The 116,588-nt window shown below is 45.9% G+C and overlaps 1 protein-coding gene across 5 annotated transcripts; it reads left to right on the top strand.

Annotated features, from left to right (window-relative positions):
* Window positions 1-20,584: 20,584 nt before the first annotated feature.
* LOC141085934 (dimethylaniline monooxygenase [N-oxide-forming] 2-like) lies at window positions 20,585-116,346 on the top strand. 5 transcript variants are annotated; one of them, XM_073571591.1, is made up of 9 exons: window positions 20,585-20,750; window positions 27,778-27,914; window positions 45,605-45,793; window positions 55,419-55,581; window positions 55,821-55,963; window positions 57,949-58,148; window positions 58,666-59,021; window positions 73,320-73,392; window positions 115,313-116,346. In XM_073571591.1, the coding sequence occupies exons 2-9, from the start codon at window positions 27,789-27,791 to the stop codon at window positions 115,659-115,661; spliced, it is 1,599 nt and encodes a 532-aa protein (XP_073427692.1). In that variant the 5' UTR covers window positions 20,585-20,750; window positions 27,778-27,788; the 3' UTR covers window positions 115,662-116,346. The 5 variants fall into 5 exon arrangements, with proteins under 5 accessions (XP_073427692.1, XP_073427693.1, XP_073427690.1 ...); XM_073571592.1 differs by lacking the exon at window positions 20,585-20,750 and adding an exon at window positions 22,748-22,874; XM_073571589.1 differs by lacking the exon at window positions 20,585-20,750 and adding an exon at window positions 22,854-22,984.
* The last annotated feature ends 242 nt before the right edge of the window (window positions 116,347-116,588 follow it).

Below are 116,588 nucleotides of genomic sequence, written 5' to 3'. Positions count from 1 at the left end.
AAAGCTTCCTGCTATTCTAATCCCTTCTGGGACCAAGGCTTCCCGGAGTTTAGAACTTCCAGTATAGCTTCTACTCACTGTGTATTTCTCCTTCAGCAACTTGCAGCTTGAATCCTTTGTGAAGCAGCTCTAGTTCCCACTTGCACAATCCTTCTCACTGATCCTAGGTTGTTGCAGTATTTCCGAGGGAAAACACTTTTCTGCTGGTTGTATAATCCCACGCAGTCTCTCAGCTTACCACCCTGCTCTGAAAGCATGGATGGCCTAGGGGCTGGTTCCCTGATGCTTCTTTAGCGGTACTCCTGGTAGCGCACATGTCTTATCATCATGGCTTCCAAGAGCTTCTTCCTCCTTCTTATTCACTGAAAACAACAACTCACGTCTCCTCCCCCTCCCAGATCGGGTGTGTCTGCAAAGCTCTAAGCTTCAGACAAGTAAGGGAGTGAAGTGAATTGTGTGCGTATTGTGGTCTCTAGCAGAGAAAGCATAACTCCCATTGATTACAAAACACATGCAAAACAGTACATATTTAACCCTTTTGTGGCGGTAAGGACGCAGGGCGCCACATTCGGGTTCCAAACACTCTAAATATAATCATTTTCAAAACTAGCCAAAAACAAAAGTACATGTTAAAAGGCGTACCCATTGCTGTACCTGTTACTTGTGCATACCAATTGTTGTCAAAGATGAAAGCGTTATGTGATAATACAAAATATAGTCCTCCTGTCATGAATTTTATATTTAATTCTGTATACTGTGTTAATTTCCAAAATATTCTTAATAGAATCTATCCCTAAGGATTGTGGGACCCTTGTATATAAACTTTCAACATCTATCGATGCCAGTTTACAATCTTTTTGCCACTGTAAATATGAAAGAATTTTTAAAAAATCATTAGTGTCTATAATATATACTAGTACTAATTTTAATAAAGGTTTTATTCTGCAGTCTAGGAACATGGAAAGTGGTTGAGTAATAGATTTTCGACACTGAAGCATAGGGTCCTTTGAGTTTAAATGACAAGTTAGATCTGTCTGATTTTTTGTGACATGTTTTTCTTCGTGCACACATGTGATGTTTAATCAATGTGATTGTATTCACCTAGTCTTTCACTTCACTCACTCTAGTTTAAAGGGAATGTGGTGGTTTCACATAGTAATATGGACCAGTAGAAGTGCAAACTAGCGCAAAAAGTTTGTTGTCCGTCATGTCTCTACTTATGAAATTTCTACACCTGCAGCCACGCTGCTAGCTCTTTTGCACTTTTTCACTTCTCCACTCTGCCTCAAAAACTGGAGCAACATCTTCATTTTGAACTGTCCTCTGACCTTTATCCTGCTCTTGACTGCTTACAATTTGGCTTTGGACAACACCATTCCACTGAAACTGCTCTAAAGACACCAACGACCTACTAACCACCACATCCAAGCAACACTACTTTGTACTCCTGCCTTCGACACAGTGGCCCATTCCCTCTTACTGCAGACTCTCTCATCTCTTGGCATCACAAGCCCCATCTTGGATCTCCTCATACCTAACAGACAGGACATTCAGTGTCTTCCACTCACACACCATCTCCTCATCTTGCCTCCTATCTGTCAGTGTCCCCCAAGGTTCAGTTCTAGGACCCTTGCTCTTTCCATCTACACCTTTGGCCTGAGACATTTTATGTGTATTAAATTTTCTGAATAAAGTCACAATTTTTTAACATACTTCTTCTCAGTGGTGTGCTTGGATACTTTGTATCCATTTTCTAGGCTGTATATATCTTTAACGCACCATTTTTTCTGATTGCAATGGGACTCATTGTTTTTGACCTGAAGATCCCGTATATATTTGATATGTTTATGGACGATTTTGTGGTTAAAATAATTGAGATGTTGCATGAGGTATCACGGCTCCTAGCAAAGAAGGCTTATACCACTCCCTTGCACACCACGTCTTAATTGAAACTTCAATTCAAAGGTCTAAGTGTTGTCCTACACCCTGATACATCATCTCTGATTGGGATTCTAAAAAACCAGGAACCCAAGGAGTTGATATCCTTTTTATACACCCAGTTAGTAAGCATGTTCCTCATAGTCATTGTTGGCTAAGGCCAAATGGAGTACAGTAATGCCCTTTGATCAGATGAGGAATGGAGCGAGGCCTTGACCTCTCCCCAATACATTTAACCGGCAATTAATAACAAGCTAGTCCAAATGTACAGTATATAGTCTGTCAATTCTACCTTACTCCTAGCAGGTTATATAAAATGGGGAGATCCACCACTGCAGATTTTAATAGACGTGGAGATGAGGCATCAGATTTTATACACCTGATGTCGTATTGCCCTCACACTGCAGACTTTTGGTTTGTTTATTAAGAATCGTTGATGAGGAGACCTGGCCTTATACCCCTCTCACTCTTCTCAGGGAAACATTGTTTTTGGCTTTCAGGGCTATTGCCATAAGATGAATGGACAGCAGACTCCCGCGAATTTCACACTGGGTCAATATGGTAAATATTGCTGCTTCCTATGAGAGAGTGGTATATAAAAATAGACACTGTGATGAAAAATCTGATAAGGTATGGAAGCCTTGGTTTGATTCCCCTTTGACTCATATTAGTCCCCAGGCGATGAGGACATGGGTGTCTTATTAATGAGATTTGAAAAGTACTGTTTGTTCTTTTGTTCTATGATGTAACCTTTATATGTTGTATATTCTTCATTAAAATTAGTTTAAAAAAGTAACATTTTGTGGTATTCTTGCTTCATTGGATTATTGTATACAAAAAAAGTTTGTTTTGTTTGTAAACTTAATATGGGGGTTTAAGAGAAATGGATATCTGATATATGCTGCCCAATTCTTGGGTAGAATGTATCAGGCATTGGCTGTTTGAACTCAGCCATGTATGTTAGACTCTGAAACCCTGCGGCATTTCAGAGAAAAGCATACTTTTTATAGGTCCGAGCCCGCAATATAGATTAGTCAGTCAGGCGGATCCCTGGTGACTAGAGTTGAGCGAAACGGGTCGAAAAAATTCAAAAGTCGCCGACTTTTGGCAAAGTCGGGTTTCATGAAACGAAACCCGACCCTAGGATGAGGTCGGCCACGAGGTCGGCGACTTACGCGCCAAAGTCGCGTTTCAAAAGTTTGTTTTGCTCTCTTTTTCAGCCAATCAGGATCCACGGACACTGTGGGCAACGTGATGACATAGGCACGGGTCACCACCATCTTTCAGAAGGGCATGCAAGTGATTGGCTTGCTTTGGTGGGCGTCACAGGGGGTATAAAAGGGCGTGCACGCCGACCGCCATCTTACTTCTGCCGATCTTAGTATAGGGAGAGGTTGCTGCTGATTCTGTAGGGAGAGCGTTAGGCAGGGAACAAGACAAAAAAACTGCTTCTGCTGCTAGCGATTTGGCCTGCACAACACACCAGTCACTGTGTGTGCAGTGCAAGGGGAGGCTATATAGTGGTGTATCAGTGGTGTTGGTTGTTGGGCTGCCTTTTAAGGCTTCCTGACAGGCTGGCATTGCTGTTTACCCACTGCTCCGCAAACTGCTTTTTTAAAAGCAATCCCAATTTTTTTTTTTTGTCCTGCTGAGAAGAAAAAAAAACTGCTTCTGCTGCTAGCAATTTGGCCTGCACAACACACCAGTCACTGTGTGTGCAGTGCAAGGGGAGGCTATATAGTGGTGTATCAGTGGTGTTGGTTGTTGGGCTGCCTTCTAAGGCTTCCTGACAGGCTGGCATTGCTGTTTACCCACTGCTCCGCAAACTGCTTTTTTAAAAGCAATCCAATCTCCCTTATCCTCTAGTCACTTTTGTCACAGCTGTGCCATCGAGCCTGTCACATAGCACCCAGATATTCATTGGGCCTCACACAATCCAAAAGTGTCCAGTGTCCAAAAGTGTGTGCAGAGATTCAAAATCTCCCTTATCCTCTAGTCACTTTTGTCACAGCTGTGCCATCGAGCCTGTCACATAGCGCTCAGATATCAGTGGGCCTCACACAATCCAAAAGTGTCCACTGTCCACAAGTGTGTGCAGAAATTCAAAATCTCCCTTATCCTCTAGTCACTTTTGTCACAGCTGTGCCATCGAGCCTGTCACATAGCGCTCAGATATCAGTGGGCCTCACACAATCCAAAAGCGTCCACTGTCCACAAGTGTGTGCAGAAATTCAAAATCTCCCTTATCCTCTAGTCACTTTTGTCACAGCAGTGCCATCGAGCCTGTCACATAACGCTGAGATATCAGTGGGCCTCACACAATCCAAAAGTGTCCAGTGTCCAAAAGTGTGTGCAGATATTCAAAATCTCCCTTATCCTCTAGTCACTTTTGTCACAGCAGTGCCATCGAGCCTGTCACATAGCGTTCAGATATCAGTGGGCCTCACACAATCCAAAAGTGTCCAGTGTCCAAAAGTGTGTGCAGATATTCAAAATCTCCCTTATCCTCTAGTCACTTTTGTCACAGCAGTGCCATCGAGCCTGTCACATAGCGCTCAGATATCAGTGGGCCTCACACAATCCAAAAGTGTCCACTGTCCACAAGTGTGTGCAGAAATTCAAAATCTCCCTTATCCTCTAGTCACTTTTGTCACAGCAGTGCCATCGAGCCTGTCACATAGCGCTGAGATATCAGTGGGCCTCACACAATCCAAAAGTGTCCAGTGTCCAAAAGTGTGTGCAGATATTCAAAATCTCCCTTATCCTCTAGTCACTTTTGTCACAGCAGTGCCATCGAGCCTGTCACATAGCGCTCAGATATCAGTGGGCCTCACACAATCCAAAAGTGTCCAGTGTCCAAAAGTGTGTGCAGATATTCAAAATCTCCCTTATCCTCTAGTCACCTTGGTCACAGCTGTGCCATCGAGCCTGTCACATAGCGCTCAGATATCAGTGGGCCTCACACAATCCAAAAGTGTCCAGTGTCCAAAAGTGTGTGCAGATATTAAAAATCTCCCTTATCCTCTAGTCACTTTTGTCACAGCAGTGCCATCGAGCCTGTCACATAGCGCTCAGATATCAGTGGGCCTCACACAATCCACAAGTGTCCACTGTCCAAAAGTGTGTGCAGATATTCAAAATCTCCCTTGGGGGACTTTAACAAAGGAAAACTCAACCTGGATCTCCCCAAATTTACTCAACATATAAACTGCTTCACGAGAGAGAACAATATGCTTGATCACTGCTATACTGTCTTAAAAGGGGCCTACAGGGCAGTGAGGAGAGCAGCAGTGGGCTTTTCAGATCATTGTCTAATTCATTTAATTCCAGCCTACAGGCAAAGGTTGAAAACATCCAAACCTACAGTTTATACAAAGAAGACATGGTCTGGGGAGGCAAAATTGCAACTGCAAGCATGCTTTGAATGCACGGACTGGGAGGTATTCCAGGAAACATGCTCGGGTCTGGATGAATGGGTTGATGCAGTGTCCTCATATATCCGTTTTTGTGAAGACACGTTTATTCCATCCAAATCTGTCCACTTTCGGGGAAACAACAAGCCGTGGTTTACAAATAAAGTCAGGTTGATCCGTAAGAGAAAAGAGGAGGCTTATAAAGCAGGCGATATTACTGAATTCAAGAAACTTAGGAACTCGCTATCTAAAGAGATCAAGTTAGCCAAACACGAGTATGCAAAGATTCTGGAGGAAAGGTTCTCATCAAAAGATACTAGATCTGCATGGAGAGGATTAAGAGAGGTCACCAATTATAAAAGCCACCCCACTATAGTGAACCCCAGCAGAAGTCTGGCAGCAGAGTTAAATGAATTCTACTGCAGATTTGAGGCAAGCTCTACACATAGTGGCTATTCATCTCTAAGCTCCTCAGTCTGTTCATATAAAGATCATTCATTGTGCAACACCCAAGTAGTGATCTCCGAGGCAGAGGTGATACGCATCCTGAAGGGACTTAAGGTCAAAAAGGCACCTGGCCCTGATGGTGTATCTCCAATGTATACTGACAAATATATACAATGTGTCACTGAAAGAGTGCGTTGTACCTCAGTGTTGGAAAAATTCCACAATTATCCCTGTCCCCAAGAAAGTGGGATCCTCTGAGTTGAACGACTATAGACCAGTAGCACTCACATCTGTAGCTATGAAAGTCTTCGAAAGAATTATGATGTCCCACCTGATAAAATTCACGCAGAAGCTATGGGACCCGCTTCAGTTTGCCTATAAGGAGAATCGTTCGGCAAACGACACTGTCAATCTGGCACTGAAGTACATTTTGGATCATACAGATGAACGGCACTCATATGTCCGGATTCTTTTCATGGACTTTAGCTCAGCGTTCAATACCATTGATCCGAATTTACTTCATAAGAAAATGGTAGCTCTTGGAGTCCCTCTCAACTTATGCTTGTGGATTTATAACTTCCTGACAGCCAGGATACAGAGTGTAAAAGTTGGACCATTCACTTCGGACACCTTGGTCACAAACATCGGGGCACCTCAGGGGTGTGTTTTGTCCCCGTTACTGTTTTCTCTCTATACGAATGATTGCATCTCTTCAGCAGACTCAGTAAAAATCTTGAAATTTTCCGATGATATGACACTGATTGGTCTCATCAGGGGAAATGCTGAAGACTTGTATCGGAGTGAGGTGGAAAGAATATGTGACTGGTGTAAAGCCAATAATCTTGTACTCAACACTAAAAAAACTGCTGAGATGGTTGTGGATTTTAGGAAAGATCAACATGAGATACTTCCAATCTACATCCATGACGAAGTGGTTCGTAGGGTCACAGAGACCAAATTCCTTGGTGTTATCATCTCTCATGATCTTAAATGGGGGGAAAACGTGGATGCTGTTATAAGAAAAGCACAACAGAGGATGTTCTTCCTGCGTCAGCTGAAAAGATATGGTTTGTCTAAGAATCTGCTGATCTTATTCTTTAATGCTGTCATCAGATCTGTGATTTGTTCCTCTCTGATAGTCTGGTATGGGGGAGCCACTGCGCATGACAAACTCCGCTTACAAAGGACTTTCAGAACAGCAGAGAGAATTATAGGCTCCCCCCTGCCTAAAATCCAGGATCTTTATAATAAGAGTATTCGATCCCACGCATTGAAAATTTCATCCGATCCCTCTCACCCGGGACAGTCCTCATTCCAACTACTCCCTTCAGGACGTCGCTTCAGAGTCCCCAAATGCAGTACCAACCGCCATATGAACAGCTTCTATCCACTCTCTGTTCAACAATTAAATCGTCATGTGTAGACTATATACTGTATCTGTCTTGTTAGTTGTTACTTGTTGTATCTGTTGTTATATATTATGTTGCCTCTTTGCCACAAAGAATTCCTTGTATATATGTAATATGTACTTGGCGATAATAAATTTGATTGATTGATTGATAGATTGATTATCCTCTCGTCACTTTGGTCACAGCTGTGCCATCGAGCCTGTCACATAGCGCTGAGATATCAGTGGGCCTCACACAATCCAAAAGTGTCCAGTGTCCAAAAGTGTGTGCAGATATTCAAAATCTCCCTTATCCTCTAGTCACTTTTGTCACAGCAGTGCCATCGAGCCTGTCACATAGCGCTCAGATATCAGTGGGCCTCACACAATCCAAAAGTGTCCAGTGTCCAAAAGTGTGTGCAGATATTCAAAATCTCCCTTATCCTCTAGTCACTTTTGTCACAGCAGTGCCATCGAGCCTGTCACATAGCGCTCAGATATCAGTGGGCCTCACACAATCCAAAAGTGTCCACTGTCCACAAGTGTGTGCAAAAATTCAAAATCTCCCTTATCCTCTAGTCACTTTTGTCACAGCAGTGCCATCGAGCCTGTCACATAGCGCTGAGATATCAGTGGGCCTCACACAATCCAAAAGTGTCCAGTGTCCAAAAGTGTGTGCAGATATTCAAAATCTCCCTTATCCTCTAGTCACTTTTGTCACAGCAGTGCCATCGAGCCTGTCACATAGCGCTCAGATATCAGTGGGCCTCACACAATCCAAAAGTGTCCAGTGTCCAAAAGTGTGTGCAGATATTCAAAATCTCCCTTATCCTCTAGTCCCTTTTGTCACAGCAGTGCCATCGAGCCTGTCACATAGCGCTGAGATATCAGTGGGCCTCCCACAATCCAAAAGTGTACAGTGTCCAAAAGTGTGTGCAGATATTCAAAATCTCCCTTATCCTCTAGTCACTTTTGTCACAGCAGTGCCATCGAGCCTGTCACATAGCGCTCAGATATCAGTGGGCCTCACACAATCCAAAAGTGTCCAGTGTCCAAAAGTGTGTGCAGATATTCAAAATCTCCCTTATCCTTTAGTCACTTTTGTCACAGCAGTGCCATCAAGCCTGTCACATAGCGCTCAGATATCAGTGGGCCTCACACAATCCAAAAGTGTCCAGTGTCCAAAAGTGTGTGCAGAAATTCAAAATCTCCCTTATCCTCTAGTCACTTTTGTCACAGCAGTGCCATCGAGCCTGTCACATAGCGCTGAGATATCAGTGGGCCTCACACAATCCAAAAGTGTCCAGTGTCCAAAAGTGTGTGCAGATATTCAAAATCTCCCTTATCCTCTAGTCACTTTTGTCACAGCAGTGCCATCGAGCCTGTCACATAGCGCTCAGATATCAGTGGGCCTCACACAATCCAAAAGTGTCCACTGTCCAAAAGTGTGTGCAGATATTCAAAATCTCCCTTATCCTCTCGTCACTTTTGTCACAGCTGTGCCATCGAGCCTGTCACATAGCGCTCAGATATCAGTGGGCCTCACACAATCCAAAAGTGTCCAGTGTCCAAAAGTGTGTGCAGAAATTCAAAATCTCCCCTGTCCTATAGGCACCTTGTACCTTGTTTTACATTACTATATAGTTTGTTGGATTTTGTCTACATTTCTACCAAAAATGAGGAAGGCTGGTGGAAGAGGCCGTGGAATTGGGCGGGGGTTGGCAGCTGGTAATGATGGTGTTGGTGGTGGATCTGATGGTAGTGGCAAGAGCAAAATAGGACCGAATGCAGGAGGTGCTGACCCTGCGTCATCGTCTGGCTACATAAGGCCTCGAACGCTTAGTTTTCTAGGAGTTGGCAAACCGCTTTTAAAGCCAGAGCATCAGGAAAAAGTTTTGTCTTACATTGCTGACTCAGCCTCCAGCTCTATCGCCTCCTCTTCTTCAGTTGTAAAAAGTAAAAGCACTGAGTCGTCATTGGAGGCTCATGTTCATGAACCACACCTTTCCTTGTGTCCTTCACCCCAACCAAGATTGAAGGATGACGCAGGCCATACTACTGATTACTCCATGGAGGTGTTTTCACATACCATGCCTGGATTATCAAGTCAAATGGTGAATTACCCAGGCCAAGATGAATCTGACATGGAGTGCACTGATGCACAGCCGCTGATGGATGATTCTGCTGGTACATTCACTCAGAGCACTACATTGTCCTCGCAGTGTACAGAGCCAGATTCTGACCCTGATGAGACTCAGGTTCCCCTTCCCGCACACTATACCACCATACACGGTGACACAGAGGAAGGTGCACATGACATAGAAGAGGAGGTGATGGATGACCCAGTTGTTGACCCAGATTGGCATCCATTGGGGGAAGAGGGTGCTGCTTCCAATAGCTCAGATGAGGAGCATCCACAACAGACATTGACATCGCAACAGCTGTTATCTGGCAGGCCCGGAGCACTCCAAAGACAGGTTCCAAACATCAAAAGAGTTGCTGGACAGCTTGTCCAGAGGGTCAAAAGATCACAGCGTGCTAGGCCGCAAAATGTCTGCCAAAGTAGGAAGAGTGCAGTGTGGCACTTTTTTGAACAAAATCCTCATGATCAGGCCAAGGTTATCTGTAAGAAGTGCGCAAAGACCTTTAGCCGAGGCAAAAATCTGAAAAATTTGAATACCAGTTGCATGCTTAGACATTTAACCAGCATGCACTTGCAAGCGTGGACACAACACCAAACCTCAAGTGCCACATGTGCAACTGATCACAACGAAGGTAGTCAGCAACGCTACATTGTTTCCCCCACTGTAAGCCCACCGGTTAGCACAGCAGCAAATGTTGAGGTGTCGTTGCAAGACCACAGCAGTCAGGGAATCCCACTGTTATATCAACGAAAGACTGATTCTAGGCCATCAGAAAGAACACCAACTCCATCACCATCATCAACCCTCTCTCAGTCCACCCTGTCCACCGCTACTTCCACCATATGCACCTCTCTAGTCCAGCTCACCCTCCCAGACACTATGAGTAGGTCAAGAAAGCACTCAGTCTCTCATCCGCGTACACTGGGTTTGAACGCCCACATTGCCAAACTAATCTCGTTTGAGATGATGCCCTTTCGGTTGGTGGAAAGCACAGCTTTCCGCGAACTCATGGCCTATGCAGTACCACGCTATGACCTACCCAGTCGCCACTTCTTCTCTCGCAAAGCCATCCCAGCCCTCCACCATCATGTGAAAGACCGCATTGTCCATGCACTCAAGCAGTCAGTGAGCGGAAAGGTGCAACTCACAACTGATGCATGGTCCAGTCGGCATGGCCAGGGCCGTTACGTGTCCATCACTGCGCACTGGGTTAATGTGGTGGATGCAGGGTCCACGGGGACAGCGGTGGTGGGACAGTGCTGCCTAGCCCACGGTATAGGAAACAGTTGGCTGTAGGCGTTCGACCCTCCTCCTCCTCCTCCAGAAGCGAAAGCTCGTCCACAGGGCGCAGTCGTACGAGCACTCCATCTGCAGCTGCCACTGTTGCACACGATGTGTCCCCCTATCGAGCAGCTAGTGGAAAGCGTCAGCAGGCTGTGTTGCAGATGATGTGTTTGGGCGACAGACACACCGCCGAGGTGCTGGCTGAGTACTTGAAGCGACAAACTGAGTCATGGCTGGGCAGTGTACATCTTGAGGCAGGCAAGGTAGTTAGTGATAACGGCCGTAATTTTGTGGCAGCCATAGCCCTTTCAAAACTCAGCCACATACCTTGCTTGGCTCACACCTTGAACCTGGTGGTGCAGTGCTTCCTCAAAAATTATCCGGAGTTAACATCCCTGCTCCAGAAGGTGCGAAGACTGTGCGCGCACATCCGCCGGTCGCCTGTACACTCCGTTCGTATGCAGAAGCTGCAGCGATTGCTCCACCTTCCCAACCACCGCCTCATTATCGACATTGCAACAAGGTGGAACTCCACCCTGCACATGGTGGAGCGGCTGTGCGAGCAGAGGCAGGCCATAATGCATTTGTGGGAGGATACACGGCCAGGCACTTTGAGAGCAGACATGGAGTTGACAGGTGTGCAGTGGTCGAAGCTGAAAGACCTTTGTAAAGTCCTTCAGTGTTTTGAGGAATGCACACGGCTGGTAAGCGCAGACGACGCCATCCTAAGCATGAGCATCCCACTTATGCGTCTGCTCATGCAAACTTTGACGCACCTTAAGGAGCAGGCGTCTGCAGCCAATGTTGATGAGGAGGAAGAGGAGGAGGGAATCCTTGATGACATTCAGCCATTGTCTGCTCAGGGACCTCTCCTGGACGAGGTGGAGGAAGAAGAGGAGGAGGAGGATGATGATGGGGATGATTACTTAGGGGAGGAGGATGCATCTCGTGGGGCAAGTGAAAATGTTGGCGTGGCAAGGTCTGGTACAGGGTTTGTGCGTGACTGGAGGGATGTGGATTTGCCAGAAAGTGCTCCTCCACCCAGCACTCGCAGTGCATCATTGACACCGGGAACATTGGCCCACATGTCAGATTATGCCTTGCGGATCCTAAAAAGGGACCCCCGCATTGCCAAAATGATGAACGATGACGACTACTGGTTGGCCAGCATCCTGGATCCACGCAATAAAGGCAAATTACAAAACATCATGCCACAGGAGAACCTTGACCTAATATTGGCTAATAAACAAGCAACTCTGGTAAATCGGTTGCTTGAGGCATTCCCAGCACACAGCAGCGGTGATGGTTCTCACACGAGCCGTACGGGCCGGGGGCAGCTTGGCAGAGGTGTTCGTGGTGCACACAGCAGAAGTGGCGTTGGAGTCAGGGGTTTCATGACAATGTTGTGGACTGATTTTTCAAATACCGCTCACACAACTGGTAATACTGCATCGATGGAAAGTGACAGGAGACAGCAGTTGTCAACTATGGTTACAAACTACTTTTCCTCCCATATCAATGTTCTCCCACACAGGTCATTCCCCTTTGACTATTGGGCCGCTAAACTGGACACCTGGCCTGAATTGGCCCAATATGCCTTACAGGAGCTCGCTTGCCCAGCTGCAAGTGTGCTATCGGAAAGAGTCTTCAGTGCAGCTGGATCAATCCTGACAGAAAAAAGGACCCGTCTGTCAACCCAAAATGTGGATGATCTAACCTTCATTAAAATGAACCATGCATGGGTTTCCAAGGATTTTGTCCCACCTTCCCCTGATGACACATAGGGTGACAGAAAAATGGCTTGCTTTGGTCCACCTCTTCCTGGTACTTCACCTATTTCGCCTTTTGCATCAGCTGAATGTCCAACATCAACATATGCCACTTTCTAAAACTCCCTAACTGTGCTGCCTCCCCCCCATGGCCGGGGTCACCACCTAGCGCACGACACCGTGCGAGTGCCGTTGCCCTGGACAGATGGGTAGGCCGACTCTTGGGCGCGGGCAATGGCACAGGGACCCTCATAGTGCAATCAAGTGTCTCTGACGGTGGTGGTGCACACCCGCCGTCAGACACACCGCTGTACTATGAGGGGCCCAGTGCCAGTACCGACGCCCACGAGTGGGCCCCCCTTGCTTGGGCAGGGCCCCAGCATTTGCAATCTTTACCTCTCCCTGCTCCTCCGCTGTGTAATCTGGGCCGTCAAATCCATACTGTGCCTGACACCGTCTGAGCCTGCCTCCTGAGACATATATTTTGAATGTGTACGCTATCCATACATGTTATCCAGGGATACGGTACCCTTTCTAACCTTTGGGCAATCACGTGCAATCCATACTGGGCCTAACACCGTCTGAGCCTGCCTCATGCTGTATAGACATATATTTTGAATGTGTACGCTATCCATACATGTTATCCGGTGATACGGTACCCTTTCTAACCTTTGTGCAATCACGTGCAATCCATACTGGGCCTAACACCGTCTGAGCCTGCCTCATGCTGTATAGACATATATTTTGAATGTGTACGCTATCCATACATGTTATCCGGTGATACGGTACCCTTTCTAACCTTTGTGCAATCACGTGCAATCCATACTGGGCCTAACACCGTCTGAGCCTGCCTCATGCTGTATAGACATATATTTTGAATGTGTACGCTATCCATACATGTTATCCGGGGATACGGTACCCTTTCTAACCTTTGTGCAATCACGTGCAATCCATACTGGGCCTAACACCGTCTGAGCCTGCCTCCTGAGACATATATTTTGAATGTGTACGCTATCCATACATGTTATCCAGGGATACGGTACCCTTTCTAACCTTTGGGCAATCACGTGCAATCCATACTGGGCCTAACACCGTCTGAGCCTGCCTCCTGAGACATATATTTTGAATGTGTACGCTATCCATACATGTTATCTGGGGACACGGTACCCTTTCTAACCTTTGTGCAATCTCATGCAATCCATACTGGGCCTAACACCGTCTGAGCCTGTCTCATGCTGTATAGACATATATTTTGAATGTGTACGCTATCCATACATGTTATCCGGGGATACGGTACCCTTTCTAACCTTTGTGCAATCACGTGCAATCCATACTGGGCCTAACACCGTCTGAGCCTGCCTCATGCTGTATAGACATATATTTTGAATGTGTACGCTATCCATACATGTTATCCGGGGATACGGTACCCTTTCTAACCTTTGTGCAATCACGTGCAATCCATACTGGGCCTAACACCGTCTGAGCCTGCCTCCTGAGACATATATTTTGAATGTGTACGCTATCCATACATGTTATCCAGGGATACGGTACCCTTTCTAACCTTTGTGCAATCACGTGCAGTCCATACTGGGCCTAACACCGTCTGAGCCTGCCTCCTGAGACATATATTTTGAATGTGTACGCTATCCATACATGTTATCTGGGGATACGGTACCCTTTCTAACCTTTGTGCAATCACGTGCAATCCATACTGGGCCTAACACCGTCTGAGCCTGCCTCATGCTGTATAGACATATATTTTGAATGTGTACGCTATCCATACATGTTATCCGGGGATACGGTACCCTTTCTAACCTTTGTGCAATCATGTGCAATCCATACTGGGCCTAACACCGTCTGAGCCTGTCTCATGCTGTATAGACATATATTTTGAATGTGTACGCTATCCATACATGTTATCCAGGGATACGGTACCCTTTCTAACCTTTGTGCAATCACGTGCAATCCATACTGGGCCTAACACCATCTGAGCCTGCCTCATGCTGTATAGACATATATTTTGAATGTGTACGCTATCCATACATGTTATCCGGGGATACGGTACCCTTTCTAACGTTTGTGCAATCACGTGCAATCCATACTGGGCCTAACACCGTCTGAGCCTGCCTCCTGAGACATATATGTTGAATGTGTACGCTATCCATACATGTTATCCAGGGATACGGTACCCTTTCTAACCTTTGTGCAATCACGTGCAATCCATACTGGGCCTAACACCGTCTGAGCCTGCCTCCTGAGACATATATTTTGAATGTGTACGCTATCCATACATGTTATCCAGGGATACGGTACCCTTTCTAACCTTTGTGCAATCACGTGCAATCCATACTGGGCCTAACACCGTCTGAGCCTGCCTCCTGAGACATATATTTTGAATGTGTACGCTATCCATACATGTTATCCAGGGATACGGTACCCTTTCTAACCTTTGTGCAATCACGTGCAATCCATACTGGGCCTAACACCGTCTGAGCCTGCCTCATGCTGTATAGACATATATTTTGAATGTGTACGCTATCCATACATGTTATCCGGTGATACGGTACCCTTTCTAACCTTTGTGCAATCACGTGCAATCCATACTGGGCCTAACACCGTCTGAGCCTGCCTCATGCTGTATAGACATATATTTTGAATGTGTACGCTATCCATACATGTTATCCGGGGATACGGTACCCTTTCTAACGTTTGTGCAATCACGTGCAATCCATACTGGGCCTAACACCGTCTGAGCCTGCCTCCTGAGACATATATGTTGAATGTGTACGCTATCCATACATGTTATCCAGGGATACGGTACCCTTTCTAACCTTTGTGCAATCACGTGCAATCCATACTGGGCCTAACACCGTCTGAGCCTGCCTCATGCTGTATAGACATATATTTTGAATGTGTACGCTATCTATACATGTTATCCGGTGATACGGTACCCTTTGTGCAATCACGTGCAATCCATACTGGGCCTAACACCGTCTGAGCCTGCCTCATGCTGTATAGACATATATTTTGAATGTGTACGCTATCCATACATGTTATCCGGGGATACGGTACCCTTTCTAACCTTTGTGCAATCACGTGCAATCCATACTGGGCCTAACACCGTCTGAGCCTGCCTCCTGAGACATATATTTTGAATGTGTACGCTATCCATACATGTTATCCGGTGATACGGTACCCTTTCTAACCTTTGTGCAATCACGTGCAGTCCATACTGGGCCTAACACCGTCTGAGCCTGCCTCCTGAGACATATATTTTGAATGTGTACGCTATCCATACATGTTATCTGGGGATACGGTACCCTTTCTAACCTTTGTGCAATCACGTGCAATCCATACTGGGCCTAACACCGTCTGAGCCTGCCTCATGCTGTATAGACATATATTTTGAATGTGTACGCTATCCATACATGTTATCCGGGGATACGGTACCCTTTCTAACCTTTGTGCAATCATGTGCAATCCATACTGGGCCTAACACCGTCTGAGCCTGTCTCATGCTGTATAGACATATATTTTGAATGTGTACGCTATCCATACATGTTATCCAGGGATACGGTACCCTTTCTAACCTTTGTGCAATCACGTGCAATCCATACTGGGCCTAACACCATCTGAGCCTGCCTCATGCTGTATAGACATATATTTTGAATGTGTACGCTATCCATACATGTTATCCGGGGATACGGTACCCTTTCTAACGTTTGTGCAATCACGTGCAATCCATACTGGGCCTAACACCGTCTGAGCCTGCCTCCTGAGACATATATGTTGAATGTGTACGCTATCCATACATGTTATCCAGGGATACGGTACCCTTTCTAACCTTTGTGCAATCACGTGCAATCCATACTGGGCCTAACACCGTCTGAGCCTGCCTCATGCTGTATAGACATATATTTTGAATGTGTACGCTATCTATACATGTTATCCGGTGATACGGTACCCTTTGTGCAATCACGTGCAATCCATACTGGGCCTAACACCGTCTGAGCCTGCCTCATGCTGTATAGACATATATTTTGAATGTGTACGCTATCCATACATGTTATCCGGGGATACGGAACCCTTTCTAACCTTTGTGCAATCACGTGCAATCCATACTGGGCCTAACACCGTCTGAGCCTGCCTCCTGAGACATATATTTTGAATGTGTACGCTATCCATACATGTTATCCGGTGATACGGTACCCTTTCTAACCTTTGTGCAATCACGTGCAATCCATACTGGGCCTAACACTGTCTGAGCCTGCCTCATGCTGTATAGACATATATTTTGAATGTGTACGCTATCCATACATGTTATCCGGGGATACGGTACCCTTTCTAACCTTTGTGCAATCACGTGCAATCCATACTGGGCCTAACACCGTCTGAGCCTGCCTCCTGAGACATATATTTTGAATGTGTACGCTATCCATACATGTTATCCGGTGATACGGTACCCTTTCTAACCTTTGTGCAATCACGTGCAATCCATACTGGGCCTAACACTGTCTGAGCCTGCCTCATGCTGTATAGACATATTTTGAATGTGTACGCTATCCATACATGTTATCCGGGGATACGGTACCCTTTCTAACCTTTGTGCAATCACGTGCAATCCATACTGGGCCTAACACCGTCTGAGCCTGCCTCCTGAGACATATATTTTGAATGTGTACGCTATCCATACATGTTATCCGGTGATACGGTACCCTTTCTAACCTTTGTGCAATCACGTGCAATCCATACTGGGCCTAACACTGTCTGAGCCTGCCTCATGCTGTATAGACATATATTTTGAATGTGTACGCTATCCATACATGTTATCCGGGGATACGGTACCCTTTCTAACCTTTGTGCAATCACGTGCAATCCATACTGGGCCTAACACCGTCTGAGCCTGCCTCCTGAGACATATATTTTGAATGTGTACGCTATCCATACATGTTATCCAGGGATACGGTACCCTTTCTAACCTTTGTGCAATCATGTGCAATCCATACTGGGCCTAACACTGTCTGAGCCTGCCTCATGCTGTATAGACATATATTTTGAATGTGTACGCTATCCATACATGTTATCCGGTGATACGGTACCCTTTCTAACCTTTGTGCAATCACGTGCAATCCATACTGGGCCTAACACCGTCTAAGCCTGCCTCATGCTGTATAGACATATATTTTGAATGTGTACGCTATCCATACATGTTATCCGGGGATACGGTACCCTTTCTAACCTTTGTGCAATCACGTGCAATCCATACTTGGCCTAACACCGTCTGAGCCTGCCTCCTGAGACATATATTTTGAATGTGTACGCTATCCATACATGTTATCGGGGGATACGGTACCCTTTCTCACCTTTGTGCAATCACGTGTAATCCATACTGGGCGTGAGAACGGCTGGCGAGCTGTTAAGCAAGCTACAGCACCTGTCCAGACAAGTACAGGGATTCCCTAGCGAGGAGACTTATTTGATTGTTTTCAATGTTGGGACAGCAATTTTTGGGGAGCACTATACTCTGGAGAATGATAGATGGGGCCCACCATACACTGGAACATTCCAAAGGTGGACATCAGACACTGGAGCAGCATTTACAGGGCCCATTATACACTAGAGCATTAGAAATGGGGCCCATTATGTTTGGAGCATTATTTGGGCCCATAAGACAATGGAGCTTCATCCATGGGGACCAACATATACTGTAGCATTATGTGGAGCTCATCATATACTGTTTCAAACATTATATGGGACCAATGATTCTGTATGGAGAAATAGATGGGCCTCGTCATGAGATGTAAAAAGTGAGGTATTTTTCATTGGACTATACCGCTATTTCTCTGCCGTATCGGAGCATGATGAGTTGTGGTATGTGTTAAAGGGGCGCTCTTTCGCCCAGGGCACATGAAAACCTGGAGCCAGCCCTCCCCCCCCACAGTTTGTAGCCAAATAACCCCCATTTTTCAGTGCGTAACTTGTATTATGAAGTTAATTAAGGTTGACAAGCTTAAGAAAGAAGAATTGATGCTTTTGGCATTCAAATGGGCACTGTAGGTGTGTTTCCTGTCCTCCTCTCACTGCCGACTTTTATTCCCCATTGACTTACATTGGGTTTCGTGTTTCGGGACGACCCCGACTTTTCCCTATAATCGGACGATCTTGCTCGACCCGACTTTTGGAAAAGTCGGGTTTCACGAAACGAAACGCGACCCTAAAAAAACAAAAGTCGCTCAACTCTACTGGTGACTTCTCCCCACTTGCTACCTTGGACTGGCAAGTCTCTGAATATACATACAAGTAGATAGAAGCCTGTCAATCATGGGACCCACCTGTCTGACTATTATGCCACAAGGCTCAATCAAATGTGTGTTTTTCTTTGAAATGCCGCAGCATTTCAGAGTCAGACATACCTGGCATAGAACATACAGCCAATGCCTGATACATGCTGTCTATGGACTGTGCAGCATGTATCAGGTGTCATGTTCACTTGAAATAATTTTGATTGCAACTGTATCTGTAAGGGCAGCATCTGAGGAAAACCTGTCCAATTTTGCTAATTAGACTCTGATCAGAGTTTGATGAGAGAGTGATCAGAGTGGGATCCAGTTTTCTCAGAGATGGAAATTAAAAAAAAAGTTTTTCCACCTTCTCTATTAAGTCAGTCTATTAAAATCGGCCTTGCTAGACATGAATGGATGACTGCCAACCGAATCTTGGAGGCAAAATCTTGCATGCCACAAATTATTTTCTTGGACCGAGTGCCAACCGAATCTTGGAGGCAAAATCTTGCATGCCACGGCCCACGAATTATTTTCTTGGACCACTCGGTCCAAGGAAAAAAATCAGACATGTCTACAGCCCCATAAAATAACATGAGATTGAGTGATATCCCTCAAAACCACAGACGGCACTCTTCTGATTTATATGGTCATCTGCATGAGCCCTAAGAAGAAGAGTGCACCCAAATAATAACCCTAAAATAACCCTCAAAGTAACCCAGTTTCAGATATGTATTATTTAGATTCTTTACGTTCCACATTTTATACATATCTCTGGGATCCTGATAGTGTTATAGAAACAAACCCCAGAATGTTGCTCTGCAGTTTTGAAATATGTCATCAATTCGCCATTAAAATTGGTCATGTATTTTACAATTATGGATGCAGGTATCACAAGGTTTTCATTAATCTGTCATGTTGTGCTTTTTTGGCACTTTGCCCACTGCTAAGGTAGGACTAAAGAAAGTTATTTTACCATTATACACCGAAATCCTAATGCAGGGCTGATAGGTATCGCATTTAGGTGCTCTGATTTGTACACAGGGTGCTGCATTGTGTTATGCAGAGGGGCACAACATCTCTGCATAGGGGTCAGTACCAACTATGTATACTCAGTGATATCTTTCATGCTGTCAGATGCTGTACATGTTTTCACATTCCTGTATGATGAAATGCAACAATGTATCGTGCACTTGCACTTTATTTTATAATATCAGTTTTTGACCTCAAAGTTCAGTCATGCAACTTTTGCACGATTCACTTTCTCTTAAGAGTTTACATATCTGAAGTCACTTTACATATTGTTATTCATCTGTATAATATCAATTCATTATTATCTGGATTCTGATCACACATTTTAAAAACATCTTGGTATTATTTATATACGTATAATCATGGTGCACCCCTTATCATGCCTTTTTAAATGGCTTTTCTATGCAATTTATTCCCTTACAGCACCACTCCAGTTGTTTTTTTTTTACAGCTGAAGTGGTGCTTGAAACCTTAGTCCACTGCTCCCGGTCCCCGTTTTTCCACACCGTTTTTCTGCAGTGCCATCTTGTTAGCGCAGCTTCTGACTGTCCGGAGCTCAGAAGCTACGTCACAAGCTCTCAGTGTAAGTCTATGTAAGCCAGAACAAGGCCAGAACAAGGCTCTCAGAGACTTACATTGATTAGTGACCTCCGCCTCACTCCATGAAACACTGGAGCAGCCGGCAGGTCATAAACGGCAAAAGACGGACTGGAGTGGGTGCGAAAAAAGTTGAAAATGTCGGAAGGTGAGTATCAGACAGGGGTTAGGGAACTTGGATTTTAAGCACTACTCCAGTGGTCAAATAAAAAAAATTTTGAAGTGGTGCTTTAAATGAAGCATATCTGACTTTGACTCTGCTTTGTACACAGGGTGCTGCTTTGTGTTCACTACACCGCACTCAAAGATTTTTTTTTTTACTGGGTGGAGTAATTATTTCATCACATCTGCCTAAAGGAACATTCCAAACTGTTATATCTTAAGAGAATCATCTTGTTCCCTCGTTCTCTTGATTGTTTAGCAAAGACTACTAGTCTTCTGAAAAGGAAGTTCAAACAGTAAGTACCGCATACTCTTAATTCCCTCGTCTCGTTTGTATTATTTTTCCTGCATTTTGTGCACCTTAAGTTTTGGAATTAGAAATAATTAATAGAGCTATATAATAGAACATTTAGAATGTAATCTAAATTTGTAGTTCATATTGATTTTAGACGTTGGACATCAGCCCTTCTGGCTGGAAAATAACTGAGTGGTTATAATTAAATACGAAGGATTAAAAAAAAAAAAAAAATATATATATATATATATATAAATAATCAGACAGTGATTGGAAGAATGGGTATTTAAAGAGGACCTGCTCTTTTTTTATTCTTACTGCTCCACTGGCTATTTTGTTTTTTTTTTCTGCCATGCTCCCTTGGAAAGACCAAAACAATTAGCACTACATAAAAAGGCCCATAGCTCTAGAGCCGATAGATTTAAGACGCAAAAAAAAAAATGAGAACACTAAGGGAAGTAGCAGGAGTCTAAAGCCACAAGCACACATTGAATATTTGTTCATTTTGTTTTCCTCAGTATTTGTAAGCCAAAACCAGGTGAGGAACAATCCGAGGAAAAGTATAACAGAGACACGTCACCACTTCTGGAATTATCACCCACTCCTGGTTTTGGCTGCCAAATACTGAGGTGAAAAAACTCACCAAATACTCAACGTGTGTGAACGTGGCCTTGTGAGAGCAAAAACTGGCCACTTTTGATCAAGTACCAGGTCCAATTTAAAGACATTGTACAGGTTTATCTGATGAGAGGTTAGAATATATTTTCTATTTTAGTTTTGTCATAAAAAAAAAAAGCAACTGAAAAATCTTCCCATTTTAATTGTACAAATATTTGATGAACTTTTCTAATGAAACTGTTTTTCATCTAATAATGTGTCACTACTTAGATCATGAATATCAGATAAGTGAGGGCCTGACAACTAGCGCCACCATTAGGCCAAGTGCACACGACTGGATTTTCCGTCCGAGTGCGATCCGACACAACACGCGACCAATGTTATTCTATGGGGCTTCGCACATGTTCAATGTGATCCACTATACGGGTCAAATTTGGCCATGCAAGTATATAAGTGTGTGGAAATCATCGGACTGCCAGTGCAATCCGATTTTCGCGCACTGACACATTGGAGAAGACGGAAACATTTTGTTTGCAGCGTGCTCCGATTCTCTTATCCATCCTCATCACATCTTTTCATTGATAGCCCATGGCAAAGACGTGTTATTAACCTCTTAATGACCAGGCCTGAATGGACCTTAATAATCAGATAATGTTTTTCATTTTTCCTCTATTAGGCAGCCATCTTTTTTAGGTGCATATACATTACTGAAATAATTGAAACAGTTTTTCGTTGTGATGCAAATATAGAAAAAAAGACATTTTTGCTTATGGTTTTTTTTCTTTAATTGGTTTGATTTTTGACCTTCATTCTGCCATAAAAATGACTTGGCAATATGATTTTCCAGGTCAGTATAATTATGTTGATATCAATCTTTAATAAATGTATATAATCAGTCCAAGAAAATGCACAACTTTTTTTTTTTAAATTGTGTTTGTGTCACCATTTTCTATCAATGGAGCTGTGTGAGGGTTTATTTTTTGCACACTGATCTGATGTTTTTATTGATACCATTCTGGGCTACATATAATAATTTGATTGCTTTTTATTGTATTTTTGGTGGGTATTGCGGAATGTCAAGTGTTTAAATCTTTTTTTTCTTTTGAGCGTTTAACTTACATTTAAATAATTTTTATATTTTGTTAGATTGGACATTTATAGACAGGATGATAGCATACATGTTCATTTATCTACTATTTTTCTTTAATGGGAAAAGGGGATGATTTAAACTTTATATAGGGTACTTTATATATGCTTTCCTACCATTTTCTTTACTTTTTTTTTTTTAGTCCCTTTTGGGACTAAACACAGAGTTGTGTGTTACAGTATATAGTAGAAATTACATTATCCTATAAAACCCAGCTTCATGTATTTCTAAGAACCTATCACACTTGGGTCGGGAAACCACAACCAGGCCGATCTCGGACTGATTTACATCGGTGTCTCAATAAGCCTTCATCTGAGTGCATTTCTAATGTTAGGCAACCACACCCTTCCTGAATCCTGGGTATGTAATTGCTCATTATTACTTTGCTCCTGTGCTATAAGGTGGAGGCTTGATATCATCGGCGGCATCTGTACACTCTGTAATAGAAAGGTATTTTTATCTACATATTGGTGAGGATGCTTTTTTTTTTTTTCTAATTATGTGTTTTATGTCCTTTTCAGTAAACTTTTTTTGTTATAAGCAATTTCATAAGACCTTATTCTATCTATTAAGAAAAAAATAAATCCACCAGTAGATGCTGGTAGATTTCAACCTGCCATATATTGCCCTTGCCTGAATTTTTTTTTTTAAATATTTTTTATTCCATTTTTATTTTGCTAGGTAATTCAGTTAGGGCAGGTGAGGTTTTCCAATTTTCTATGGTTAGTAAACTAGTCCTTTTAAAGACCCATAATCTTTCTAACAATATGTATAAACTTCTATTGGGGTTATACTGATTTGGAGGCGGTATAGACAATACACCAAAAGCATATGTGGGGATTACACAAGTTTTTGAAGCACTTTTGTTTTTCTGCATCTAATGTAAGTCTACGGGAAAAATCGGCATGTTAAGCTCAACGTATCCACAAGGAAAATTGCCATGTTTTGGATTTGAAACCTGCTCCGTCAGCTCAGTTTACACGGAGGGGAAAGAAGATATATATATATATATATATATATATATATATATATATATATATATATATATATATATATATATATATAATTTGTAGAAGATGGGCATGAGATTTCTATAATTCCTATCCACTTTCCTGGAACTGTAAGAACTCACTGTGAGCAATTAGCTTTACTGAATTGTGAAATGCTGAGAATATGTTGGTGCTCTAGAGATAAAATATCATAAACTACATTGAGCTACTTTCTACCTGTATGGCGGGCAGGTTCTCACTCGCTCTCGCTGTGTGGAGAGGACTCCAGCGCTGAGCCCGTGTCAGTCAGTGTTACTTAGCTGGAACCAGATCGTAACTGCAGATCTCTCCTATCACATCAGTTTAACCTTTTAAATGCTGATGGCAAACATGAAGGATTTTTATAACGCTTAAAAAACGGTGGCCTTGGGCGTCCTGCGCTACATAATCACAGGGATGTCAATTGGTTGCCATGGTAGCTGGGGCCATTTGATGGTTTACTTTTCTGTGATGTGGCGTCTCTCATGATGCCCAGGTTGTGGCGGTGGTTCATCTGTCAATACCCTGCAGCATATTGCAAAATGATCTCCTGTTCAAATCTTCCGTAAAATTGTGTTTTTTTTTTTGTTTTTTTTAAATGTGTAAATTAAAGAAAAAGTAATGTATTTGGTATTGCTGTTTTGCATAAAATATGAAAATATTTAGTATATAGTGAAAGGGAAAAAATAAAAATGATGATGCCAACAATTTGCAATCTCTGCCATGCTCCTTTTTAAGGCCACCTTCATAGTTTTTTTTTTTTTTTTTTTTCCTACCTCAGTATTTGTAATCCAAAACTAAGAGTGGTTAAAATATCCAGAAGTGGTGACATGTTTCTATTATACTTTAACTCTGTTCCACTTTTGGTTTTGGCTTACAAATACTGAGGTAAAATACTGAATGTGTGTTTGTGGCCTAAAGCAGAGAAAAATGTCTTGTGTCAAATTAGTGCTGTCTGTGCTTTTTGAAGGATAACCCTCGTGCCCATAATCTACAGGTATGTACACATCTGTGTTTTTTTTTTTTTTTTTTTAATCTCCACAAACAAGAGAAACTGATACTCAGGCCAAAATAATGTCTGTTTTTCTCGTACATAGAAAATACTGATATCTGAATGAGCCCTTGATGTAATGTCATTGTTTTTTTTTTCCTCAGGAGGTTTTGGCGCATAAATCCTAAAAAAAAAAAAAAAAAAAAAAACTAGCAGTTTAACCCCTCAACAACCAATGACAGATCTCTGTCATTGGACGCCTCCCTCTGTTTGCGGGCTTCGGCAATGAGCCCACACCTTTTCCGGCACATGACAGCTGATCTGGTCAGCTGACATGTGCCGCTAACAGCCGAAGGAGGAATCGCGATCCTCAAACGGCTGTTAACCTTTGAAATGCCGCGTCAAACGCTGACAGCGGCATTTAACCCCTTAATGACAGCCAATACGTCTTTTTACTGACCTGAGATATAAGAGAATATTATCCCCACACAGTTGACAATCCACCAACTGTCGGCTGTCCACTATTGCTGACAACTTGCTGTATCACAAACGATCAGTGTTGGCACCGTCCAGATCTGTTTAACGCCTTAGTTGCTGCTGTCAAAAGTGACTGCATCGGAAAAATGGTTAAAAGATTGTGGGGGCTTCCGCTTTAATCTAATTGAGACACCAAGATTATGATTGTGTGGTCCTGATTTTTGCCATAGCAGTTCATGGCCAAATAGCGGCCTTAGCGTCTCCTAGCTATAGCGGTCAGTTCAGAAGTTAGCAACATTTAGATGGTAAACAAACATTTTTTCATTCCGGCTATACCACTTTGCATTACTTCCTGAAAATCACCTGAAGGGTTAATAAACTACCTGACTAAATGTTTCAATAAGTCAGGGGGTGCTGTTTTAAAAATGGTATCACTTTTTGGGATTTTCCAATATATAGCACCCCAAAGTCACTTCAAACCTGGATAGGTCCATCAAAAAATAAATTTTGTAACTTTCCTTGAAAAAATGAAAAATTACTGCTACATTTTTAAACCTCCTAAAAGGCTAACAAAATAAATTAGCGTTTTAAAAATGGTGCTGATGTAAGGCAGACATGTGGGAGATGTTATTTTTTAATGTTTTTGTGTGGTATGACTATCTGGATTAAACAGATAATCATTCAAAGTTTGAAAATTGCAATTTTTTTACATTTTTGTCAAGTTTCTGATATGATTTGTGTTTATTTATAAAAAATATCAACCTAAATTTACCATTATCATAAATTATAATGTGCCACGAAAAAACAATCTCAAAATCAATGGGATTTGTTGAAGCATTCCAGAGTTATCACCACATAAAGTGATATTGGTCAGAATTTTAAAAATTGGCTTCGTCACTAAGGGGTTAACATGCATTTCCGGCAATCACGACAGAAATACGGCCATCGGTAACCAGTCACGTGATCACGGGTCACCGATGGGTTGGCATGACAACCATAGATCTCCTGGAAACCTCTATGGTTGTCACTGCTGGATTGCCATGAGCGCCACCCGCTCATGTCATGTGAGGTATTCTGTTTCATGCAGGCGATCTGATCATCACCTCTATATAGTAGAGCCGATCGGGTTATGGCAGCTTTTAGTCTTCCATGGAGACTATTGAAGCATGCCAAAAGTGAAAAAGGTTTTTAAAAATATAAAAAAAACTTACAAAAAATATAAGTTCAAATCACCCCCTTTTGTTCAATTCAAAATAAAACAATAAAAAAAAAATCACACACACATAATTGGTATCGCTGCGTTCAGAATCGACCCATCTATCAATAAAAAAAGACTAACCTGATGGCTAGTGAGGAAAAGTAAAAATGCCAGAATTATTTATTTATTTTTTTTCTGTTGACATTGCATTAAAATGCAATAACGGGTGATCAAAAGATTGTATCTGCACAAATATGGTTTAATTAAAAAGTCAGCTTGACGCACAAAAAATTAAGCTCTCACCCAGCCCGAGAACACGACAATTGGAAACGCTATGGGTATCGGAAAATGGCGCAATTTTTTTTTTTTCTAACAAAGATTGGAATTTTTCTTTTTACTACTTAGAGAAAAAAGAACCTAGACATGTTTGGTGTCTATGAACTTGTAATGACCTTGCAAATCATAATGGCAGGTCAGTTTTAGCATTTAGTGAACCTAGTAAAAAATCAAAACAAAAAACAACTGTGGGATTACACTTTTTTTGCAATTTCACTGCATTTGGAATTTTTTTCCTGTTTTCCAGAACACTATATGTTAAAGCCAATAGTCATTTAAAAATATAACTCGTCCCACAAAAAACAAGCCCTCACATGGCCATTTTGATGGAAAATTAAAAAAGTTATGGCTTTGGGAAGAAGGGGTCATGAAGGGGTTAAAATCCATGATCGATTCTTTAACGATTTGAAGACTTATTGCAACAAAAAGTTCCTGAAGAAAACTGAAATCAGTAGGTAATTAAACTCTCCAATCATTAATATCATGGATTATGAACTGTTTTTGATATTTTTGGAACATTTTTGCTCCAAGAACTTCTGTGGAAAAAAAAAAAGTAGCAAACCAACCCTTAGGCTATGTGACCACGATCAGGAAGTAGCAGCGTTTTGGATGCAGCACATTTTCGCTTCCTTCTATTGATTGCAGGTAAATCCTCATGTGATCACTCAATTGTGCGAATTTACTGCATCCAATGCATTCTATTGTGGTAACTTCTGAGGAATTGACATGCTGCGGATCTGAAAGATGCGCCTCATGTCTCTGTTCCTGCGGAAACTTACATGCACAGTGGACATGAAATTTCTAGAATCCCATCCACTATGCTGTAACATCTGGATGCTGCATAAATACGCAGCGTCAAAACCGCAGCAAATCTTGTATTTGGGAACGTCCCCTAAGGGGCTTGTTCTTCAGTATTTTGCACCTGTGCCCCTTCCAAATTTTATCACCAAGACCTGTCTTCATTATTGGTGTTGTAAAGGAAGCCTTTATTCTGTGTGTGCCTCTTTTTTGAAAAAAGTAAAAATAAAAAAATAAAAATTTCAACCCCAAGCAAATTTTAGTTTGTTTTCCCCTGTGTGAATGTGCTTGTTAAAGAATAACCATATCTATCACTAGATTTGCAGGTTTTTTTATTTTATTTTTTTCCTTTAGAGATATGCACAATATTACTTCAAAAGAATAAATATGACTATATCAACTTTTTCTTTTGTGTTCTGCGCTTTTCTTTTTAAGCTGCCTTAAATATGAAGGTTGCCGTAATTGGAGCAGGCGTAAGCGGCTTGCCATCCATTAAATGCTGTCTGGATGAAGGGTTGGAACCCACCTGCTTTGAAAGGAGCGATGATATCGGGGGGCTGTGGAGGTTTACTGTAAGTAGCAATAGGCTGTTAATTTTTTACAATTTAATTTCCTAGATCTCCTTGCCTTATTAATTTAAACATGCATGTTCCCTATCTCTGATAACACTTCTATACTACTAGTAAGGTTTTAATTGTTTTGTTTTTTTATTGTCTAACTGTAGCAACCATTGATGTGATATGTTATCAGTGTTCTCTGTAGCAGCATTGTGGTATTAAGAAGGAATAATGAAGAGACGCATGCAAAAAAGTGCTCTCGCCCTGCAATTTACAGTAGTTTCCCAGGGAGAGTTTTTTCATGATACCTTCATTTCTAACTAATCATCCTAAAAATGACATATGACCTCATTGCAACATGTATGTGAAAAAATTGGTAGTGGTGTCATTGATATGCATCAGTGTGTCACCCGTGTGTCCATTTTTACAGTCAATGTTATCAGTGTTTTTTCATGTATAGCTAAAGAAATGAATAAATTGCAAAGCTTCTCCTATCTTTTGCAATGTTGGATATGTTGAGTGCCCAGATGACATCCGTGTGCTGTACTTGCTATTCACGGACCCATAGACTTGTATTGGCCACTGTCATCTGTGCTGCCAGAAAACAAAACTGATATGTCTGTGGGTCGCCCTCCCAGGGCTGTGGGGTACTCGGTACCAGGCCGCTGTCGGCGGGATGTGTCACAGCAGTGGTGACCCGGTCCGTGGCCCTGGGCGTCCAAATCAATGGAGGAATGTAGTTAATGGAATAGTTCGTGACGCCACCTGTGGTGTTCGGCAAGTAGGATGTTAGGCCGACTCTGCATGCAGATCCTCTGGGGCTGGTGCTGTATTGCAGCCTAGATGGTGTAGCTCCCCACTGGTGAAGCTGTAGCCCCAGGGCAGCGTGGATGCAGTGAAAGAGGAGAGGTGCAGGCGGTGTGGAGAATGGTACCCAGCTGTAGCAGTGCTGAATGTGTTAGCGCACAAATGAATGGAGGACACCGGGGCCTGTAGTTTCAAAGCTTTACTCACAGTCCGTTGTACACACACACACAGGTGCCTGCCTCCTGGCAGTGTCCTCCGGGTCAGAGACTCAATCAACCTCCGGGCAAGCCAGGATTCTCCCCTCCAACACTCCGCCAACATGTACCTTTCTGAACGACTCCTCTATAGCGCCTTAAAGTGTGAAGATCTCCTAGTACTGAGCTACACTGGAGTTCCTCCTGTCAGATGTTCCCAAGAACTCTACTTGTACGGCAGACAGCTGTAGCCTGCTTCGGGGACTCCCTTCTCCTGAGTTCCGGCTCTCTATCCAATTGCTGTTGTGCCCCAAGTCTTAGATGGGAGTAGTGCATTTACAGCCAACTACTCAACCGGTGTCTGCTGCAGAACTATAAGTGTCCATAAAACCTTGGGGACCGGGCCCCGGCTTTGCGCTGAGAACCTATAGGCAGGGTTCCTCCTCTAACCCACGTCCTCTCTGTTCTCTCTACTCCTTCGTTCCATACTTGTCTGTCTTTGTTATGGAAGCTTAGATTTCGGTTCTACGTCTTTCTCCTTCTTTTCCTTTCCCGTGCCAGCTGGCTCAGATCACTGAGGCAGCTGCAGCACTCCTTCCTCCATCCCTTCTTCCAGGGATCCTCACTCCTGTCTGAGTGAGTGACTTCCTACCCGACTGACCTTCTGTCAGACTGACCTGTCCTCCTACACTTTCCCACTCTTTTATGTATCTTAACTCCACCCACCTCCCAGCACATCCAGTGTTCCAAGCAGGGAACCACCAAAGATGCTCTGCTACCCTCTGAGCAAGGAGCCGCATGGTGGTTATGCAGAACTACCCTGTTGTGTGGTGTGCGAGCGTTGGAGTGTGGAAAGGAGTTCCCACCTTACCCGGATGGTGGGGTACCACACCTTGGAGAGAGGAAGGTGCAGTACCTCGGTGGCGACTGAGCCTCAGGGGCGCCACATTTGTGTTTTGCATGGCCACGTGGTCCATGGAAAAAGACATGTGAATAGCACCATAGATTATAATGTGAAAAAAATGTTTCAGCTCTCCCCTTAGCATCCTTCGGATAGCAGGAACCACACCGTCGCACGGAGCCGCCCTGGCCTGGTGGATACAAGTCCAAGCACACAGCAATCTCCAGCGATCTCAGGCAGGAAGGTAGTTATAAAAAATATTCCTTATGTCTTTTCATTAAAAGAGCATGTTACAGGTAGTGGATACCCCAGTGGATGGTAAAAAATCAGACTTGTTTCAACTCAAAGGAGTCTTAATCATGGATTCCAGCTGTGTATGTGGGCATGCAGGTCATAGAGAGCTGAATAAAATGACACCATTATAGCTGAAATCAGATGTCTTATTCCAGAGAAATACATATTTTTGTTAATGTGTGAATCGGCTGTTAAGATCTATGGGCTGGACGTAGATCTCCCTGAGAATCTGCCTCCAGAGATTATTATAAAAGAAAGGAGGCGTTGCCAGTGTGTCTGTCATTACATGTCTCAATCTACTCTTCTGATGTGTGTGGCCTGCCCGTAGATCTTAAGAGCTAATTTACATGTTAAGAAAAATGTGACCGATTAACAGCTGTTAACCAATTAAATCCTGCTCTGAATCACTGACATCAGAATTTAAAGCAAGCCGCCCAAAAGTGCCATTCATTCATCCTGCCTGTCGGCGCCTCTGTCATGTGATCGCAGTGAGCCAATCGGATGTGATGACCCTCGTGCCTGTCATTATGATGCTCCTGGCTTGTGGCTGGCACTCATAAGAAACTAATTTCTGCTATACATAGCAGTGCTCAAGCATTATTATTCAAAGCACAGGCGATGGGATGAATGCAGTTTCAAGTCTCCTAAGGGGACTATTAAATAAAGTTTTAAAAATGAAAAATAAAAACAAGTTTTGCCCCATTGAAAATAAAAATTACACATTTGGAATCCCTGCATTCAGAAATGTATGATATATCAAAATAAAAAAAATAAATTAATCTGATCAGTAAACAGAGTAACGAGAAAAAAATTTAAATCCAGAGCATTTTGTTTCTCTTTCCCCCATGACGGCACCACGGAGAAAGGGGATCCGCCCCATGGGGCCAGGAAACCTACAGATAAAAAGGCGGTACCTCTCTCCCGCATCAGCTGGTTTCCTGTCCCCATAGGGAACCTACAGACTTACCATCGGATCCAGGGCCGACCAGTCTGGAGGATGACAGTGGGAGTCCCCTGTCCCGGCTGGGGCGGTTACTTGAGGTGCCACAGCTGGGGTCAGCGGGCCTCCAGGGTGTGCGGAGGGTGAGGCAGCAGAAGCGCTTCCTCTCCTGGGATACCGTCCTCCAAATGTGCGGCCGGAGCAGGTACCAGGGTGGGAGAGCGTCAGCAGGTGTGGTATCCCCCATGCGTGCCGGCAGCTTGAGGAGACGGCGCCGGCCTCGGCGCAATGAATCACCGGGGGCGGCGACAGTGCGAGCATGGGGCGGGGCTTGGCCTAGGCGATGTCACACGCCACAAGGCATCTCTGGGTAGGCCGGGCCAGTGCGCGTGCTCGGGGGCCACCGGATGACGTGGGCAGCGCAAAGCATCTCTGGGAGCCGATTGGAGATGCACAGGCGTTGCTCACACCGGAAAAAAAAAAAAAAGAAGAAAAGAATGTCCCCCCCCCCCCCCCCTCACTTGATTAAAAACGGGCAGGGGGAACAGCACTGCCTGTAGCTGACACCATGAGTTCCGAGCCTCCAGAAGAGCAACAGCTGCTAGACGTGTCCTCTGACACAGGACACCAGCAGCAAACGAGGAAATCACTGCAGCAGCACTGCAAGAAGGATGCCAAGGACCAGGCACAGCGACACAGGAGCAGCAGCCGCTCTGAATCCCGACGCAGCAAAGAGTCTGGTGGGACAGGGGTCCCAAAAGACAAACCGTGAGCAGAGCCGGGGCCTACTTCTGATTTGGTATCCTTCTTTGGTCTGGTGGGTAAGTAGACTACGTGAACGTATATACTGTAATTAGGGCCTGTCCTCCTTCTTATAGGGGAAAAAGTGTACGCAGAAGGCCAACCACAAGATTTGCCCACTATGCAAGGTGGAGCTCCCCACAGTGTGGGGGGGAAAAGGCTCTGCCAATCCTGCATTGAAGATACAATATGCAAGGAATCTCCAGGGTTTGCTTCTAACCTTAGAGCCCTAATTGTCCACCAAGTAGAAAACACCTTCAAAACCCTTCAGGGAAAAAGCAAAAAGCATAAGAAGCCTAAAAGAAAGGAGCCTGAGTCAGATCATAGTGATAGGGAGAGCGAATCTTCTTCATCAGGCTTGGATAGCACTTCATCTGACTCCTCGTCCTCTGTGGAAGAGGGTCCCAGCTGCTTCCCTATAGAGGAAACGGACAACCTAATAAAGGCAATCAGAACCACTATGGGACTAGTAGACACCAGGCCCAAAAGAACCATTCAGGATGCCATGTTCAGTGGGTTAGAGCAGAAGGAGAGGAGGTCTTTTCCCATGAATGATAAAATCCAGGCGCTTACAGAGGGAGTGGAAAAGGCCAGAGAAAAAGGGCCTTTGAGGACATGGGGACACTGAAAGACCCCATGGACAAAAAAGAGGATACATTCCTAAAAGGAGCTTGGGAGGCAGCCGGAGGAGGACTAAAACCCGCTATAGCCGCCACCTGCACAGCTAGAGCCCTGATGGTGTGGCTGGATCAGCTGGACGACCAACTCAAGAACAAAACCCCAAGGGGTGCAATCCTAGACTCCGCCTTGTTAATGAGAGCAGCGGCGGTGTTTCTAGTGGACGCATCAGCGGATTCGATCAGGTTGACAGCCAGGGCAGCTAGAAAGGGCTCTATGGCTCAAGTGCTGGACAGGAGACCTGCAAACGAAAACAAAACTCTGCTCCATTCCCTGTGAAGGGGAATTCCTTTTCGGACCCACACTGGATGATATACTTGAAAAAGCAGGGGACAAAAACCGGTAATTAGACCTACCGGTAATTGTGTTTCCAGGAAGCCATCCTGACAGCACGCTGGAGGACGTCCTTCTTATCCACAGTGGGACAGGAAACCACGAGAGTTCAAAAGGACCCTCCCCTCACCACCCTTCAGTGTTTTCTCAAAGTAACACATCTGGATGGATGCAAGAAGATTTTTATTTAACAAAATTTCCACATACACATGTTACATCACAATAGTACGGATGAGTATTCTAGGGAGGGAACTAATAGTGCTGTCAGGATGGCTTTCTGGAAACACAATTACTGGTAGGTCTAATTACCGTTTTCCAGGTCACCACCTGACAGCACGCTGGAGCAGTACCAAAGGAGACTGGTCCTAGGGTGGGACTGCCGAATGCTAATTGTGCGGATACCACATCTAATTTATAATGTTTAGAGAAGGTACTGAGACTGGACCAGGACGCGGCTCTGCAGATCTGCTCTGCCGAGGCTCCCCCCCCCTCTCTGCCCATGACGTGGCCATGGCCCTAGTTGAGTGGGCTTTAAGGTTCTCGGGGGGGGGGGGGGGGAGATTCTGTCCCTGTGTCCTATAGGCTAGACTAATTGTGGATTTAATCCATCTTGCAATTGTGGACTTAGACGCCTTTATTCGGACCACTATATTGAATGAAGAGATTATCTTTCCTCCAACGCCTGGTTGCGTCTAGGTAGCTGAGTACTGACTCCCTGACGTCCAGGTTATGGTAGGCGCTCTCTTTCCTATTCTTAGGGAATTGACAATGAAGGGAGCACTACCTCCTGATTCATGTTTGAATCTGAGACTACCTTTGGAAGGAAAGCCGGGTCAAGTCTTAAGATTACTCTATCGTTAAACACTTGTAGATAAGGGTCCTGGATAGACAGGGCCTGAAGTTCTCCTAGCCTCTTTGCTGACGTGATTGCTACCAGAAATGCCGTTCTGATCGAGATGTTACCAACCCCTATGTCTGCCACTAGCTGGAATGGGTTTTTACATAGTGCATTGAGGACTAGGTTAAGATCCCAGGGGGGACCCGACTTCCTTATTAAGGGCCTCAGCCTCTGAACTGCCCTGGAGAACCGGGCTACCCAAGGGTGTGCTGACAGGGCGCAGTCATAGAACACACTAAGGGCTGCAATCTGTACTCTTAGCATACTGGGTCTAAGACCCTTTTTGAACCCTACCTGCAAAAAGTCCAGGATTTTTGGGATATTGGGGTGGTCAGTCTCAACTGTCGTCTCTCCACAGAAGCTGCAGAATCTTTTCCAGATCTTGTTATATATTGCAGCGGTTACCGGTTTCCTACTCGCCTGCAGGGTCGAGATGTCGTCGTCTGAGAGGCCCTTTGATTTTTAAGACCTGCCGCTCAGGATCCAGGCCGACAATTGGAGTGCTTCTGGTGCCAAACCGGACCCTGGTGGAGGAGGTCCATTCTTTCTGGTAGAAGAATGGGTTCTTCCTCTGCCATCTTCCCCCAGCAAGGATAACCAACTTCTCTTCGGCCAGAATGGTACTATTAGTATGACTCTGGCTTTGTCTTCGCTGATCTTCCTGAGAGTTCGCGGTATGAGAGCGATAGGTGGGAAGGCGTATAACAGGCCCCTGCTCCATGATTGCGATAGAGCGTCGATTCCTGCTGGGTTCCCCAGAGGGTTGAGAGTAGAAGGTCTTGACCTTTGTGTTCTGCTTGACTGCGAACAGGTCTATCTCCGGCGTTCCCCACCGGCTGCATAGGTTGTTGAATACCTCGCTGTTCAGCTCCCATTCCGTTGCGACGACTCTTCTTCTGCTGAGAGTCTGCCACCCGGTTCTTTTCGCCCTCTAGGTGCACTGCTGAGATCGAGAGGGTGTTTCTTTCTGCCCATCTGAAGATCTGCTCGGCTAGGTGCTGCAGTCCTGGGTGTCTTGGGCCGCCTTGGTGACGCAGGAAAGCCACTGTCGTGGTATTGTCCGATAGTACCTTGACGTGCCTGTTCCTCACTAGTGACTGGGCGGACGATAGTACCTTCCATACCGCATGAAGCTCTCTGAAGTTGGAGGACTCCTTGCTGTCCTCTCGACCCCCATCGTCCCTGGTAGTATCTTCCCTGGACGTGTCCGCCCCAACCTTGCTGACTTGCGTCTGTGGTGACTATGACCTCTGGGACCTGGATCCATGAGACACCGGTGCGTAGATTCTTCGGAATGGTCCACCACCTCAGGGAATTCCTGACTCGGTGAGACAATTGGATCTTCTTGTCTAACAAGCTCTGCCTTCTGTCCCAGGAAGACAGAACTGCCCATTGTAGATCCCGAGAGTGGAACAGGCTCCACCTGACACAGGGAATACAGGATGTCATTAGGCCCAGAATCTTCATGGACTCTCTGATAGAGACCCGTTGTCTTGCGAACTGGCAAATCCTTTCCCTCGTGCTGGTCTGCTTTACCTCCAGAAGGTAAGACATTCTTTCCTCTGAGTCCAGCATTACTCCCAGGAACTTTATTTTTGACTTGGGTACTAGATCTGATTTTTGCCAGTTTATAATCCAACCCAAGCTCTGCAGCGTGGAAATCAAAGACTGACAGTCGAGTCTGAGCCGGGCCACTGAATCTGCTAAGATGAGGAAATCGTCTAGGTAAGGGACCACCGTAATATTTCTGATTCTTAGGTAGGCAACTATCTCTACCATCAGCTTCGTAAAGACCCTTGGAGCTGAAGCTAGCCCGAAGGGGAGGCAGCGGAACTGGAAATGCTAGATTCTTCCCTCTTTCCTGACTGCAAACCTGAGATATCTCTGATGGTCTGGGTGGATGGGAACATGGTAATATGCACTCTTTAAATCTAAAGTACACATTACCGCCCCCTTGCCTAGGAGAGGAATCGTGGATTTTATTGATTCCATTTTGAACCTTTTGTATCTTAGCCACCTGTTTAGGGGTTTGAGATTGATTATAGTTCTGGACTCTCCTGACGGCTTTCTTATTGAGAAAAGGCTTTAGTGCCCTCTGCCTTCCTCTCGCGCGGGTACTGGGATAACTGCGGCCGTTGTTAGGAGGTCCTGAATATCCAGCCACATGGGGGAGGCAGAGTGGAGGTGAGAGTTGGTTATCAGAAAACGGCTCGGAGGGAGGGAGTCAAACTCCTATCCTGTACCCCTGCGAGATAACCTGTAGCACCCAGGGGCTGCTGGAAATTTTCTGCCATCCCTCTAGGAACCCCAGCAATCGTCCCCCTACTCTGGTGGCGTCATTTCCTTCGGGAGTTTGACCCGGAGAAGATGGAGTCATTATTTCTACTCCTGCTCTCTCCCCCTTTGGGGTAGCTCCATCTTCCAGTTTTCCCCTTCCCTCTGTAGTCAGACCTCTGGTTAAAACTGGGTCTACGAAAGGGCTGATATTTTTTGCGTTTCTCTTCCGGGAACCCTTTTTTCTCGTCAGAGGCTTTCTCCAAAATATCATCGAGCACCGGTCCGAAGACTTTGCCTCCCGAAAAGGGGATTGAGCAGAGCTTATTCTTGGGCTGAACGTCCCCCAACCAGCTCTTTAGCCAGATGGCTCTCCTGGCCGCGTTGGTCAGGGACTGATTCCTGGCCGTAAATCTGACTGTTTCCGTTGAAGCGTCAGCTAGAAACCCAGTGGCTAACTTTAACAAGGGAAGGGATTTTAGGATAGTCTCCCTTGGGGTTCTATCTGTAAGGTGCTCCTCTGTCATCTATCCAGAGGTGCATTGATCGTGCTGCCGACGTTGCTGCTATATTTGCCCGTATGACCGCGGCTGAACTTTCCCAGGCTCTCTTTAAGAGGCCGTCTGCCTTCCGGTCCATTGGCTCCTTCAAATTGGAGGAGTCCTCAAAGGGAATTACCGTCTTTTTAGACACCTTTGCAAACGGGATATCTATTTTTGGGATTTCCTCCCAGACCTTGACCTCCTCTGGGTCAAATGGCAGTCGCAGTTTAAAGTCTCTAGGGACAGTAAGTCTCTTCTCTGCCTCTTCCCATTCCTCCAGTATCATTGCTCGTATATGCGTATTTACTGGGAAGACCATCGAGGTTTTCGACCGCAGTCCCCCAAACATCTCGTCCTGTACTGATAGAGTTTCTGGGGGTTCCTCGACCTGCATAGTGTCTTACAGCACCTAACAGTTCGTCCGTATCCCCTGATGAAAAGAGGTATCTCTTCCCCTTTTCTGCGGGTTCTCTCATCTCCTCCTCGTCTAGCCCTGATTCGGACGGGTCACCTTCCGACGAGGAGTCTGACTCTCTTGGCCTTTTACCGGATACCTGGGGAATCGGCTGCAGAGTCTGGGAGCATCTTAGGCCTAATACTGAAGCCTGTACCTCCTCCCTTATAATGGATCTCATGTTAGACATCATAGTGGCTTGCTCATCCCTCACTATGCGTCTGGTGTATGCGTCACATAAGGGCTTCTGCCATGTGTCCTTTAGTTTTTTGGCACAGATTGGGCACTTTCTCTCCTTCTTCTTAGACTCCTTCTCTGCAGGGGTCCCCTGGAATACATAGAATGTGTCCTATGGGATCTGCCTACCTAGGGTCCTGCAGTAACCTTTGGTGAGGTACTCATGTGACCCTGGCCATCTGGCCCCATCTCAGATTTCGCCTGATCCTGCATCTCTGCAGGAGTGGCTGTATGGGGCTGCTCTCCACCGCTAATCCTGGCGATGTCCGACCTGCTCTGAATCCTCTTGGAGGGGACGTCGCCTGTTTCACACCGGGCGCGCGGTTCAGTTCAATTCCTGTGACAGAACTGCTACCCAGAAGTACTACCGTCGCCCGGGCCCGCCCCCGGAAGTGACGCGGCCGCTCGGGTCGCAATCCGCCCTCCCCCCGGAAGCTGACGTCGTGGACCCCGTGACCGGAAGTCCTGCGCCGCCGCCTGGAGAGGCGCGATCCACCCCACGCCGGCTCCCTCCCCTCACCACCTTCACCTGGCTGTGGGTCTTCTCCGCAGCCAGCACGGCAGATGTCCCCCCGTCCTCTGGTGCCGGGACCGCTTACAGGATGTGGCTCTGTAGAGGCGGCCTGGCTGAGGGACATCTGAGGCGATGCCTGGAATCGAGAGCCCCCTCAAGGGAAGCGACTCCATCCCCCAGGAGCAGCGCTACACTGGGTCTGCTGAGGGACCCTCAGGTGGGTGTCAGCCTGCAGAATTCTTGAGGCGGGAAGGGAAAGGCTAGGCCCCCCAATCCTCACCATCTGCTCAGAATGGTCGGATCTCTCGTCGTTCCTATCCGCAATGGGACAGGAAAAAACACTGAAGGGTGGTGAGGGGAGGGTCCTTTTGAACTCTCGTGGTTTCCTGTCCCACTGTGGATAAGAAGGACGTCCTCCAGCGTGCTGTCAGGTGGTGACCTGGAAAGAAGTCTTTCCCTAACCCATCCAATTACCCCTTCAAACACTTTTGGAGCAAGAAATTTATACAGAGGAAGCTGCCTAAAAACTCCCAGGATAAGTGGGAAGATAGAAGAGGCAAAGGGGAGGGGTTCATATTCGGGAAGCCAGCAGACAAGAAGCAACCCCAATGAAGGTGTCTCCCAGGTAGGGGGAAGATTGAGCCTCTTCTTCCCAACCTGGGAAAAGATATCAAGCAGTTCCTGGATTCTAAGCATCATAAAAACAGGCCTCAAATTAAAATTTCAAACCTTCTTTCGTAGTGACCCCACAGAGGCAGTTGATAGAAGAGCAAGCGGCAGTACAACAGGAGATTCAGACCCTGGTGGAGAAATCGGTACTGCAGGAGGTTCCCCACCAAGAAAAAGGAGAAGGCTTCTATTCCCCTATCTTCCTGCGGAAGAAACCAGATGGGACATTCAGGACAATAGTGAACCTGAAAAGATGGAACAAATGCCTAGTGATTCATCCATTCAAAATGGAAACAATAAAATCCACAGGAAAGATGCTGTTTCCATCTTGTTACATGACAGTACGCATCTTTTAAGTCAAGTACTATCACGTCCCCATACACAAGGACTACCGCCGTTTCCTCAGAATAGCAGTCACCATAGGGGGAGAAATAAAGCATTATCAATTCAAAGCTCTCCCATTCGGGCTGGCCATCGCCCCGAGAGTATTTGCAAAGATCATAGCAGAGGTCATGGCACACTTGAGAGCGGGACTTCCTGATAGTTCCATACTTGCATGACTTCCTAGTGATAGGCAACTCCCCCTTTCATTGCAGAGACCAGTTGAACCAGACTATGGAATCATTGTCCAACCTAGGTTGGTTACTAAACCTGCTGAAATCTCAGTTGACTCCGAGCCAAGTACAAGAATATTTGGGCATAACTATAGATTCCCTCAGACAAGAGAGTCGTTTGCCGGAGGGAAAAATGCTACACATAAGCGGCTAGCAGCAGGAGCAATGACACACACAGTAATGACACTCAGGAAGGCCATGTCCCTGCTTGGCTCAATGACAGCCTGCCTACCAGCTGTCCAGTGGGTCCAAGCTCATACAAGAGATCTCCAGTGGGAGATACTAGCGGCAGAAATTTCTCTTCACGGAAATTTAGAAGGACGGTTAGACATCTCACCCGTAACAGCTCACTCACTACTGTGGTGGATGGAACTATCCAACCTATCCAGGGGGGTCCCTTGGGTGATACCGGTCTCTCAGATCCTTACTACAGATGCAAGCCCCAGGGGGTGGGGGACAACCAGGTAGCACAAGGAGTCTGGACAGAGGATGAAAAGGCAGCCTCCTCGAATATGAAGGAGCTATTAGCGGTGAAGCTCACCCTCCTGTATTTTCTAAACTCCCTCAGGTCCCACCACATGAGAATGCTCTCAGAAAGCGGCACAGTAGTTGCCTACTTGAATCATCAGTGGGGCACGAGATCCCGTACCCTTATGGAGGTAACAAAGTTAATTTTCCAGGTTGCAGAGGGGAACCTAGACTCACTGACAGCATTACACATAAAAGGGTCAGACAATGTGACGGCGGACTTCCTAAGTCGCACACAACTGAGACAGGGCGAGTGGGAGTTGAACCAGGGAATTTTCAATCAGATCAAGAAGCTATGGGGGAAACCCAACATAGACCTATTTGCCAACAAGATGAATCGGAAGGTGAAAACCTTCTGCTCCATAGACCCATCGGGGAACCCAACAGCCCTGGACGCCCTTATGATCCCCTGGCACTTTCCTCTTGCATGTGCATTCCCACCAATAGCCTTAATTCCATCAGTTCTGAGAGAGATTCGGGAGGACAAAACAAGGCTGATCTTAATAGCTCCCTTCTGGCCAAGAAGGACTTGGTTCTCTTGGCTGCGGAGAAAGTCCATCTCCGACCCTTGGGTCCTGCCGGATGTCCCGGACTTACTCTCACAAGGGCCAGTACTTCACACGCAGGTGGAGAACCTACATATGATGGCCTGGAATTTGAAAGGGCTCTGTTAAACAGGGGCTACTCCCAAAATTTACCATCTACTCTCCTACGGAGGAGAAAACCAGTAACCACTAGATTGTACGGTAGGATCTGGAGGAAGTACCTTTTGGTATCGGGCAGGCTCGGGTGGGAATGTACCTCTATCTAAGATTCTCGAGTTCCTGCAGAAAGGGCTAGAACAAGGACTGGCTACCAGCACATTGAAGGTTCAGGTGGCGGCCCTAGGGGCACTATACAACTATGACTTGGCAGGGAACCATTGGGTTTCCAGGTTCATTAAGGTAGTGGGTAGATACAGGCCCATGCCTTCTCTAAACACTCCTCCCTGGGATCTAAACTTGGTGCTCTCAGCCCTGACCAAGCCTCCCTTTGAGCCTTTGCAAGAAGCACTGCTAAAATTAATATCTCAAGACCTCCCTCTTGATAGCCCTCACATTGGCCCGTAGAATTGGTGACATCCAGGCCCTGTCAGCCTTCCCTCCATTTACACAGATCTTGGATGACAGGGTGGTACTTAGGCTGGGTCTGTCCTATCTGCCAAAGGTAGCGTCCCGATTCCACAGAACTCAAGAAATCTCCCTCTCTTCCTTTTGCCCCAAACCCAAAAACAAGGGAGAAGAGGCCCTACACACATTAGATGACAGGAGATGCCTAATTGGATAACTAGCGGCCACCAGGGAGTGTAGGAAAGATAGGTCTCTGTCTGCTTCCAGGGGCCAAAGAAATGGCGAAAGTCATCAAAGAGCACGCTGGCCAGGTGAATAAGAGACGTCATCACCTTGTCGTACTCGTCACAGGGTGCGGACATTCCATGCAGAATAACAGCCCATTCCACAAGAGCGGTGTCAACTTCTGGGCAGATAGCAGGCATCTCCATTGAACAGATATGTAGAGCCGCCACTTGGTCCTCTCCTTCGACTTTCTTTTAACCACTATCGGCTGGACCTGTGAGAAAATTGGGCCCATTATGCAAATCACATGCGGCTCAAATTCTGTCGGTGCACTGTACTCTGATTCTCTTGCATGAGAGAATTGCAGTACAGGTGCATAGGAGAGAAATAAATGTCTCCATCTTCTCCATTGCTGGGGTCTGCGGTAATCACAATGCACTCAGATGACATAAGAGAGCAGTCCGATGTTTCACTCGCACGCATAGACTTGTTTGGTTGAGTGCGATCCAATTTTCGGATGTACTCTCGGCATGCTGCAATTTTTTTCTTCTGGACAATTTTGGCATGAGAAAAAAAAGGCATATGTGCACTGCCCCATAGTATAACATTGATCAGAGTCTGATTTACCCATTTCTATTTGAAGCGGTGGCTGGGGGAACCCCAACAGTGAAGGGAGACTACGCTACACTAGATGAAGTGCAAGCAACAAAGGGTAAATTTATTGGAAGGCAAGAAATGATCTGAACAATGAAGGTGCAAACAAGGGGTATGCAATGGCAAAAGATAATTTACAAGAGTTGTATTCTTTAGCTGGGCCGTCAAATAGCACGGTGCTCCAACTATTACAGATCAATATACAGTGGGGAAAAAAAGTATTTAGTCAGTCAGCAATAGTGCAAGTTCCACCACTTAAAAAGATGAGAGGCGTCTGTAATTTACATCATAGGTAGACCTCAACTATGGGAGACAAACTGAGAAAAAAAATCCAGAAAATCACATTGTCTGTTTTTTTTTCATTTTATTTGCATATTTTGGTGGAAAATAAGTATTTGGTCAGAAACAAGCAATCAAGATTTCTGGCTCTCACAGACCTGTAACTTCTTCAAGAGTCTCCTCTTTCCTCCACTCATTACCTGTAGTAATGGCACCTGTTTAAACTTGTTTTCAATATAAATAGACACCTGTGCACACCCTCAAATAGTCTGACTCCAAACTCCACTATGGTGAAGACCAAAGAGCTGTCAAAGGACACCAGAAACAAAATTGTAGCCCTGCACCAGGCTGGGAAGACTGAATCTGCAATAGCCAACCAGCTTCCAGTGAAGAAATCAACTGTGGGAGCAATAATTAGAAAATGGAAGACATACAAGACCACTGATAATCTCCCTCGATCTGGTGCTCCACGCAAAATCCCACCCCGTGGGGTCAGAATGATCACAAGAACGGTGAGCAAAAATCCCAGAACCACGCGGGGGGACCTAGTGAATGAACTGCAGAGAGCTGGGACCAATGTAACAAGGCCTACCATAAGTAACACACTACGCCACCATGGACTCAGATCCTGCAGTGCCAGACGTGTCCCACTGCTTAAGCCTGTACATGTCCGGGCCCGTCTGAAGTTTGCTAGAGAGCATTTGGATGATCCAGAGGAGTTTTGGGAGAATGTCCTATGGTCTGATGAAACCAAACTGGAACTGTTTGGTAGAAACACAACTTGTCGTGTTTGGAGGAAAAAGAATACTGAGTTGCATCCATCAAACACCATACCTACTGTAAAGCATGGTGGTGGAAACCTCATGCTTTGGGGCTGTTTCTCTGCAAAGGGGCCAGGACGACTGATCCGGGTACATGAAAGAATGAATGGGGCCATGTATCGTGAGATTTTGAGTGCAAACCTCCTTCCATCAGCAAGGGCATTGAAGATGAAACGTGGCTGGGTCTTTCAACATGACAATGATCCAAAGCACACCGCCAGGGCAACGAAGGAGTGACTTCGTAAGAAGTATTTCAAGGTCCTGGAGTGGCCTAGCCAGTCTCCAGATCTCAACCCTATAGAAAACCTTTGGAGGGAGTTGAAAGTCCGTGTTGCCAAGCGAAAAGCCAAAAACATCACTGCTCTAGAGGAGATCTGCATGGAGGAATGGGCCAACATACCAACAGTGTGTGGCAACCTTGTGAAGACTTACAGAAAACGTTTGACCTCTGTCATTGCCAACAAAGGATATATCACAAAGTATTGATATGAAATTTTGTTTCTGACCAAATACTTATTTTCCACCATAATATGCAAATAAAATGAAACAAAAACAGACAATGTGATTTTCTGGATTTTTTTTTTCTCAGTTTGTCTCCCATAGTTGAGGTCTACCTATGATGTAAATTACAGACGCCTCTCATCTTTTTAAGTGGTGGAACTTGCACTATTGCTGACTGACTAAATACTTTTTTGCCCCACTGTGTTTCAAACAGACCAAAACAATGAACACAGAATGATGCTACTCTAACTGTAGCCTACCTGGCCTCTGCTACACAGGCCACACAGCTGCCATGTTCTATGTATTGAAGCCTACCCTAGGCCCTAACGTGTGCACAAACTGGGTTAAACTCACAGTAACGTTGGGGACTCCAGTCCAGTCCTGGGGGCCCCCAGGAGTCCTGTACGATGGTGCGTACGTCTGTCTGGAAGATTGGTGAAACGTGGTCTTCTCCTTGCTTGAGGGTCCTGGAGGTGCTCCTGGAAACAGTAGATTCCTTCCTCAGTCTCTTCGTGACTTCTCACAATAGGACAGGACAGCCACCTTTGCTATCCCAGAAGAATCTGTACAATCGCGCAAGTCCAGTAAGTCTCAGGCTGTGCATCCTCTTTTCACAGCTCCATGCACAGCAGCTCTCTGCAGCAGCTTCAGGTCAGAACGCACACACAGGTTCAACCCCTCCCCTCTCCAGTCTTGGCAGAACATCAGTCTTTTGCAGGGGAGAGCATACCGTTCCATGACACTAACCCAGGGGGTGCTTTCTCTTAAAGTGGCAGCAAGTCTCTTACTGTCCATAACAACACCACCCCCTTAGATATTAGCCAGGGGTCACTTCTCTATTGTGACCACTAACTCTAACTTCCGGCCAGTTAGAAGCTGTGGTTAAAAGATGACGGAGAGGGACCAGAGCAGTGACAGGAAGAGCTGAACATGGTGGCTTGTTAGTGTGGTGCCCCTGAGGCTCAGTCGCCACAGTGGTACTGCACCTTCTCCTAAGGTGTAGTGCCCCACCATCGAGGTAAGGTGAGAACTCCTTTCCACACTTCAACACTCGCACCCCACACAGCAGGGTAGTTCTGCACAACCACATTGCGGCTCAGTGCTTAGAGAGTAGCAGTGCACCTCTGGTGGTTCCCTGCTTGGAATACTGGATGTGCTGGGAGGTGGGTGGAGTTGAGATACATAAAAAGCGTGGGAAAGTGTAGGATTACAGGTCAGTCTGACGGTAGGTCAGCGAGGAAGGAAGCCACTCGGGAGGAGTGGGGATCCCTGGAAGAAGTGATGGAGGAAGGAGTGCTGCAGCTGCCTCAGTGATCTGAGCCAGCTGGCACGGGAAGGGAAAAGGAGAAAGACTTAGAACTGCAACCTAAGCTTCCATAAGAGAGAGAGAAACTAGTACGGATCGAAGGAGTAGGAGAACAGAGAGGACGTGAGTTGGAAGAGGAACCCTGCCTATAGGTTCTCAGCGCAAGCCTGGGGCCCGGTCCCCGAGGTTGTATGGACACTTATGGTTCTGCCGCAGACACCGGTGGAGTAGTTGGCTGTAAATGCACTACTCCCATCTAAGACTTGGGGCACAACAGCAACTGGATAGTGAGCCAGGACTCAAGAGAGGAGTCCCCGAGAGAGGCTACAGCTGTCTGCCGTACAAGTAGAGTTCTTGGGAAATCTGACAGGAGGAACTCCGGAGTACCATGGTACTGGAGATCTTCACACTTTAAGGCGCAATAGAGGAGTCGTTCAGGAAAGGTACATGTTGGAGGGGAGCTTTCCATCTGGCCTGGGGGTTGGCTGAGTCTCTGACCCGGAGGACACTGCTCGAAGGCAGGCATCCTTATCTACCGCAGACTGAGAGTAAAGCCTTGGAACTGTAAGCCTCGGTGTCCTCCATTCATTTTTGCGCCAACCCGCTCAGCACCGCTACATCTGGGTACCATCCTTTACACGGCCTGCGCCTTTCCACAACCATTACAACTACACTGCCCTGGGACCTCAGCCCTGCCTGTGGAGGGCTATAGCATCACTGCTGCACCATACCATCTGTCCCAGAGGATCTGTCTGCAGCATCGGCTTAACACCTCCCTTGCCGAGCACCACAGGTGGCGTCTCAAACTATTCACCATTAACATATCGCCATTACTTGGGCGCCCAGGGCCACGGTCCGGGTCACTGCTGCTGTGACACGTCTCACTGATATCGGCCCGGTACAGAGTACCCCGCAGCCCTGGGAGGGCGACCCATTAGTATATTGCGAGGCGCAGCAAACGTGGATTAATGATACAGAACGATTTGTGGTGATCTGTCAACTAGGTCCACTGATAACATCGCTAGTATGAGGTTCACTGAGCATGCAAGACACCAATTAACTATATTTAATATGCTATTAAATTTATGAAAATTCTTAAACATAAATCATCCTTTTTTATTTTCTTCCTTAGAACAACATAGAGAATGGCAGAGCCAGCATTTATCAATCTGTTGTCAGCAACACTAGCAAAGAAATGATGTGTTACAGCGATTTCCCGTACCCAGAGGACTTCCCAAACTTTCTTCATAATTCTAAGCTGTTGGAGTACATAAGGAAATATGCAGAAAATTTTAATCTCCTGAAATATATCCAATTCAAGGTAAAAAAAAAAAAAAAATGAAGGTCCACGCGTTTTTATAACCATTTTGAAGTAGTTTTTGCTACCTAATCTGAGAGCAGCATAATGTAGGCAAAGAGAAGCTAAATCCAATGGTGTATCACTTACTTTCTTGAGAATTAAATTGGGAAGAGGGTACCGCCAAAAAAATGAGATCAATCTAAAGCATGCTTGTAAATTGCATAGGACAAGACAAAGTGCATCTATACAAAAAGGATCACCAATAATTAGACATGATTTTGAGAAAACTAACACATGGATGGTATGAAATACTGCATGCCCACAATATGACAATGTGGAGCCTCCTACAGTTGTGGCCAAAAGTATTCACACCCCTGCAATTCTGTCAGATAATACTCAGTTTCTTCTTTGGTATTATTATCTTCATTTAATATGTCTTAAATGAAAAAACACAAAAGAGAATGAAGCAAAAAGGAAAACATTGATCATTTCACACAACTCCAAAAATGGGCCAGACAAAAGTATTGGCACCCTCAGCATAATACTTGGTTGCACAACCTTTAGCCAAAATAACTGCGACCAACCGCTTCTGGTAACCATCAATGAGTTTCTTACAATGCTCTGCTGGAATTTTAGACTATTCTTCTTTGGCAAACTGCTCCAGGTCCCTGATATTTGAAGGGTGCCTTCTCCAAACAGCCTTTTTTAGATCTCTCCACAGGTGTTCTATGGGATTCAGGTCAGGACTCATTTCTGGCCACCTTAGAAGTCTCCAGTGCTTTCTCTCAAACCATTTGCTAGTGCTTTTTGAAGTGTGTTTTGGGTCATTGTCCTGCTGGAAGACCCATGACCTCTGAGGGAGACCCAGCTTTCTCACACTGGGCCCTACATTATGCTGCAAAATTTGTTGGTAGTCTTCAGACTTCATAATGCCATGCACACGGTCAAGCAGTCCAGTGCCAGAGGCAGCAAAGCAACCCCAAAACATCAGGGAACCTCCGCCATGTTTGACTGTAGGGACCGTGTTCTTTTCTTTGAATGCCTCTTTTTTTTCTTCTGTAAACTCTATGTTGATGCCTTTGCCCAAAAAGCTCTACTTTTGTCTCATCTGACCAGAGAACATTCTTCCAAAACGTTTTAGGCTTTTTCAGGTAAGTTTTGGCGAACTCCAGCCTGGCTTTATCATGTCTCGGGGTAAGAAGTGGGGTCTTCCTGGGTCTCCTACCATACAGTCCCTTTTCATTCAGACGCCGACGGATAGTACGGGTTGACACTGTTGTACCCTTGGACTGCAGGGCAGCTTGAACTTGTTTGGATGTTAGTCGAGGCTCTTTATCCAACATCCGCACAATCTTGCATTGAAATCTCTTGTCGATTTTTCTTTTCCGGCCACATCTAGGGAGGTTAGCCACAGTGCCATGGGCTTTAAACTTCTTGATGACACTGCACACGGTAGACACAGGAACATTCAGGTCTTTGGAGATGGACTTGTAGCCTTGAGATTGCTCATGCTTCCTCAGACAGTTCTTTGGTCTTCTTTCATTTCTCCATGCTCAATGTGGTATACACAAGGACACAGGACAGAGGTTGAGTCAACTTTAATCCATGTCAACTGGCTGCAAGTGTGATTTAGTTATTGCCAACACCTGTTAGGTGCCACAGGTAAGATACAGGTGCTGTTAATTACACAAATTAGAGAAGAATAACATGATTTTTCGAACAGTGCCAATACTTTTGTCCACCCTCTTTTTTTATGTTTGGTGTGGAATTATATCCAATTTGGCTTTAGGACAATTCTTTGTTTTTTCATTTAAGACAAATTAAATGAAGATAATAATACCAAAGAATTTATGTTTGCAATCATTTTCAGGAAGAAACTGAGTATTAGCTGACAGAATTGCAGGGGTGTCAATACTTTTGGCCACAACTGCATAGATGTTGTTGATGAGAGACTAATGGCTCCTGATGTGGAAAAAGCTGGTTAAAGAGTCCATGTAAGTGATTTATCCACACAATCCATAAATGCATGTGGAAAACACTAGACATAACCAACAACCACAACAAGCATAAACAATCAGACTAGTTAAGTCTCCCTGATGTTGCCTATGAATAATGCTTTCTCAGCACTATGCACAGGGTAGCAAAGAATATGAGACCATAAAGCTAGAACAAAAAAAATCACTGCATGAAACTTATGAATGTATAAGTATAAAGTGCACTAGTGCTTGCAAGAATGTGCAAAATCAGACACTATTGAACCGGACGGCCGCAACATGGGTCAGTATTAGTGTTAAGTGATACCTTCCGATATCAGGAAATATCGGATTGGATTGGACCGATACCCCAAAAATATTGGATATCGCCGATTCCGATACCAGAAACCAATGCAAGTCAATGGGACACAAATATCGGAATGAAAATAAACCCTTACTTTCCTTGTAGGTTAATTCTACATGAAGGAAAACAACTAAGATTGTCGAATGTATTGGGGGAGGTGGAGGAGACATTAAAGGCATAGAGGTTTAGCCCAATCAAATGGAATAGCAGGAATTAATTTTTTTTTTTTTTTTCGACGTTCGGAGTTACAAAGATATTGACTATGTTAAGCTTTTTTTATATTTTGTCAGATATTTGTTTCACTACTTCCATGCTCTTCACCTTCTTTTTTACTTCTCCCACACTTTCTCCATCATCCTCTTCAGGGTGGTCTTCAGGGTCGTCGTTTTCGGGGTCGTCATCTTCTTCGGGGTGGTCTTCAGGGTGGTCGTCTTTAGGGTTGTCGTCAGGGAGATCCAGAGTGATTACCAAAAACCATTTAAAAAAACTTGAACTTGGAAATGTAGCAGAAGGTACAAGAAGGCTGAGGAACTGCTGAGAACCAGCTAACGGTACTGGAACCTGGATGGGTAGCCGAAGGTACAAGAGCCAATGGAACTGCCGAGGACCACCTGATGGTACTAGAACCTGGTTACTAAGCAGGAGGTACCTGTGCCAGAAAGCACTACCAAGGACCAGCAGACGTTGGTGGAACTTGGATACCGTGAAGGAGGCATCTAAGCCAAAGACTCTGCCTGGAACCAGCTGACGTTACTGGAACCCAGGGGACATATTCAAGATTGACTTCCAAAGAACCAACTAATGGTACTGGAACTCGGATAGGCAGCAGAAGGTACACATGAAAAAAAAGTTGCAAGGCCGCGAGCTGGCCAGAGTTACCGGAACCCACAGTCCTACAGGGGGAGCTTGTCATATTGGCACTATGGAACCAGCCTTCATTGCCAGATCCCGCAGCCCACATAGGAAGCACCTAAACTGCAGGCACCATAGTCGGCTAACCCGACCGCAACATGACAGTACAATGTATTGGAGGAAAAGTGACATTGACACTACCTGGAAACAGCTGGCATGCTGGAACCATGCTGGGCAAGTGGGAGTACCCGTGCCAAAGACACTTCTCAGCAGCAACTGGTGGTGTTGGAGCCCAGGGATTACAGTAGAAACAGAGTGTAGCCAGAGGCCTAATTGGAGCAAGTTTAATATCTGTAGTAGTGTGAATGAGGACAGAGCAGGGGATCAGCTGACGTTATTGAACCCCACTAACACAGGAGCTAGTGTTTTTCTCTGTGTAGATGGCACTTATGAGCAGCAACTGGCGATGTTGGAGCCCAGGGATTACAGTTCAGGTGTTAGAAACATGAACACAACAGAAGACCTGGATACTGTTGCCAACCAATTATTTAATCTGGAAGAGGACTGGCAAATTCCTGCGAGATCCAGGCCTTGTTCATTTTCAGAAAAGTAAGCCTGTCAATGTTATTGGAGGATAGTCGCATGCGACGGTCTGTTAGTACACCACCTGTGGCACTAAAGACGCGTTCCGATAATACACTAGCAGCAGGGCAAGCCAGCACCTCCAATGCATACTGGCTAAGCTCTGGCCATGTATCCAGCTTAGAGACCCAAAACTTGAAGGGGGAAGAACCGTGTGGGAGAACACTGAGAGGGCAAGACATGTAGTCTGTCACCATCTGACGGAAACGTTGCCTCCTGCTGACTGGAGCCATCTGTGATGGTGTAGACATTTGTGGCGGGGACACAAAACTTTGCCACATTTGGGAAATACTAGTCTTGCCTTGTGCTGAGGCGCTGCTTCTGCTCCCTCCTTGTGCAGAGCTTCCTCCACTGCCTCGACGCACAGAGCTGCTTTGTGCAGCACTGCTCTCGGGTGGAATGGAGAACATGATGGTATGCACCAGTGTGTCCTGGTACTCCCGCATTTTACGCTCCCGGTTCAACGGTGTTATGAGGCTTTGTAAGTTGTCCCGGTAGCGAGGATCTAGGAGGGTATACACCCAATAATCAGCCGTGTTAAGAATGTGGGCGATGCGGCGGTCATTTCTCAGGCACTGCAGCATGAAATAACCATGTGCTGCAGACTGCCAACTGGCCAAGAAACGCTGTCCCCTGCTTGAGGAGTCATCTCTGCCTGCTCTGCATCCCCCCCACCCTCGCTCTACATACTGACTACTAGAGCATTGTGTACCTCCCTCCTCTGGAGAGATGTCTTCCTCCTCCATTGACTCCTCCTCAAAGTGTCCCCTGCCTAGGCCTTTGTGAGGAACCACGTTGCGCAGATTGTCCAGAAGCAGATGGCATTTGTGACTCCTCATCCTCCACCTCTTCCACAACCACAAGTGCTTGCAGTGTTTTTTCAAGCAGGCAGATAAGGGGGATAGTCATGCTGACTAGTGCATCATCTGCACTCGCCATCAGTGTGGAATCATCGAAGGCACGCAAAACGTGGCAGATGTCCTTCATAGAGGCCCACTCAGTGGTGGTGAAGTGTGACTTGTTTGCGCCTGATGCAGCTGGTACTCCATTACTGCTGCCTGCTGCTCACACAACCTCTCCAACATATGTAACGTTGACTTGCACCTGGTGGGTAGGTCACATATGATGCGATGTTGCGGAAGGCGGAATCGGCGCTGCAGAGCTGCAATGCGTGATCTTGCCATGCTGGAACACCGCAAGTGAGCGCACTCTATGCAGACCTTGTGCAGCAGTGAATCAAGATCTGGATAGTCCCTCAAAAAACTCTGCACGACCAAGTTGAGCACATGTGCCAGACATGGGATGTGAGTGAGGTTGCCTAGGCCCAGAGCTGCCACCAGATTTCGGCCATAGTCACACACTACCATGCCTGGCTGGAGATTTGCTGGCACAAACCACACGTCGCTCTCCTGTTTGATGGCATTCCAGAGCTCCTGCGCTGTGTGGCTTCGATTCCCCAAAGAAATTTAATTTCAATACGGCCTGTTGACGTTTGGCCACGGCTGTGCTCGTATCGGTCGTAACAGGTAAGCGTTCACGGGTCCATGTGGAGGTAGACTGTGACGGCTCCTACTGCGCTGTTTCAGAGGAACTTGAGTAGGAGGAGTCAATGTGTACAGACTGGTTTCCTGCAATCCTTTGGAGTTGGCAGAACACGTACAGTGCCACTCTCAAGATCTGTACCCGGCTCCACAACATTTACCCAGTGGGCAGTGAGGGAAAGATATCGTCCCTGTCCATGGTTACTGGTCCACGCATTGGTGGTCAGGTGGACCTTGCTACTGATGGCGTTTAGTAGAGCATATGTGGCGCCCCTGAGGCTGTCACCACAGAGGTACTGCACCTTCTCCTAACGTGTGGTGCCCCACCATCCAGGTAAGTTGGAGGCTTCTGACCACGCTCCAACACTCGCACCCCACACAATAGAGTAGTTCAGCAAAGCCACATTGTGGCTCCGTACTTAGAGAGAAGCAGAGCACCTTTGTTGGTTCCCTACTTGGAACACTAGACGTGCTGGGAGGTGGGTGGAGTTTAGACTAGATAAAAAAGAGCGGGACAGTTCCAGGATTGAGGTTGTCAGACGGAAGGTCTGAGAGAGAGAGGAGGCCACTCGGAGAGGAGGGACGATCCCTGGAAGAGGGATGGAGGAAGGAGTGCTGCAGCTGCCTCAGTGATCTGAGCCAGCTGGAACGGGAAAGGAAAGAAGGAGAAAGACATTGAACCGAAGCCTGAGCTTCCGTAGAAGGGAAAGACAAGTATGGAACGTAGGAGTAAAAGGGAACACAGAGGACGTGGGTTAGAGGAAGAACCCTGCTTAGAAGTTCTAAGCGCGAGGCCGGGGCCTGGACCCCGAGGTTGTATGGGCATTAATGGTTCTGCAGCAGACACCGGTGGAGTAGTGGGCTGTAAATGCACTACTCCCATCTTAGACTTGGGCACAACAGCAACACAGAGCCGGGACTCAGGAGTAAAGTTCCCAAAGCAGGCTACAGCTGTCTGCCGTACAAGTAGAGTTCTTGGGAACAACTGTCAGGAGGAACTCCAGTGTAACTCAGTACTAGGAGATCTTCACACTTAAAGGCGCTATAGAGGAGACGTTCAGAAAGGCACATAAGTTGGCGGAGCGTGGAAGGGAGCATTCCATCTTGCCTGGAGGTTGACTGAGTCCCTGACCCAGAGGACATGGCACAGAAGCTGGCACTACAGACTATGAGTAAAGCTTTTGAGCTACATGCCCTGGTGTCCTCCATTCCTTCCTGCGTCCGTCCGCCTGGCACTGCTACATCCCCTGCACCAGACACTACACCATCTCAGTGTCTCCACAACTACACTGCCCTGGGACAACAGCCCTGCTTGTGGAGGGCTATAACACCATTGCTGCACCACACCATCTGTCCCGGAGGATCTGCATGCAGCTTCGGCTTAACACCTCCCTTGCCGAACACCACAGGTGGCGTCACGAACTATTCATCTAACTACATTCCACCATTACATCTCCAACATTACTTGGGCGCCCAGGGCCACGGTCCGGGTCACCGCTGCTGTGACACATCCCGCCGATACTGGCCCGGTACCGAGTACCCCACAGCCCTGGGAGGGCGACCCACATGTTTAATTTTTCCCTCCACATGCTTTTGCAGGGCAGGGATGGTTTGCCTGCTGAAATAAAAGCGGCTGGTCACTTTGTATTGTGGGACTGCCAATGCCATGAAGTTACGGAAGGTGTCAGTCTCCACCCGCCTGAATGAGAGCATTTCAAAGGACTGTAGTTTTGCAATGCCAGCATTCAGAGCCTGTGCTCGAGGGTGGTTTGCCGAGTATGGGCGCCTTTTCTCCCATGCCTGTGCTACCGATGGCTGTAGACTGGCCTGGTAGTGTGAGAATGACGGGGAACGTGGTGCTGTTGGTGGAATGACACTGTGTCTCTGTACAACAGTGCCAGAGGTTCTTCCATGGCGATCTTGTGAGGAAGCCGAACCAGCTGTGTGAGAGCTGGAGGAAGAGGCTACAACATGAGCTGAAGAGGTGGTAGGTGGCTCTGTAGGTTGGCCTACGTCTTCAGTGTGTCTGTGTATCTCCACCTCGTGCTTGGTCTGCACATGTTTCCACATATTTGTGGTATTGAGGTTGCTGACACTTTTCCCTCTTTTCACTTTCTGATTACACAGCTTGCATTTGACAAAGCAAATGTCATCTGCAACTGTGTCAAAAAAGGACCAGGCACTGCAAGTCTTGGGAGCGCCCGTTTTGGAAGAGGCATGCTCCTAATGGGTGCCGAAGTGGAGGCTACAGGCAACAGAATCTGCCCCCTCCCTCTCCCTCCTTTTTGGCCATTCGGGGAATCTCTTCCTCCGAGCTGCTCCCACCACCTTCCTGTACCTCACGCCATGATGGGTCAAGGACCTCATCATCTACACTACCCTCTTCAAACATCTGCTTCTCCTGGGTTGTCTCGACAGCACAGTACGCACCTGAGTCTCATCCTCAGATGCGTACTGAGGTGTGCGGACCATAGGCACTGGCCCACCTGCGTCTTAAGATTCAGAGAGACAAAGCTGTTGCGCATCACTGCATGCTACCTCTTCTTCAAATTCTTGAATGCTGCTTGGCTGGCCCCCTCTTTTCAAGCCAACAGATTCAGAGAATAGAAGTAGAGATGGCTCCTGTCCAGGGCTCTCTGACTGCCTGGGCAATTTTGCAGGTGGTGAAAAGACAGATGGGTGCTCTTCAGTGCTCTGGACCTGAGAGGATCTGGAACTAATTGAAGTCGATGCATTAGCTGCCATCCATCCGACAACGGCTTCAATTTGTTCGTCCCACAGCAGTGGGGTACGGTGAGCTCCTACAAAGCTGCGCATAAAGGACTGTTCCCTGGGAAAACTGGGGGATGCTGACTCACTGGTGCCCGCAGCAGGCACAGAATCCCCACGTCCTCTCCCTGCAGAAACTCCACGACAATGTGCCTTACTCCCTGCCTTCTTCATCTTGGTAGACTGATAAAGATAGCTCTTAGTACTTTTCTGCCTAGGTGTGCTTATTCCTGAACAGCTGCTAACAGGTGTAAGAAACACTAATTTTATAAAGTGTGGACTAGACTTTAATATGAGCTAATGTGGCCTACACAACTGTAAAGTGGAGTGTTTGGTGAACTTTAACTTTTTTTTTAACAGACACTGTATGTGCCCAAAGATGTAAAACCGATAGTATCACAAACTTTTTGTAGCTATTACAATACAGGAAGGTAACCTACAATGCAATAGATGAGGCTCCAAAAAATAGGCTAATACTAATCTGGCTGGGGCTGCAGGTCACAAGCCAGCAGAGAGGCTCCTCTATCTACTCCTATATAGTGTTTGCAAATATTCTAGCTGGATACGGCTGGAACCACACTAATAGGAGTAATCTGTAAAAATGAGCAGCACTAATGCAAAAAAGGACAATGTATGAGGCCGTGATGCACGCTGAGTGGACTACAACTGGAGGTGGCTGGCTGCAGAACACACTACAGCGTGAGCTGCACTCACACACAGAGACCTCGCAGACAGCCATGAACAGCGCTGCAAGGCAAAAGAAAGCTACAATGGTTGATAAAGTAGCCTGGGTAAAGCACAATATAGCAAATCGCTAGGTCACACAGTCCCTCAGAACAGCAGCATCCTATCCCTAACTGAATTCACAGCAGACTGAACCCAAAATGGTGGCGGCTTTTATAGTGCATCATGACATCATCAGCAGCCAATCACAGCCATACCAGTAGTTACATGCCTAACATGCTCTAACAGGATGTGCCCACACTTCTTAGGATCCTCATTGGCTGAATATAATCAAACTGGCTCATTGCATTATGGGAGCCTCCGATTCCGGTATTCGATATACTAAAAGTACCAGAACTCAGTATCGGAATTCTGATGCCGCGAATATCGGCCGATACCCGATATTGCAGTATCGGAATTCTCAACACTAGTCAGTATACAAGAGAAGTAATGCAAAAGTATGTATCTATTGAAGGCTACCCGAATCAAACCTGCATATATCAAGGTAAGGCAATGTAATGGGGCCATGTCAGCAGACAAGTCAAACCGAGGACAAATAAACCCCACGCGTATCGCCACTGGCATATGTGGCTTTTTCAGGGGCTAAATATAGCATGCATACAACACACATGCTAGTTCTACCACATGAGTCTCTAAATGGAGGACGACATCTCTCCAATGTTCAAATTATTGGAGAATAAAATAGAAAATAGATTATAAAGATATATTATGTGGACATTGAAAGATAACATTAGCCTCTATTCCTTTTTGTCCTCCTCAAGACTGTTGTCGTCAGTGTGAGAAAATGTAAAGACTTTGAAAGCAGTGGCCAGTGGAATGTCACCACTGAAAAGGATGGGAAGCAGGAAACCACTATTTTTGATGCAGTCATGGTTTGTTCTGGTCACCATATTGATCCATACTATCCAGTGGAATCCTATCCCGGTAAGAATTCCATTTAATATAATGCATTGTTTGCTTATTATCCAGTAAAAAGCTGAAAGTTAAAGCTTTTATCTACAGTGAAATCAGTGATTACTACAGTCATGACCAAGTGGCATTAGCATGAATCCATTGGAATCCTAAAAACATATTCCAATGGTATAATTTACCCTTCCATAGCTGAATGAGGAGCTTATACCTTATATTTAAATGTATAATATAAATGATTAACTGTTCTACAGGCATTAAAAATTTTAGAGGGCAACATTTCCATAGCCGAGAGTACAAGAATTCTGATGGCTACAAAGGCAAACGAGTTGTTGTTGTTGGAATGGGGAATTCTGCAGCTGATATTGCTGCTGAGCTCAGTCGAACGGCTTCCAAGGTGAGGAAAATCCGAAATTCTAGATAATTTTATTAATTTGCAAGCAAAAAACAGTATTGCAGTCTAACAAATGTAAAATGAATTGTACACTATGGCAAGACTTTGAGGCTGCGTGCCCATGATGAGTTCTTGGTGTGTTTTTGATATTGCTTATTTTCGATTTGTCAAAAACATATCAGCTTGGAGTTTCAGTAAGTGAATAGTGATTATAGAACTCATGACGACTGTGCTTTTTTTTTTTTTTTTTTGTTCTGTGTAAACTGTCCTTCGGTACAAGTTTCGAAATCACAGCATGTCGATTTCTCTTGCCAAGTGCACCAAATTTTGTGCATTATTTTTCTCCATACTCTTGCATTAGATGTGGAAATTCGCAGGTAAAATGCAAATGCGTTTTTAGTGCAATTCCACTGTGGAAATGCATAAAAAAATACATGTAATTGACATGCAAAGTTTTGTTAAATACCAGGAAGGAAATATCAAAAAGCAGTTTTATTTAAAACATGACATACCAAAAAGACAATTCACAGCATCAAAAAACTTGATGACAAATGCATGTTTAAAAAAAGCACCTAAACACCAGGAAAATATAAAATATTGTAATTTACTTAATAGGTGCAGAACATCTGCAACATCAAAAGCTTATTGTTTGAATGTACCCTAAGGGAACACCTAAGAAAAGAAAATGCCCCAGTCATTCCTCTCCCTTTATCGTCTCCTTTTTTTTTTTTTTTTTTTTTTTTGCTTCTATTTAGATTCATATTAAATCTGATCTAAAAAGAACAGTAGCAGACTGCACATCCCTTCATTGTCTCCCAATTCCACAACTTGTCCACATCAAGCTACTAACTCTGACCTACAAAGCTGTCCAAAATCTGTCACCCCTCATATCTGTGAACTAATCTCCCGATAGCTCCCACCATGTAATCTTTCCAACACTGCTGCAACCCCCAAACCTACTGCTGCATGACTTGGGGCTCAGACTGCTTGCCTGATTTGCAAGGGGCTGAGGTGGGAGACAGATGCCTATCGGCCGCAGGTGTGAGATCTGTGCTTTCAGCAGGGGACCAGGTGGAAGACAAAGTGAAAGAACTGAAGGCACTCTCAGACAACCAATCTCTACTTGTTCTGACCTCACCTTTTATCCAGCGGTAGTCGGGCCTATGAACTAACACAACGTCCTGTCGCCTGCGTGCATCAGAGGAAGGTGTTTCATTTGAGCACATGGCAGGCACAGATCGACCACAGCCCCTCTCCCCCTGCAGCAGCTTCACCAGCAACACGGCCACGTGCCCTATTTGATGCGCTCCTCAATGTTTTCACCCCAAAAAAGTGCAGAATATTACAAGGCCTCTACACAAAGTGGCCAGCAGATAATTACACTGCCTGTTTTCAGAGTGCCCCCCCCCACCAAAAGAAAAAATAAGTTTTTGCAACCTCCTATGCCTCTTCCACCTTCTCCTCAACTTAGACCTCCATCTCGTGGTTCAAGATTATAACTTTTTTTCTTATTCTGTTATTTTAAGTCTTTTCCCTATCCATATTTATATGCAGGACAATTGTCCGGCTCTTATCCCCATCTAGCTTCCTTTTGCAGCCCCCTAACCCTTATGATTGCCATTTTAAAGCACCAAAGTTCGGGTCCCCATTGACTTCCATTGGGTTCGGGGTCAATTTCAGATACCGAACAGAACATTGAACTCTAGTTTGGCCAAACACCCACGGGTTCGCTCATCCCTAGTGTAGATATAACATTGGTTTCCTTCAATTGTCTCATTCTCGCATAACTAAAGTCAAATGAAAGGCTTCCTCATTGCAATATATATTGCAGCATTTCAGAGAAAATGCAAGAAGTGTGAAACTTCTGAGCTAATCTCAGCCCTGCTTGATTGAATGATCTCTACTAACTTATCTTTAAGTAAAGATCTGTCAAGGCTGGAACAAGACATATAGCTGCTGTTTATATCTGCTTCTCCATTTCTTTGCAGGTATTTCTCAGTACGAGGAGAGGTGCATGGGTGCTAAGCCGTGTGTATGATGATGGATACCCATGGGATTTCTGTTATGATACACGGTTTGAGACTTTCAAAAGAAACAATCTCCCCATGTCACTTGTGGCATATTTGAATGAGTCAAAGATGAACACGTGGTTTAACCATACTAACTATGGGCTCCAACCTATTGATCGGTACGATTTTATTTTTTAACTACGGTAATTATGTATTTGGTCATGGGCTTGTAGTGATTCTCATCCTATTCTAAGATTTGCTCTTTCTGCACACTTCGACAATTGAGTAAAGATTTGGTTAGCAGACTAAAAATTAGCCAAAACTTGTGTGTATATAACATACAGTATATTATTAAATATACATGCAGAACATCCATAATAGAAATGGATCGTATAGCATGTAAATACCAGGTAAAAGAGCAGATTGGCGAAAAAAATTGCTGCAGATTTATTTTTCCATGTAAATAAATATGCATTATTCTGCTCTGGGGTCTTAAACAGCCTAGAGGATATAAAACATGGGCAGAAAAAAAATAACCCCCGTCTTCTGTCCTTCCCAAAATTCATAGTGCTTAACAGACTTTACGTTCAAGGATCCTCAACAATGTCCTCTTTATAGATGATTGCTGCTATGGTTATTTTCAGTAGACAACCAAATAAATTTTGTCTTTCTTTATTGCACCTCTCCAATTTGCAGGACACAGTTTAAAGAGCCTTTGCTTAATGATGATCTGCCAAGCCGGATAACGTGCGGTTTTGTAGTAGTAAAACCATCTGTGTTGGACTTCACTGAAACTGCTGCGAAATTTGAAGATGGGTCTATTGAGGACAACATTGATGTTGTCATATTTGCAACAGGATATTCCTTTTATTTCCCATTCTTGGATGAATCTGTCATCAAAATGGAAAAAAACACAATCCACCTGTACAAAAATGTTGTTCCACCTGCCCTTGAAAAGCCAACATTGGGCATTCTAGGCCTTATTCAACCACTTGGACCCATCATGCCAACATCAGAGCTACAAGGACGCTGGCTAACCAGAGTTTTCAAAGGTAAAGTGAAGGAATTGTATGACTAACTTGCAGTAGCGAATAACTAATGTGAGGGTTTTTTTTATTCTTAGGAACGGTAGGCCGATCATGTCAAGGTTTTTATTCCAGAATAAAATGCCTTGAAATGTCGGAAAAAATTTGATGCAACCTGAAACTGAGCAAAAATTTAGCGAGTTTTTTTTCAACGCCAGTCGCTGCCAGCTTTGCCAAAGTGGGCAGAGAGAGAATGGTGTGAGTTCTGGCAAACCTTTCAAATTTTATACCAGATTTGTGTAGTTAAATTGTGTCTGACTAATCCATTAAATTACTTGCTACCTGCATGAGGGATTTTTTTTTTTTAGCCATCATTTCCATAGCAATTCGGCCACAATTTTATAGAGGGAGAGCAAAAAATAAATCCACTGATCTACATAATGGCCAAAAAGTAGCTCCATCAAAATATATATTTCAAAAACATACCTGTCATCTAATACAGTTGTGGCCGAAAGTATTGACACCCCTGCAACTCTGTCAGAAAATACTCAGTTTCTTCCTGAAAATGATTGCAATCACAAATTCTTTGGTATTATCTTCATTTAATTTGTCTTAAATGAAAAAACACAAAAGAGAATGAAGCAAAACATTGATCATTTCACACAAAACTCCAAAAATGGGCCAGACAAAAGTATTGGCACCCTCAGCCTAATACTTGGTTGCACAACCTTTAGCCAATATAACTGCGACCAACCGCTTCCGGTAACCATCAATGAGTTTCTTACAATGCTCTGCTGGAATTTTAGACCATTCTTCTTTGGCAAACTGCTCCAGGTCCCTGATATTTGAAGGGTGCCTTCTCCAAACTGCCTTTTTTAGATCTCTCCACAGGTGTTCTATGGGATTCAGGTCTGGACTCATTGCTGGCCATCTTAGAAGTCTCCAGTGCTTTCTCTCAAACCATTTTCTAGTGCTTTTTGAAGTGTGTTTTGGGTCATTGTCCTGCTGGAAGACCCATGATCTCTGAGGGAGACCCAGCTTTCTCACACTGGGCCCTACATTATGCTGCAAAACTTGTTGGTCGTCTTCAGACTTCATAATGCCATGCACACGGTCAAGCAGTCCAGTGCCAGAGGCAGCAAAGCAACCCCAAAGCATGAGGGAACCTCCGCCATGCTTAACTGTAGGGACCGTGTTCTTTTCTTTGAATGCCTTTTTTTTTTTTTTTTTTTTTTCTCATGACAGCACCACGAGAGAGGGGATCCGCCCTTTAGGAACAGGAAACCTACAGATACAAAAAGGGCGGCACCTCTCCCACGCATCAGTTGGTTTCCTGTTCCTGAAGGGACGGGATCCTACAGAAGACCAGGATCCCAGGCCGGCCGGCCGATACAGGTAGCGGGGGGGTCTCCTACCTCGGCCTGGTGCGGATCCCTGGAAGACGCCACGGTGGCCCAGGATGGGTAGCACGGCGGTGGCGTAGTCAGCAGGGAGCGGCGTCCGGAGGATGTCCGACTCCAGAATAAAGGCCGCCGCCGGTGAGTGTTTCCCCCCGGGGGCCCCCGGATCCGGCGGCGCTGGTGCGGTGGCCGGCGCGCTGCGGGGGACGCTGCGACCGGGGAGCGCGGTATCCCGAAGCTCCTGGGCGTCCCGCGTGACTTCCGGTCGGGCGGGGTCGCGGTGACGTCAGGGGGCGGCCGGAGGAGGTGCTTCCGGGTCGGCGGCGCCACTGCGCATGCGCGATAAAAACAAGATGGCGGCGCCCATCGCAAACGCCGATTAGCGTCAGCTCTCCGGCCGGGTGCGGCGCCAGCTGGGGAAGGGAGCCCTATTAGGGGGGGAGGGGCGCGGCACGCATACTGCTGTCCGGAGGAGGGGTATATAGGCAGGACCCGGGCAGGGTGCCTTGCCTTGGCCACATTATTGCGAGCAGTAATGGAGAGCGAGCAGGAGTAGCAGCAGCAGCGGCAGCGGCGGCAGCAGCAGCAGCAACGACGGCAGCAGCGACAAACATCTCTGCCGCCCCTGGATGACCTTCGGCAGGTCAAGCAGAAAAAGAAAGAGTCACGTGACAGTGAACGTGCGGGACGAAATGACCAGTCCAGCCATAAAAGCTCCTCTAAGCAGACAGGAGCATCGTCTGAGAAGAATCCCCCTCATCCTCCGGTACTTGATTGTGGCACTGGTAAGTGATCTTCGTGAAAGTTCACTCCGTGACGGGGCCCCCCTTCTGTGCTTTATTCTAGGGGAAGAAGGCTTCAAGTAAAACTAAACACAGGGAATGCGCACTCTGTGCATGCCCATTACCGGACTCATGCCCCAAAAGATTGTGCCCCCCCTGTATTCAGCAGACAGTGGCGGAAGAGTTGCCCGCGGTAGCAGCGAGTTTGAGAGACATTGTTAGGGCAGAAATGAAGGAAACCCTAAAGTCACTGTCCCAGCCGGAAACTATAAAGGGCGGGGTCCCGGTGGAGTCCGATTCCTCGGCAGAATGGAGGAGAAGTAGAGACTCCCAGGCTTCATCTCCCTCGTCCTCCTCAGGAGAAGAGGACTCTGGGCGGTTTTGTCTGCCTCTTGACCGGGTAGACAAGCTGGTCAAAGCAGTCAGAGGGATAATGGAAGTAGAGGAGCCTAAGCCCCAATTATCCATGCAGGATGTCATGTTCAGGGGGCTGGAGCAGAGGAAGCATAGAGTCTTCCCGTTAAATCAGAAGATCCAGGATCTAATCCACAGAGAGTGGAAAAAAACGGATAAAAGAGGGTCGCTACCACCAGCCCTCAAACGCAGATATCCCTTCGACGATCCGGCAGTAAATACTTGGGACAAGGCCCCCAAATTAGATGCGGCCATTGCAAAGGCATCAAAAAGATCCTCGCTGCCCTTTGAGGACATGGGATCCCTTAAAGATCCCCTAGACAGGAAGGCAGACACCTTCCTTAAGAATACTTGGGAGATGGCAGCCGGTTCCTTAAGACCAGCAGTGGCGTCAACATGCACAGCCAGGTCCATGATGGTCTGGTTGGACCAGTTGGAGTCACAATTAAAACAGGGTACGTCAAGACAAACAATTCTTGGGGCCCTACCAACAATCCAAGAGGGAGCAGCCTTCCTAGCAGATGCTTCGGCGGATGCAGTAAGAATGGCAGCCAGAGCAGCAGGTCTCTCTAATGGGGCTCGTAGAGCCCTGTGGCTAAAGTGCTGGCAGGGAGACATTCAGACCAGGGCGAAGCTTTGTACTATTCCGTGTGAGGGGGAATATTTGTTTGGCGCAGTCCTGGACGAACTGCTTGAGAAGGCTGGGGACGACAAGAAAAAATTCCCAAATCTCTGGCCTACATCCTACCGACGCCCATTTGGTAGAAGGAGATTCCGTCTGGGGAGAAGGCCCAATTCTTCGCCTACTAGAGACCGTCCCAGATGGGAAGATAGAAGGAGAAGAGGTACGGGCTACATGTTTAGACGCTCGTCTAGAGATCAAAAGAGACAGAATCAATGACTAGCAATTCCCGTGGGAGGTAGACTATCATCCTTCCTTCCGGCATGGTCACAGATTACAAATAGTAACTGGGTGCGCAATGTAATATCCACCGGGCTTAGATTGGAGTTTACCCAGGTCCCGCAGGATACCTTTAAATCCACTCCTTTAAGATCTTCACCCCTTGAACAAGCAGCTTTAGAAGCGGAGGTCTTGAGCCTATGCCAGAAAAACGTCCTGATAGAGGTTCCGGAAGCTGAGAGAGGAAGAGGGTTCTACTCTCCCTTATTCCTGATCCAAAAACCTGATAAGACATTTAGAACGATCATTAACTTGCGTTTCCTTAATAAGTTTTTGGTGAACCGTACTTTTAAGATGGAGTCCATCAATACGACAATAAAAATATTGTTTAAAGGGTGTTTTATGGCAGTCATAGATTTGAAAGATGCGTACTATCATGTACCTATCCATGCAGACTTCCAGCAGTTCCTGAGGGTGGCGGTTTCAATAGACGGCACAGTCCGTCATTATCAATATAGAGCCCTTCCCTTTGGTCTCTCTGCAGCGCCCCGGGTATTTACAAAGATAGTGGCCGAAGTGATGGCACATTTACGGGAGGTGGACATCCTGATTGTTCCATATTTGGATGATTTTTTAATTGTGGGAAAATCAGGGGGCCATTGTACATCCCAGATAGAAAGAGCTAAGTCCAGGTTAGAAAACCTTGGCTGGATATTAAACTACGAGAAATCCCGACTCCAGCCCTCAAAAATACAAAAGTTTCTAGGCTTACTATTAAATTCAGAAACTCAGCAGTGTCTGTTGCCATTGGATAAAATGCAAAAGATACAGCAGCAGGTTCTTCGGGCGGTTGATAATCCTTCTATGACCCTCAGACAGGCCATGTCCCTGTTGGGATCTCTAACCTCATGCATCCCAGCAGTTAGGTGGGCACAATTCCATACTAGAGCCCTTCAGAAGGATGTCCTATTTAATAGCAGGGCCTTAAGACACTCCTTACAAGGTCAACTGTTGCTAAGCCCCTCGACTGTCACATCGCTTAGATGGTGGCTCGATGATGAGAACCTAGCCTCAGGGGTGCCCAGGATAACGCAGATAACCCGTGTTATAACCACAGACGCTAGTCCCTTCGGTTGGGGGGCCCATATGGGGGACATAGTGGTACAGGGACAGTGGGATTCGGATACGGAGATCTCATCCAACCAAAGAGAGCTATTGGCGATAGAGCAGGCAGTCAAAAAACTCATTACGTACCTACAGGGCCATCACGTGAGGATACTCTCGGACAACCAGGTAGCGGTAGCATATATCAACCACCAAGGTGGAACCCGCTCCGACGCCCTGATGCGGACAACAGAACGTCTCCTTCAAATAGCAGAGGGAAGTTTTCTATCTTTGACGGCGCTCCACATCAGAGGAAAGGACAACGTAAAGGCAGACTTTCTAAGCCGCAAGGCTCTAAAGCAAGGAGAATGGGCTTTGAACAGGGATATTTACCACCAGATTGTCCGCAGATGGGGTCGGCCAGAGGTAGACCTCTTTGCCACCAGAGAAAACAGAAAAGAAAGATCGTTCTGCACTCTGAATCCCAGGGAAAATCCACTAGCAGTGGACGCCCTCCTGATAAGATGGAACTTTTCTCTGGCATACGCCTTCCCGCCATTAAATCTTCTACCTCTGGTAGTAAGGAAGATCAGGGAAGATCGGGCAAGAGTCATATTAATTGCCCCCTTTTGGCCCAGGAGGACCTGGTTTGCATGGTTGAGGACCATGTCTGTAAGCGATCACTGGGTGCTGCCGAACCTTCCGGATCTCCTCTACCAGGGGCCAGTCAGCCACCCACAAGTAGCGAGACTCCATTTGACGGCGTGGTCTTTGAAAGGTCACTGTTAGAGGATAGAGGGTTCTCCAAGAAGTTAATTGATACCCTCCTAAAAAGCAGGAAATTGACTACCACTAACATTTATGCTAGGACCTGGAAGCGATTCCTGTCCACCTTTCAGTTTGACGCCAGAGACGGAATTCCCACGAAACATAATCTGGAATTTCTCCAGAAGGGTCTCGAATTGGGTCTCTCCACAAGTACATTAAAAGTACTAGTTTCAGCCTTAGGGGCCTTGTTTGCATGTGATATTGCCAATAACTATTGGGTAGCAAGGTTCATCAAAGCGGCGGCTAGATCGAGACCCATACACAAAGACAGATGTGTACCTTGGGACTTAAATTTAGTCCTTACGGCCTTGACAGAGAGACCATTTGAACCTCTGGATTCGGCCTCATTAAAGATTATATCTCTTAAGGCAGCTTTTCTAGTGGCGATAACATCCGCACGTAGAGTGAGCGACATACAGGCACTTTCCAGATTGCCCCCTTACACAGAGTTCTTACAGGATAGAGTAATCCTAAGGCCAGATCCAGCATACCTTCCCAAGGTAGCATCACAATTTCACAGGACACAAGAGATAGTTCTGCCTTCCTTCCTCCCTAATCCGACCAACCCTAAGGAGCAAAAACTTCAGGCATTAGATATTAGGAGATGCTTACTTAAATATTTAGCAGCCACGGATCCTTGGAAGAAGGAGAATGCATTATTCCTATCCTTCCAAGGTCCCAGGAAAGGTTGTAGGGTATCAAAACGCACATTAGCGAGGTGGATTAGGGAGGCTCTCTCTCTTGCCTACACAGCAGGTGGAGGTCCGGCTCGGCAGAACCTGAGGGCGCATTCCACTCGTGCCATGGCATCATCTTGGGCAGAAAGATCTGGAGTGTCAATTGATCAGATATGTAAGGCGGCCACCTGGTCATCTCCTTCCACCTTTTTTAACCACTATCGATTAGATATGGGTGCCTCTTCAGATCTCACCTTCGGGCTAAGGTTGCTGCAGGCTGTAGTCCCGCCCTAAATTAGTTTACATCTCTGTAATTCTCTCGTGGTGCTGTCATGGGAGTCCGAATAAAGTATTAAGTTACGTACCGGTAACGGTATTTTTCGGAAGCCCATGACAGCACCCTTAGTTCCCTCCCTTGTTCACATATAGGGGTGCACTCCTTTAGAAGATTGTCCACAATTTACGGTATGTGGGAGATGGTGTAAAAAAATAAATAATATATATATATTTCTGCTATATAGGGTAGATAGGTTGTATATATTATATGTTGTGTACTAACCATGGTAGCCTCTCAAGCTCTGTAAACCAACTGATGCGTGGGAGAGGTGCTCTTGTGGTGCTGTCATGGGCTTCCGAAAAATACCGTTACCGGTACGTAACTTAATACTTTTTGTCTCCTCTGACCAGAGAACATTCTTCCAAAATGTTTTAGGCTTTTTCAGGTAAGTTTTGGCAAACTCCAGCCTGGCTTTTTTATGTCTCGGGGTAAGAAGTGGGGTCTTCCTGGGTGTCCTACCATACAGTCCCTTTTCATTCAGACGCCGACGGATAGTACGGGTTGACACTGTTGTACCCTCGGACTGCAGGGCAGCTTGAACTTGTTTGGAAGTTAGTCGAGGTTGTTTATCCAACATCTGCACAATGTTGTGTTGAAATCTCTTGTCAATTTTTCTTTTCCATCCACATCTAGGGAGGTTAGCCACAGTGCCATGGGCTTTAAACTTCTTGATGACACTGCACACGGTAGACACAGGAACATTCAGGTCTTTGGAGATTGACTTGTAGCCTTGAGAGTGCTCATGCTTCCTCACAATTTGGTTTCTCAAGTCCTCAGACAGTTCTTTGATCTTCTTTCTTTTCTCCAAGCTCAATGTGGTACACACAAGGACACAGGACAGAGGTTGAGTCAACTTTAATCCATGTCAACTGGCTGCAAGTGTGATTTAGTTATTGCCAACACCTGTTAGGTGCCACAGGTAAGATACAGGTGCTGTTAATTACACAAATTAGAGAAGCATCACATGATTTTTCGAACAGTGCCAATACGTTTGTCCACCCTCTTTTTTTTTTTATGTTTGGTGTTGAATTATATCCAATTTGGCTTTAGGACAATTCTTTGTGTTTTTTCATTTAAGACAAATTAAATGAAGATAATAATACCAAAGAATTTGTGTGCAATCATTTTCAGGAAGAAACTGAGTATTATCTGACAGAATTGCAGGGGTGTCAATACTTTTGGCCACAACTGTATATAAAGCTGAATGTGTGTGTATATGTACTGTATGTGTGTATGTCCGGGATTGGCATCTGCACCGTCGTAGCTACAGCCACAAAATTTTGCACAGTCTCACGTCTGGACCCTGAGAGCATCATAGGCTATGTTGTGAGGCGAAATTTTAACCCTGCGTGTTCCAATTCACCAAACAATTTTGCCCCTATCTACATAATGGGGGAAAAAGTGAAAGGAAAAGTGTTGGAGGCAAATTGACAGCTGCCAGATGTGAACAAGGGGGACTTAAAGAATGAGAGCGATGGTGCCAAAGAGTATATACCGTACAGTTGCTAAGGTGGGGCCCTGACATGGGATACTCTCCACACACGGGGATATGAACACACACAAAGTGTGCCACACACTACCACGTGCTTCAACACATATACCACCCTCAGCACACATTTCAGAACACATACACCAACCTAGCCACATAAAAGTCGAAACACAAGTCTCCACTCAAAACTAGCCACGCTGTCCCAGAGCTGTTTAAAAGATGAAAAATGAGCTGTGATTGGTTGCTGTCAGGAACAGTTTTCTTTGTAGACAGTTGTAGTAATTGAGGCCTATTTTTCTTATCATTTCTATGGTGTTATCATCCTTCTGTAAGGCTGGAAATAACACAATTTATTACTGTGCCAACACAGACCACCCTCTGACACAGACTGCAGGGGGAACCCAGTATCACAGAGGATAGGATTAGATACACAGCTCAGCAGTCAGTATCACACAGGAGAGGATTAGACACATGGCTCAGCAGTCAGTATCACACAGGATAGGAATAGATACACGTCTCAGCTGACAGTGTCACACAGGATAGGTTTAGATACACAGCTCAGCACACAGTATCACACAGAATAGTATTATTGCAGAGAAAAGGAGACACAAAAGCGCAATAGGGTCTTATCCATGTTGCAGAGAGAGATTATACTAAGAAATTTGCTCACCTGATTAGGATGAGAGAAAGCATATAGTATGGCGGCTGCTGCAGATCCACAGGTCCTCAGTGACCAGAAGAAGTCACGTATTCAGGGGAATTTGTAGTTATATTCCGTGCTGCCGCAAGAAAGAATTCCAGGAGATAATGTCAAAGATTCACAGTGGTTTATTCTACGTGTTTCGGGGGTCTCATGCCCCCTGCATCAGGAAATACCAACTTCATCAGGTGGTATTTCCTGATGAAAGGGGCATGAGACCCCCGAAACGCGTAGAATAAACCACTGTGAATCTTTGACATCTATCTCCTGGAATACTTTCTTGCGGCAGCGCGGAATAGAACTACAAATTCCCCTGAATACGTGACAATAGTATAAGATACACGGCTCAGCAGTCAGTATCACACAGGATAGGATTAGATACACTGCTGGGCAGTCAGTAACACACATGATAGGAGTAGGTACACGGCTCAGCAGTCAGTATCACACAGGAGAGGATTAGATACACGGCTGAGCAGTCAGTAACACACAATAGGATTAGATATACAGCTTAGCAGAAAGTATCACACAGGAGAGGATTAGGTACACAGCTCAGCATACATTATCACACAGGATAGGGTTAGATACACAGCTCAGAAACAGGATGTGCCAAAGGAGAGGACATTTGAATTCCACTCATTCCATCTGATTTGATTTTAAACGCCTCCCAGTTTCAACTGCTATTTGCAGTGTCCATTAACAATGCTCAGGGACAGTCCTTTAAAGTAGTAGGGATCGATTTGCAATCTCCATGCTTTTCTCATGGTCAACTTTACCTGATCTGTTCAAGAGTTGGAACTGCCAAAAATCTGTACATCTTTTCACCGAAAGGAAAAACCAAACATGTTTATCAAAAGGCTCTTGAATGAGTTGAAAATAAAATACTATCAATAAATGGGTAATCGTTTAGTTAATTTGTGTTGCAAATCTGTAGTGTTGAATATATGATGTGAAATGTTTTTGTGCAATATAGCCATTATAATTTGTTATAACTAGAGTTGAGCGATACCGTCCGATACTTCAAAGTATCGTATCGGATGGTATCGGCCGATCTTTAAAAAAAGTATCGGTATCGCCGATTCCGATACCGGAAGTCCCATTCAAGTCTATGGGACTTCCGGTATCGGAATAAGAAAAACCCTTTCCTGCCCTTGTACAGCCTCTCTGGGGTCTGTACGGGCCTTTCGGGGGGCTGTGCCGGCCTGCCAGGGGGTCTGTGCAGGCTCCGGTGGTCTGTGCCGGCCTGCCGGTGGTCTGTGCAGGCTCCGGGGGGCTGTGCCGGCCTGCCGGGGGGCTGTGCCGGCCTGCCGGGGGGCTGTGCAGGCTCCGGGGGGCTGTGCCGGCCTGCCGGGGGGCTGTGCCGGCCTGCCGGGGGGCTGTGCCGGCCTGCCGGGGGGCTGTGCCGGCCTGCCGGGGGGCTGTGCAGGCCTGCCGGTGGTCTGTGCAGGCATCGTCCGATGGGACTACAAGTCCCATCGGGCGATGCCTGCTACCATGACAGTGATTGACACATTAGCCAATGATGGGACAGTAGTAGTCCCATCATCCGGCTAATGTGTTAAATGTAAAAAAAAAAAAAAAAAAAAAAAAATTACATGCTACATACATACAACATGCATACTACATACATGCTACATTCATACTACATACATGCTACATTCATACTACATAAATACTACATGCAACATACATACTACATATATACTACATGCATGCTACATACATACTGCATGCTACATACATACCACATATATACTACATACATACTACATGCATGCTACATGCTACATACATAACACATATATACTACATGCATGCTACATACATACTACATGCTACATACTACATATATACTACATGCATGCTACATACTACATGCTACATACATACTACATGCATGCTACATACATACTACATACATACTACATATATACTACATGCATGCTACATACATACTACATGCTACATACTACATGCATGCTACATACATACTACATGCTACATACTACATATATACTACATGCATGCTACATACATACTACATACATACTACATATATACTACATGCATGCTACATACTACATGCTACATACATACTACATATATACTACATTCATACTACATACTACATATATACTACATACATACTACATACATACTACATACATACTACATGCATGCTACATACATACTACATGCATGCTACATACATACCACATACATACTACATGCTACATACATACCACATATATACTACATACATACAATACATTCATACAATACATACATAGACATACAGTACATATAACATAGAGTAACATACTTACCAATACTTGTCACATTGTTCCCCGAAGCCATTGTCTATTCCGGGATAAATATTAACATAACAAACCACAAAAATACTCACCCACGATCCGAAGCAGTCCACGAGTGTGTCCCACGACGATCTTGGGTAGAGAACTGCAGCATCAGATGATGCTGCCGTTCTCTACGGGCTGCAGGAATCCAATGACGGAAGGTAGGTATCCTTCCGCACTGTATTCCTCCGCCACTTAAAAAAAAAAAAGTCCCTAGTCTCACTTTATGCCATTGCTGTGTGGGAAATTCCCACACAGCAATGGCATAAAGTGAGACTAGGGACTTTTTTTTTTTAAGTGGCGGAGGAATACAGTGCGGAAGGATACCTACCTTCCGTCATTGGATTCCTACAGCCCGTAGAGAACGGCAGCATCATCTGATGCTGCAGTTCTCTACCCAAGATCGTCGTGGGACACACTCGTGGACTGCTTCGGATCGTGGGTGAGTATTTTTGTGGTTTGTTATGTTAATATTTATCCCGGAATAGACAATGGCTTCGGGGAACAATGTGACAAGTATTGGTAAGTATGTTACTCTATGTTATATGTACTGTATGTCTATGTATGTATTGTATGAATGTATTGTATGTATGTAGTATATATGTGGTATGTATGTAGCATGTAGTATGTATGTGGTATGTATGTAGTATGTATGTAGTATATATGTAGTATATATGTAGTATGTATGTAGTATGTATGTAGTATGTATGTAGTATGTATGTAGTATGTATGTAGTATGTAGTATGAATGTAGTATATATGTAGCATGTATGTAGCATGTATGTAGCATGTATGTAGCATGTATGTAGCATGTATGTAGCATGTATGTAGTATGTATGTAGCATGCATGTAGTATGTATGTAGTATGTATGTAGCATGCAGTATGTAGCATGTATGTAGTATGTATGTATGTATGTATGTAGTATGTATGTAGTATGTATGTAGCATGCAGTATGTATGTAGCATGTATGTAGCATGTATGTAGTATGTATGTAGTATGTATGTAGCATGCAGTATGTATGTAGCATGTATGTAGTATGTATGTAGTATATATGTAGCATGCATGTAGTATGTATGTAGCATGCATGTAGTATTTTTTTTTTTTTTTTTTTTTAACATTTAACACATTAGCCGGATGATGGGACTACTACTGTCCCATCATTGGCTAATGTGTCAATCACTGTCATGGTAGCAGGCATCGCCCGATGGGACTTGTAGTCCCATCGGACGATGCTTGCACAGACCCCCGGACATCAGCACAGCCCACCGGCAGGCCGGCACAGCCCCCCGGCAGGCCGGTACAGACCCCCACAGGGTGCACAGACCACCGGCAGGCCGGCACAGCCCCCCGGCAGGCCGGTACAGACCCCGGGCAGTCCACACAGCCCCCCGGCAGGCCGGCACAGCCCCCCGGCAGGCCGGCAGAGACCCCCGGAAGGCCCGAAATGACGGCGCATCATGATGCGCACACACCGCGCATCATGATGACGTCAGGCCGTCAATCAACTGAACTTCCGATTCCGATGCCGAATTCCGATATTGAAAAAATATCGGAAGTCGGTATCGGAATTCCGATACAGCAAGTATCGGCCGATACCCGATACTTGCGGTATCGGAATGCTCAACACTAGTTATAACTAACCACAGTTGGTTACTATGCCCAGGCAACGCTGGGCTCTTCAGCTAGTATAGGATAAATTACAGCTAATTATCATATTAGTACATTCCAAAACATAACCTACACTAAACTTGACATTAGGAAGTCAATGAGGTGTGGTGTTCTAGAGGACAAGGTACTAGTGATTTATTCACAACAAAAAATTAAAGTGGATGTCTGATTTCTACCATTTTGTTCTTCTAACGTACTATTAATGTTATATTTAAATCAGGCATAATGACCTAGTCTAACTTTATGGTTCCATCATTCAATGCCTTGGTGGTCAGTTGACAGAAAAAAGATGTCCTCACTTGCATAGTCTGTCCCAAGCAACGAAACAGTCAATGATGGTGGTGAATCCATGGGGGTTAAAGCATGTAACTGTAACACTTCATTACATTATAACCTTTCCTACCATTTTAGAGAAAAAAATGTATATATTTTTTTTTTAAAGTTCCACAATCCTTGTTAGGACTTTTATCAGTCAGCATCCCTCCTCGGCTCCATGCTGCAACAAACTGTTTTGAGGGTAGTGACTGTAAGGTGATGACTTAATACAGTGAAAGCCATAGGGCACTTATAATGGGGCTCCTAAACGTAGTGTCTGCCAAAAGACCCCTAAATGGCAGGGGTGTTGCCTAAAGGTGTAAAATGTCATTCACACAGTTTCCACTCCAGAAACTGAGCAAACCCATCCTTAAGGCTCATGCCGATATTTGGTACACTTAGCATGGACCGAAATGTACCAACTGTCTGTGGGAATCTTGACCCAAGCATGGTAATCTCATAGGGATGTATGAGGCTGTCTATATTTTTTTTGCCTGGAGGTCCCCGGAAAGTCAGTACATTGGGAGTCACGTTGGATCGAATTTCACAGATGTGTGCATGTTGCCTAAAGCTTTGGGCCTGATTTAAAGATGTAAGAAATTTTCAAGTGTGGTTGTATTGTTTTTATATAGTGCTAATATATTAATTTACAATAAGGTTCCCCAACCTTTTGCTTGGGAACTACATGTTTGAAGGTTAATGATATGTAGTTGCCAGTTGTCTACCAGCTTGGTGCATAGCACCATGTCTAGCGAACCACTACAAATGGGTGTCTATATGGTGATTTTTAGCAGAAGCCCTGCATAGAAGTGAAGATTTGGATGCTTATATACTTGCTTTTGAGTTTGGAGAACTAAATTAAGTGTTTAAATTGGAGATGGGATGATTGAGTAGATGATAAAGGCTTGATGCAAGAATACCCGATAGTGGGAACCACTGGAAGCAAGTATACTTCCTCTGTATTTCTGTGGGGAAGCTTTGTTTGCTGTTGTGTCAATAATGTAGGCTCTCGGTGTCACTACTGTGGTGAAGGTGCAAGCTGGTTGTCACTGCTTGAGGGGGGGAGCGGGAGAGTTCTGGATATAGCTTGCAACCCTCTGACTTGAATGTGGGCATCAATCTAAGGAATTTTGAGAACCACTATTCTACACTTTAGACATAATCATCACTGTCCCTAACTGAACTCACAATCCAGATTCCCTATCTTTAGAAACCCAAGCAAACTCTGGGAGTACATTCAAAACTTCATGCAGACTTTTTCCTTGGTCAAACTTGAACTGAGGACCCTGTGATGCAAATCCTCCATCCTTATAATAAACCATTGTGATGTTTACATGTTGCATCTCTTCACCTTAGGACTGTGCCCATACCCTCCCTTAAAGGTTGTGATGGATGACATGGCAATGAAAAACAAAATCTTTATAAAAAGGTATGTGACTCCTAATATTGGTTGTAAATTCTTAGCAGGGTATTCAGGTTTCAGGAAATCAATAGTTTCAGTAAATGATAGTTTTACCCTTCGCCACGACAGCACCCACTGGAGGTATCGGATCTGCCCCATTTGGAACAGGAAACCCTGCAGAAAGATAAAAGGGGGCAGTCCGCCTTTCCTCCTCAGTTTTGTTTCCTGTTCCCAGGGAACCACAGGATACCCTTCAGGAAGACATACCTTGGTCAAATGCACGCCGCCTGTGCGGTATCCATGAGAACGGCAGGGGCTGCGGTCCAGAGGCAGCGTCGGGGGAGATTCCGTTAGACGGCTCCCCCCTCTTCTGATGGATGGCTGGTGATGACCGGGTCCGGGAAGGGCCGCCCGGTCTCACCCAGGAGCGCGCCAGGTCGCAGGGGCCGCCGCTACAGGAGCGGTAAGTGCGCCAGTGGCGCAAAGAGGAAAAAAAGCAGTGGCGGCAGCGTGGGGAGAGGCGCAGGCCTCACACAATGGTGGCGGCACGGTAGCTGGCCAGTGTGGATGCTCCTAAGCCCCGGAAGTAATGAGTGAACTTTCAGGGCACGATGGCTGGGAAGCGCGACTGTCCACCCGTGAGTAAACCTGGAGAGGAGGAGCGACTTCCAGAGAGAAAAAAAAAAAGAGGCTATTTAAAGAAGCACCACGGGCTAGCAGCAAAAAGCCGTGTCGTCTCCAGGGCAAGTACACGCTCCAGCAGGGGACTCTGTGGGGGGCAGCTCCTCCAGAGACAACACTACCAGGACAGACACTGCACGCAGGAGCGAGGTGGGAGAGTCAAGACCCAGGACAGGGTCTCAGCCATCTGATCCAGTAATTAAGGCTTCACTGGGTGAGTGTGCAATACATATACTCTACCTGTTAAGCGGACCTCCCCCCCCCCCCCTCTCTCCTTTTGGGCATGTCTCCCCTCTTCCAGACGAAGAAGAAAGAGAAATCCAAACATAAAGAATGCGCTTTGTGTTCAGCCTCTCCCTGATTCCTACCCTAAAAAGCTCTAAGCAGTGCACCAGAGAAACTAGACAAGGGTCGGCAGTATCATCAAAGGACATTCGGGCCATAATTAGGGAGGAGATACAGGCTATCACCCAGTGGTGGGATTCAAATTTTTAACAGGTTCTGTGTTTGTGCGTAGGAAAGCCACACCCATTTTTAAGCCACACCCATTTTTAAGCCACACCCAATTTCACGCACCTTTTCCTCAAACATATACAAGTAGGGGCGCAGTCAAACAGTTAAAAAAAAAAATAATAAATTGGAATGAGATCAGAACAGTGCACAGGTCCCCAATAGGCAGGCACAGGTCCCCAATAGGCAGGCACAGGTCCCCAATAGGCAGGCACAGGTCCCCAATAGGCAGGCACAGGTCCCCATTAGGCAGCACAGGTCCCCATTAGGCAGCACATGTCCCTAATAGGCAGGACAGGTCCCCAATATGCAGCCAGCACATGTCCCCATTAGGCAGCACAGCAGGTCCCCATTAGGCAGCAGCACATACTGACCTGACACAGCAGCATCGGTGTGACATGTCCAGGATGATGAAGATGGCAGGCCGGGCCCGGGGTGACTAGGAAGGCAGGCCGCAGACCACGCGCAGCTCTCACTGGGTAGCGGCGCGCGGTTCGTCCTGGTTAGTATCAGTGCGCGGGGGCTGCTGGGGTCCGCTCAGTCCCTGCGGCTGGCCGGCTGCACGTATCAGTGCGCGGTATCCGGAGCGGCGGGCGGGACTAGGAAGCAGCGCAAGAGTGCTCCTGCTCCTTGTCGGCTGCTGCAGGAACATCAAATTACCGGATCGCGGCTGTGAATCTCCCCGGTTCGGGGAACCGGCTGCTTTTTTAACAACCGGTTCCACCGAACCGGGGAGAACCCGCTGAATCCCACCCCTGCTATCACCCGTGCCAGTACTCCCTCAGAGACTAGGAGCAAAAAGCAAGTGACCCTCAGCTCAGAGTCAGAGGAAGAACAGGGGATAATCTCTGATTCCTCACTCACATCGTCATCATCATCAGACATTGAGGGACGTTCATGTTTTCCCCTAGATAGTGTGGATAACCTGGTCAAATCCGTGAGGAACACTATGGTGTGTGAGGAGACAAAGGGCGTCCAAACCACACAAGAAATAATGTTGGCGGTAGAGTTGAGCGAAACGGGTCGAAAAATTTCAAGTGTCGCCGACCTTTGGCAAAGTCGGGTTTCATGAAACGAAACCCGACCCTAGGATGAGGTTGGCCACGAGGTCGGCGACTTACGCGCCAAAGTCGCGTTTCAAAAGTTTGTTTTGCGCTCTTTTTCAGCCAATCAGGATCCACGGACACTGTGGGCAACGTGATGACATAGGCAGGGGTCACCACCATCTTTCAGAAGGGCATGCAAGTGATTGGCTTGCTTTGGGGGGCGTCACAGGGGGTATAAAAGGGCGTGCACGCCGACCGCCATGTTACTCATGCTGATCTCAGTATAGGGAGAGCTGCTGCTGATTTTGTAGGGAGAGCGTTAGGCAGGGAAGAAGACACCAAAAACTGCTTCTGCTGCTAGCGATTTTGCCTGTACAACACACCAGTCACTGTGTGTGTAGTGCAAGGGGAGGCTATATAGTGTTGTATCAGTGGTGTTGGTTGTTGGGCTGCCTTCTAAGGCTTACTGACATTCCTGCATTGCTGTTTACCCACTGCTCCGCAAACTGCTTTTTTAAAAGCAATCCCAATTTTTTTTTTTTTGTCCTGCTGAGGTACTGAGCGTGCATTTTTTCACACCATACAGCGGTGTACGCTCCTCACACAGTACCGTGTAACGGCTGTTATCACAGCCACAGTGAAGCTATCAGTGTGTCACTCTGTGAATAAAACGAGGACATGTTCCGTTCTTACACACCTGCACTCTAGGGAGATTCCTATTCTGCCCAATTCTACATACACCTTGTAGTTTGTGATACACTAGCCAATTTCTGCCTGTGACATAGCGCTGTGATATTCAGTGGGCCTCACACAATCCATAAGTGTCCAGTGTCCACAAGTGTGTGCAGAAATTCAAAATCTCCCTTATCCTCTAGTCACTTTGGTCACAGCTGTGCCATCGAGCCTGTGACAGAGCGCTCAGATATTCAGTGGGCCTCACAATCCAAAAGTGTCCAGTGTCTGCTGAAATTCAAAATCTCCCTTATCCTCTAGTCACTTTGGTCACAGCTGTGCCATCGAGCCTGTGACAGAGCGCTCAGATATCAGTGGGCCTCACACAATCCAAAACTGTCCAGTGTCCACAAGTGTCTGCAGAAATTCAAAATCTCCCCTGTCCTATAGACACCTTGTACCTTGTTTTACATTACTATATAGTTTGTTGGATTTTGACTACATTTCTACCAAAAATGAGGAAGGCTGGTGGAAGAGGCCGTGGAATTGGGTTGGCAGCTGGTAATGATGGTGTTGGTGGTGGATCTGATGGTAGTGGCAAGAGCAAAATAGGACCGAATGCAGGAGGTGTTGAGCCTGCGTCATCGTCTGGCTACATAAGGCCTCGAACGCTTAGTTTTCTAGGAGTTGGCAAACCGCTTTTAAAGCCAGAGCATCAGGAAAAAGTTTTGTCTTACATTGCTGACTCAGCCTCCAGCTCTATCGCCTCCTCTTCTTCAGTTGTAAAAAGTAAAAGCACTGAGTCGTCATTGGAGGCTCATGTTCATGAACCACACCTTTCCTTGTGTCCTTCACCCCAACCAAGATTGAAGGATGACGCAGGCCATACTACTGATTACTCCATGGAGCTGTTTTCACATACCATGCCTGGATTATCATGTGAAATGGTGAATTACCCAGGCCAAGATGAATCTGACATGGAGTGCACTGATGCACAGCCGCTGATGGATGATTCTGCTGGTACATTCACTCAGAGCACTACATTGTCCTCGCAGTGTACAGAGCCAGATTCTGACCCTGATGAGACTCAGGTGCCCCTTCCCGCACACTATACCACCATACACGGTGACACAGAGGAAGGTGCACATGACATTGAAGAGGAGGTGATGGATTACCCAGTTGTTGACCCAGATTGGCATCCATTGGGGGAAGAGGGTGCTGCTTCCAATAGCTCAGATGAGGAGCATCCACAGCAGACATCGACATCGCAACAGCTGTTATCTGGCAGGCCCGGAGCACTCCAAAGACAGGTTCCAAACATCAAAAGAGTTGCTGGACAGCTTGTCCAGAGGGACAAAAGATCATAGTGTGCTAGGCCGCAAAATGTCTGCCAAAGTAGGAAGAGTGCAGTGTGGCACTTTTTTGAACAAAATCCTCATGATCAGGCCAAGGTTATCTGTAAGAAGTGCGCAAAGACCTTTAGCCGAGGGAAAAATCTGAAAAATTTGAATACCAGTTGCATGCTTAGACATTTAACCAGCATGCACTTGCAAGCGTGGACACAACACCAAACCTCAAGTGCCACATGTGCAACTGATCACAACGAAGGTAGTCAGCAACGCTACATTGTTTCCCCCCCACTGTAAGCCCACCGGTTAGCACAGCAGCAAATGTTGAGGTGTCGTTGCAAGGCCACAGCAGTCAGGGAATCCCACTGTTATATCAACGAAAGACTGATTCTAGGCCATCAGAAAGAACACCAACTCCATCACCATCATCAACCCTCTGTCTGCCCTGTCCACCGCTAGTTCCACCATATGCAGCTCTCAAGTCCAGCTCACCCTCCCAGAGACTATGAGTAGGTCAAGAAAGTACTCAGTCTCTCATCCGCATACACTGGGTTTGAACGCCCACATTGCCAAACTAATCTCGTTTGAGATGATGCCCTATCGGTTGATGGAAAGCTCAGCTTTCCGCGAACTCACGGCCTATGCAGTACCAAGCTATGACCTACCCAGTCGCCACTTCTTCTCTCGCAAAGCCATCCCAGCCCTCCACCATCATGTGAAAGACCGCATTGTCCATGCACTCAAGCAGTCAGTGAGCGGAAAAGTGCACCTCACAACTGATGCATGGTCCAGTCGGCATGGCCAGGGCCGTTACGTGTCCATCACTGCGCACTGGGTTAATGTGGTGGATGCAGGGTCCACAGGGGACAGCGGTGGTGGGACAGTGCTGCCTAGCTCACGGTATAGGAAACAGTTGGCTGTAGGCGTTCGACCCTCCTCCTCCTCCTCCTCCAGAAGCGAAAGCTCGTCCACAGAGCGCAGTCATACGAGCACTCCATCTGCAGCTGCCACTGTTGCACACGAGGTGTCCCCCTATCGAGCAGCTAGTGGAAAGCGTCAGCAGGCAGTGTTGCAGATGATGTGTTTGGGCGACAGACACACCGCCGAGGTGCTGGCCGAGTACTTTCAGCGACAAACTGAGTCATGGCTGGGCAGTGTACATCTTGAGGCAGGCAAGGTAGTTAGTGATAACGGCCGTATTTTTGTGGCAGCCATAGCCCTTTCAAAACTCAGCCACATACCTTGCTTGGCTCACACCTTGAACCTGGTGGTGCAGTGCTTCCTCAAAAATTATCCGGAGTTAACATCCCTGCTCCAGAAGGTGCGAAGACTGTGCGCGCACATCCGCCGGTCGCCTGTACACTCCGTTCGTATGCAGAAGCTGCAGCGATTGCTCCACCTTCCCAACCACCGCCTCATTATCGACATTGCAACAAGGTGGAACTCCACCCTGCACATGGTGGAGCGGCTGTGCGGGAGGAGGAGGAGGAGGAGGAGGAGGAGGAGGAGGAGGATCTGGTACAGGGTTTGTGCGTGACTGGAGGGATGTGGATTTGCCAGAAAGTGCTCCTCCAACCAGCACTCGCAGTGCATCATTGACACCGGGAACATTGGCCCACATGTCAGATTATGCCTTGCAGATCCTAAAAAGGGACCCCCGCATTGCCAAAATGATGAACGATGACGACTACTGGTTGGCCAGCATCCTGGATCCACGCTATAAAGGCAAATTACAAAACATCATGCCACAGGAGAACCTTGACCTAATATTGGCTAATAAACAAGCAACTCTGGTAAATCGGTTGCTTGAGGCATTCCCAGCACACAGCAGCGGTGATGGTTCTCACACGAGCCGTACGGGAAGGGGGCAGCTTGGCAGAGGTGTTCGTGGTGCACACAGCAGAAGTGGCGTTGGAGACAGGGGTTTCATGACAATGTTGTGGACTGATTTTTCAAATACCGCTCACACAACTGGTAATACTGCATCGATGGAAAGTGACAGGAGACAGCAGTTGTCAACTATGGTTACAAACTACTTTTCCTCCCATATCGATGTTCTCCCACACAGGTCATTCCCCTTTGACTATTGGGCCGCTAAACTGGACACCTGGCCTGAATTGGCACAATATGCCTTACAGGAGCTCGCTTGCCCAGCTGCAAGTGTGCTATCGGAAAGAGTCTTCAGTGCAGCTGGATCAATCCTGACAGAAAAAAGGACCCGTCTGTCAACCCAAAATGTGGATGATCTAACCTTCATTAAAATGAACCACGCATGGGTTTCCAAGGATTTTGTCCCACCTTCCCCTGATGACACATAGGGTGACAGAAAAATGGCTTGCTTTGGTCCACCTCTTCCTGGTACTTCACCTATTTCGCCTTTTGCATCAGCTGAATGTCCAACATCAACATATGCCACTTTCTAAAACTCCCTAACTGTGCTGCCTCCCCCCCCCCACCCCATGGCCGGGGTCACCACCTAGCGCACGACACCGTGCGAGTGCCGTTGCCCTGGACAGGTGGGTAGGCCGACTCTTGGGCGCGGGCACTGGCACAGGGTCCTTCATAGTGCAATCAAGTGTCTCTGACGGTGGTGGTGCACACCCGCCGTCAGACACACCGCCGTACTATGAGGGGCCCAGTGCCAGTACCGACGCCCACGAGTGGGCCCCCCTTGCTTGGGCAGGGCCCCAGCATTTGCAATCTTTACCTCTCCCTGCTCCTCCGCTGTGTAATCTGGGCCGTCAAATCCATACTGTGCCTGACACCGTCTGAGCCTGCCTCCTGATGTATAGACATATATTTTGAATGTGTACGCTATCCATACATGTTATCTGGGGATACGGTACCCTTTCTAACCTTTGTGCAATCCATACTGGGCCTGACACCATCTGAGCCTGCCTCCTGATGTATAGACATATATTTTGAATGTGTACGCTATCCATACATGTTATCCGGGGATACGGTACCATTTCTAACCTTTGTGCAATCACGTGCAATCCATACTGGGCGTGAGAACGGCTGGCGAGCTGTTAAGCAAGCTACAGCACCTGTGGTTTGCACACGTAAGTTTTTCATTTTTTCAGGAATGACGGTTAGGCCTAATTCCGGAACTGCGGTTGACCTGCACTTACTGGGAAATCATTGTTCGCGGGTCATAATTGTAATCAGTGATCCCCATCACTAACGTTGTTCAGCGGGTTATCTGCACCTGTAAGCGACAAACGCTGGCCTTTTCAGTGTAGCGCACATGCAGCCACGGACATGTAAGGGCATGACACACCAGTTATTGGCCAACTCATGTGCCAGAGCCTCACGTGTCCCTCTAGTAAGCCGGTCTCGGACCGCGGGGCATGACGGAGTCTCGTTCGTTAACGGAATTAAGCTTGCAATGTGTGCATCTGTTCTGTAGCTGGCATGGTTGAGGTTTCCCAGGTGGAGTCGAATTTAACCGTAGGCTCCACTCCTGGTGGTGCACTTCTGGACATTCCTTTAAGGTTCAGCTTTGCAACAATACTGCCCACGTAAAACAAACACTTTTGCCTTCATGAACGCTGTTTGGAGGGTCATGACTCGTGGGAATAACGCCGCCCAATCAGTTAACCTGCTAGAGAGATCCTTCGTTGCTCCCAAGCATGACATCACACTCCCTAGGAGGAAGGTAATGCCACTGTGGCGACCGTACTCCTGGGGGCGACACAAGTGCACTGATGCCCAGCCACTGCTCGATGAATCTGCTGGTACATTGACCCAGACCACTACATTCCCCTCGCACGCTACACGACCTGAATCTGACCCTGATGAAACTCAGGTTACCCTTCCCATATACAGTTCCATCTTACACGGTGACAAAGAGGAAGCTGCAGATGAAAGTGCAGGTTCGGCCCACCCGCCATCACACACCACCGTACTATCAGTGGCCCTGTGCCAGTGCCGTCGCCAACGAGTGGCCCCCCCCTGCTTGCTCAGGATCACAGCACTTGCAAAAGTTGAAATACTGTGCAGTGAGATGGAAGATGGGGACGACGAGGAGTCCAGACAAGTGCAGGGATTCCCTAGCGAGGAGACTTATTTGATTGTTTTCAATGTTGGGACAGCAATTTTTGGGGAGCACTATACTCTGGAGAATGATAGATGGGGCCCACCATACACTGGAACATTCCAAAGGTGGACATCAGACACTGGAGCAGCATTTACAGGGCCCATTATACACTAGAGCATTAGAAATGGGGCCCATTATGTTTGGAGCATTATTTGGGCCCAAAAGACAGTGGAGCTTCATCCATGGGGACCAACATATACTGTGGCATTATGTGGAGCTCATCATATACTGTTTCAAACATTATATGGGACCAATGATTCTGTATGGAGAAATAGATGGGCCTCGTCATGAGATGTAAAAAGTGAGGTATTTTTCATTGTACTATACCGCTATTTCTCTGCCGTATCGGAGCATGATGAGTTGTGGTATGTGTTAAAGGGGCGCTCTTTCGCCCAGGGCACATAAAAACCTGGAGCCAGCCCTCCCCCCCACAACTTTAGCCAAATAACCCCCATTTTTCAGTGCGTAACTTGTATTATGAAGTTAATTAAGGTTGACAAGCTTAAGTAAGAAGAATTGATGCTTTTGGCATTCAAATGGGCACTGTAGGTGTGTTTCCTGTCCTCCTCTCACTGCCGACTTTTATTCCCCATTGACTTACATTGGGTTTCGTGTTTCGGGACGACCCCGACTTTTCCCTATAATCGGACGATCTTGCTCGACCTGACTTTTGGAAAAGTCGGGTTTCACGAAACGAAACTCGACCCTAAAAAACCAAAAGTCGCTCAACTCTAGTTGGCGGAAAAGAAAAGGAGAGCGTTTCCTGTAATACCGGCAGTTAAGGCCCTAATAAAGAGAGAATGGGAAAAACATGATCAAATAAGTTTTCTCCCATCTGCCTCAAAGAGGAAATACCTGTTTAGCGATGACGAGGTATTAAAATGGACTAAAGTTCCAAAGGTTGATGCCGTCATAGCCTCTACCTCGAAACAATCTACTATTCCGGTAGAGGACGCAGGCTTATTGGCGGACACCCTAGACCGTAAAGTGGAGTCATCATTAAAAAGGTCTTGGGAGTCTACCACAGGCATTTTTAAGCCAGCAGTAGCCAGCACGTGCACCGCCTGCTCTATGCCTGTATGGTTGGACCCATTAGATCAACAATTCAAGCAAGAAGGTGTCTAGGGAAAAACTACGGGCCGCTATTCCATTAATTAAAGGGGCAGCAGCTTTCATGGCCGCTGCATCGGCAGACACCCTGCGGCTGGCAGCAAGATCAGCTGGTCTTGTTAACAACGCCAGGCGGGCACTATGGATGAAGAGCTGGAAGGGGGACACGCAATCAAAATCAAAATTTGCGCAACCCCGTGCGAGGGTGAGTTTCTCTTTGGGAAAGCCCTAGATGACATACTCGCCAAAGCAAAAGAAAGGAAGAAGGCCTTCTCTGATTCTTCTATCCCTTTCTACAGGAGAGCCTTTAAAAGACGGCCGTTTGGGAGGAGACAAGCGGACAGATCAACTAGATGGCCCACAAAGGAAGAGAAGCAAAAGGGTAGTATGTTTAGAGGTGCAACATTCCGAAAGGAAAATAAATATTGAAAAATCAGTCCCCCCCCCCCCCCGTAGGGGGTAGACTAAAGTTTTTTTTCTTCAAAATAGGAGCAAATAACTTCAAGTCCATGGATTCTAAGTTTTTAATTAAAGAGGGAATGAAAATAGAATTTCTTCAATTCTCTTACGATTCCTTTATCATGACCCGCCTTAACTCTATAGTACAACAAAAGGCCCTCGCAGTAGAAATTCAGAGCCTACTATCCAAGGGGGTTTTAGTAGAAGTCCCGGAGGGACAAGAGGGTAGAGGTTTCTACTCTCCTTTATTTTTAATTTCCAAACCAGATGGTACATGTAGGACGATCATAAATTTGAGGAAGCTTAATACGTTCATAAAAAATACGTTTAAAATGGAATCAATCAGATCCACCATAAAACTTCTCTTTCAAAACTATGTGATGGCAGGGGTTGACTTAAAAGATGCTTACTATCATCTTCCTATTCATAATAGATACCAAAGGTACCTGAGGGTCGCGGTGTTATTCAAAGGCAAAATCCGTCATTTTCAATATGCGGCCATGCCTATTGGCCTCTCTACAGCGCAAGGATCTTCACCAAAGTGATGGCAGAGGTGATGGCCTATCTTCGTCAGAAAGACACTTTAATCGTGCCTTTCCTAGATGACTTCCTAGTTATCGGGAACTCGATCACCCAGTGTACCAGACATGTGGCTGACGCGGTCTCATCTTTGCAGGATCTAGGTTGGATCATCAATTTCCAGAAGTCCAGACTCGTTCCGCATTCCCGTCAGATGTTCTTAGGGTTCCAGTTAGACTCTACAACCCAGAGATGTCTACTCCCTAAGGTAAAGATTACGCTCACAAAAGGAAAGGTGGAGGCAGCCATAAATAGACCACGTATGTCTCTGAGAGGGGCAATGTCGCTATTGGGGTCGCTCTCTTCCTGTGCCCCGGCAGTCCAGTGGGCGCATTATCACATCCGCACACTGCAGTATCAGATCCTCCAAGAGGACAGGCGACATGGTGGTCATCTTGAGAGCAAGATAACCTTATCACAGGATGTCTTGGCTTCTCTAGAATGGTGGCTAGAGGATAACCATCTGTCCATAGGAGTCCCATGGGTTATAGTACCATCGTGTATCCTGACCACCAACGCTAGCCCCCACGGCTGGGGAGGCCATATGGGGAATAGCTTTTGTCAAGGAAGGTGGAATAGAGATGAACGAGGCTACTCGTCTAATTTAAAAGAACTGACGGCGGTATATTATGCTCTACACCATTTTCTTCCACAGCTCCAACAGAGGCATGTCAGGATCCTATCGGACAACACCACCACAGTGGCCTACATAAACAGACAGGGAGGTACTCGATCAGAGACCCTGATGTCTTCTGCAGGAAGAATCTTAAACTTAGCCGAAAGTTATTTGTTGTCCCTCTCGGCCCTCCATATCATGGGAAAGAACAACCAAGAGGCAGACTTCTTAAGCCGACACACACTTCGGCAAGGGGAGTGGTGCCTCAATCGCCGAATCTTCAAGGACATAGTAGCTCTATGGGGGCAACCTCAGGTGGACCTCTTTGCCACGAAAGAGAACAGACAGATAAAAGCATTTTCCTCCCTGTCCCCGTCAGATCATCCAGACATACTGGATGCCCTCCAGGCCTCATGGAAATTCAACCTGGCATATGCCTTCCCTCCGATAATCCTCCTACCACAGGTCATTCAGAAGATCAGAGAGGACAAGGCAAGAGTAATTTTGATAGCACCATTCTGGCCCAAGAGACCATGGTTCTCATGGCTACGAACCATGTCTGTGTCAGATCCTTGGGTTCTCCCTTCAATTCCCAACCTACTCTCCCAGGGCCCATTTTTCCACCCCCAAGTGGACCATTTACACTTGACGGCATGGAATTTGAAAGGGAGCTACTAAGATCAAGAGGGTTTTCTGAGACACTGATTGCTACGCTCCTACAGAGCAGGAAGCAGTCCACTACCCAGATTTATGCAAGAATATGGAAAAAATTCCTGCAGTTTTATACAGCCCCTCATACCACAGAAGTTCCGATAGTTCCTATCTTGGAATTTCTACAGAAAGGGAAGGACATGGGCCTGGTGGTAAACATGCTAAAAGTCCAAGTGTCCACATTAGGGGCACTGTACGGCCACAATATAGCTGGAAATAAGTGGATATCACGATTTATTACAGCTTGCGAACGAATGACTTCGGTTTGCATACCTGCAATCCCTGCATGGGACTTAAATCTGGTCCTAGACGCCCTTATGGAAGAGCCCTTCGAACCTGAAATGCTTGTCACTCAAGACGGCCCTCTTAGTAGCACTAATGTCTGCTAGGAGAGTGAGTGATATCCAGGCTCTATCCATAGACCCACCCTCTTTCCAGATATAACAGGATAGGTTAATATTAAAACCAGACCCCTCATACCTGCCTAAGCTATCAACAAAATTCCATAGATCTCAAGAAATACTCCTCCCAACCTTCTTTGGAGATCCCTCCACTCCGGAGGAGCAGAAATTCCACACCTTGGACGTTAGAAGAACTGTCCTAAGATATATTGAGAGGTCCAGGAGCTGGAGGCAGTGTAGGGTTCTGTTCATATCTTTTCAGGGCTGTAAAAAAGGGTACTGGGTCTCGAAGAGCACCATATCCCGATGGATCAGGGATGCCATTCGCTTAGCCTACTCTGTGAAAAATGAAGATCCTCCAGAGAACATCAGAGCACACTCCACCAGAGCAGTGGCAGCCTCCTGGGCCGAGAGGGGAGACGTTCCAATTGAGGTCATATGTAAGGCTGCAATTTGGTCAACCCCTTCTACCTTCTATAATCACTATAGACTTGACCTTTCATCTACTTCAGACCTAAGCTTTGGCAGGACTGTTCTTGGCACGATGATCCCACCCAGGTGATGGTCTCTGGAATCTCTCCAGTTGGTGCTGTCGTGATGAAGGGTAAAAAGCCGGATTACTTACCGGTAATGCTCTTTTAATGAGTCCACGACAGCACCTGCTCACTTCCCTCCCTACTAAGATATTAATAGTAAAATGTATCTGCTAAAGATGATTAAGCAAAAATTTAGAAGCACAAAGACATTGCCCATCCCTTGGCGGTCCTCCTGGTACTCTGAAATACAATTGAGGAGAAAAGGCGGACAGCTCCCTTTTATCTTTCTGTAGGGTTTCCTGTTCCAAATGGGGCAGATCCGATACCTCCAGTGGGTGCTGTCGTGGACTCATTAAAAGAGCATTACCGGTAAGTAATCCAGCTTTTCACTAATGTGCCTAATACAATAAAGAAATAGAAGAAAAAAACCTTTCCTCCCAAACCAGCGCTATTCGAGCACTGTGTCCCTGGTGATTTTATGACATTCACACTTCGGTCAGATGAAACAGTTCTGCCTGATGGAAGTAAGAAGGCTGCAACTACGGATGAGCGAACATGCTCGGTGATACTCGGATATCACTCTACTATCTGATTGGATGGATGTACTCGACACTCGGCGAGCAGTGGGGGAGGTGCTCGATGTAAAACTCGATTTGCCACTCAGCAAGTTTGGCGCCTGTTGCACAGGCTATAAGCATGTGGGGATTGCCTATGCATTACTGTAATTCTGTGATTGGCTGGCCATGTGACATTAGGGGTTATAAAAGAGCAAGCGTCACCCAACTCGACACACTGACTCAATTTCACAACTCTGTGACACTGTCTTGTATAACACTCGAAAAAAAGTGCTTTCTCCTTCACCTCATTGGGGGACACAGATACTGTGGGTGTATGCTTCTGCCGCTAGGAGGCTGACACTAAGTGAAAAAGAGGTTAGCTCCTCCTCCGCCGTATACACCCTCTCCCCTATTGCGGGCATAAATCAGTTTTTTGCTTAGTGTCCATGGAGGCACACGTCTGCTTTTCTCCAGACTTTTCATCTTTTTCCATGAAGATGAGACAGGGGCAACGGATCATATTGAAAGGGTCCAATTTCCAAAACCAACAACGGGCAAGCACGTGCGAGTGTCCCTCCACGTATCCTCTTCCACGATGTGGGACACAATGCCAGACTTAGCCCTGACCACCCCTAGGTATTGAAACCATGGGCTGTACAGAGGCACAAGACTAGTCCATGTGGCCCCCACTGCTCCACCAGTGCTAAGACTGCGGTGCTGCAAGGTGGCGGACGGTCCCTCTCCTCACCCCCTGTAGGGGTTAGATGGAGCTAGGGTGCCTGCACCATCCTATTTTATCAAGGCCCCCTCACATACCTGCGCTCAAGAAGCTGAAGAGGATCGTCAGTGAGGAGAGGGCCTGGGAGGGCTCCTGCAAGGATCTGAGGGCTGGAGCCCTTAGCCGGCGGAGGCCACCAGCCATTCAAGGCTGAGCGTGGCGGGATCTGTCAGGCGGCGCCGCGCCAGTAAGTAGCGCCATGGTTTTCAGAAGTACCGCCCCTAGAGCGGTTTATGTGCCGGTGGCTAACTCCCACAGCTGGTGGAGCACGATTTGAATGTGGAAGCAGGATGGGGGGGGCACAGGACTGGGGTAAGTGCTGCCCGAGAGGCCACGCTATAGGGAAAATGAGGGCCACCACCTCCCCCCGAAACCCCCCCCAGCTGCGGACAGCTACAGCATGTCTGAAAAAGGCAAAGACGCACACGTTCTTTTACGCTGCATGCATCTCTTGTCGGGCTGCGTTTCTGCAGGCGCAGAGCAAGCGATTATGCGAAGCCTGTGAATCCGAACACGCCCAGGAGCCCTCCCCTACGACCGTGACCAATGTGTCCATCCCCCCAGGAGTGGGCCCTATCACTGTCACAGTCCATGGCGTCGCTTACGAGAGCAAGAGAGTCCCTTCAAGCCCCAGATAGGGGCAGGGACAATGGCTCGCTGACCTTAGAGGGAACCTCCACCTCACAAGAGCCTCCGGCCTGCAGGGGCTGCTCTCACTCCAGGCAGACCCGGATGTTGTGAGTTCATTTTCCCCTTCGTCACTGAGGTCTGGTGAACTCCCTATTCTGGTAAAGGAAGGTAATGAGCCTGATTATCAGGCACCTGAGCCTAATGATGTTGACTGGCTGAGTGGAGTCGCTGAGTGGAGTCACTGACTGGATATAAGGCTGCCGATGCCCTTCTGCCCTGCGGGTGATTTCTCTGTGGACTTCTAGGACACCAGTCTGATTCCTGCTCCTCTAAAGCTAAGTTTTCTGCTTTGCCTTTTTGCATTTGTTTTGTTTTTGTTTGCCTTGCTTTTCTGGATTCTGCCATTCCCTGCTGGGGTGAGCTGAATCTCCTTTTGCCGGTTGCTCTGTCTTCAGAATATTCCTGAGTACTGACAGTCTTTTTGAAGCCTAGCGTTTTCAGGGCCTTTTTCACTGTCAGTCTGTTGGCTCTTATTTTTATAGGGTTTTTCACGGATTGCAGACAGCAGCCTCCCTGTCCTTTCCTATCTAGTTAGCTTGGGCCCCGTCTTTGCTCAGTCTATCTTTCTGTCTGTGTTGTGTTCTTTCTTCTTGCTTCACCGTCATTATATGTGGGGGGCTGCCTTTTGCTTTGGGGCCTGCTCTGGGGCAGTTTAGATTTCCCTTTCTGTCTTTAGGCTATCTAGTCCTCCGGCTGTGATCGAGGGGTCTAGGGCATCGTAGGAACCCCCCACGGCTACTGCTAGTTGTGTTGATAGGTTCAGGGGTCTGCAATCCGATAGCTGCCAACCTCTCTGGTTTTCTGGACTTAGCTTGCATTTCTGTTTTTGCCTCCTACGGTGACTCAATCATAACACCCGGAGGAAACAAATCCACACGGTGTCGCCCAGTCCATCCTTTGCCTTGGCATCCGTGAGCTCTGCCTCTCGCTCACCGTCACCAGTGGTTGATAGCGAGCAGACCTCAGATTGCGACTCAGACGAGCCCCTTGACCTGGACACTCCAGGGTCACGTAAACGGTGGACAGCCTCATAGAAGCCGTCAATCACTTTCTAGCAGGCCGCCCTGTCTGAATTCAATCGGACAACGCCACGGCGGTGGCTTACATAAATCACCAAGGGGGCACCCGCAGCAGCGCAACCATGCACGAGGTGGGGCACGTTCTTTAGTGGGCCGAAGCAAACCACTCAGTGATTTCGGCTGTCCACATCCCGGGCGTGGTAAATTGGGCGGCAGACTTTCTCAGCAGGCGGGGTCTTGCGTCCGGAGAGGGCTCTACATCCCGAAGTCTTCCAGCAGATTTGTCTGCTGTGGGGAACTTCGGACGTGGACCTGATGGCGTCCAGAATGAACGCTAAGGTGCCCACATATGTCGCTCGTGCCAGGGGCCCGCAGGCATTCGCTGTGGATGCGTTGGTGCTGCCATGGAGTTTTACCTCTCATATCTATTTCCCCTGCTGCCACTGCTTCTGAGGGTCATCAAGAAGATCAAGACAGAAGGGGTTCCGGAGATTCTGCTGGCCCCAGACTGGCCCTGTCGAGCGTGGTACGCAGATCTAATGCAGCTGCTCGTTGTCATTCCTTGGCGCCTGCCAGAGCGCCCAGATCTATTTTCTCAAGGGCCAATTTGCCACCCGAACTCAGGGGCCCTGTGTTTGACGGCATGGCCGTTGAATCTTGGATTCTAACCCAGGCAGGGTTCGGGCGCAATGTGGGTGCTACAATGATTAGCACCCGGAAGCCGGCTTCAGCACGAATTTACCTCCACACCTGGAAGGTGTTTTTTGCTTGGTGTCGAGGCCGCGGTGTTTCTTCACTGAGATTCTCGATCCCCCAAGATCTTGGCTTTTCTCCAGTCAGGCCTAGACTCTGGCTTGGCCCCAAGTTCCCTCAGGAGACAAATTTCGGCCTTATCTGTCCTGTTCCAGCGCAGAATTGCTGCCAATTTTCAGGTGAAGTCTTTCATCAAGGGAGTCTCCCATTTGTTACCTCCCTATAAGGCGCCTATGGACACCTGGGACCTTAACCTGGTCCTAAGTGTTCAGCAGGAAGCTCCATTTGAACTGCTTCAGGATGTCTCTTTGAGGTACCTTTCCTGGAAAGTGGGGTTCCTAGTGGCCATCACTTCTATCAGGTGGGTCTCGGAGCTGGCGGCCCTATCCTGCTGAGCTCCGTCCCTCACTTTCCATAAGGATAAGGTGGTGCTCAGACCAGCCCCTCCTTTTCTCCCGAAGGTCGTGTCCTCTTTTCACATTAATGAGGATGTTTGGCCTTCATTTTGTCCAGCACCCGTGCACCGTGTGGAAAAGGCTCTTCACACATTAAACCTGGTAAGAGCCCTCCGGAGGTACGTGTCGTGGACGGCGCCCTTTCATCAGACGGACACGTTGTTCGTGCTCCCTGAAGGGCGCAGGAAGGGGAGCGCTGCCTCAAAGTCGATCAAAGACAGAAAGATCGTTTGTCTATTCAGGAGTCCTACCACATTAGAGGCACGCCGATTCCAGCAGGGATCAGAGCGCACTCTACTCGGGAAGTGGGCGCCTCGGGGACGCTTCGGCACCAGGCTTCGACGGAACAGGTTTGCAACTTGGTCCAGCCTGCACACATTTGCCAAACCATTATAATATCCATACTCGGGCCTCAGCGGATGCGAGCCTGGGTATAAGGATTCTCCAAGCAGCGGTGGCGCACCTTTAAACAAGAGGTGCGTGTAGCTTGGATCGGTGAGTCAATCTCCCACCCAGGGACTGGTTTAGGACGTCCCACAGTATGTGCCCCCCAATGAAGCGAAGGAGAAACATGGATTTTTGTGAGAACTCACTGTAAAATCCTTTTCTCCGAGACGCTCATTGGGGGACACAGCACCCACCCTATTAGCCAGTTGGCTCTTGTTTTGTTTAATATGCATTTACTTATTTAATATAAGGGTGGTGTTTTGTTTTGGACATGTTGTACCTGTATTAAGGCGATTTGTTGTCCTCCTCCTGCTTTGGCACCAAACTGATTTCCGCCTGCAACAGGGGCGAGGGTGTATACGGTGGAGGAAGAGCTAACCTCATTTTTTTTTTTTTTTTTTTTTTCACTTGGTGTCAGCCTCCTAGCGGCAGAAGCATACACCCACAGTACCTGTCCCCAATGAGCGTCTCGGAGAAAAGGATTTTAAGATGAGTTATCACAATTAGAGTTGAGCGAAATGGGTCGAAAAAAAAGTCGCCGACTTTTGGTAAAGTCGGGTTTCATGAAACGAAACCCGGCCCTAGGGTGAGGTCGGCCACGAGCTCGGCGACTTTAGCACCAGTCGCGTTTCAAAAGTTTGTTTTCCGCCCTTTTTCAGCCAATCAGGATCCACGGACACTGTGGGCAACGTGATGACATAGGCAGGGGTCACCACCATCTTTGAGAAGGGCATGCAAGTGATTGACTTGCTTTGGGGGGCGTCACAGGGGGTATAAAAGGGCATGCACGCCGACCACCATGTTACTCATGCTGATCTCGGAATAGGGAGAGCTGCTGCTGCTGATTCTGTAGGGAGAGCGTTAGGCAGGGAAGAAGACACAAGAAACTGCTTCTGCTGCTAGCGATTTTGCCTGTACAACACACCAGTCACTGTGTGCAGTGCAAGTGGAGGCTATATTTTGCTGGATCAGCTGTGTTGGTTGTTAGGCTGCCTTATAAGGCTTCCTGATAGCTGCATTGCTGTTTTCCCACTGCACTGCAAACTGCTTTTTTAAAAGCAATCCAAATTTTTTTTTTTTTTTTTTGTCCTGGTGAGGTACTGAGCGTGCATTTTTTTCACAACATACAGCGGTGTACGCTCCTCACACAGTACCGTGTAACGGCTGTTATCACGGCCACAGTGAAGCTATCTGTGTGACTCTGTAAGAATAAGTCGAGGACATGTTCCGTTCTTACAGACCTCCACCTTCTAGTTTTGTCTGCTTTTCAAACAATGAAGTATATTTGCTGTTTGATCATATTCAAAACTATAGAGAGACAGCGTGTGTCAGTCCGTATACTTAAAAAAAACACGAAGCTTGACAATTTTACGGACAGCGGTGTACGTGCACGCTCCTCTCTCAGTACCGTGTAACGGCTGTTATCACGGCCACAGTGAAGCGATCTGTGTCACTCTGTAACGATAAGTCGAGGACATGTTCCGTTCTTACAGACCTACACTCTAGGGAGATTCCTATTCTGCCCAATTCTATATACACCTTGTAGTTTGTCATACACTAGCCAATTTCTGCCTGTGACATAGCGGTGTGATATTCACTGGGCCTCACACAATCAAACAATGTCCACAAGTGTGTTCAGAAATTCTACATCTCCCCTGTCCTATAGTGACATTTTTCACACCTGCGACATAGCAGTGTGATATTAACTGGGCCTCACACAATCCAACAGTGTCCAAGTGTGTTCAGAAATTCTACGTCTTCCCTGTCCTATATACACCTTGTACCTTGTTTTTCATTACTATATAGTTTGTGGGATTTTGTGTACATTTTTACCAAATATGAGGAAGGCTGGTGGAAGAGGCCGTGGAATTGGGCAGGGGGTTGCCAGCTGGTAATGATGGTGTTGGTGGTGGATCTGATGGTAGTGGCAAAAGCAAAATAGGACAGAATGCAGGAGGTGTTGAGCCTGCGCCATCGTCTGGCTCCACAAGGCCTCGAAGGCTTAGTTTTCTAGGAGTTGGCAAACCGCTTTTAAAGCCAGAGCTTCAGGAAAAAGTTTTGGCTTACATTGCTGACTCAGCCTCCAGCTCTATCACCTCCTCTTCTGAAGTTGTAAAAAATAAAAGCACTGAGTCGTCATTGGAGGCTCATGTTCATGAACCACACCTTTCCTTGTGTCCTTCACCCCAACCAAGATTGAAGGATGACGCAGGCCATACAACTGATTACTCCATGGAGCTGTTTTCACATACCATGCCTGGATTATCAAGTGAAATGGTGAATTACCCAGGCCAAGATGAATCTGACATGGAGTGCACTGATGCACAGCCACTGATAGATGATTCTGCTGGTACATTCAATCAGAGCACTACATTGTCCTCGCAGTGTAATGAGCCAGATTCTGACCCTGATGAGACTCAGGTGCCCCTTCCTGCATACTATACCACCATACAAGGTGACACAAAGGAAGGTGCACATGACATTGAAGAGGAGGTGATGGATGACCCAGTTGTTGACCCAGATTGGCATCCATTGGGGGAAGAGGGTGCTGCTTCCAATAGCTCAGAGGAGGAGGAGCATCCACAGCAGACATCGACATCGCAACAGCTGTTATCTGGCAGGCCCGGAGCACTCCAAAGACAGGTTCCAAAAATCAAAAGAGTTGCTGGACAGCTTGTCCAGACGGTCAAAATAGCACAGCGTGCTAGGCCGCAAAATGTCTGCCAAAGTAGGAAGAGTGCAGTGTGGCACTTTTTTGAACAAAATCCTCATGATCAGGCCAAGGTTATCTGTAATAAGTGCGCAAAGACCTTTAGCCGAGGGAAAAATCTGAAAAATTTGAATACCAGTTGCATGCTTAGACATTTAACCAGCATGCACTTGCAAGCGTGGACACAACACCAAACCTCAAGTACCACATGTTTAACTGATCACAAAGAAGGTAGTCAGCAACGCTACATTGTTTCCCCCACTGTAAGCCCACTGGTTAGCACAGCAGCAAATGTTGAGGTGTCGTTGCAAGGCCAAAGCAGTCAAGGAATCCCACTGTTATATCAACGAAAGACTGAATCTAGGCCATCAGAAAGAACACCAACTCCATCACCATCATCAACCCTCTCTGTCTGCCCTGTCCACCGCTAGTTCCACCATATGCAGCTCTCAAGTCCAGCTCACCCTCCCAGAGACTATGAGTAGGTCAAGAAAGTACTCAGTCTCTCATCCGCATACACTGGGTTTGAACGCCCACATTGCCAAACTAATCTCGTTAGAGATGATGCCCTATCGGTTGATGGAAAGCTCAGCTTTCCGCGAACTCATGGCCTATGCAGTACCATGCTATGACTTACCCAGTCGCCACTTCTTCTCTCGCAAAGCCATCCCAGCCCTCCACCATCATGTGAAAGACCGCATTGTCCATGCACTCAAGCAGTCAGTGAGCGGAAAGGTGCACCTCACAACAGATGCATGGTCCAGTTGGCATGGCAAGGGCCGTTACGTGTCCATCACTGCGCACTGGGTTAATGTGATGGATGCAGGGTCCACAGGGGACAGCGGTGGTGGGACATTGCTGCCTAGCCCACGGTATAGGAAACAGTTGGCTGTAGGCGTTCGACCCTCCTCCTCCTCCTCCTCCTCCTCCAGAAGCGAAAGCTCGTCCACAGAGCGCAGTCGTACGAGCACTCCATCTGCAGCTGCCACTGTTGCACACGAGGTGTCCCCCTATAGAGCAGCTAGTGGAAAGCGTCAGCAGGCTGTGTTGCAGATGATGTGTTTGGGCGACAGACACACCGTGGAAGTGCTGGCCGAGTACTTTCAACGACAAACTGAGTCATGGCTGGGCAGTATACATCTTGAGGCAGGCAAGGTAGTTAGTGATAACGGCCGTAATTTTGTGGCAGCCATAGCCCTTTCAAAACTCAGCACCATACCTTGCTTGGCTCACACCTTGAACCTGATGGTGCAGTGCTTCCTCAACAATTATCCGGAGTTAACATCCCTGCTCCAGAAGGTGCGAAGACTTTGCGCGCACATCCGCTGGTCGCCTGTACACTCCATTCGTATGCAGAAGCTGCAGCGATTGCTCCACCTTCCTAACCACCGCCTCATTATCGACATTGCAACAAAGTGGAACTCCACCCTGCACATGGTTGAGCGGCTGTGCAAACAGAGGCAGGCCATAATGCATTTGTGGGAGGATACACGGCCAGGCACTTTGAGAGCAGACATGGAGTTGACAGGTGTGCAGTGGTCAAAGCTGAAAGACCTCTGTAAAGTCCTTCAGTGTTTTGAGAAATGCACATGGCTGGTAAGCGCAGGTGACGCCATCCTAAGCATGAGCATCCCACTTATGCGTCTGCTCATGCAAACTTTGATGCACCTTAAGGAGCAGGCGTCTGCAGCCAATGTTGACGAGGAGGAGGGAATCCTTGATGACATTCAGCCATTATCTGCTCAGGGACCTCTCCTGGACGAGGTGGAGGAAGAGGAGGAGGAGGATGATTACTTAGGGGAGGAGGATGCATCTCGTGGGGCAAGTGAAAATGTTGGTGTGGCAAGGTGTGGTACAGGGTTTGTGCGTGACTGGAGGGATGTGGATTTGCCAGAAAGTGCTCCTCCAACCAGCACTCGCAGTGCATCATTGACACCGGGAACATTGGCCCACACGTCAGATTATGCCTTGCAGATCCTAAAAAGGGACCCCCGCATTGCCATAATGATGAACGATGACGACTACTGGGTGGCCAGCATCCTGGATCCACGCTATAAAGGCAAATTACAAAACATCATGCCACACGAGAACCTTGACCTAATATTGGCTAATAAACAAGCAACTCTGGTAAACCGGTTGGTTGAGGCATTCCCAGCACACAGCAGCGGTGATGGTTCTCACACGAGCCGTACGGGCCGGGGGCAGCTTGGCAGAGGTGTTCGTGGTGCACACAGCAGAAGTGGCGTTGGAGACAGGGGTTTCATGACAATGTTGTGGACTGATTTTTCAAGTACCGCTCACACAACTGGTAATACTGCATCGATGGAAAGTGACAGGAGACAGCAGTTATCAACTATGGTTACAAACTACTTTTCCTCCCATATCGATGTTCTCCCGCACAGGTCATTCCCCTTTGACTATTGGGCCGCTAAACTGGACACCTGGCCTGAATTGGCACAATATGCCTTACAGGAGCTCGCTTGCCCAGCTGCAAGTGTGCTATCGGAAAGAGTCTTCAGTGCAGCTGGATCAATCCTGACAGAAAAAAGGACCCGTCTGTCAACCCAAAATGTGGATGATCTAACCTTCATTAAAATGAACCATGCATGGATTTCCAAGGATTTTGGCCCACCTTCCCCTGATGACACATAGGGTGACCGAAAAATGGCTTGCTTTGGTCCTCCTCTTCCTGGGACTTCACCTATTTCGCCTTTTGCATCAGCTGAATGTCCAACATCAACATATGCCACTTTCTAAAACTCCCTAACTGTGCTGCCTCCTCCCCCCCATGGCCGGGGTCACCACCTAGCGCACGAAACCATGCGAGTGCCGTTGCCCTGGACAGGTGGGTAGGCCGACTCTTGGGCGCGGGCACTGGCACAGGGTCCTTCATAGTGCAATCAAGTGTCTCTGACGGTGGTGGTGCACACCCGCCGTCAGACACACCGCCGTACTATGAGGGGCCCAGTGCCAGTACCGACGCCCACGAGTGGGCCCCCCTTGCTTGGGCAGGGCCCCAGCATTTGCAATCTTTACCTCTCCCTGCTCATCCGCTGTGTAGTCTGGGCCGTCAAATCCATACTGGGCCTGACACCGTCTGAGCCTGCCTCCTGATCTATAGACATATATTTTGAATGTGTACACTATGCTATCCATACATGTTATCCGGTGATACAGTACCCTTTCTCACCTTTGTGCAATCATGTGTAATCCATACTGGGCCTGACACCATCTGAGCCTGCCTCCTGATCTATAGACATATATTTTGAATGTGTACACTATGCTATCCATACATGTTATTCAGTGATTCGGTACCCTTTCTCACCTTTGTGTAATCCATACTGGGCCTGAGAATGGCTGGCGAGCTGTTAAGCAAGCTACAGCACCTGTGGTTTGCACACGTAAGTTTTTCATTTTTTCAGGAATGAAGGTTAGGCCTAATTCCGGAACTGCGGTTGACCTGCACTTACTGGGAAATCATCGTTCGCGGGTAATAATTGTAGTCCCAGATCCCCATCACTAACGTTGTTTAGCGGGTTATCTGCACCTGTAAGCGACAAACGCTGGCCTTTTCAGTGTAGCGCACATGCAGCCACGGACATGTAAGGGCATGACACACCAGTTATTGGCCAATCTCATGTGCCAGAGCCTCGCGTGTCCCTCTAGTAAGCCGGACTCGGACCGCGGGGCATGACGGAGTCTCGTTCATTAACGGAATTAAGCTTGTAATGTGTGGATCTTTTTTTGTTGCTGGATGGTTGAGGTTGCCCGTGTTGAGTCAAATTACGCCGTAGGTTCCACTCCTGGTGGTGCCCTTCTGGACATTCCTTTAAGGTTCAGCTTTGCAACCATACTGCCCACGTAAAACAAACACTTTGCCTTCATGAACGCTGTTTGGAGGGTCGTGACTCGTGGGAATAACGCCGCCCAATCAGTTAACCTGCTAGAGAGATCCTTCGTTGCTCCCAAGCATGACATCACACTCCCTAGGAGGAAGGTAATGCCACTGTGGCGACCGTACTCCTGGGGGCGACACAAGTGCACTGATGCCCAGCCACTGCTCGATGAATCTGCTGGTACATTGACCCAGACCACTACATTCCCCTCGCACGCTACACGGCCTGAATCTGACCCTGATGAAACTCGGGTTACCCTTCCCATATACAGTTACATCTTACACGGTGACAAAGAGGAAGCTGCAGATGAAAGTGCAGGTTCGGCCCACCCGCCGTCAGTACGGTGGTGTGTCTATCAGGGGCCCTGTGCCAGTGCTGTCGCCAATAAGTGGGCCCCCCCTGCTTGCTCAGGATCACAGCACTTGCAAGGTTGAAATACTGTGCAGTGAGATGGAAGATGGGGACGACGAGGAGTCCAGACAAGTACAGGGATTCCCTAGCGAGGAGACTTATTTCATTGTTTTCAATGTTGGGACAGCAATTTTTGGAGAGCACTATACTCTGGAGAATGATAGATGGGGCCCACCATACACTGGAACATTCCAAAGGTGGACATCAGACACTGGAGCAGCATTTACAGGGCCCATTATACACTAGAGCATTAGAAATGGGGCCCATTATGTTTGGAGCATTATTTGGGCCCATAAGACAGTGGAGCTTCATCCATGGGGACCAACATATACTGTAGCATTATGTGGAGCTCATCATATACTGTTTCAAACATTATATGGGACCAATGATTCTGTATGGAGAAATAATGGGCCTCGTCATGAGATGTAAAAAGTGAAGCATTTTTCATTGTACTATACCGCTATTTCTCTGCTGTATCGGAGCATCATGAGTTGTGGTATGTGTTAAAGGGGCGCTCTTTTGCCCAGGACACATGAAAACCTGGAGCCAGCCCTACCCCCCCACAACTTTAGCCAAATAACCCCCATTTTTCAGTGCGTAACTAGTATTATGAAGTTAATTAAGGTTGACAAGCTTAAGTAAGAAGAATTGATGCTTTTGGCATTCAAATGGGCACTGTAGGTGTGTTTCCTGTCCTCCTCTCACTGCCGACTTTAATTCCCCATTGACTTACATTGGGTTTCGTGTTTCGGTCGGACCCCCGACTTTTCCCTATAGTCGGCCGATTTTGCTCAACCCAACTTTTGGAAAAGTCTGGTTTCATGAAACGAAACTCGACCCTAAAAAAGCAAAAGTCGCTCAACTCTAGTGCATGCAGTTGCCGAGTATGTGGGGCAACTACGCCTTTTGTTGGAGCACAAGAAACATGCCCATCCACGACACGGGTTCCTGTTCCACTTTGCAGGGAGGCATGGTACACCACTTCTGAAGCTAGAGCAGTATGAAAAGGTGGTTAGTTGAATAGCAAATAATGCATCTAACTTGATTGGCAGCATGACCAAGTCTTCTACATGGTCCAGATTGAGTCCCGGAAGACTAGCGATCCCACACTAGGACACTCTGAGGAGCTCTTTACAACTTAATTGCTTGATTTTGGCCCCTCAACCTGCATGCTCCAAGAGGGACAGGAGAATATGCTGTTTAGTGATGCACAAAACTTAGAGCAGCCACGGCCACAAGAAGATAATTGGTTTGGGGTACTGCAAATTTTATCTGACGAAGATGATGACACAGTTGCCGATAAGTCACCAGGTCAGGGGAGGGCCAGGGTGCAGCAGTGGAAGATGGAGGTGGATGGCACAGTAACTGACCCAACCTGGGAAGCTGGCATGCAGACAGAGGCCAGCAGCGCTGAGGAGGAGGGTTTGGCAGCACAGAAACAGTGGGAAGATGCACATAGTTTTCAGTATTCTTTGGTAGATTTTGATGGTGTTATACTGTATATACCGCTGCAAAAAAGTGAGAAATTTTGTCTAGATTCAGTTAGTGATCCATATAGTATTGTGTGCTTTCTGTTACATTTAGGTGTAATATAAAAATCAAAACTTGAAAATGTTTATGGATTCATCCATACACTCATGGGGTTCTTATTAATGGTTGTTGGTATATTAAACTCACAAAAACCCTTCCAAAAAATTGTTACATCTCGCTATAGTAAACTCAGAAATTTTTGTAAGGCATTTGTGTTTCTGTTTTTAAATAATTCAATGATTCATTCATACAGTTTTTGGTGTGCTACGTAGAGATGAGCGACTTTGCCTTTTTTCGAGTCGGGTTTCATGAAACCCGACTTTCTTAAGTCGGGTCGAACAAAATTGGCCAACTATAGGGAAAAGTCGGGGTCCGACTGAAACACGAAACCCAATGCAAATCAATGGGGAAGCAAAGACGGCAGGGAGTGGAGGACAGTAAACACACCTACAGTGCCCATTTCAATGCCAACGACATCAATTCTTATTATTTAAGCTTGGCAACCTTAATTTACTTTATAATAGTTACGCATTGAAAACTGGGGGTTATTTGGCTAAAGTTGTAGGGGGGGGGTAGGGCTGGCTCCAGGTTTTTGTGTGCCCTGGGTCAAAGAGTCAGTGCGCCCTTTTAACACATACCACAATTCATAATGCTCCGATACGGCACAGAAATATAGGTATAGTACAATGAAAAATACTTTAATGCTTACATGACTGATATCTATTTTAAATTCTACAATAGCTCAAAAAACGGACAGTATATTACTCCATACAGTATTATGGCCACCACCTAGTGCGCCATACAGAATGAGCCCCATATATTTCTCCATACAGAGTTGGTCCCATATAATGTTTCAAACAGTATATGATGAGCTCCACATAATGCTACAGTATATGTTGGACCCCATGGATGATGCTCCACTGTCTTATGGGCCCAAATAATGCTCCATATATAATGGGCCCCATTTCTAATGCTCCAGTATATAATGGACCCCGTAAATGCTGCTCCAGTGTTTGATGTCCCCCATTTGGAATGCTCCAGTATATGTTGGTCCCCATGGACAATGCTCCAGTGTGTTATGGGCCCAAATAATGCTCCATATATAATGGGCCCCATTTCTAATTCTCCAGTGTATAATGGGCCCCGTAAATGCTGCCTCAGTGTCTGATGTCCCCCATTTGGAATGCTTCAGTATATGATGGGCCAAATGGATGATGCTCCAGTGTATGATGGCCCCATATATCATTCTCCAATGTTTATTGCTCCCCAAAAAATGCTCCCAATATTTAAAAAAATTAAATACCTCTCCTCGCTGGGCACTGCTCTACTCTGGACTCCTCAGCATTGCCATCTTCAAGCTCTCTGCACTTGTACTGTTTTGGTAGAGGGTATACAGACGTGATGTCCTCGCGCTCTAACCTGAATGTCACTGTCAGGAAAGGCAGAAAATGTCACGGTGGTGGAGCAGGGAGAGGTAAGTATTGCAAGTCCTGTGGCCCTGAGCAAGCATGGGGGGGCCCACTCATGGGCGATGACACTGGCACAGGGTCCCTCATAGTACGACAGTATGTCTGACGGCGAGTGGGCCCTCCCACTGGCAGAGACTCTTTTGCATGCTATGAGGGGTCCTATGCCACTGCTGTCGTGCAATGGTGGGGGCCACACCTGTTCAGGGCAACAGCACTTGCCCGGGTGCGCCATGAGGTGACCCCGGTCTGGGGGGGGGCAATCCAGTTAGAGAGGTTTAAAAAATGGCATATGTTGACGTGTAGGCTGGACTTTCAGCTGCTGCAAATGGAGGAATTGGAGAAGTCCGAGGAAGAGGAGGACAAAAGCGAGCCTTTTTTCTGGCAACCTATGTGTTATCAGGGGAAGGTGGGACAAAATCCTTTGAAACCTATGCATGGTTCATTTTAATGAAGGTTAGATCATCAACATTTTGGATTGATCCAGCAGCACTGAAGACTCTTTCAGATAGCACACTAGCAGTAGGGCAAGCGAGCTCCTGTAAGGCATATTGTGCCAATTCAGGCCATGTGTCCAGTTTTGAGGCCCAATAATCAAAGGGGAATGACTTGTGAGGGAGAACTTCGATATGGGAGGAGAAGTAGTTTGTAACCATAGTTGACAACTGCTGTCTCCTTTCACTTGCAATCGATTCTGTATTAGCTGTCGTGTGCGTGGTACTTGAGAAATCAGACCACAACATGGTCAGGAAACCCGTCTCCAACATCAGTTCGGCTGTGTGCACCACGAACACCTCTTCCATTTTGCCCACTATGGCTTGTGGGAGAACCAGCTCCGCTGCTGTGTGCGCTCTAGGTTCTCCTGTGGCATGATGTTTTGAAATTTTCCTGTATAGCGTGGATCGAGGATGCTGGCCAACTAGTATTCGTCATCACTCATCATTTTGGCAATGCGGGGGTCCCTTTTTAGGATCCGCAAGGCATAGTCTGAGAAGCATCCTCCTCCCCAAAATAATCATCCCCCTCATCCTCCTCCTCCTCTTCCTCTTCTTCCTCCACCTCGTCCATGACAGTTCACTGACCAGACAATGGCTGACTTCCCTCCTCCTCCTGTTGCTCCTCAGCTGCAGACGCCTGATCCTTAATGTACATCAAAGTTTGCATGAGCAGACACATAAGTGGTATGCTCATGCTTATGATGGCGTCGTCTGCGCTTACCAGTCGTGTGCATTCCTCAAAACACTGAAGGGCTTTACAGAGGTCTTTCAGCTTTGACCACTGCACACCCGACAACTCCATGTCTGCCCTCAAACTGCCTGCCCGTGTATCCTCCCACAAATGCATTACAGCCTGCCTCTGTTCGCACAGCCTCTCAACCATGTGCATGGTGGAGTTCCATCTTGTAGCAGCGTCTATGATTAGGCGGTGCTTGGGGAGGTGGAGTGATCGCTGCAGCTTCTGCTTACAACTGGAGTGGATGGGCGAGCGACAGATGTGCGAGCACAGTCTTCGCACCTTATGGAGCAGGGCTGTTAACTCCGGATAATTATTTAGGAATCACTTCACCACCAGGTTCAAGGTGTGAGCCAGGCAAGGTATATGTGAGTTTTGCAAGGGCTATGGCTGCCACAAAATTCCGCCCATTATCACTGACTACCTTGCCTGGCTCAAGATGTAGACTGCCCAGCCATGACTCAGTTTGTCGATGCAAGTAGTCGGCCAGTACCTCCGCAGTGTGTCTGCTGTCGCCCAAAGACATCATTTTTAAAATAGCCTGCTGCCGCTTACCACTAGCTGTTTGATAGTGGGACACCTCGTGTGCAACACTGACAGATGTGGATGGAGTGCTCGTGCGACTGCGCTCTGTCACGAGCTTTCGCTTCTGGAGGAGGAGGCGGGTCGAACACCTACAGCCAACTGTTTCCTTTACCGTGGGCTAGGCAGCACTGTTCCACCGTCGCTGTCCCCTGTGGAGCCTGCATCCACCACATTAACCCAGTGCACAGTGATGGACACGTAACAGCCCTGGCCATGCCTACTGGCCCATGCATCTGTTGTGAGGTGCAACTTTCCCCTCACTGTTTGTTTTAGTGCATGAACAATGCGGTCTTTCACATGCCGGTGGAGGTCAGGGATGGTTTTTCGAGAGAAGCGCTGACTGGGTAGGTCATTGCGTGGTACAGCATAGGCCATGAGCTCTCAGAAAGCTTCGCTTTCAACCAAATGGAAGGGCATCATCTCTAATGAGATCAGTTTGGCAATGTAGGCATTAAAAGCCAGTGTATGCGGATGAGAGGATGAGTACTTTCTTGTCCTACTGAGAGTGTCTGGTAGGGTGAGCTGGACTTGAGAGCTGCATATGGGGGAGCTAGCATTGGACCTGACGGACTGAGAAGGGGTTGGTGAGGGTGTTGATGGCCTAGATTCAGTGTTTCCTCGTGAAAATATTGTGATTCCCTGACTGGTTTGGCCTAGCGACAAAACCTCAACATTTCTTGATGGTGGTGTGCTTAGTCGTGGCCTTACAGTGGGGAAGCGATGGAGCGTTGACGCCTAACTTCAGTCAGAGCAGGTGCACATGTACTACCTGAGCTTTTGTAGTCCGTCCACGCTTGCAAGTGCATGTTGGTTAAATGTCTAAGCATGCAACTGGTATTCAAATTTTGTAGGTTTTTCCCTCCTGCTAAAGGTCCTTCGGCACTTCTTACAGATAACCTTTGCGTCATCAGTAGGATTTTGTTAAAAAAAAAAAGTGCCATACTGCACTCTTCCTGCTATGGTACAAATTTTCAGGGCTTGCATGCTGTGCTAATTTGACCATCTGGCCAAGCTGTCCGGCAACTCTCTTAATTTTCTTACCAAGGTTTTTGACAGCTACGGGCCTGCCGGATAACTGCTGCTGTGATGACGATGCCTGCTGCGGATCCTTCTCCTGTTCTGAACTATTGTCACTGGCACCCTCTTCCCCCAATGGTTGCCAATCCGGGTCAACAACTGGGTCATTCATGACCTCGTCTTCAATGTCATCTGCATTTTCCTCTGTACATTCCTCTGTGTCACCGTGTAAGGTGGTATAGTATGTGGGAAGGGGCACCTGAGTTTCATCAGGGTCTGATTCAGGCTCACTAGACTGCGAGGAAAATGTATTGCTCTGGGTGAATGTACCAGCAGAATCATCTAGCAGTGGCTGTGCATCAGTGCACTCTGTCAGATTCATCTTGGACTGGGGAATTCAGGATTTGCCTTGATAACCCAGGAATGGTATGTGAAAAGGGCTCCATGGAGTAATCTGAAGTGTGTGCTGCGGCATCCTTCACTTTTGGTGTGGGTGAAGGATACAAGGAAAGGTGGTGTTCCTGACCAGAAGCCTGCACTGACGACTCTTCGCTTGCAGTTTTTATAACCTCAGAAGAGGAGGCAATAGAGGTGGAGGCTGTTTCGGCATTGTAAGCCAAAACCTGTTCCTGATGCTCCGGCTTTAAAAGCGGTTTACCTACTCCCAGAGAAGGGAACCTTAAAGGCCTTCTTGTGCCAGATGATGATGCAGGCTCAACACCTCCTGCCTTAGTTGCTATTGTGCTTTTGCCAGAACCAGCCGATGCACCACCACCGTCAGTACCAGCTGCGCCCCCCCCGCCCACATCCGCGGCCTCTTCCACCATACTTCCTCATGTTTGGGAAAATGTACCAAGAACACCAGCAGAGAAATGGTACTGTATGAGGCGCGTACAGCTGTGTAAGGTGTATGTAAAAAGTGAAATCTCCATTTATATTCAGATGCTCACCTAGTATGCATTTCACCGTAATCCAACAAGCAGATATACGATACTGTATCAGAAGTGTACAGCTGTATATGTTGTTGGTGAAACTGTCAATCTCCGTATATGTATTTACGGAGTGTCACACACACGCTTACTCTGTATAGATGTGACCGTAATAAGAACAGTAAATATACAATACTGTTTGAGAATTGGACAGCTCAATACAGTGTGTGGAGAAATGGAAATTTCAGTATATGTATTTACGGAGTCTCACACACACGCTGACTCTGTGTAGATGTGACCGTAATAAGAACAGCAGATATCCGATACTGTTTGAGAATCGGACAGCTCAATACAGTGTATGGAGTAATGGAAATGTCGGTATATGTATTTACGGAGTCTCAAAGACACACGCTGACTCTGTTGTGAGGTAGCGCTGTCATTCAAGTAGGGGATACTCTCTTGCAGCCACAAAAAAATAGATCTGGCACGGGTTTTCCATAAAACAATCATAGTCCCTTCGGTATATTCAGCATCATAAACCGTCAAAGCAACAGGAAACGTCATATAGTCAGCATAACGTCCATTACAGAGTTCAGCTCTGTTATCCTGTAGTCATACAAGTTATGCACTGTTCAATGCGCAGGCTTTCTAGCCACCAAGTTATCTCGCCCTGTCAGGGTTTCCTCATGCTGCTTCACAATGCTGCACACGTTCATTCCCTCCAGAGAACTAACAGGCACACATACTCACAGCCACTTCACAGGCTGTTAGCCAGGAAGCCCCATCTCAGCGGGACCTTCCGCACTGGACCAACCGGGTCCCAGCATTGGCCACCATATATGGTCCGTAGCCACGCCCACCAGGTCACATGGCTATGACCTCATCACAGGTCCTTGAACCATTCACACACTCTTTGCACAACGTTCTCAAACACACGCCCTGGGTGGGTTTGCAGGTAACTGGGCTCGCCCGTCTCCCCAGTTACCTGGAGACTTCTCCCTGACACATTGAAACAACACCTCAGCAATATCATTGCTGATCAACACACACACAAGTATCCATCTCAAGGCCACCCACCTTGAGATACATAACGGTCCTTTAGGATTCTTCCACTCATCCTCTCTCTTCGGACATCCACACAGCGCCCCCTAATGGACACAGTGGTCACTACACCAAACTGTGTAGATGTGACCGTAATAAGAACAGCAGAAATACAATACTGTTTGAGAATCGGACAGCTCAATACGGTGTATGAAGAAAAGGCAATGTCCGTATATGTATTTACGAAATGTCACACTCATGCTGACTCTGTGTAGATGTGACCGTAATAAGAACAGCAGATATCCGATACTGGTTGAGAATCGGACACCTCTATATGGTGTATGTATGGAAAAATGTTAATCTCCGTGTAGTTTTTTTATGGAGCCACACACATATATAGCATGTATTTTTCCGTGATACTAGCCGGTACACGGTAGTGTGTGAGGAGCGTACACCTCTATACGGTGTGTGCAAAAATTTATGCTCCGTAACTACTGTGCAGAAAAAAAGGAATAAAAGTTTTTTGGCTTTGAAAAAAGTCTGCACAGCAGTGTGCACACAGCAGTGCAGCTATCAGGTAGCCTTATAAGGCAGCCTAATCACCAACAGAGCTGCTGCACACAAATATAGCCTCCCCTGTCACTGCACACTATACTGTTGTGTTGTAGAGTGAAAATCGCTATAAGCAGAAGCACTTTTTTTTTTTTCCTGCCTAAACACTCTCCCTATTGAGAGCGAGCAGCAGCAACCTCTCCCTATGCTAAGATCAGCAGAAGTAAGATGGCGGTCACGGCCTTTTATAGCCACTGTGATAGTGGAAACTGAAAAGAAAAGAGCGCAATAGGGTCTTACCCGAGAAGATAAAGATGTAAACCAAATAATTATACTCACCCTATGCAGGAGAGTAATAGACATAAAGGAACAAGGTCAGCCTGCTGCACATCCAAATTACCACGCCGTGGCCATAAAATCTTCAGATTCAAAGGTGGAACTTTTATGGATTAAGCGTGTGCTACCAGACCATCACTCCTCATCAGTTGTGTGTTTCATATATTTATTGCCCAACGCGTTTCGAGGTAAAAAACCTCTTCCTCAGGGGATGACATGTACAGACAGGTAAAGACATCGCTGGTTTTATACATACACAGTTCAAAAATTGGCGCCAAAGGTCACGTGTTGGGGGGAGGACAAAAGTCAAAGGTCATCAGTGTCAAAAGAATGTTAGAAAACTTAGAATATCCAACAAAATTAATTCATTTGATATATTTCCAGATAAATGAATGAAGAAACAAAGGGAGAAGAAGAAAAGAAGGAAAGAAAAGGAGAAGAAAAAAAAAAAAAAAGGCAGCACGAATAGACTTGAACCGAACTTAAAAAGAATGGAATCAAAAAGGAAGCAACAGCCAGTGTATAGACCGCCACTCCAAATGGGCAGACAATATGTAACAGGGAGGGAGAAAAATAATTGAACATCTTTGTATGAAATATATGATTTTGTAGAAGTCTAGAAGATAGTAAATGGACCTTATAGAATAATAAAAAAGTAAAAACAATTATATTAAAAACTTTAAGTGTAATGAAAATATAAAAAATGTATGTGAATAAAAAATGTATATGAATAAAAATGCATATGAATAAAAAAAAAAGATAAAAAATATATATATAAAAAATGTATATGAATAAAAGGTGTATAAAAAATAAAAAATGTATCTGGTCAGATTAAAAACGCCATGGAAAATGGAACACTAAATAAAGAAAGGGGTATTATAAAAACAAAGAGATTTTGTAAAAACGAAGAGATTTATGCATGTCAAATCCACTTAGACTGGTAACGGATTTATAGGGAGATGGGGGGAGCGCTGGAGAAGAGATGTTTCATAGGTTGTCACAAGGTCAGTGGCACGCAGAAAGGGGAGCCGACTCCGAGAAGAAAGCGCACACAGAACACCAAAGGAAAAGGAGATCACGTCCAGAGGGAGAAGGGAGAAGGGAGTAAAGAACGAAGAAAAATCCCACACATTGATAGCGTGAAACAGAAAACACTGAGAATGGAGGGACAAATAGGGCAACACAGCAATAATTTTGAGCAATGAAGCTGCATAAAAGGAGACCTAAAAAACAATTATGAACACATGGCAAGTTCAGAGAACAGAATTTAAAGTAAAATCGCAGTCATAAAGATACATTGTAGATAAGGGATAGATAAAAAACAGCTTTACTAGACTGAATAACAACCAAAAAAATTATTTACAACAGGAGAAAAGGTATTGGTTTACCTTTACAAAAAAACTTCAGTAATTTCGTTAAGACCATTAGGTCTTCGGGTATTTAGTCTGTAAATCCAGAAAACCTCCTTCCTATTAAGCGACCCCATTCTATCAGCAATATTGTCCGGAATATGTTCAATGGGGCTGATTTTCAGACCATTTGAATTTTTATTATGTTCAAATGTACAGTGTCTGGAAAGACCATGCTTTAAAAATCCTTTTTTGATATTGTGTCTGTGAGAATTAATTCTTAAGTGTAGTGGTTGGACTGTCCTACCCACATATTGTTTTCCGCATTCACACTCTATCCAATAAATCACAAAATCAGTGGTGCAGGAAAGGAACTCCTTAATAGGGAAAACTTCATTAGTGCTGGTGGATTTAAAGTTCTTATTTTTATGTGTGATACAGGTACAGCATAAACAGTTCCTCTTGCCGCATTTAAATATACCCTTAGGGGAGCCTTATATACAGATAAAAACTCGTTACTGTTTTTTACATTTTTTAGAAGGCTAGGAGCCACTATACTCTTAATGGTGGGGGCTCTTCTAAAAGTTATACCAGGATTGCTAGGGAGGAATTTCTGCAGTATGGGATCATTTAGTAGAATATGCCAGTTACTACTCAGAATTTTCCTAATTTCTATATGTTCAGAACAAAATTGCGTGATAAAGTTAGTCATGAATTTATTGTTTTTAGGTTTAACCGTTTTAGTGCCATTAATAAGACTATCTTGAGATAAGACGATGCAATTATTGTAGGCATTCGTAAGTAAATTAACAGGATATTTTTTATCAGTGAACCTATTTCTTAATATTTCTGCTTCGTCTTTATCAGTTGTTTCTCCAGTTGTTTATTAGAAAAAACTAACTGTTGTAAATAATTTTTTTGGGTTGTTATTCAGTCTAGTAAAGCTGTTTTTTATCTATCCCTTATCTACAATGTATCTTTATGACTGCGATTTTACTTTCAATTCTGTTCTCTGAACTTGCCATGTGTTCATAATTGTTTTTTAGGTCTCCTTTTATGCAGCTTCATTGCTCAAAATTATTGCTGTGTTGCCCTATTTGTCCCTCCATTCTCAGTGTTTTCTGTTTCACACTATCAATGTGTGGGATTTTTCTTCGTTCTTCACTCCCTTCTCCCTTCTCCCTCTGGACGTGATCTCCTTTTCCTTTGGTGTTCTGTGTGCGCTTTCTTCTCGGAGTCGGCTCCCCTTTCTGCGTGCCACTGACCTTGTGACAACCTATGAAACATCTCTTCTCCAGCGCTCCCCCCGTCTCCCTATAAATCCGTTACCAGTCTAAGTGGATTTGACATGCATAAATCTCTTTGTTTTTACAAAATCTCTTTGTTTTTATAATACCCCTTTCTTTATTTAGTGTTCCATTTTCCATGGCGTTTTTAATCTGACCAGATACATTTTTTATTTTTGATACACCTTTTATTCATATACATTTTTTATTTATATATTTTTTTTATTCATATACATTTTTTATTCACATACATTTTTTATATTTTCATTACACTTAATAAAGTTTTTAATATAATTGTTTTTACTTTTTTATTATTCTATAAGGTCCATTTACTATCTTCTAGACTTCTACAAAATCATATATTTCATACAAAGATGTTCAATTATTTTTCTCCCTCCCTGTTATTATTTTTTTCCCTCCCTGTTACATATTGTCTGCCCATTTGGAGTGGCGGTCTATACACTGGCTGTTGCTTCCTTTTTGATTCCGTTCTTTTTAAGTTCGGTTCAAGTCTATTCGTGCTGCCTTTTTTTTTTTTTCATCTCCTTTTCTTTCCTTCTTTTCTTCTTCTCCCTTTCTTTTCTTTCTTCATTCATTTATCTGGAAATATATCAAATGAATTAATTTTGTTGGATATTCTAAGTTTTCTAACATTCTTTTGACACTGATGACCTTTGACTTTTGTCCTCCCCCCAACACGTGACCTTTGGCGCCAATTTTTGAACTGTGTATGTATAAAACCAGCGATGTCTTTACCTGTCTGTACATGTCATCCCCTGAGGAAGAGGTTTTTTACCTCGAAACGCGTTGGGCAATAAATATATGAAACGCACAACTGATGAGGAGTGATGGTCTGGTAGCGCACGCTTAATCCATAAAAGTTCCACCTTTGAATCTATAGCCACTGTGATGCCACACAGTCAGCCAATCACTTGGATGCCCTTCTCTAAGATGGTGGGAGCCACTGCCTATGTAATCGCGTTGCCCACAGTGTGCGTCCTGGATGATTCGCTGAGAAAAGGCGCAGGAAGCATTGTGGGAAACGTGACTTTGGCGCTCAAGTCGTTGACCTCGTGGCCGACCTCACGCTATGGTCGGGTTTTGATCGGCCAAAGTCGGCGACTTCTGAATTTGGCTGACCAGTTTCGCTCAACTCTAGTGCTACGTGTAAAACTACAGTGGGTTAAAATTTTTAAAAACAGCTTGGCCTTGTTCAGTTAACAAAAAAATATTTTTAGTCAACATTTTGACCATTGCCATATATACTGTAGAACCTTCTTTATGTGAAATTTTGCTGGATTGAAATAAAAAAACAAAATTGACCTGCTACAAGTGCACACTTAATAATTTAATGGGGTCATCCAATTGTTGCATTCAAGGTTGTATAGATGACCCTGCTTGTAAGTTTGGAAGGTGTTGCATTTCTACATAACTTTTGAGTGTAGGTGTACCACAACTGTGCTTCTTTGCTCTCAAGTTTTGAATAAGATACTACAGTTGGTGCCTTCAAGGTTGTATGGATGACCCTGCTTGTAATTTTTGGAAGGCTTTGCACTTGGTGCATAGCCTTTGAGTCTAGGAGTACAATTACATGACAATTTGAACAGAATGTCTGAGGACCTCCTTTATGTCTAATACAAAGTCCCTCTTACATCATTTTTTTTGACAGCTCTTGCATAAATTAGACTGAAATTTCCAATTGTTTACTAAAAATTTTCAGTTTTTGTTTACTTCATTTTTTAAAATCCTTTTTAAATTTTGCTTTATACATAAATCACTAAACAGGAAAGAATGTTTCTTAGCATTTTTTCCTGTAAACTACAATTTGTCTTTGATTTTGAATGGATTATTGTCAGTCATTAAAGTGGAGTAAAAGTAACATAGTAACACAGCAAGGCCGAAAAAGACATATGACCATCCAGTTCAGCCTATATTCCATCAGAATAAATACCCAGATTTACGTCCTTCTAAAGAACCTTATAACTGTAAGATACAATATTGTTACGCTCCAGGAAGACATCCAGTCCTCTCTTGAACCCCTCGACTGAGTTCGCCATCACCACATCTTCAGGCAAGAAATTCCAGATTCTCACTGCCCTAACAGTAAAGAATCCTCTTCTATTTTGGTGGAAAAACCTTCTCTCCTCCAGACGTAGAGAATGCCCCCTTGTGACCGTCACCTTCCTTGGTATAAAAAGATCCTCTGAGAGATATTTGTATTGTCCCCTTACATACTTGTACATGGTTATTAGATGGCCCCTCAGTCATCTTTTTTTGGTGTGACACTGTTGTTCTCACCAGTGATCTGGGAATCAGATGCTTCCAGCTGTCTTACCCATGCTGTTCTACTTCCATTCAGCACTTTTCCCATCCATTTCAACATTTTCACTGTCCCCAGACCTTTTTGTAAGGTCTGCAGGAAAAATGCTTGGATTTCCCATTGACTCCCATTATACTCGCTACTTGAAATTAGCCTCTGAGCATTAGGAGAATTGGTACGAGTTACAAGCGTTTTAGTGCTTGGTCATCTCTAGCTGCAGCCCATTGGCTTTCACTGGTAGGTTGCAGTGGTCATGTGATCTAAAGAATGTCATGAAATGACCTGACATACAGTAAACATGCAATTCTTTTATCATTTGGTAGTATCATTTGGTAGTGGATTTTTGACTGGTAGTGCAGTACATCAGTATTTATAAACCAAAATAGGTGAATCTATATAGAGAGACCAATTGAATTGTGTTTTGTAGTCACTGGTCAAAATTCTAATGTGTGAAATAAGGCTTTATACTGGAAGGCAGCCAATTAGATTCAGCCTCTTGTTTGTAAGGAGCATGAGATGACAGAAGGAGCCCTCTCCTGCTGTCACACTTTTCTGAAGGTGTGAGTGTGACCACATCACCTAAGAGGCTAATTGGCTAGAATTACAGATAGCTGGCTTATGCTGTGCTCGCTCCACCCTGGCACTGTACGGGTATGTCATGGTGTTGTAAAAGCTGTGTTTAGCATTAACATAAAGTAGATATTGAAAGTTACAATAACAAATATGAAATATAGTAAGTAGAGTTGAGCATTCCGATACTTGCTGTATCGGAATTCCGATACCGACATCCGATATTTTTTCAATATCGGGCATCGGAATCGGAAGTTCAAAGTTGATTGACAGCCGAAATGACATCATCATGATGCGCGGTGTGTGCGCATCATGATGCGCCGTCATTTCGGGCCTTGCGGGGGGTCTGTAGCGGCCTGCCGGGGGGCTGTGCCGGCCTGCCGGGGGGCTGTGTGGACTGCCCGGGGTCTGTACCGGCCTGCCGGTGGTCTGTGCACCCTGTGGGGGTCTGTACCGGCCTGCCGGGGGGCTGTGCCGGCCTGCTGGGGGGGCTGTGCACCATGTGGGGGTCTGTACCGGCCAGCCGGGGGGCTGTGCACCCTGTGGGGGTCTGTACCGGCTTGCCGGGGGGCTGTGCTGATGTCCGGGGCTCTGTGCATGCATCGTCCGATGGGACTACAAGTCCCATCGGGCGATGCCTGCTACCATGACAGTGATTGACACATTAGCCAATGATGGGACAGTAGTAGTCCCATCATCTGGCTAATGTGTTAAATGTTAAAAAAAAAAAAAAAAAATACTACATACATACTACATACATACTACATGCATGCTACATACATACTACATGCATGCTACATACATACTACATGCATGCTACATACATACTACATGCTACATACATACTACATATATACTACATGCATGCTACATACATACTACATGCATGCTACATACATACTACATGCATGCTACATACATACTACATGCATGCTACATACATACTACATGCTACATACATACTACATACATACTACATGCTACATACATACTACATGCTACATACATACCACATATATACTACATGCATGCTACATGCATACTACATGCTACATGCATACTACATGCTACATACATACTACATGCATGCTACCTACATACTACATACATACTACATGCATGCTACATACATACTACATGCTACATACATACTACATATATACTACATGCATGCTACATACATACTACATATATACTACATGCATGCTACATACATACTACATGCTACATACATACTACATACATACTACATATATACTACATGCATGCTACATACATACTACATGCTACATGCATACTACATGCTACATGCATACTACATGCTACATACATACTACATACATACTACATGCATGCTACCTACATACTACATACATACTACATGCATGCTACATACATACTACATGCTACATACATACTACATATATACTACATGCATGCTACATACATACTACATATATACTACATGCATGCTACATACATACTACATGCTACATACATACTACATACATACTACATATATACTACATGCATGCTACATACATACTACATGCTACATACATACTACATGCATGCTACATACTACATGCATGCTACATACATACTACATATATACTACATGCATGCTACATACATACTACATGCTACATACATACTACATATATACTACATGCATGCTACATACATACTACATGCTACATACATACTACATATATACTACATGCATGCTACATACATACTACATATATACTACATGCATGCTACATACATGCTACATACATACTACATATATACTACATGCATGCTACATACATACTACATGCTACATACATACTACATACAATACATTCATACAATACATACATAGACATACAGTACATATAACATAGAGTAACATACTTACCAATACTTGTCACATTGTTACCCGAAGCCATTGTCTTTTACGGAATAAATATTAACATAACGAACCACAAAAATACTCACCCATGATCCGAAGCAGTCCACGAGTGTGTCCCACGACGATCTTGGGTAGAGAACTGCAGCATCAGCTCTCTACGGGCTGCAGGAATCCAATGACGGAAGGTAGGTATCCTTCCGCACTGTATTCCTCCGCCACTTAAAAAAAAAAAAAAAGTCCCTAGTCTCACTTTATGGTAAAAGCTGTGTGGGAATTTGTGTGTGTGTGTGTGTATATATATATATATATATATATATATATATGTAGTATGTATGTAGCATGTAGTATGTATGTAGTATGTATGTAGTATGTATGTAGTATGTATGTAGCATGTAGTATGTATGTAGTATATATGTAGTATGTAGCATGTAGTATGTATGTAGCATATATGTAGTATGTATGTAGCATATATGTAGTATGTATGTAGCATGCATGTAGTATGTATGTAGCATGCATGTAGTATGTATGTAGCATGCATGTAGTATGTATGTAGCATGCATGTAGTATGTATGTAGCATGCATGTAGTATGTATGTAGCATGCATGTAGTATGTATGTAGCATGCATGTAGTATGTATGTAGCATGCATGTAGTATGTAGTATGTATGTAGCATGCATGTAGCATGCATGTAGCATGCATGTATGTAGTATGTATGTAGTATGTATGTAGCATGCAGTATGTATGTAGCATGCATGTAGTATGTATGTAGTTTTTTTTTTTTTTTTATTACATTTAACACATTAGCCGGATGATGGGACTACTACTGTCCCATCATTGGCTAATGTGTCAATCACTGTCATGGTAGCAGGCATCGCCCGATGGGACTTGTAGTCCCATCGGACGATGCCTGCACGGACCCCCGGACATCAGCGCAGCCCCCCGGCAGGCCGGCACAGCCCCCCGGCAGGCCGGTACAGACCCCCACAGGGTGCACAGCCCCCCGGCTGGCCGGCACAGCCCCCCGGCAGGCCGGTACAGAACCCGGGCAGTCCGCACAGCCCACCGGCAGGCCGGCAGAGACCCCCGGAAGGCCCGTACAGACCCCCGAGAGGCTGTACAAGGGCAGGAAAGGGTTTTTCCAATTCCGATACCGGAAGTCTCATAGACTTGAATGGGACTTCCGGTATCGGCATCGGCGATACCGATACTTTTTTTAAAGATCGGCCGATCCATTCCGATCCGATATTTTGAAGTATCGGACGGTATCGCTCAACTCTAATAGTAAGTGATATGTTTGTGTATACTATGGAATGTTATTATTCCTCTTTTTTTTTCTTCTTCCCCATAACAGATTTGGAACAAGTAGGGAGAACCGTTTGCAAGTGGATTATGTGGAATACCTGGATGAATTGGCATCTGCTGTTGGCGTGAAGCCAAATATTTTTCCATTATTTCTATACGATCCTCTGCTTGCCCTTGCGCTCCTCTTTGGCCCTTGTACACCAGCGCACTTCAGATTGAATGGCCCGGGGAAATGGAGCCCTGCTAGGAAAGTAATCTTAACTACACTGGACAGAGTTGTAAAGGCAACGAAGACTCGTGTTGTAAAAAAAGATGATCCACGTTTATCAATCACCAAAGTGCTTGGAGCTCTCTGTGTCTTGGCAGTTTTTGTAGCTGTGGCTATATTCAGATTTTGAACAACGAAGTGTTAATATTACCTGGACAGAATAACCTTCTGTAATCAATGTGCTTTCATAAGGTGTCTGTGCACATGGAGTTCATAGGAGTTTTTGGAGGAAAAACTGAGTAGGAACTCTCCATATCCTCCTCAAATCTTGTGGTTTTTTGCTGAGTTTTCAGAGCAGAAATCCAATGTGCACATAGCCTTACAGCGCTTTGAAAGTTTGCTTATATTAACGGTCTTGTAAATTTGAAGGAATTGGGGAGAGGGGGAAAGTTCTCTTGATAAAGAATGGATATAAAGTGGGCAGGACGCAATATGTGCATGCATTACTTTGACAGTCTATATTTAAAAAGGCACTGTAAACTTTCCTGGTGGTGGCGCTACAAAGGAATTAACAATGGACACTTGGTTGAGAAAAAAATGTCGCCAGATTCTTAGAAATCCAGGCAGCAGGACACCCTTTTACTAGCTTAACAATCCACACATTGAGCATAATGGCTCTTTACTGGACCTGATATCATGCATAACCTTATTGTATATCCCATTTTAATGTGATGCGTTAATTACTGCAGTTGTTGGAAGTTTCTTATTTGAGATGCTTTTTGCTTTATAAGAAGCACCACCATTGTTCATGTGATGCAGCACTTTGTATATTGACAAAAGAAACTTAATATGTTAATAAAAATATACTGACTTTCTCACATTTTCTTCATGAGATATAAAATATTAACCAATTTTTATATATACAGTAGATATATTGTACCGATTTTAATATGATGGAGTAAAGCTTGATTTATTTTTTGATGTGTGAGCAGGTTGCGGGATGCAGTGACGCATGAGAAGCAGAGCAAGGGTTAACAATGGGATACTCCTTGCAGGGAGACACAGTTGAATGAGGGAATAATGAGTTCAATTGTAAAGGATATATGGAGTTAATGAG

This window comes from Dendrobates tinctorius, unplaced genomic scaffold (assembly GCF_039654945.1).
Source record: "Dendrobates tinctorius isolate UK_male_01 unplaced genomic scaffold, ASM3965494v1 ptg000029l, whole genome shotgun sequence".
Taxonomy (NCBI): domain Eukaryota; kingdom Metazoa; phylum Chordata; class Amphibia; order Anura; family Dendrobatidae; genus Dendrobates; species Dendrobates tinctorius.
The sequence above is the reverse complement of the archived record's forward strand: the minus strand, read 5'-3'. Positions and strand labels throughout refer to the sequence as shown.

What these genes read in the sequence shown, in the direction of transcription:
- LOC141085934 (XM_073571591.1), top strand. Translation starts at nt 27,789, where the DNA reads ATGAAGGTTGCCGTAATTGGAGCAGGCGTAAGCGGCTTGCCATCCATT. An exon ending in TCAGTCGAACGGCTTCCAAG is followed by an intron (nt 55,964 to 57,948) that starts GTGAGGAAAATC and finishes ATTTCTTTGCAG; the next exon opens with GTATTTCTCAGTACGAGGAG. An exon ending in AACAAAATCTTTATAAAAAG is followed by an intron (nt 73,393 to 115,312) that starts GTATGTGACTCC and finishes TCCCCATAACAG; the next exon opens with ATTTGGAACAAGTAGGGAGA.